Source organism: Meleagris gallopavo, chromosome 2 (assembly GCF_905368555.1).
Source record: "Meleagris gallopavo chromosome 2, MGAL_WU_HG_1.1, whole genome shotgun sequence".
Lineage (NCBI taxonomy): Eukaryota > Metazoa > Chordata > Aves > Galliformes > Phasianidae > Meleagris > Meleagris gallopavo.
Genome location: NC_139405.1, coordinates 18,320,310 through 18,464,488, shown reverse-complemented (window position 1 = coordinate 18,464,488; position 144,179 = coordinate 18,320,310). Strand labels below are relative to the sequence as shown.

General features: G+C 38.2%; 2 long non-coding RNA genes across 4 annotated transcripts; one reads left to right on the top strand and one right to left on the bottom strand.

Moving 5' to 3' along the window:
• Positions 1-28,053: 28,053 nt before the first annotated feature.
• Positions 28,054-45,881, top strand: LOC146544888 (uncharacterized). The gene is made up of 2 exons (XR_014881903.1): positions 28,054-30,794; positions 45,541-45,881. It is a non-coding gene; the product is annotated as an uncharacterized LOC146544888 (long non-coding RNA).
• A 25,736-nt stretch (positions 45,882-71,617) lies between these two features.
• LOC146544887 (uncharacterized) lies at positions 71,618-134,311 on the bottom strand. Of its 3 annotated transcripts, XR_014881905.1 has the most exons (4): positions 134,216-134,311; positions 102,708-102,962; positions 93,584-93,665; positions 71,618-72,567 (listed from the first exon to the last, which is right to left on the bottom strand). It is a non-coding gene; the product is annotated as an uncharacterized LOC146544887 (long non-coding RNA). The 3 variants fall into 3 exon arrangements; XR_014881904.1 differs by lacking the exon at positions 93,584-93,665; XR_014881906.1 differs by lacking the exon at positions 93,584-93,665 and having other exon boundaries at positions 134,223-134,307.
• Between the last annotated feature and the right edge of the window lie 9,868 nt (positions 134,312-144,179).

Here is a 144,179-nt window from a genome sequence, read left to right as displayed (position 1 = left end):
AATTAGCATCTGCAAATACACCTCGTCTTTATAAGGCAACAATTTGAAGAATTCATAGGGATAACAATGAGGTTTGCATCACTTTAAACATTTTGCTTCCAGTTCAGTGTGTTAACCTCCATTAAGTCAATCTACTGTGAATGATGTTCTCAACTAAGAAAAATGTAAAAGGCACGTTTTTGATGGTGTTCTTGGCAAATGGTTTGATTACATTCCTTGATATTCAACAGATGTCTGCAACCCACATGGCAAACAGATCCATAGAGGCAGTAGCTCTCACTCTAGCACTTGATACGAAGAAATGACATATAAAAATTAATAGAAATAATCTATTATGCAAAAATCCCACATCTTAATACTGCACTAAATTTGATTTTCAAGATAGACAATAGTGGCCAGCTTAATGTATATTTTATTTAGAATTTTGCCTGAATTTTTGAAATTTCAATATGACGAATCTTTGGATTTTGAGGAATCGTACAATGAACCAGACTTCACTTCTGTTTAAAAATAAGCTTCAAAATTAAATCATTGTTCAGTGCTAATGTACATTCCATGCCATGCTGCAGAACAGGAGAGGAAAAATAATTAGAAGTCTTTCAGTATTTTCTGAAATTTGAATTTGAAACTGTGTTTGGAATCATTTTTGTTTCTTTTTAATGAACATTACCTTATGTCATATGCATTTACTGTAACCATGAAAAGTTCCAGCTGTGAATACTATTATCAGAGTTCCCCTAGAAGTGTATTCTAGTTGCTGTTGTTTTTCAAATGCAACCATAAGATAGCTGGCTGCTGGCAGTTCTTGGCTTTCTTATTGGTCCCCAATTACAGTTCAAGCTATAATTCTGTCACATAAGTGAGTAAAAGCTCACTGCTAATGGAAAGCAGTATCTTCAGTTCTTATATGAGAAGCATTCCCTAAGTAAGATGAACAAAAGCTTTTTGTTTAAAAATATACCTTCTAACTTCCTTTTTACAGTCTTTTGTTTATGTATGTATACCTATTTCTATTAACATCTAATATTGAATAAGATCCTAGTGTGTAGAATTTTCAGTATTGCTAATCAGAAACAAACACTAGTATTATACATTATAAGCACTGAGACACTTAATAGATATCTCTTCATCATCAAGTATCATGTCTATCACAACTAATGAGCAGAAATATGGTAAAAGAAACTCGAGAACTGTTTACTCAGTTTTAATATGTTTTGTTAAATAAGATTAAGGACAAAAAGTTACCTAATATTTATGAAAGAGTGTTTGAAGAGTATTTTATTCTTCTCATTCTGAGGGCATAAAATATGTTGTTCTCAGCTAGAAAGAAATAGTTAGGACAAGGAGCAGAGACAAACTGCAGAGATATGAAATAACGTAATTATTTCTTCAACATTCTACCTATCTTGTATTATAACACATTAATATTACTATTGTTATCCAGATACAATAAGATTTTTCTTTCTGTCTGAGAGTGAATACTCTTAGCAATACAGTACCTCTTGAATTTTCATTATTATTCACATAGGGTCTACTTAACAGTTGTGGAAAGAGTTCAGAAGTATTCCATTGACTTTGGAAAACATCCAAACTTTTGGGGTGTGTAATTCTTCATGTATCAAGTTTAGAGGAAAAATGTAAATTTTTGGAGTGTAACTTTTTGTGTATTCAAGTTGAAATGTATTTATGCAAAACAACCAGTGTATTTGCATTTAGTACATCTATGGCTATTTCGTGGCCAGATGTATCAGAAGTCCCCAGTATGCTAGTTCTTCTCAGTACGTAGAACTTGGAGGTACTAAGCATGGCTTAACTGTAAAGAAGAGTTATACAGCTCTATTTATCAGAATTAGAGTTGTATATGAAGAAAAGAGCCAATAATGGAAAAGTAGCTGTCTCTTTGTCAGATCATATACGTAGTCATGCTAGTGCATTTGCTCTGTGAGTGAGACAAGCAGTGACAGAGGAGGGCATTTCATTTTTGATGTGTAAAAGAGAGTATGGACAACCTCTCACAACTCTTGCTTGTTTTTTGGGTAACATCTTACTGCTGTTTAAATTTATTAAAAACAGGTAATTAGATGATTTTATTACTCTGCTTTCCACAGTCTCATACAAAAAAGAAATCTTTCCTTGCACACAGCTTGCTTCTTTACAGTTTTTTTTTTCTTGGATTGTTCAGAATATTGTGAAAGGACAGGACCAGATGTTCGAAGAGTTTTGTCACTACCAGCTGTTGTTCTTGATGAGCATTTGAAAAGCACGTAGGCATAATCATCAAATATCTCCACTGGAAGTCCACAAGGAATTCTTTGTTAGTAACACTGTTTTCTTCAAAATATAACAGTCCCTCATGGAGTAATACTTAGGCTTTTTCTTGTGGAATGTTTGTAGTATTTGTTTTCATTCCCAGACCTAGAAAAACTGCAATTTGACCTTTTATTGTAATTTCTTGTTCTACAGTATTCCACATAGTTAAAAATACAGTGGTATAAATTAGATTAGAGCAGGCAAGTATTTCATACATGTTATTTGGACATGTAGCATATGTTTACACCGTATTTGGTATTTGAGGACTGTAATTATGCGCTTGACAGCACTGGCAAAGGTCCATATACGCTTATAAATTGTAAGTAAGTGAAAGACCACCATGTTCTTGCCATGTTCTGCCCTGAACAAGGTAATGAAAACTTCTCAGAAAATACTGCTCCATCTCCTAACAGCAGAGGTCATGCAGAGGCAGCATGGGAGAAGATATCTGTCCTGATCTTGCAATGCCGAAGTCAGTGACCAGGTTGATTTCTGAGGAAGTAGCAACAGATCCCAAGTTTTCCCAAGGTCTTACTCTACGCGATACATTGTGGAGGAAGCAATCAGAAAATGGCCAGACTCACTGGGCTCTTTTGCTTATGAATTCCTTCCAGGAAAGAAAAAATGCCAGTCACTAGAAAGCACTTCCATTTGTATCTGCACTATCCTGCAGTGCAGATTTTTTACACTAGCTAACATTTTTTGTGTTGTATTAATTGTGCAAACAGCTGCCACACTTTTCTACAGATGGATCTGGCAGGTGATATGAATTCTGTGTCAACTGACTGATTAAGTTGGTAAAGTGCCTTGGGACTGCACAAGGCAGACCATCTATAGATCTGTGACCTTATTAACACAATTTCTTTTCTTTTTCCTGATCTTTGTATCCTTCTTACCTTTATGCCTGGAAAAACATCATGAGTTGATTCGTGCTTTCTAAATACAAAAAGCCTTTTTCCTGGCATCTCCTGGCACCCAATAATTCAGGAAATGCTTCACACTCCTTTCTTCATTAAGTTTAATTATCTGGAAGTTTCTCTCTAATGTGTGCTGAAGTAGGCAATGCTGTGAAAGTACTTCCAATCAAGGCATTCATCCATTTTGGAGAGTGTACTCAGTTATTCCATCTTTTTTTTAAACTATCAAAGCTTACAGTTGTCTGGTAGACAAGTTCAAGCATTTGTGACACTGCTGGCAATTTTTTCTTTCCCTGAAATTTACACTGAATATCAAAGCGGATCAAAATAGGTCTGAAAACACCTGTAGGTTGATATTCGGCCTATTAAATTCAGAGTCTGATTTTAAGGTTCTGGCAGTGACTCAGCTGCCTCAGCAACTGTCTCTTTGTTCAGGTCCAAAGTAAAGCTGTGGTCTGAAAGGCTGTTCACTGAGAGGTTCCAGGACTGTATTCACCAGGGACCCTGGGGACCCCTGGCTGTAGGGTTTGTTCAGGCTGGGAATCAAGCTGACACTTCTTTAAGGTTTCAGTAAAAGAAACAGTGCTGTGGGACTTCCTACTGGAAATGGGCTCTCTGGGCCATGCTCTTCTTGAGGCAGACCATCTGGATGAGCATCTGGTATCCCTCTGCTAGCCATGATCTTCTATAGGGGGAAAAGGTGAAAACTACTGATGAATGAGGTGGATTGGGAATCAGGTCTCCTGAGGACTCTTCCAACAGCAGGATGCATGTGGCGTGTAAGTTCTTTTAACAGGTGCTTTCTGAACGGGAGATACAGATGGCTCCATCTGTGTTTATGTTGTCTCTTAGCTCTGCTTGTCTCTGTCACATGGATTTAATTTCCTGTACAGTGCTTACTTTAAGCCATAAAGGTTGTATCTGCATTGTTTTGGAAAAACATATTTGACAGCACTTGGGGAGACCACATTCCCACTCTAACTGCATTCTTGTATCAGGGTAATTCCCACTCAGATGCTGCAACCATGTCTTTGCAAAATGTTGGAACGAAATCACATCTTCACCCTCCTCATGTGCTAGGCTGTCTTGGCTGGCACAAGAGTCGTGAGCCAAATAATTCACCCAGTTGCCTCCTGTTAGACATCTACCTCTGCAGCATTGCACCGTGTCATCTCTTAATGGCTATAATTTTTGGTCAGGGAAAGCTTGCTGCATGTTTTATCCAATTAGTTATTTCTGACATGTTATTGAGACTATTTCTTAGCTGTTTTTCTTATGCTATGTATATTTCTAAGCCATCTCTGAACATTTTTCTTTCTGTACAACTTCTTTAACACTTTAGTGACTAGCAAAGATTTTGCTCCTCAGTGTCTATGAATGTATCAGTTGCTTCTTCAAGCTCTTCCTTTTGTTAGCTTCATAGTCTCTGGAGTTAGAATTCGTAATTTAGAGGCATGCTGTAACCTTATGTTAGTCTAAAAAATTCCTGTGGAATAAGAGGAAGCCAAGACCATTACCTCCAGCACAGAGCTGGAGTGCATCTCAGGAATAGAGCTACCCATGGGCCACATACAAAGTTACATGCAGGCGGTGTGCTTTTACCCTGCTTACATGGATCCTATAAATACAACAGCAAAGTTTTGTTACTTCTCCACCCTGAAAAATGCATATTTTTGTTCTGAGGACAGCAATATGAAAACTGCTTGAAATATTTTTCAACAATCATTTATTGTTCTTAACTTTGCTGTTCAGAATTGATAAGCTTATCAAATAGAGTTCAGTGACATAGTTTAGGATGCAGAGGTCATTGTGTCTTCTGTCCAAATTTTTTCTGAACCGTTTCAAACTTAACCTCCATTATATGTAGAAAAAATGGAAAATAAGTTAATCACCCTGAAATGGAAATGAAAATAAAACTGGATTTGTTTTGTATGCTTACGCTTAACTTCTTTTCATTATTTCCAATGCTGTTTGGAAAATCTGAAGAAGTGGTCTTTCATATAATGGTATCACTGCCATAAAAGTCATCCAAATAGTCCTCAGTTTGCTTGATTAGTTTAGGTTGTGGCAGGCATTGAAATCTGGAGTTTAAGACAAAACAAAACAACAAGAATGGATAACAAACTGTAAGCTTCTCAAATGATAATTGGCGTACTTTTATATACCTCTTTGTGTGGCATAATAACTCAGCCTTGCTGAGCTCTCCAGCTCTCAGATCTGCTCCTAATCTTAACAGGAAGTTACTAGATGTGTTACATGTTATGTGTATGATGAAAACAAACATTTTAAAAAGAATCAGGAGTTTGCAATGACAGGTATAAATCTGGAGGAGACAAAGAAGAATCTATCTTTCCACGCTGTTCAAAATTTCTAAAAAATATATATAAAAAGACTGCTAGTTCAAGAGCTTGGAGCTATTTTAGCTGGAGAAAGATTAAGTTCCATCATCAGATGTTCCTCAAAAAAATGTCACCAGAGGCTCCTTTTTTTGTTGGCTCCAGCTATTTGACTTTTGTGACCCCAGCAATGGTGATATGACAGAAGGAAAGAAGATAACCCTTACAAAAAACCTGTTCTATGCCCCCTCTCTTGCTGCAGTAATGCTGCTATGGCAGTGAATTTAATAAATATACATTTGTTATTCTATAATCTCAAAGAAATAAGCTATACAGTGTCTGTATACTGTGAGATGTACTCACAGAAGTTAAGGGCAGAAGTAGCGCTTATGTCACTCAGTCTGACTTGCATATCACACATCCTATAATTTCATTGAGCTGGATCTCTTTCGAGCCAGGAGTTTGCACTCAGCCACAGGAGAGCTTTCCTTGGTTCCTTGTTCTATTGGTTAATCAGCTTTGCAGTTAACATGTCTATCTGGTGTCTAATTTGAATTTACCTAGCTCTAAATTCCAAGCTTTCTCTAGTAGATTAACAGACCTTTTAATGCCTTATTTCCCTCTCTTGCTCTGTGAGAGAAGCTATGTGCTTTAATAGCATAATTTCTCACCAATAGGCATTATTCTTTAGCGAAATAATATTTCTGTGGCTCTTTTTGCCACAAAATTTGATCCCATTGGATATAAAAAGATTTTAATATTCTTTCCAGTAAAACATCCAGTTACCAAAATATGCTGAGCTACAGGCCATCAAAGAGCCGTCTAATTAAAGAATATAAATTACATAGCAGTTACGATACGATATGCTCAGAATAAATCTGCAGGGGGATCTAAAGCTTCATCCTTGGGCTTTTGAAGGCAATTGCTCTGCCATTTGAGCTAATGGAATATTATGCTGGGTCAGCCCAGAAGAGAGGCTTTATATCTTTGCCTCCATCTCCTTAAACAGTGTTGCCTTTCACTTTTCTAAAAGGAGAATTCTCAGCGGGGCCTTCTTCGAAACACTAACATTCTCCAAGACGTTCTTGGGAACATGATATTACCATAACTTGACACCACGTTAGAAGCTGCCCAATAAATGTTTGCAAGGCTGCAATAAACTCTGTTTCTAATAGCACGCTTCATGCTGTGCTAGCAAAGTGTAGAGGAAATGACAGATGAGAAGGCTTTATGCAGTCCTCGAGAATGACACCAGCACACCCCATAGACAGCCCCTCTGTGCCAGTAGGCTCACGCCGCTGGCCTCGTAGAGCTGAGGGCAATGCCTAGATGCTCCCCAGGTAGAAGTGGGGCTGCTAAGTTCTTTCTTGTCCACAAACAAATTTTTAGAAAGTGGGATTACAGTCTAAGGTCCTAAGAGCTCGTAGGAATCTTAAATTGCTTTCAAAGCCTCTTTGGAAAATACAGTGTGTCCATAATGAAGTCATATTCACTACTGGGCTATGCGTTTTCACTTTTTATCTCTGCATGCTGATGCTGCACAAATTCAGCTGATGTCAGCAGCTTGGTTTAGGTATTTTGTTTCCTGACCTTAATAAGGTTCTTCATGGGCATTGGCTACAAATTTCCCTTAACACAACCAGTCTTTCCATGATAGGTTCTTGTAACCACGAGTCAAGATCTGCTACAGTTGTCAGTGATATATTGATTCCAGAGTAAAAAGCACCGATATAGAAGTTTGGGGAGCTTTTCAATGCACAAAAAGTAGAACACAAGAAAAGTAGAAGTCCAAATTCCTCTCTTCCCTTGCTTTCTTACTAACTACCTTTGTGGCCACCACTGCCTAGCTTTCTTTCCACACAAAAATCCCATCCTCAGCTGACTTGGCTGAACTCTGCCTTCCTCTGATACAGTGATATATAATGCAGCTTTATGGTACAGCTATAAATAAGGCTGATTCATTTAGAGTACTTAAAATCTTGAGCATTTCAAAGAAGAAGCCATTTAATGAATCCTCTTGGGGTCCATTAAAGCATGGAAATATTACGTCTGTTTTGTAAAAGGGGAACTGAGGCACTGTGAGGTTAAATGGTGACACAAGACGTCCATAGAGAAGCAAATAATTTAATGTAGATTTCTTTGGTTTTAGACCAGCACCTAAAGGAATAGAACATCATTCTTGCCTTGCTGCCTGGTGCTGGGAGCTAAGTTGTCCTTTTCATAAATACATCTACATCTTTAACAAAAAAGAGCAAAAAAAAAAAAAAAGAATTAAGTTAAACAATTTGTATCTCTTGTGCACATTTGAACCAAATTTAATTTGTTATAAAATTAAAAATATTCTCTATCTCCTATTCAGGAAAAAATGAAGCTTTGAAACTGAGACAGAAATTTGATCTTTTGAGCATGGCTATAATGCTTAGAAAAACATACCATACATGACTCAGTACAGTTTATCTCTGTAGCCTAAGGTATGCACCGGTCAAACTCAAATGACTCTGCTTCACATTCACACACGATAAGTTTCTGCTTCAGTAACTATGTTAAATATGTTTAAGCAATGAGACTGAGGAGGCCTGTTTTCTAGTTTGCAAAAATACCCCAGAAGTCACTCAATGTGTTTTAAAAAGAAAATAAAACTACTTTAAAATAGTTTATGCAGAAATATATCATTAGCATTTATCACATAAAATTACTGCAAAATAATTTTTGTACTAAAATATAATAACTTTTCTATGATTTAGTTAGCTGTTTGATCATTATTAAAATCTTTGCTACTCTTCATCTAACCAGAATTATGACCATTCCTAACTCCAATTAAAATGAATGAAAAACAAGGACTAATCTGCCTAGTCTTTCAATAAATGTTCTCCTAGGCATCTAGTGAAACCTTTAGTTTTCTAAATCTTCCAGAATCTTCTCCTCAATCTTTACTAGTGACAAAATTTCCAGAATTACAAAGGGCAAAGACCAATATAGATTCTACTTAGAACTACTAAATCTTATGGAAAAGTATTTTCCAAGCAAATATATTTTGTTGTGAATCTTTGGCAAATTTCTATTTTTAACTTTGAGTACGCGTACTAATGACTGTCATCTTCTTACAGATCCTGAACACTAAACTCACAAAGTGGATTTAGACTCAAAATTCTGGAATATCATCCAAAATGTAGGTCTGCCAGTTTCAGTGGATGTGTTTTTCTGAGAAAATTTCCCAAATATCTGATATGCTCCAAGTATACATAGTTTCGTGTAAACTACCACCAGAAGGAGAAGCTGGCTGCCTTACTGGTATTCTGCCTTTTTCCAGTGGTTAGCTCATTAAGTCCAATCCTACCCTAGATCAGCAATGGAAGAACCTGATCACCAATCACAGAATCACAGAATCACAGAATGTCCAGGGTTGGAAGGGACCTCAAGGATCATGAATCTCCAACCCCCTTGCCACATGCAGGGCCACCAACCTCCACATTTAATACTAGACCAGGCTGCCCATGGCCCCATCAAATCTGGCCTTGAACACCTCTAGGGATGGGGCATCCACAACCTCTCTGGGCAGCCTGTTCCAGCACCTCACCACTCTCGCTGTAAAGAACTTCCCCCTGACATCCAACCTAAATCTCCCCTCCCTCAACTTAAAATCATTTCCCCTTGTCCAGCAGTTATCAGCCCTTTCAAAGAGTTGATTCTCCTCCTGTTTGTAGGCTCCCTTTAGGTATTGAAAGGCTGCAATGAGGTCACCCTGCAGCCTTCTTTTCTGCAGGCTGAACAAGCCCAGCTCCCTCAGCCTGTCCTCACAGGGGAGGTGCTCCAGTCCCCTGATCATCTTTGTGGCTCCCCTCTGGACCCTCTCCAGCAGCTCCCTGTCTACTGGGGGCTCCAGACCTGGGCACAGTACTCCAGATGGGGCCTCACAAGAGCAGAGTAGAGGGGGACAATCGCCTCCCTGTCCCTGCTGGCCACCCCTCCTCTGATGGAGCCCAGGATACCATTTGCCTTCCGAGCCGCAAGGGCACATTGCTGGCTCATGTTAAGTTTTTCATCTATCAGGACCCCCAGGTCTTTCTCCATAGCTGTTCTCCAGGACCGCTCCTTCCAGTCTGAAAAGTAGAAAACAGTCACAGCAAACACAACCATCCCTTCTTCCAATAGCCATGTTCTGTGATGGTCTGATGTATCTAGCCTTCAGGTTTTAGGAAACCTGGTTTCAAGTAGTTAGGGAGCAGAGACAGCTAAATCCCATAGATAGAAAGATAGAACTTCATGATATAATTTCTTGGGCATGTATATGTTGTTATAAATAAAACAAATACTGCCCATTTGCCCATTTCATCCTCATTATTGACTTGTAGACACTCCTTTTTTTTTTTTTTTTCTTTTTTTTTTTTTTTTTTTTTTCCAAGCAGTTAACACCAGTGCACTGGGTTCCCAAGACTCCATCTTGGGAAAACAATCTGTATTAAAGTTAACCTAGCAAGGTACATTTTCAGCTGGAAAAAATTCTTTAAAGTAATTAAGGGGTATGTTATTTTTTTTTTTTGTCAATAGTGGGGAGTGGTGATGAGGGAGTGAGGTAAGTGAAGCAGGATTTTAGGGGTCTGTCTGTAGCAAAGCTAACTTCAGGAGGTCAACTTATCCAGAGGAAGGTAGCTTCAGTGTCACTGCAGTTCTAAGTGTTTACCATTTGACCATAAAGAGGTTTCCTGGCTTTGTATGATGAAGTTTGCAGAGCCCGTGCTTATCTATGTAAAGGCATATTTGTATGACTGAGTACAGACAACCACATGTTCACCCTGCCTAAGCCTCACACAGAGTAACTATGACTTGGCAGCCATGGATTCATTTAATGCGCTCTTAAGTCTAGAATAACTGACCCTGCATCTCAAAAGGCTGGTTTGGGTGGGAAACAGGGTCTGTTTTCATTTGGCAATAAGGGATGAGGTGCACATGGAGTGCAATGTGTGGTTTAAAATATACTAGCATTTCACAAAATTTCTTTCCCTTAAAGGAAATCTACCTCATTTACTATGACCGCATAGCTAACACACAGGGGGGCTGCACCCTCCTTTACCTTGTTGTAGGTTTCATGCGCATTCATATCCTGAGCTTCAGGCATGGAAATGTATCTACAGTACTTGTAATCCCTCTGCGTCTTCCTCATAACGTCTCTGGTTGAAAGTCTCTTCTATGCAGGAAGCCAGCACAGGTTTACGCACAGCTTAAATCCCACTTAAATTGCTATGGCTTAAAGTCCCACTGAAATAGCTCCTGGGCCTCATGCTGGCCTTCTATACAGGGATGAATTCCACTCTTATGGAATTCCTCAGCAATTCTTCCTTTCGCTTGTTGGCAGGGTAAATTAGCCTCTTCTGAATATGGTTAAGGCTGCATTTAGCCAGTGCTGGTATCAAAGTTTGCTTCATCCACCAACATTAAAAATCATTTGTCATTAAAAATTGGCATAATTGGGAACAAGAGAAAAACAAACAAGAAAAAAAAAATCTATTCTTAAGGAAGAGTCAACCCAAATGTTATCAGCACTGTGATTCTCTTCACTTACTCTAAGAAGAATCACACATGACCACGACTACTGAAGAAGAACGTACCAGAAATTAGTACTGTCTCTTCAGAAGTAATTATTGCCAAAGATGACTTTGGCATGGCTGGACTCATGGGAGATGTTATTATTCTCAGAGTTCACTGAATTTAAGTCTTGGCCTTCACTACCCTTACATTTCAACTTGTAAAATATAAGAAAAATATTTAACAAAGCCTGAATATACATTAATATTCTTGTGAATGAGGCAACTGTATGTCACTTACTCATTATTTCTACAACATCCAGATAGTGAATGATCACTTTTTGTTGTCCTTTCCTTATGAGATGATCTCTGCAATCCATGAATCCATCAAACTGAAAAAAAGCCATCAGCAAATAAACTGATTTCTTTTTCCATGCATAAAGGATCCACCGGGTTAATTTACGATTTGTGACTTCCTTAACAGTACATTATTTTTTTTTTAATCATTTGCATACTAGTTCACAAAAGCGGATTTGTTTTCTCATGCAGAAACACTCTTCTAAATGTCTCCTCATACACAAGTATACTATATTTACATTAGAACATTTGCATTAGAGCCGTCTATACAGATCTTTAGAAGATCCTTTTTTTTATATAAGTATTAGTAGCTTAGTGACATACAGATGCCATGGGACTCAGCTGGCCAGTCTCAGGCTACAGTTAATAATAGATGAATTGTTGGAAAGAGTTATCTATGCAAGTTCAAAAATGTCAGAGAAAACCATGGAGGTTGTGCCAGGAGCTTTACATGATATAGTATGCACAAGAAGGAAAAGAATCCTCAGTGTGAAGAAGAGTGCAGAAAAATCATGCAGCTTTGTTAGTGTTATCTGAACTTTGTCATCTCCCTCCTGCTCAGCAGTCTATCAACCAGAAGCAGCTGCAGTTCCAAAGCTCCAGAGAGCACAGCATAAAAGTGATAAAAGAAAAGAATCCCGGCTCTTACAGGGAAGCAACTGCAGCACACTAGGCCTCTGACTCAGCTGACCTTCCCTAGTGTTGCTCTTAATGTCTTGGTTTTTCTTTTTTTCTTTTTTTTTTTTTTTTTTGTTTTTTTGTGTGTGTGTCATGTTCTTTTTTCCTTTTTGTTGGTTTTTTTTTTTTTTTTTTGCCATTGAATATGTATTATCTGTTATACAATGCTCACCAAGTTTGTTATGTAAAATTCTAGAGATAAAACCTCAATCTGGGCCCCCCCCTCTAAAGATTTTTGAACTTCCTGAGGGCTCTGGGAGCACATCCAAGGATTTTTATTGTTCCCAGAAGATGTACAGAGATTATTTGTCATTTGGAGAATGCATGTGTAAGAGCGTACTGGGGGGCTCTGCTGAACACAGTATTGTGTTGCATTCCTGGAGAGAAGGTGGGATTCAAGGATGACCTGAAACAGATGTTGAGAAAGGAGGGAAAGTAAAAAAAAAAAAAAAAAAAAAACCCATACATACGTATTTACTTTTTTAAAAGAGAGAGAGAGAAAGAAACCCCCCAAGATCTGCTGAAGATTGCTAACTGCATTATGCATTTCATGAGGGTGCCTTCAATATTAGTCATCCACGGTAAGCTCTCATAGACCTTATAGGATTTATTTTATTTTTGTATATTAACAATACAGCAGGAGGAGCTGACACTTGTTTTCCATATCAAGCGAAATTTTATAAGTCATTTTTTTCTGGCTATCACCTCAGCTTATGTTTTACGCTGAACAGTAATTCCATTTTTATGGACATTGTCAAATGCCTTTTTATAGAGATCCTCCTTTTAAAAAGTCTAATTTTTAAGGGTCCCTTTAGTGACTGGTCTCATTTTGATTATTGAACCTACAGAGTCACAGGTGCAGATAACCGCTGGGGCAGTTTATATCCCCACAGAGTGAAATCCTGGCCACGCTGAAATCAGTGGGAGTTTCATTAGTGTGACCAGGATTTCACCCTATGAAACTAATATTTACCTCATCCTCAGCTGGACCCACAAATAGTCTGTGTCAACCTGAAAGGTCCACTGACTTTCATAATCACCACTGTTTGATATGCCCAGAAGAACTGGTAACCAGATAACATTTTCCTTTCTGGTAATTCTGCTCTTTCTTTTTTTTTTCTATCTGGCAAACACTGATTTTTATCTCATTGGTTGGCCTGGATTGCAAGCAACTATACTATTCATCCAAGGAGTATAAATCTCTAATATCAGCATATTATCACAACATCCGAGATAACTTACGCTTGCTAATTATCCCTTAAGTTAACTGAATGACCGTTCTGGGGACAGCACTCTAAAATGTTTCTGGAGTTAGTATAATAAAAGAAATTCCAAGGCTTTAATAGCCACATTGATGGCACAGTGGTAATTTTTGTTTGCTATGATATATTTAGAACCTGGAGAAGTATTACAAAACAGATTCCTGTTTCAAGGCTTTTGGACAGAGCAGGCAGTTAACATCCCTTTAAATCTTAAGTGTGCAGCGCCGCTATTTCCTGAATTTGCAGTGGTTTGTTGCTACATTTTTAAACAAAAAGCATTCACCTTTACTGAAAGAAGAATTAGATCCTAATGCTAGACCAAAGTCAGACATTGGAATGGATGTTTTGTTTAAAATTATAAATATGGGAGATAACTGAATATGATACAACAGCATCAGAACAACAGAGTTTTGAAAGAGGAGTATAAGGAAAATTGGGGACATATGTCTAGAAAATTATTTTCACGTTTGGTAAAATAGAAGAAATGTTAAATATTGTTGCTTGAATTATCAGCAATTAGTCAATGAAGTATGACAGAGTGGCATGCCACAAACAGTGTATAATGTACATGAGAGCATCCAGGCAAACAAAAAACATTTGGGAATGGGTGAGAGAGCAATCAGAATTTTACATTCTGTCAAAGGAAGCAGCAAAATGTTCCACAAAACTCATAATTCAATTTTTAATGGTAGTTAAAAATCATCAAGACTTCTGTAACTATTTTGTTCTCCTCACATTGTACTGTGGCCATGTAAAATCTGCTATTTCTCTCAGTAGGTGAAATTCTGTGGATAAAACTAAATAATCGTTTGTTAGAGACATAGAATAGGAAATGTCCCTTTTTTTCATGCCCAATACTGATGTAGATTTTGGTATCTTACAGTGATCTTTGCACTGAAAAGCATCCTGTGGGCTGTGCTACAGTAAAAGACGAATACCAACAAGTTCTCGGTTGTCCTGAACTGAAATGAAAGATTTCTTTAGGACCCAACCTAGCTGAACCCAGCTGGCAGCTCCAGCACTAATCCTTTCTTCCTATGTTTTAAGTATTTCTTTTGTCGCACAGTAAAAGATATTTCAGAGATTTCTACTAGAATATTCACTTTTCCTGCATTTGATAGCATAATAGCATCAAATACTGGTATTTTGATTTTTCTTCATTATTTTTTTAATTCATTAAGCCCTTTTTCTCACGTCCATAATTTATTTTTTCCTCCAGAAGTTGTTCTAAAGCACACTCTCAAAGCTGTCAACTTTGGATCTTTTCAGCACACGAGTCATTATTCTATGTCCTTCAGTCCCAATTTTTCCAATCCTGTCACAAGGTAACTTGTCATGCAGTATGCTGGGAAAGTAAAATCACTTGCTACTGGAGCTGATGTTTCACATGGCAGTTCTTGCTGTGCTCTGGAGAGGAGATTAGTCATTTCTTCTGATCTGAATGCATTATGCTTTGTGAGTTGTTTTTCCTCTACCTCAGCACGATTCTTTTCTCTCCCCTTCTTTCTGTCAGCCATCTGGCAGTGCTCTACCCCACCTCCAGACCTCTTCTCTGCAAGTTTCCATTTCCTGAGGTTTCAAGCTCCAGAGGTTTTGAGTTGCAGTGTGCTGAGCCTCCTGTGTGCTGATATTTGGGAATTCTGAAGTCACTTGACTTCAAGGACTGGGTATAGTCATGTCTTGAAGTTTCTCTCTCTGAAATAAATAAATAAATAAATAAATAAATAAATAGGTTATGGGTTTGTTTGTTCCACTTTCCATTTAATTTAAACTGACTCAACTTGTGATCACTTTGATCCGAATTTATTTTCTATGACTAGTACTTACATAAAGTCATCACTGCTTACAAAAACAGTGTGGCTTTTGTGACTCTATCTTTTGACTTATGCAGCATTTCCATTAATGCCCTTGGCTTAAGAGTTAGGGATGAAATCCATGAGTCTATCCTTTGCTGTGGTCCTTTGTAATCTATATCTTGGTTTCATGCAATGCATGCTGCACTGTAGAATATGAGAGGTTTAGCTAGCACAGCGGGCATCTGTCTGCTGCCTGGCAGACGCAGCCATAGAAAGAATGCTACTTCAGTTCTTCTCTGAAAGAGATAGCTTTCAAGTGGCAGCTAGATGCTTGTCTTGGCTACCTGATATCTAGGCTTTCACCCAATGGCTGACATCAGTTAGAGCATGGAAACTGCAGATTCAAATATCAATGTGTTCTTACGAAAGGCTTAGATCTGCCACCCACTTTTTCTCACTGGCCTGACAGAGCCTATTTGTTAACTCTGCAAGTCATAAAGAAAGGCCCACTTATTTTCACAAACCATTATGCACTGAATGGTTAATGTTGTTCAGTCATATTCATGCAATTAAAAAATCACATTTGAGTGGTCCTTCGTCATACCAAATGGAGCACATTATCAAAGCACGAGTCACCAGTTGGTGCAGTAAAAGAAATGTCTTGCAAATTGCCACTTTAAAGTAAGGAGGAAAGTTTTCCAAATTTGGAAGAAATTCTGCTCATAATTGCTGAATAAATGATCTTATTAAAAATTCAGTTCTTTTTTTTTTAATGACAGTTTCTTTTCTCTGATTTAACTTTTGTGATTACGCCTATAGCTAGCAACTTAAGCAACAACAATAGGAAAAGTTTCTGGCTGCTGGGTTTTATTAGACCAGTTTGCTGTACTGATAAGTTGTTAGACTATTTCTTAACACAAGAGAAACATCCCTGACATGCTTTTGGCCAAAGTCAACGAGCAAGCTCCTGAACCGATATTTCTAGATGGGAGGTAATTTTCTCCTTTCTATTTATCCATCTGGGCTGAACTGTAATTTAGAATACACCAACTTTGTCCAATTTTGGTGTTCTTTCAGAAGCCAGTTATTGAGGATATATAGTTTATACGCTGGAACAGAAGCAGTGCGACCGTATAAGACAGTACGTATGAATTCATTCAAGCCCACAAATGTTACTGAAAAAATATAATTTTAATAGTTAATGTGCTTAATATTATGTATGTAAGAAATTAAAACACTTAATCTTTTCATGTTTTGAAGCTAGAGACAAACATGAGGAAAGGGCCACTCTAGACACATTCTGCATGCAATGATATTATTAATTTTTTTTTGAACAAGTTTTCAATATGTAAGTGACCTGTACGTTGCTTTATTAGTTTTGGATTTATAAAATGACTTGCGAACACTGGACAACAATGGCCATTTTTGATTGGATGGCAGTGATGTCATATATGTGCCAAACTAAAATTACAGGTATGACCTTTTTACCTTGGAGTTTCCTTACCAGAATAGCTATAAGGCACTCATGGTTAATAGATTTCTGAGGGATTATTGCACTCTTTGAGTAGCTGAAGTCACAGGGCTTTTGGCTTGTGCCTCATACTGCACCTGAAGTTTGTGATAATCCCTAAGAAATGCGCTGCTTGTTGAATCTCATGGCTTAATTATAAACATTAACTGAAGTCAGCTACACATTAACTAGCTTGCCCAGATGTTCCTGTACCTGATGGATAGATGTGATGACTGATGAAAAGAAATCATGCAAGACGTCTGCTTCTGCTGAGTTCATTTGCCATGGAAAAAGAGAAGGAGAGCAAAGCAGTTGTACTACCCCCTAACAGGAGAAGTGAGACCTCTCAATTAAGGGATGCACAACAAATTTCATTTCAGTTTCTGCAGCTAGTGGAGGAACGTCTCAGTTTAAAAATCTCCCACTAACACAATGTCCTCCATCTGGAGTTCCCCTTAGCGAGGTTCATAGCTGTGTCACTCCCTTCTGTTCAGCATTATATCTAGGATGCTTTGGAGACAAGTCCTTTTCCAAGGATTCTTTGTGGTCCAGAAGCCAGAATTTCACCTCCCATCAAGGGAAATGTATCTCTTCTTTACAGTAATTAAATCTCATTTTCTGATAAATTCTTGTGCTTCAAATTATAAGCCAGATCCATTTTCTGAGGTTGAAAACAGGCATTTTTCTATAAGAATTTCAACACAGTATTGCCCATAAATGTTTCTTAAACCTACACATAAGATTTGGAAGAAGGTTTTGAAGTGAACTACTAGCCTGAATTTTATTAAAATTAATTTCTTTAAGGTTTCTTTCTGTGGCTTTCTGTATGTTCTGTCATTCCAGCAAAAGTAGCATGTAAGGGCAAATAAAAACTACTTGCCTTAGCAGAGTTTCCTTTCCCATGCACTATACTCCATTGCTTCTGCGAGAAAGGAATTAGTACTGTCTGTTATTAAGAGATGAATGGAAGAATCCGCAGAGTTCTGTTTTATTTCGTACATGGAGAAAGGGTAACAAATAAAGATAGTTGTTCTAGTTTCTTTAGCATTAGCAGCAGTAGAAAGAATCCATGAATGATAATGCTAATAAATGAACAAACAGGCATCTTCATATTTCTTTCTCATTCTGCAAGAAATCGTGGGAACTCTAATATCACCATATCCAATATCAATGGAGAGTGATTAAATGAACTATGTCATTGCCATAACCACATGAAAGCACCCCATTATTGCATTTTTAAGGTCATTTTAGCCTACGAGTGTGTGTTGACCTCATGAACATGCAAATGAGTCTGCTCTTTCTGATGTTTGTCTTTGAATTTGTGGGATGACACACCTGGAGAAACTGTTGCACAGCACATTATGTGCCCTGAGCTGTTCATCTCCCATGAAAATATATTTAGCGGAACGACCATAATTCCTTCTGTGAAGGAGCAGTAGGAGGAACAGTAAGAGGAAGGATCAGATAAATGGCTCAGAATGTTATTCTGATTCCAAATTTCATGTGATTCTGGGAGGACAAGAGATAAGATTCCTTCCTAAGGACAGGCTGGGTCTCCACCTGTAAACCAGGTTCTTCTTGCAGTGTCCTATGTTAGTCACATTAGCAAGCACCGAGCACAGTGTTGGGAAGTCCCACTGAAGTACTCAGGTCCTTTTTAATTGGCATACAATGTACTAAGTATTATTCCAGTGGGAAACTTACATTTGTTTTATCTGCCACTCTTTCCTCCTACTCATGGGATATACAGCCAATACTGCCATTTCTCATTCTACAGTCAACAAACATCTCCACAGAGATGCTTCTGTTATCTCAGGGTATGGACAGAGAGCACTTAAATGTAGTTGAATCCTGACAATGTTTATTTGCTGCTGGTGGGAAAAAGGAGTCATGTTATGATACTTTCTAAGTACCAGTTTTATTTTCCCTAAGAGCACTCAGACCTCTTCAGATTCTTCTAAAGATATTGTTCTTCTCATAAGCCAAAATGACAGTAGCAGTGAAAATACTCTTTGCTCTGTACACAGTAGGACGCTTCCCTTTTCATTACCAGACAAGCACACAGGCTAAAGTGAATTACCTTTGTTTTTTAAAATTCTGTCAAGAGCATAAGAAATGATGCGCCAGACCAGCCCCCAGACCCTGTCAGCTCACTGCACTGACTCTGAGAGTGATGGATAAGGGGGTGTACAAGAAAAAGCAAGAGAACAGGCAGGCATACCATTCATATTGCCTCAGGATACTCTCCAAGAAATTTGTGGCTCAGGGACTTCCTGAGTTTTTCCAGCTTTACTACATCCTTTTCATGATGAGGAGACAATAACCACACATAATAGTTATGAGGGAGATAAAGCATAGATTTATGCAGTGCCATAATGATGGCTTATGTTGTCTTTTCCTTCCTAATTTCCCTGGCCTTCAATTTGGTATTTGTTGTGTTTTGTTTTCTTTTTATCTCTGTATGTTGAGATGGGTTTTTTGTAGTGTTTTATACTTCTGTAAATTCATCTTCTGGCACTGGTTATCACGAGTTCCTCTGCAAGATACTGCAGTCAGTCCTTGCTTCTACTTCTTTAACAGTATAAACAAGCTTTGTCACCTTGGTGTTTGTCCACTTTTTCAGTATGCTTATCCGTAAGATCTCTGGGAGATGCCACTGATGAACATCCTTCTGTCCTGTGCAGTGCTTAAACGTACAGAATTTCTGTGATCACGTTTCTTATAAAACCACATATCTCACACAGTTACCTGAGTGATCCGAAGGGGTGTAGCCAAGATCCTCCTCTTCCAAGACCTCATTTAAGAGTCAGCAGTGGAGGTGAGGGTATCTTGCTGGAGATTCCTGAGTACCTGAGGACCTTCAGAACATAAGCAGATTCTTTTGTTTCTGTGCCCATTACTGTTGCATTTGAGCATGTTCTCACTTGCTGCAACATAGGACCTTGCTATTCTGCTGTCATTGCTGTGCTTTCCATTGCACTATGCAACTCAAGGCCTTTCTAAATAGGAAGCCATCTGTATGGGAACTGCTGAATCACGGCCTGAACCTCTGATTAATCACCTGAGGCGAGCAGTGAGTCAGCCACAGAGCACAGGTGAAGGCAATTCACCTGTGCTGCAGGAAGGGGTGGAGCCTGGCTGCACCTCTCCTAGACCCATTTAAGAGCTGACTGCCAGTGGGGAAGGATATCTTCTGGAGATCTGCTCTACTGGAGTTTCCTGCATGAGCTCAGGTTGCAGGTGAGTGTACCTATCTTTTCTGTTTCCTGCTTTGGTGTAATAACATCGTAGTCAAGCTCTCTGTTATACCTTAACACCTTTATTTTTGTTAATTCTACCCTGCTATACCGTAACATCAGAATATTCATTAATTGCACATCATCATATTGATATCCACCATAGTCATATGGTGACTCTTCATTTATTTCTTGGCTTGAGCAATGAAGAGTGGTAAAACAACAATTTATGTATATAAAACCTTTCTGTTCAAAGAATTGGTTTTTTTTCTTAATCAAAGTATCTTTTAGGAACATGTTATGCCAATGCTATTTTTAGCGTGTACCTTTTTTCCCACACAGACTATCATTGGCACTAGAGAAAAAGAATAAATGCATACTTTGAAGATGGTTGGTAAGATCATGTCTATAGTTCTGAAGTATTTACTTAGCTTATGTACAGCTATGACAACAGTTATCATTAGTGAAGTGATAGAAACCTGCTTCTTATTATTGTTTAGTCCCATTATACTTATTTCATAGCATTTTTGGAAGTGTATCTTACATGCATTTTACAGACATAATAGAATTAATCCTTGTAGTAGTCATGTACAATAATATGCATGAAAAATTAGACTCACAATTTATTAAAGTTACACTTAACTCTGGGTTTATCAAAGACAAGATTACAGGAAGACTTTTGACAGATTTGAACAAGCCATTATATTTTTAGAATTCAAACCATTATCTCACTCTTATGGTTGGGAATCAGAGACAAAAGAATATTTCTCTGATGCACCCCAGAAGAAGGCTTCTATTGCTGACTGTTTAATGTCCCTGGCTATGTTTGCCTGGCTATTATCATGTGGAACAAAGTAGAATTAAACTTGTAGAGGAACCAATTGACAGGAAGGAACCTGCACGAACACTATATAAACTTTAGAAGGTACTTCAAAGAGTTTTACTTCAGATTTGATCCAGTTTGTTTCCATGGAGTAAATATCCCTTAATAAATGCCAAAGGGCAGTTGGAGCCTTAAAGAACTCCTTTAGTTTCCTTTTATCTTAAAGGAATCCAAGTCCATGCCCTCCAAAACTGACTAGTGGTGTGAATTAGAGCATTGCCAGTGAGGAAAAGGCACACTCCTGAACTGAACTAAAATGTTATTGCAGATCTGCATTAAGCAAAGAAAACAAAGTTGTGACAGATGGAAATGGCTTATCCCTGTTTGAGTAGGGGGAAAAAAAAAATGGGGAGATCTAGACTCGTAAAGGATTTTGAAGAGATTCTCTGAGACCTTCAGTACAATTTTTAGCTAATAGCTACTCACAGCCAATTAGACCAAGGCACAAAGCACCAGAATTTAGGCAATCTGAACTTTATACAGGGAATTCATTCTGTTACTTTGGAAAAGCTCTTTTATGAGCCCATTATCTGGAAATAAATGTTAAGTGTAATACTCTTGGTGGTGTAGAGCAAGGTGTAGGAAAAAAAAATAACTATTGGACTTTCAAGATTAGCAAACATCGCAGCATACCACTTCTTTAAAGTCTTCCACACGTTCTTTTTTTTTTTTTAAGAGCAAGGAAATAATGAATAAAGAAACTCACCAACACATCAAAATTCTAACAACACACTTTTTTTTCAAATCTACTTTTCTAGTTTGTAATAAGGTTCTGAGACTCACTGATTTCCCAACAAGCTGAAGTACTTTGTCTTCTGAAGTGCACAGCTGACATCTGAGAGTTGAATTCCATCATGCTAATGACTCCACAAACAGTGCCACCAAATTCTGTATGACAAATTGCACTCTGGTTCATGAGACAGATACTGTATCATGTCAGCAGAAGGAGTTTTTGTTGACACAGCATCTCTAGAGACAGTGGTATATTTTCTTTCAGTATTTGAACACTCAGCAACTGGAGTAGTGAAAATGACAGAAAATCAGACAGCATTGTTAAATCCTGATGACCTTTCTTTCCATCATTTTCTTTTATTTTTTTATCTCTTTTTAAAGCTGCCTTTTATTGTACTGCCAGATTCTGTCTTGTAAAAAAGAAATTGAGTGGAGTCTTTGAAGGAAAAAATGTAAAAATACCGTTAACTCCAATCACAATATACTTCTTTAGTCCATGATCTATTAGAACTAATTCTGTGTTTTAAAAAGGAAAGAAAAAAAAAAAACCACCTTGTACTTATTTTATATTTTGAGTTTCTTTTATTTTTAGTCTGAGTTCTACAGTAAGCGCATCATTTTTATACCTTTGTAGTACTATTTCCATAAGCATGTTAGTTTTATAGTGGAGTTTCCACTCAAAGCTGTTAGTAAATCTTTCCACGGAAGGCAGGTCTTTATAAATGGCTATTGTTAAAGAAATGTTACACAAATTGTAGCCAGTAACAGTAAAGGTGGGAAAGACCTGGCTTTTGGTTATTGCTCTTGTATCAGCTTTCCCATTCAGACTGGAGGAAAATATTAATTGTCTTCCCTTCCCCCAGCATCTACACTTTCACTGTGGCAACAACTAGATGTGTGGCTTTCAGAGAGAAACAAATGATGCATGGAGAAATGTATTTACTGTGGCCTGTTCAGACATACACAGACTCTTGGATAGGCTTTCAGAGTAGTATGGCGTGTTCCAGATAAACAGCAATTCGTTGTAAAGTAATTGCATATTCAGTATGATATGTCTTGGGTTCCTAAAGTACTAATGTTTTTTCCATGATGTGTGAGGAACATTTCTGGTGTTAGCTAACTCGTGCAAGGAAAGCCCATGTATGTGAGTGTCAGATCAACTGGGTTTTACAGTTGCATGTCATATAAGACTCTAATTATGTACTTTGAATATAGGCAAACTCAACACTCTTTTAATCAATCCCACGGGTTCTGCTATTTCCATTACTTAGTTTCAATCCCTGTTTAAAAATGGGTATGGAGGATTTGTTTCACATACTTAGTGAATCCCTAAGTGCACTGCTCCTGGAAGCACACACTCACATTGAATCTGGATAGCTTATAATCATTCTAAACGAAAAGAGCAGAACAGTGGTATGATTGAGAAATTTTGATGTAAAGCTGGTTCAAGACCTATTCAAAAGAGTGACTTCAGCTGAGAGATAAAGTGCTTTTATCTGATTCTCTTATTTTTGGATGGGCAGACAGAATCCGTATGAAATCCTCCTCATGAGAGAGTAAGGAGTGTTTAAATATCTTCCAGTCTCTTTCTGATCTTCTATTATCATATTGAGCCATACTGTTCAAATACATTGGTATGCCTCTGAGATATTAGCAAGCTTTGCTCCCTGAGAAAAAGAAAGCTTTTGTAACTTCTACTGAAGTAACTGAAAGTTAAAGCATAGGTAGAAGCAGAGCTGATGGAACTCACGGAACTATGGCCGTAACTTGAGAATAGAAGGGAGAGAGAGATGCATGTTTGAAATCAGTGTGAGCAATCCTGACTTCTGAATTATATACAGTGAAATATGCTGATTTCTTTGTGTTGTTTTTTTTTTTTTTCCCTTGTGGTGGTGATCTCCAGCTGTACATAAGGATTTAGGCCTGGGGAACTGCAATATGACTGCAGTAAGGATCACCAGCTAATGTTGAGATAAGTAACCTTACAGTATGCTCTTCCTAAATACAAAACATGGTTTGAGTTTTGAAATAATCAGCTGTTAGGGTTGGGAGTCCAGTAATATGATGTTTTGATGCAGCTTTTTTCTTGCTCTTGGAAGAATATAAAAATTGATTTCATATATTTTGTGTCAGTTCTAGAATTGGTTGTTCCTTAGCAACTGTTGATAGTTCATTCATTTTTTTTACTAGATAGTGACACATTTCTAAGAGCATTAAAACAACCTCTGTACATTTCTCTCTTCAGTCCAAGACCTAATTTATAGATCATTACAGGCAACAGAAAGGATTATACTGAGTTTTGTGCTTGCTATTTATTGATCTTTGAGTGGGAAACAATGATATCCAGGAAGCATGTGGTGACTCCAGAGAAAACATCTGATTATTTGCATCCATCAGCTAATTATTTTTATTTTCACACTGCAATGCAGCTGATATTCTTCCTGAAAATACCAAGTCTGCTTTTTGAAAAGCAAACACTGTAATATATTCTATAAACATAATGTAAGTTCTCATATAAAGTTACACTTCATAGGAAATTTTACTGGTCTTATATCCATTAGCCAAAAATCTCAGGTGCTTAAGTTTGTGGAAAAATAAGCTACTGTCTGTTGAAGTTTCAATAAAACAGTCAAAAAAGTTGATGTTAAAGAAAACTGACATTGAAAACTAACATTATTTTAAAGATTCAAAGGATTTTTTTTCTTTTTCAGCTTATCTTAGATGTACTAGAACTCTGCAGGAGTTGGTTACTTTCAAATATCCTAAATATCTTAAATATTTGCATGTTGAATTTGAAGAGGACCAGCAGCTAAGGTTAAGAAATTCATTATTTTTGTATTAAAGATTGATTTTTTTTTTTAACATTGTTTCTACTTCCCAAAATTTTGTATTTGTCTGTAAATGTTTATGACTTTAAGCCTGGTCCAAAGTACAATAGAGTGGGACTGTGGATCATTGAGATCTGAAATAACATACTCATTTGGTGGATAAATGGCAAATATTTAAAATCAATTAATTATGAAAATAAATTAATGAATCCCTGCAATTGTTGCTTTGCTGATTACAAAGCTGAATGAAATGATGAACTGAAATACTACTACATCTCAAAGACTAGGCGTGTGTGTGTTTGTGTCTGTCTTGTATGAATCATTCCCAGTGACTATGGTCTGAGAGTCTGAAGTACTGGTTTTGCCAAGAAAACATTACCATAGATATTAAATAATCACTAGTGAGAAGGATGTCATTGTTCTCTACCTTCTGCTTATGAATGTTTCAGCAGTAGTCTGGTTGAACTAGACTGTTTACAATTGTCATTTAATGGTAGTCTTGCTATAATCCTGCATTTCTGCCTTAAGAAAATCTTTCTTTTAAAAAAAAAAAACTTAACCCTCTAATAAAAAAGAAAAAAAAAAAGCTCTAATAAAATTAATATAACAATTTTTTATTTATATCAGCAAAATTTTTTTCTATGTATTCCTCTATTACTAGAACTTCCCTGTCTTTAGATAACTTAGAATAAAATGGTATTCTAGGGAATTATAAAACATAAAATCATTTTAAAATCACACACGTAAAATAAAGGAAATATATTTTAATGAGCCCTATCTCTGGGACTCGTAAATATCTTTTTTCATGTATGGGCTGATCAAAAGACCACTCAATTAATATAAAGGGTCCCAGAGATTTCTATAGATTTCAGATTGATCCCTTGCTAAGGTTAATTATGTGCTTTTTAATTCTGATAACTCACATGTGGAGCTGGTTGGAAGCTCCACTTTTTCTTGTGAAAAATTTCAAGAAAGAATAATACATTAAAAAACCTGTTTATCCCTTTATAATGAAAGCACCTATTAACCCCAAACGTAATGTTTTGGCTGTGTCTTTGGCAACAAAGAAAACGGTTCTGACATTTTTAGGTATACCAACTAATATATAATGTTAGGTAATCCATTTTAGAAATTTCTAACAGATTCATGATCAACTTGTTAACACACAGGTGAAAATAATCAGATCTATCATTTTCTCTTAAAATTATTATCTGCATTTCTATGCTTATAGTTGTTTGTGTTTGTTGTGGTGTTTTTCTTATTTCCAAATATGTTTTTTGTTTGTTTTTCTCTTTTTACTTGTTACAGTACAGACAAATTTTTTCTCCCTATTTTTCAGTCCAGGAATAGTGTCCTTTATGTCTAATTATAATGCACAATGGTAAACAATTTCAGATCCAACTTGTGGATTGGATGTTATGTTAAAAAATTAGAATAAATGAAGGAACCCCTCTACCTTCAAAACTTCCTGTCTTTCTACAGATGTAAAATATTTAGAACTTCATTAACAAGACCATGTTATTACAGAAATACAGCAAATTGTTATGGGTAGTCAGTGCAGGCAAGCTATAGAGCGCACCTTTAGAGTGCTTATTTTTCAGAACTAAATATTGAAAAGACTTATCAGCCACAGGCAGAGTTCAAAAACAGCTCTCCTTTATAAAGCACTCGTAAAAAAACATCACAAGGTTACTTCTCAACACAATATGTTCCATTTGCAAACATACAGGTGGTTTTTTTTTTTTGTCATTGCTGACTATTTCAACTGAACCAGGCCTGGATATTAAGCTGAGTTCTTTCCTTGTTATCTCTCAAAACCAGAAAAGTCCACAGACCAAAGAAGTCCTTCAGGAGCCAACTCTTCTTCAAGGGTCACTATCAATGCCAGATAATCAGTGGTTGTGATGTAGATAGAACTTGCATATACAACAGTACAGTAGAGAAGGTAAAAGGAAATGGAATGTAAAAGAGTAGTAATGTTGCTGCTACACAGCATAACAGAACTTAGCTTACTGCTTCAGCTCTGAAAACAAAGGAAAATGTAGACCTCTTCAGAGGTCCCTTCCAATCCTGTAATTCTAGAAAAGACACCAGAGAAGACACAAAACTAACTCCTGTCTTCTCATGTGGCCATCAGTAGTACTACTTACCAGTGTCTTCATAGAGGAAATGACTGTGCAATAATTGTGATGCATAGTATTTTGGTACTTTTCACCTTGCTTATGTGCAGCCAAAGATTTGTGGTGGCTGTAGGAAGACTACATAGTCTTAATAACAAGATTCTAAATGCTTAGAGAAAAGTTTTATTTTAGAAGTTTATCTTTCTTTTCTTCTCCCATATTACTTTAAAACTGTCTATTCTGAAGTCTGTAAGGAAGGAAGATCCAGAGCATCTGAGCAACCTGGAGGGTTAAAAGACTCTGACCTAATTAGTTGAACCATTTGAAGACTGACAAATTTGTAGCAAAACTAGGGTACTCAAGGTTTTCCTTGCATTTTTTCAAAGAAAAGGGATGTGTATGTTTCCACTGACTAATGAAGAAGTCTGACTTTGGAAATGTATTTTAACTTAAAAAGAATCACGTCAAACTACCAAGAACATTCAAAATCAAACCACTACCTTCTGTAAGCCATATTTTCCACCTCTGGAGAAGACCTGCTTCCTAGAAAAAGAAATGATGACATCCAGTGGCCTCTTACCTCAGTAAGCTGTGCACTTCTGAGCTATTTTCTTTGATTTACCTGTCCAGGCACTGAAGCAGGAAGTACTCATTGAGCAGACCATATACAACCTTTCAGTGTGGTTTAAATTACAGATGTGGTCCAATTGCAAATGGTGAAGTTTGTATATAAGACACCTCATCTGTATACCTTGCCCACTAGTCTGGCTTACAAAAGGCCATAAATTCTGGGTGTTTTTTTCTATTAAGAAGCTCAAAGTAATTATTTGGAAGAATAATCAGAATATTTATTGGAACATTTGATCAGAATATTGCTGAGGAACTATCCTTAATGTCCAAATATTGTAAGTAAATGATATATATTTATATAGCATGAATGCTGAAGTATATGTATATAATACATAGTTCATATATTTGCCTGTAAAAAAGGATAGGGTCAGAAATCCTTCAAGTCTTAGTGTTCATAAATGCATAGCTATATGATGTAAATAAATATTTGTACCTGTATTTTGACTTGTTAATCAATTCCTCACAACTGACACATTCACTTTATTTAGAAATCTGTTCTATTGTTCACAGAATGAACTTAATCACACACACAGGCTCTGGCCCATATTTGAATGGGATGGATATTAAACATTGCACCTCGGTCTATGCTTTCTCCTTAGTATGACTCTTGGTGCTTCCTGTAACTACTCACTTCAAAATTAAGGCTTGTGTCATTCATTCAAACATAATTTTCCGTATTTGTCTAACATTTCTGACTCAGAAATGTCAGTATTTCCATTCTACTGTTACTATTAGAAGCATTGCTATTGTAGCAACACATGGAAACCTGACTCCAGGACCAGTTCCTATTGTGCCAGGTGCTGCCCATGCACTGAACAAAAGTTGGTTTCCACTCCAGGTTTTTAAGCCTGTTAAGTGCTTTGAGCTGTAAAGCATTGAGTGGATATAAAATATTGCAGCCCATTTACAAAATTTGTTTAAAAAGATAATAAGGTTCTAAAGTGATTTGCTTTTAACAAATGTGTTATACATATATATTATATATATATTAAAAATTGCACCATAATCCCCTGTGATTTTGTAAGGATATGTGCTACATTTAATTCTCACTTATACTAAAGCCAGTTTGCATTGCTTTTACAATAAAAAGCTTAACATAAATGTGAAACTGGACCCAGGGGATACATTCTTTTCCTGCTGCTATGGCCAATGACAGGGCAGGAAAAGGATGGATACTTGGAGCAATTAACTCTCCTTAGGCATGTGAAAGAGCCCAGAGATGAAAGAGTGCATCTCCTGTTGATGGTCCCTGCAAGTTGTACTACCCCCTCTCTTTTGTCACCACTATTTTCTGAATGCTGTGATCCTCCCTAGATGTCCTACTATGGGTATTTCAGTGTTTCCAAGTTAAAATCAGACATCTTCATCTGTCCAATCTAAACTACATGAAATTACCCTTTTTTTAAGAACATCTGGAGACACTGGGAGATTTTCTCAGAATTCTTTTTCTTTTCAACAACACTTAAATAATCATGCGTGAAGTTATAACCATCCAAGGACTTACAGATTTCATTGTTCTCAACTCAGTTATTAGAGCATAGAAGACAGTAATGGATTGACCCAGTGATCCATGTACTCTGCTTTCCCATTTCTGCGAGAAGTGTGTGGCTATATAGAGAAGATAGTATGGTGCTTGCTCAGTACATCTACTTATTTCCTATCAGCCTGGGAATTATGATCTTTTGAGCTTGAGGCTGTACGTTGGTGTCCTCCATTACATTCAGTCTTAGGAATTTGTCTAATGATTTTTTATTTTAAATTTTGGTAAGTACAGCATTGTATAGCAAAGCGTTTTACTGCTTAGTTGTGTGCAGGCTGAACATACAGTTCAGTAGGTAGGGGCTTATTATTCATTTTAGAACTTGCTATCTGACCTTTTTTGGGAGAGAGTGATCTACTATTCCCTGCTGCTTTGGAGATATCCCCCCTATACTCCTTCCCCAGCAAGCAGCCATTGCTGCATCTCAGCTCTCCGGTTTACACTGAAGTCACTGAGAATAAAGCCAGACAGGGAGACCTGACAACTCACGTAAGGGCTGCTTCATTTAGACAGGGTAAAGAAATCAGACATCTTTTGGAAATAGTTGTTGCATTTTAGATGGAAATTAAACTAGATATCAAATCTATCAAGTATGTTACTATAAATACAAAACATTAAAGAAAAACCAACAAAATACAATGCCTATTCATTATGTTGTCAGTGAACTGAAAAGCATTTACAGAATCAACAAGGATTTGGGAAGATCACTCCTTACGTTTCACTTACTCTTTATTTTGTTCTAAAGCAGTGAAGCAGTCACCAGTGATGCCGTGGCTCTCATAAAGATGACCACAAGGCAGAGGAGGAACCAAGGCTGCCTAACCACTCAAAATATTATCTGTTTGGGACTCCATCCCTAACCCCCAAGTGTAGAATAGCTTGAGCATTAGGTATTTTTAATTTGTTATAACTTGTGAGCAATTGGCTAAGTTGGCAAATGCAAAGAGGCTGGGACTATATCACAGTCTAATAAAAGCCCTAATAAAAGTTTTAAACTAGTTCACACATCTGCAGTCTGATGAGGGGCATTACATAATATGTGCTATTTCTGCCATGCTCCCCACTATCCCCCTGGCTGATGGAGGGGGAAAAGTGTTCCTATGATGTCCCCCAGGCATTTTTATGGCCTCCTCTGAACCACCTCCACCTTCAGACAGCCCCCTCGAGAATTTATGAGAGGTATATGGGTAATTCTCTGAAGTGCCTATAATTCTCACTTCTTGAGATTCTTTGTATGTACTATAACCTACCCTTCAGTCCACAGATCCCTTCAACGGGAGATAAAAATACGTCTGGTATTTTTATACCTTGGATAAAAATAATCAAGCTGGTCTTCTGGATCCAACCAGTGTTTAAAAGCATTTGTTCCTTCAAGTGCTATCTTCAAGTGGTGAAATCTCACCTCACAGTCCACAAAGATAAAGTCCACAGTTAATTTCCAAGATTTAAGCCTGTCCACATCCAGGAGCACAGGGAGCTCTTAGTAGCTCTGAGCATCATTAGAAGATGAAGTAGATTCAGCTACAGTGTTGGCCATCCTTCTTTCTGCATGCATTGGTGTAATATGGGCAGTGGGATTTATGGTGAGACTGCATGACATTTTATTAAGTGATAAGTTGGGTCTTCAGTCCCTGCTCAGCAGAGGAGGTTTTCCAACAGTTGGAGACCACAGCAGACAATATAAAACTACAATCTTTGTTTTAGGTATGGCTATCCAGCTGCATTATGCAACCCTCAGGCTTACACCTCACCACATTTCTTTTGATTCACAGGGACTGTACTTTCAACAGCACAGAAGATGCTGAAAAGCTGTGCTACAAAAACCACCTGAATGCCCTTCAGGGTGTGCAGAGCTTGCGGAACTTCAAGACATTTTAAAGATGTGCAAGCTGCCTTTCTTCCTCTATTCTTTCCACTGAAAGGAAGTCATCACAGTAAAATGCTGAGGGGCCGGGGGGGGAAACAACGTCTGGCAGGGGCTGATAGAAATTCACTTTGAACTCTGATGAAGAACATTTCCACTCTGTTTATTACTAAATCCACTAGCCGTAGATGATCCAAGGCTCATAAACCCAGGTATGATGGAGTACCCCAGAGAACAGTTGGAGAGAAAGAGAGACTCCATTCGCATATGTATGTGAGTGTTTGCATTATTTCTCTTTTTCATTCGGGCTGTGAGAAAAGTAGTGATCAGATGACAAAAATTGTTCTGCACTCTCAGAAAATTAATGGTACACAGCAGCTACTCTCAGAATTAAGAGGAAAGTGCTCATTAAAATCTCCACCTCACCTCTTTTTTTTTTTTTCTCTCCCTGTTTTTTGGAGCTCTCTGGAAGTGCCTCCTGTATGTTTTAGAACTGTTTGAGGATTATGACAGACTTTTAAGCAAATTTATTTCGGAAAGGAAAATCTGTCTTACATCACATAGTAACTCCAAACAGTCAAAATGAAGATGAAGTAGAAGCCCTGATGTTGTTCTTTTTTTGCTGAGTTTTTATTTATTTACTTTTATTTTTTCCTTTGTCAGCGTTTCTTAATTTACATGAAGAATTCCATGTGTTATCTTCTCCTGCATTCTCAGGTCAAATCATTTTCATTCCTAGATGAGCATGATTATTTTCAGTTCACTGTTATGTTAAAAGGAACTGAAAGATTCAACAGAGGACTGACAGAGGCATGCCTAAACTGGGCATTAGATGGCAATACAAAGCTCTGACACTGAAAACACCAGCTCATCTGCTGCTTCTCTGTAGAAATATTTAAGCATCACTGATGCATTTATTTTTTATATTTCTCAAACATTAGTCTGAAGAGAAAATCCAGCACGCTCCCTGGGATAGGAGAGAAACCATATTTCCTAAGGACTTTTTAGGTGTGCTTTCTCCACTGGCTGCTAAATGTAGCAGAGCAGAGCTCCAGGCCACACATGCCCTCTGAGCCCAAACAAAGCAGCTGCAGGAGAAGCTCCCTCTGCATGATCCATCAAAGTCTGATAGACACAGATCATGCTGACTTTGGAAATAAGTGGGAGCTTAGCACAGGTCTCCTATATCCCTGGGAATATTGTAGCTCCTAGATGTTCTTTAAGAGCAAAGCATGACTGCTACAGCTCTGAAATGACTGACAACATTCCTTGCAGGTGAGGACATGCTGAGTTGCTCTTTGGCACCAAAGCCTCAGAAAAAAAAAGCTGGGTTAAGGCAAAGACCAGTCCTCTGAGGTTTCTACTGGTATGAATATACTGATAAGTCCCCTACTTGGCATGCAGGTTGTTTCAAGTAACACTGGAGTGCATGGGCTATTACTAAAGCGCACAGCACAGGCTGCTCAAAGATACTGATTCATCTTTAAAACTGATAGCACCTGAAATGGTTAGTTAGATCTGGTGGGTAAAAACTCTCCAGAAAAAAGGCTAATTTTAAAAGGATTTAAATACATGCACTTGCTTTTAATTAAAAAAAAACTGCTGAATCAAAGATCAAACTTCCTTTAAAGTTCAGAATTGGTGTGACTGAAACACAGAATATCTATCAAATTGCTGCCTTTTTCTCAACCACAGGATAGGGAAAAGGCAGTAAAGAAACAAAATCTTCACAAGTGTTTTCTTCTGTGAACTTTGATTTAGATTTATAAGGGCCAGAATATTATCTGAAAAATCAAAGATAAACTTATCTTCCATCTCAAACTTTTTAATCCTGTTTGATTTTGCATTATGTCATGAAAATATAAAAACCATTCAGTAGTGTTTTAGTCAAACAGCTTTGTCTAGGTGTACAAAAATAGGGAATCAACATATGTTTCTTGAAGTATGTTAGACCTTCTTCATTGCTGACTGTGAGGGCTTTGGAGCTCAAGTCTTTTAAGAAGAGGCTTAGGAAACTAGGATTATTCATTTTGGAGAAAAGAATGCTCAGGAGACCTTACTGCTCCCTTAAAGTACCTGAAAGGAGGCTGTGGCAAGGTGGGGGTCAACCTCTTCTCCTGGGTAGCAGCTACAGGACAAGAGGGGATGGTCTCAAGTAGCACCCGGGGAGGCTCTGGTTGAATAACAAGCAAAAAAAAAAAAAAAAAATCACAAAAAAGAGTGGTGAGGCGCTGGCACAGGCTGCCCAGGGAAGTGGTAGAGTCACCTACCTGAGGTGTTCAAGAACCATGGAGATGAGGGACATTGGTTAGTAGGCAATATTGGTGATAGGTGGACAGCTGGAATAGATAATCTTTAAGGTTTTTACAACCTTGATGATTCAGTGGTTCTATAACATGATATTTTGTTATAACTGTATTTATGTCGGCTTTTACCATTGTCTTAGCATTCAGTTATCATCACAACACATTTCGCATGGTTTAAACATAAAGTAGGGAACAAGCCTCTCTTTTGAATCATATACGCCTTTCACATAGTGGTAAGACACAGGAGATGGGGCTGGAACTCAGCTGAAATGACAGAGAGGGAAAGAGTGACAGCTGAAGGAGTAGCCAAATACAATAAATACCTATTAAAATCAATAACAACTTTTCCATTGGCTTAAGAAGCATTTGGATCCAGTCCTAAATATACCAATTGGAGGATTTATATGTTTATTTTAATGGTCATGAACAGAAGTCTTTTTTTATTAACTTATGCATTTGCTGCTGTGAATTATGGAAACTGCATATCTACTACTGGTGTGACAGAACTCATATCTGACAACGCTTACGTATTTAACTTTACACAGTGAATAGGCTTAGTGTATAAAATTAAGCATGTGCAGAGGAGTGAGGTTTTTGTCAATAGTATAATAGTTTTATCTGGAGATGTACCAAATCTAAGCCTACTTTTCTCTGATGCTTACTTTTGTTTTCAGCCTTGACTCTTTCTGGTTCCCTAAGTCTGCATTTGTTTCCACAGAGGACTGCAGGGACCTGTACTCACACAGAAAATCCTGATGGACCCTTTGAGAAAGGCAGGCACAGGGCATAGGACTTGCTCCTGCATTAAGGACTCACAGGTCAGATAGTGGGGCACCACTAAAGAAAGCAAACAGCCTGCTGAGTGATTTGAAAGAATGATTAGAACATTCTGACCTTGAGTCTCAAGTAAACAAAGAAAAATCCCTTGATATGCTGAAACTTAGGAGAGGATATTTCCAAAAAGATATATTTCACAATGCCAGTATACAAAGGATTTCTTGTTGGTCAGGTTTATGTCACTGTAAACTCATCACCTAAACCTTCTGGCTTTGCTTTTCAGTTATCAGACATGCACTGCACTGACGAGACAGCTCAGGGTTGTGCCTGTAAATGGAGGCATTAGACAACTCCAAGTAGAGTGTGGTAATGCAGCCAAGCTCACTAGCCTTTGCTAAAGGGTCAGTCTTTCCTCTGCACCAATAGCAATACATGGTTTAGTGGGGAAATATTGGTAGTATGTGGGCAGTCGAACCAGATTATCTTGGAGATCTTTTCCAACCTCAGCAATTCTATGACTCTGACTTCCGCTATACCTTCTTACTCATAAATAAATATTCCCCCTTAATCATTTTTTATCTAAGTCACTGGTACTACCTAGGGAGCAGCAGGGCAGATATCCCTTCCTGAAAGAACATGGCATTCCAAGGTTTTATCTTAACCTTCAGCTGGAAAGATAATAGTGCCAATTGTTCAGATAATGAGAGAGAAAAAGATGAATTCTTGGTTTCAGTCAGGAAGGTGGCTGTGAAATAATGCACTGACTGCCCTCAGCAAGCTTCTAGCACTGGGTCTGAACTTACTGATATCATGAAACATAGGATCTTATTTAGGCAGCACTGCAAAGGGTTTAAACTCATATTTAATCATTTGTTTATATTGTGAATAAAACTAAGATGGTACTTAAGCTGCAGGTGGCACAAAGATGGATGGATATGCACTTAAAACAGAAGACTAGATTCCACTGCTTTTAAGAACTGTGGCCTTAAATTGTTGCAGAGAATACATAGAGGTTTTTAGAAAATATTTTCTATGCTCCTGGAGGAAAAAATGAACTGCTTGCTTAGGAGATTTTGTCCTTCATGCTCTTTTCTTAAGAAAAAAAAAAAAAACACCACTTTCAATAAGCATATTATATTATACAAAAACAGTTTTAGAAAAGAATGCTTTTACATTACAGCACTTTTTCCTTGAATTCTAAGTAGTTTGCTCTTAAAAAACAGAAGTCTTAGCTGAAAATATTCCTGAAATTTCTGAAGGAAAGACCCAGTTTTTTCTAATTTTCCTTACAGTGCTTGAATCACTAGAACCTACTGCTGCTTTATTTCAGTTTGTCACTTTAGTACCAGGAATATCTGCAAGTCTTGTGAAGTAATACTTCTTCCATATAAAGAAAGAAGATATAATCTGCAGATGTTACTACTGGATGTTGTGTTGAGGGACATGGTTTAGTGGGAGCTATTGTTAATAGGTGAATGGTTGGACTGGATGATCTTTTAGGTTTTTTCCAACCTTGGTGATTCTATGTTTCAGACTCGCTCAAAAAATCAGAATATTCATAGACTTAGTTCTTCTATAACATGTTTTCCCTTCGCTTTCTCATGGCTTATGTATTTAAACTATTCACATCTTTAAAATTAGAGTCCACCTGTAAAAAGAAGAGACTGAGCTGGATGAATTTAACACAGACGGAAGAGGTATAAGAGAGTATAGGACTACGTGCCATGCAAAATAAATAAATAAATAAAAAGAACAAGGTAATCAATACTGAGTGTCCTAGTGGTCTTCTAAAAGAGATATGCTACCATAGAAGGTACTTTCGAAGAATCAAATACTCATGGAATTGCTCAGGATGAAAAAGACCTTAAAGATCATCAAGTCCAACCACAACCTAACCAAACTACCCTAACAACCCTCCACTAAACCATGTCCCTGAGCACCACATCCAAATTGTTTTTAAAACACCTCCAGGGATGGTGACTCAAACACCTCCTTGGGGAGCCTATTCCAGTGCTTAACCACCCTTTCTGGAAACAAGTTTTCCCTGATATCCAACCTAAACTTACCCTGGTGCAACTTAAGGTCATTTCCCCTTGTCCTGTCACCAGTGAGAAGAGATCAGCCCCGCTCTTGCTGTAAGCACCTTTCAGATACTGGAAGAGAGCAATAAGGCCTCCCCTCAGCCTTCTTTTCCCCAGACTAAACAGCCCCAGTTCCTTCAGTCACTCTTTGTAGGACATAATCTTCAAGCTTCCACAAGCCTTGTTGCCCTGCTCCAGCACCTCAATGTCCTTCCTGTACTGAGGCACCCAAAACTGAACACAATACTTGAGGTGAGGCCTCAGCAGTGCCAAGTACAGAGACAGGATGACTTCCGTAGTCCTGCTCACCACACCATTCCTGATACAAGTCAGGATGCCATTGGCCTTCCTGTCCACCTTGGGCACACTGCTGGCTTATATTCAGCCAACTGTCCATCAGTACACCAAGGCCCCATTCCATCAGGCAGCTTTCCAGACACTCCTCCCCAGTTCTGTAGGGTTGCCTGGGGTTGTTGTGACCAAAATACAGGACCTGATACTTGGACCTATTTAAACTCATACAGTTAGCCTTGGGCCATCAGTCAAGTCTATCCAGGTCCCCCTGTAGGGCGTTTCTCCCCTCAGGCAGATCAACACTCCATCCCAACTTGGTGTCATCTGCAAACTTACTGAGGGTGCACTCAATCCCCTCAATGTCATTAATAATGATGTTAAATAGAAGCAGCCCCAGTACCAAGCCCTGGGGGATACCATTTGTGATCAGCCTCCAACTGTATTTAAATCCATTGTCCACAATGCTTTGAGCCTGGCCATCCAGCCAGCAGAACGTAAAGCAGAGAGCTTCAACAACTTGTACTTCAAGATAAGATGCTGAGATGCACTGCACCATGCTACAGAACTCAGACAGGTCCACTAAGTAGGAGCCTGACAGCACCAACAGGTGCACCATAACCACCACCAAGTCAGATGATGCAAGGAGGAATCAGGAGCCCTCTACCCACTCCACCATAGTGGACATCTGCAGTAATGTCAGCAAGCTCCCACCTTGAGTCCCCAAGAGGCTCAGTGAGTGAGAGGCAGGATCCAACACCACCATCTCCATTGCCATGTCACAGGTCCCCAGCAGGTTCAAGAGGAGGGGAAAGCACCCCCTTCCCCCCAGCCCTGCATGAGATAAGCTGTGGTGCAAGAGTGCATGGAAATCCACCACCAAAAAGGATGTGCTGCTACCACTGCTGCAGGAGGCACTGAAACCTCACCAGCTAGAATACAAATCTCACACATAAACATCAGCATGTGCTTCAATAGAAACTCAGCTATGCAAGGCTTTTTCTGACATTCTGCTTGAGGCAGAAGTTGGAATCTGCATTGCCTTTGGCATTCACAATCTGTGCAATGATTATGGGAAGGACATATACAACTACTTCAGATCTTGAGATGAGACAAGCAATCAAGACCCAGTGTCTAGCAGGCCAAGAGATTACTGGAACTGTGTGCAATGCTGATTGATTAGCTTGTAAAATATACCTAAAATTCAAACTCTTTCAAGAAACACTGTATTTATCTGTTGCAATAATCGATTGCTTTCTACAGAACAATGCTCAGACAAAAAACGACTAGAAAAAATCTGTATTAAAATCCTTTTGAGATTTAGAAGCATGTAGTTAGGTCCTTACTGAATACTGTATTTTCAAATTCCAGTATTGTACATTCCCAAAGTCCAGCCAGGTCTGAATGCAGATGAATCTTACCCACAGTAGTTTGGCTCATTTCAAATGTTGCTGGAGCTAACAAATCTTGATGTGGAAAGAAAATCATAAGAAAACCATATTGCTTGAGATTTATCGACAATTTTGTAGATCCCAGATGTTTTAATGATTTATGCAAGCTACAGATATTTGAGGGCTTATCCGGAATCAATTCCAAGACTTTCAAAATTTGTCTGTCACTTGTCTCAGTGGCCCACTGAACCTGACCTAATGGAGTAAGTCTGGTTTCCTTTAAAATATTGAATGGTTGATGAAGCCAATGGAGGAGCCAAGAGGGACAGAATAGGCGATCAGATCTGTTCTTCAGCCAGAGACTTAGGCATATCTTTGCTTGTCTGTAGAGACAACCCACGCACAACATAAATACAAACCTGGACAAGGCTGGGATGCATGCATGTCCAGCTTCCACCCATTTTATTCTTGAGGTGGAAACCTGGTGGGGAGTTGAGGAAAAGCAGCAATTGTACCTGTACATTCCTTGCCAGAGATGTTTATTTTTGCTTGTTGTTGGGTTTTTTTGTTTGTTTTTAAATGACCTTCCTGTTCTCTTATTCTATGTATGTAGTTGGCAATCATGACATTGATCACAAAAATACAGTAGCTTTTCTCTGGATGATTTCTTCAGGTTGCACAGTGTGGGGGGGAGGGGGGGGGGGGGGAAGAAATACGTTGTAAAAGTTATTATCAAAGTTCCTTTACCACTTTAAAATGTGGAAATCCTTGTTTTTCTGGCATTACTATGGAACAATTTCAAGAACAAAACATTCAATATTTCAGAGCAACTTCCATCAGACTTTGAGGGAAGTTAATAAATCAACAGAAACCACTTAAATGAGCATTTTCATGGGTCCAGTGGAATTCTAAGCAAATAACAAGTCTGTAAGAATGAAAAGTCACATACTATACACACAATCTAATGTTCAAAGGAGAGTAAAAGATGCTTAAGTGTTAGTATTTTATGTAGCCTTCACTCTCAGTAGTAATTGCAAGCCATTAAAAAGAATGTTTAACTGTAGCTGTTAGCACTGGCATGGCCCCAAGTAAACACTGAACCCTCACAGAAGGGGGTTAATTGCTACAAGAAGAGGTAATTTATTAACGAACACTGAAACTCTGTATATACCCAAAAACCAGGCTGCACTGCAGAAATCTTGTGTTAATATTACATTTGATAATCAGATTTTTCCTACACTACACTTTAGAGTCTCAATCTATTCAGAAAGCTGAAAAACCAACAAGTTTTTTGACTTGGCTCTTGTAAAATCTTTACCTGGTGCCCTTCAGTCTGCCTCTTCCCTTCCTTTCCTAAACCTAGAAAGTCTGCTACTCACTGAAACAAGCTCCCTGGCAAGAAAAGTTAGTCCGACAATCAGGAAGAGCATGTGGAAGTCCTGCTTCTTTCTTCTACTGTGCCTGGCATACTGTGCTAGAGCACCATGAGTCCTGCATAGGTCCAATAACCTTTACCGAGATTGATAACTATCTATGTTAGGGATCTTCTTTGAAGTTCCTGATATCCCAAGGCATATTAAGGCAAATGAAAGAGGATATCAGTCAGTGCTTTTCATCATCTTCTTACTAACTGTTTTTTAAACAGCTGTTGGAAAACACCATTTGGTGTGTTTGAAAAACGCCAGGAATCCTACCTTCAAATCTCCATGTACCATTGTACACCCTTCTTCCAGTGAGCCTTATGAGCCTTGGTCAGCAGCACTCCATTAAGAAAAGTCACCAAGCTTTTCTTACAAGTACAAAGACCTTACCCTACCTCTGAGCTGAGAGAATCTTTTTCTTGGTCTGCCATACAGATGTCTCCTACATACTTGGCCTTGAAGTTGTACATGAAAGCTGAGCAGAATACATGGCAGAGCTGCGTAGTTTGGAAAAACTGAACTTCATTTAGTTTTTAGAAATTTTGTCTTTATGAAATTTTATTAGCAACCCATTGAGGTCACTGGGAATTCTTCCATGGTGCTCAGCAGGATTTGGATCAGGACCACGAACTAAAATATCCTGAAATCCATTTTTAAAAGCCCAAGTAAACCAAAAACAGACTTCTGAAACATCTCACATTTTACATTTTGCCTCCCACAGGATGGTAGCACGAAAGTAGGAAACAAAGAAGCTGTTGGGGCAAGGTTTTCTGTCACAGTAACTGCAGTTCCCAAGTATTCCTCTTAACCTCCAGAGAAAGTTGACAGCGTTACAGCCATCCAAATTATTTTTATTAATCTGAAATGAAAGGGCAGCCTAATACCCAGAAGTGATTTGTAATTGTACCTGTATACTATATGCCATTACATTGGGTGGGGACATATGTATTTTTTATATAAAAAATACAAGTAACTGTTTATTTGATATTGTACCCCATTAAAAATTAATGCACTGATAATGCAAAAATAAAAAATAATGCAATGATGTCTATAGATTTGATTTGAAGAAGTTCTTCATTTCTGTAGGTACACACCCCAGTTCTGTATCTCGTTTTACCATGCAGTTCTGAGGGCAAGCAATTCACATTATTATATCACCGGCATCAATTAAAGGAACGAAAAAAAGCTTTAGTGCTTACATGGATTTTTTTTCCAGAAATTATATGAGAATCCAAAATTATAACAAGTTAAAATCAAGCCTTAATCTGGAGAAAATAAATTTTGAATTTGTATATAGTACTTTATTCAGTTCCGACTGGTGGTTCATAGGACTTAACAAGGATTTTGTGTACTAAATTCAAGCAGCTTAAATTGTATTAAGATTAAATTACAACACTGAATAAAAGTCCTAATCATCCTTAGATTTTTTTTTTATAGTTTGACTATTCTCTTCAATTCACTTTCCAAGCATACTTGTTTATTCATCATTTTTAGTTGTTCAAATATAAGAGCTTAAGTCTTAAAAGCACTGTTCAAGATTTTGTCAACAAGCTGTATCAAAAATATTATTCTAATCCTTCCTTTTCCATTGAACTATCAGCCAAAAAAGATATCGCATAAATATAAGTGATGCCAAAGTAAAGGTTGGAATTATATCAGCAGAAGTGCTAAATTTTCAGTGAGTTGGAAGTAAAAGCACATAGCTTACTTGAAAATAGCTATTAGGTTTTACCTGGAATACATCCCTACACAGACCAACTCAGAAGTGCTAAGAATAGTTTTAATAACACCATATAATGATATAACGTGATGGAAAGTACAGTGATAGTAGCAGGGTGGCACAATCCTAAGCTACAGTGAATGAAAACAAGCACAAACACAGCAGCTGTAGGAAAAAGAAAAAGAAAAAAAAAGGAAGGAAAACTGCTTACATTTTGAAGGCATCAAGTATGTAGAGATCTCCAACAAGACACCCTCACCTCCACTGCCAACCCTTAAATGAGGTACTGGGGGGGTGGATCCTTGCTACACCCCTTCTGATCATTCAGGTACATTGCATGCACCTGATCCTCCTTTTGGCTGGCACTGCCATCCCACCAGGTGCTCAATCACTGGTTCAGGCCATGGCAGCATTTCTGCTCTATATCACATATGTTCATAAGTTCCTCCAAATAAATAAAATATATTTCACATGAATTCAAAGGCATTCCTGGAAATTTGTATAGAAATTGTTGAACTTTCAAAGTTTCCTTGAATTTTTTCAAAAATATTACAGAAAATTCTGAACTTCAAGTCTATCTATCTATTTATGTTTCCACACAGTCTTTTTTGTATCACATGGTAGTATTCATAAGGCTATCCTGACTGGTTCCTCTTAGGCATGCTTGCTGCTAGGACAACTATTAAAATTTGTTGTTGGTATACCATTCCCAGGGTGTACTATACAGCTTGCAAGTAAAGGGAGACTGAAGTGCTCCTCCATCCAAGCAGAAGCCTAGCTATGAAACCTTTGCTTTTTCACTGCAATGTTTCTGAAAAAGCAATTTAGCAAATTGGTTAACAACTTGCACAGAACATTTCTGTTGAACACAACAAAGCCTTAACATTCCCCTCAAGCACAATACAGTCTGACAGAAATTTTTCACTACAGATTATGACATTTCTGTAAAATAATTATTTATTATGGTCAATTCTGATTTTATACAGACATGTCAAGAAGCTCTCATTTTAGTTGCCTGGCAGTTCTTTTATTGTGTCTACTCAGAGAGGTTTGAATGTCAATGTATTCTGATATACTATGTCTACTTAACATAGACATGAAATGCTGAAGTAACAAAAATAACAAATTATTCTCCTAAGCATCTTTCCCTTCAGCAATACCATATTGCATGTCATTTGAGAGCACGGTCCCCAGGAGACTATATTGCCATGTATATAGAAGCTACTATAAAATCTACTACTTCAGTGCTCTGTAGAGCATATCTTTTGTCTTGTGAAGACCATTCAGATCAGATGAATGAAGATGGCATAGAACAAGTATATGCAATTGTACAACCAATGAATATACAGATAGCATAGCATACAACCAAGGAATGTACAGATAGCATAGTATATCCAAGAGCTTAGCTACTGTAATTATTATATTGAAGTAGGAAAAGAAAGACACTCACCCTATCTTGGGCTCACAAAATAGACTCCAGTGGAGCAAATCTCCAGAAGAGGAGATTCCCTACTGGCAGTCAGCTCTTAAATGGGTCTAGGAGAGGTGGAGCCAGGCTCCACCCCTTCCTGCACCACAGGTGAATTGCCTTCACCTGTGCTCCCATGGCTGACTCATTGCTCGCCTCAGGTGATTAATCAGAGGTTCAGGCCGTGATTCAGCAGTCCCATATAGCAATGAAAGTTAGCAGGTTACTAGATACTATACAGATGAGAACAAAGACAAGAAGCAAAAATCCAGAATACTGTATTTAGAGGATCTAAGGAATGGGAAAGAAGCAGTTTTACTGGTATAGATGTTTTTTTTACCATAAACTTGAACCTCTGTTGAAGGAGGTGTTCAGAGCTGCAGTTTGATTTAGTTCCACCTCTAGTATGTTTGCATGAACTTAAGGGCCTCGCACCGTAGCTCACATTTCTTGGCATACCTGTTGCTAATATACATACATTTATATCAATGTGGTAGGACAGTCCTCACGAATATAAACTGAACCTTACATGAACTATCAGCATATGATTAGCTACTTTTTAAGACAAATATTTTGAAGATGAAAGGTACTTGGTGTACTACTGCAGAAAATTGTGTAATGATATTAAGTGTTATTGCTTTAGCAGCCCACAAAAAAAGAGTGTTTTCATCTGTTATATTCTTCACTACATTCCTTAGTTTGTTTATATTTCAGCTCTTTTGTAGGCTGAAGTGAAGCAATATATTAGCTAAGCACATTATATCATGATGTACAGTGTTATCAAGAGCAGTATATACCTTTCAAAGCAGATATAATGCTCCATTTGCATTCACTGTATGAGTTCACTTATGAAAATAAATCTTCAGATAACCCATAGAACAGGGAGGCAAAACCTGGGAGAAACTAAAGGCAGTGAAGTTAGTGGATAAAAAGGGGACTCTGGGGAAACTCCTTCTAATGTTACTTATGCATGCATATATCATGCAGTTCTGTTGAAACAAAAAGATTTATCTCCTTTATATGCGCATATGCCATAAAACATATGAATGAAAATATGGCATTATTTCATGCAGAAGAAAGAAATCCAAAGATTCCTAAATATCAAAATCTTATGTTCCAAAGGTAAGAGATACAGCAGTTCCGTTTCTCAGCTTTTGTTCTCTCTCTCTCTCTTCCCCCTCCTAAAACTCCCTATACATTTTCAATTATGAGGTCACATGTTAAGTAAAATTTTTTCTCAGTCCATGTAATTCAAGGGAGTAACAATAGCCAGTTGCTAGTAACTATCAATTACATCAGTTATCTTACATAAAGCTAGAATTCACGAACATAAATCAATATTAAATTCTGCCCCAAACTGGTCCCAAAAAGGATCTGTGCTGGCTTCAAAAATGTATTGCAAAATCTTCACCTAGGTACAAAAAATGCATGATGAGGGAAAGGCACTGAGGGGTAGAAAAGATTTATTGGCACTCATTTGTGATAATGTGCATCATTCTTTTAGGTCTTCACCACTGGCACTGTCATTCCAAAATGATGATAGTAAAACCTGCATTTCAAATCACATCTTGTGCTTAGACTGTGTATGATGCATGTAGTCATTTAAAGGGAAATGAAAAAAGCAAACATTAGAACAACACTAAACAAAGTATGTTCAGATTCCATGAATTTCAGACTCTTTCCTTTGTTTAATGTTCTTTAACTACTTTCTCTGCCTGATTGAGACTCAGCATTGAGACCATTATAACTTCATAAAGTGATCTCAAATCTCATTCCTATGCATAAAAATGTCATGATTTTAAGGCTTTCTCTCTCTGGACTCTTCTGAACTAGGAGTAGGTCAGGCTGGAAACCTGGGAAAGAGTGTTTTCCAAGTCTTCCATTTTTTAGTTTGACAAGCTGTAAGATAAGTAGCTGAAACACATCATTTATCTAAAATGAACAATCATCCATTTTGCCCATAATACTGCGATGAGAAATTCCAGATCAGAAAAAGATGGGAAGCAATGATATATAAGATGCTTTAGATTCCTTAACAGCATCTGTTGGAGAAAGGGTAAAAATAGAGGATATTATGTATAATTTTAGTAAACAGTAATTCGTATGCTTCTGCTAAAGTGAACATTATTTTTCTCATAACTAATTCTCAAAGATCAAGTGGAAGCCTTTCCCTGTTATAGCACTGGACTGGAATTCAAAATTGCAGGATTTTTTTCCTTTGTCTCTGTTTCAGATATTTTCTTGTTTCTTTGCAGAAGGAAATCTCTTAGAAGTAAATATTTTTCTTGCCTAGATCAATGAGAATTCTCTACTTGGGACAGCAATGCCCCCTTAACCATTTTATTCCATCTCTAAAATAAATTCTTGAAGAAAATAGTTCAAAAGCACGGGTGTCCACTTTTCTTTAATAATAAAGTTCTACGTTCTGTTAGGGTTGTATTTTGCTGTACTTGCTATTTGGGGTGAAGGAAAAGAATTTTCATCCACTAACAAATTATGGTTGCCCCACTTCCTTATGATCCTGCTTGTTGAGCTACTTTTAATGACCAGAAAAACTCATTTTTTTTTCTAAAATTACAGATTATGTTTCACATATGCAGAACGATTACCTTATCAAGGCAACATAATTTTCATCCAGTAAGAAATTTGGAGGGCATTTTCAGATTTCTTCAGTGCATATTCCTTCTGTTCTTTGTGTTTATGTAGATCTAGATCCATTATACTCTTTGATAACTATAGCAAGTGCAAGAACATATATTTCATTAAAGCAAGGGACAGTACTGTTTCCTACGAACCTTTAATATGGCTACTGGGGGAAGGAGTACCAATTAAGTAGAAAACACAGCTCTATGGTCACCAGGTTTAGAATATATAAGATATTCAAAGAAGAGAAAAAAGAGAAAGGAAGGGAACAGAAGGGAAGGGAAAGGAAGGGAAGGGAAGGAAAAAGGAAATTAAATTTGTAAAGTGCACTTTTTTTTTTAACTTGCTAGACTCTGACCCTCTTGTTTGAACAGTTTTTGATACCCATCATAAAATCTTCTGGGAATAACTTGAGTATGTTTGGTTTTAAATAGCAACTAAATTACAGAGTCTGCACTAGACAGTAAAACCTATTTGCTTGAGTATCTTCAGGGTGTGTTTGAGCCCCGTGGCAAGACTGGTCTGGAAAGATTTTGCAAGACCAGAGGATTTGAAGGTACAGCATTGTCTTAGTCAGATCTCATCCAGCTTTATAGTTGAAAATATATGAACACAACTGTGTTTTTATAATGTCATTCACTTCCTTCAGTGTAAAAGACATATTCCTATTTATACCCTGTTGGACATTGAATTTTTAGATGGGAAACACATTGTGCTTTCCATAGAAATATTTTCTCATACATTCTTTTTCCAGTTTCTACTAGAGATAATTAGATATACTGACTCTCAGGATCTGAATAGGATTGATACCATGAAAATCTTCCTATTTCAAGTACTCAGGTGCTGTGATCTTCACTTTTCATGATACTTTGTCAACCAAATGTGGAAAAGTAAAATATTTTTTTCTTCCTTCTTCACCAGATGTGCAGAGAAGACCCAAAATTTCTGGATATAAAGGTATCATATGAACTCCGGATCACTGAAGTATGCCTGTGTATGAACTCAGAATTCCCAGCAGGCATCAGGAAGAGTTATTTTACCATTTGTTTTCCATTATAGCCACCTTCTGTTAACATTTTTCTGAGATGAGACCTTGTATCTAATGGTATTTATCCACAGCTCAGCCTATGACTGACTTTCCTGGCACCACATGTCTGTGTTTGTCCTAAATCCAAGTTACTCCAGGAACTGTGTAACTATCTATGATCATTTCTTCCTCCACCATGAAAAAAAAAATTAAAATTAAAAAAAAAAAAAAAAAAGTCTGTAGGTCTGTCTGGGAAGAGATAATTGAATTCCTTTGTAAAAATCAGTACTAATGTTATCATGATCCCATCGATCATAAGGGCATGTGGAGTGAAATGTCATGGGCAACCCCCCTTCGTAAAATCATCTTCTCAATCCATTTTCCCCACCAGTCATTATTAAGTGTAAAGTAAGTATTGTAAAGTAACTCTCTTCTGCTTCATATACCAAATATCTTCAGAGTACTTGTTCAAAAGGGTTTCAGCTAACACTTTACCCAGATGTGGTAGCTTCCTTGCGGTTCTGGTATGCTTCTTGTTTTTCTCAAATCTGTTTACACTTACAGGCATACAGCAAATTAATTTGTTACGTATTCCCAAAAACATAGCTTGGTCTGACCAACTTCTTTGCAATCACAGACAACTGCAATGCTTCTAGTAGTGTACAAAATATACTGTGTGAATCACGGCATAGCACAGATATGCTAGAATAAGATATATACTAAAAGACAAAAAGGCGCTGCTGTGTCTTAAGAAAGTGAGTAGGAGGGTTCAAAGCCATTATGAGTTACATCCGTGATAGCAGCTCCTGTATAATTGCAGCAAATAGATGCATTCTTGAACTAAAACACAATTTTTTTTCTTTCAACATTCTTGAAAAAATAGTTGATGTCTTCTTATAAGACTCTGTTTTTCCTCTTTATTTCCCTTTTTTATCAACTGATGTGCAGAGACATTATTTTTCTTGTAAGATCACATGGCAGTTATGTAATCTGTGATATTTCTGAAATATTGAAAGGGGATTTGAAGGTAAATATCTTCCAGGAAGTTGTGCAGAGATTTCAAGCAGGAGCAGTGTACTGGTTTCTGACAAATCTTTCTCTAGAAATAGGATGAGAATCTGAAATAGGTTAATGACAGTTTCTTTCCTGTTTTATCTTTCACATGGAGGATGAATGAAGGACTTTCCATACTTGAAAAACTTGAAATTTCTCATTCAGGACAACTTTATCTGATCAAAGCAGCACATAGGCCATTTTCATGGAAACTGACGGAGAAAACTTGGAGGTCCAACTTCAGATATCTGCACCTGCATGACCTGGAGATAGAGCCAAGGCTGATACGAGCCATGCTTATTTTGAACCTAGTGAGCTTCAAAAATTGCTCCGGTTTACCCTGTGATGTTCTGATACTTGCCATGAGCAAGGAGATATAAAGGCAACTTTTTTTAGATGGCTATATATCTTAGGCTTTCCACTGTGTCAGTAAAAAATCAGGGAAATGACTTGCCTGAGAGGCAAATTTGAAAGCTCAGTTGCCTGAAGAATTCAACCCCATTTCCTTCTCATGGAGGAGGGTCTTCAAGAGGGTACACAGTTTGGTCTGATCTGAATCAGATTTGAGATACTGGTCTTCACTGTGTGTGACAGATAACTACCCAATGTGTTTGCCTACAACTACAGCAAAAAGCATTTCTAGAAGTTTGTATTTCCCCTCCTACCTAAGACTGAAGAATCTTGTGCACATTATATGCAAAGAGCTTGGCAGTCATTTAAACTTGTCTATAAACCTCGATATGTTAAAAAAAGAAATCTTTTTCTTCCCAAAGCTTTTCTAGGGTAATTCATCAGTGTTTGCTTGGTGTTTAGATTTTGTAGTAATATGCACTGTGTGTATGGAGACAGCTTAGTCTCATTACACAGATACACTACACATGTGTTATAAAAAATAGATTGAGGACATATTCTTTGAAATACACTAGATTCATCTGCCAGCTCCTGGAGAAAGGTACCTTACCTTCTATTCATCATTTCCTACTGACTTAGCAAAAACAGAGAAAATATTAGAAGTGTTTACCAAATTTGATCTGAGTTCGCAAAATCAATGGAAAATTGCCATACTTTAAAATGTAAGCAAAAAGAAGAAAAAGAAAAGAAAAAAATGAAGATGCTAAAAATAAATCAGTAAAAGAGAAAAGTTCCTGTAATTTTAGGTTTAAAATATGAGCCTGAGTAATCAAGGAAAGTATTTTTACTGCCCTGTCAATATTTTTCCTGGAAGCTCTGGTAAATAGACTTTCTTTAGATCTGTAGTGTGCGTGCCTAATGGTCTTAGGTGTCTCTTACCACAGAAAACTTTATCCTTAAGAAATACAGTAAACAGGAACTCTGTGGTTACGTAGTTCCTGAAAGAAAAAAAAAAAAAAGAAACATATTCACTGCCATGACACACAGACAATTTATACTGATTTAAGAAGAAGCTGTTCTCTTCTATTTTGAATCTCTCATGTCAGCCTTTGTTTCCATTGCATTAAAAAATAAATCTGTTTTTAAAACCTATTGGTGAACTGGATTATAATTTCTCAAGCACTTGAATTGACATCCTTGTAACACCAGGAGCCCTACAGAAGTTCTGCAAAGCAGAAGGGAGTTTATTCCAACTTTCTAAAGTTCTATTTGTTTACTTTGCTGGAGAATACCATCCATCTTTTCTTCTGAATCAGAAACTCATAGATGTTGTGATCTGAACTAAGTTATTTGAATTATCTGAAAAACAAGCAAGACCAACACAATCATCAAAAATTGCAACATTGTGTTTAGATACTAAGTAATGTATTTCATAACTGATGAATTCCTTTTGTGTCAAACCTCTGTTCCACACTGCAGTTGCTGAAGATCTTGAAGTATGTCTGTTGGTCTACTGGACTAATGACTGTTGTTTTGTAGCTTCTTTTTGGTTGATTTTATTTTTGCTGATCATTTTCTCAATCTGCTTGCCTGGATATTACAAGAAACAAACAGTTCTTCAAGTCTATGTTCTCAAAAGAAGTGTCTTTGAAAAACCTTGCTTATGGCATGACTTAAAGGAATTTTTTCACTAAAAATTGCCAAGATGCCAAAACTTGAGTTTGAATAAGAGGAGTAAGATTTAATTTCTGAGGCTGAAAAGTTGCGGTGAAAATTTTACAAAAATGCCTTAATTTTCAATTCATTTTCAGTGGACATTAATCAAAGCTCTTGGTTTGATTAAATCAAACCAAAACCAAACACTGGGAAAAAAATTATTTTCAAACTTTTTTTGGAAGACTTTAAAAAATTTCAAATATTTAGAAAAATGTTTAGTGAGTGACAGATAAAAACCCAAAACACTCTTCTGAGAGCAAAACAGAAGCATCATCTACCTAGGCTAGTTTCTTGTATGGTTTGATAATTAGATTTCTGAATTAAACTACATTATTACTTTCAGTGATCTAAGACAGATGATATTCTGCTTTGAAAAGTTTCCTCTTGCAAATTTCTTCACTTCTTTTTTAGAATGCCCCACTGAAAAACAGATGTTCTGTTGTGCGATTTGTTAAAACTCAGAGCATGTTTACCAGTGTGTATTTTTTTCCTGAACATTCTAGAGGTTTTATGGTGTGAGTTCAAGTCTCTTTAGAGAGAAGAAAAATTGAACTCAAGGCTCCAGTACCTTAAATTAGTATAGATACTAGTCTGCGGGACTCTTATTTTTAGCATTTCTAAATAATAAATATTTTAGTTCAAATGTAATCAATTCATAGATGATGAAGAGAGAACTTTATTGAAGTCAAGATGAGATGGATTGCTGACTGGTTGGAAGAACTTATCCGTAAGTCCAAAATACAACATGAACACAAAGACCTGGAGCCATTCTGTTCTCCATCATTCTCGATAAGCCAGCAAGAACAGAAGTCCACGAGTTTCCTAACATGCTTCCTCTGGCCAACATAATTTGTTTTTTTTTTGAGGGCTCTTGTTTGCAGTTCAGATGAATGAATTGGTGCCTTCCCTGGCCATTGCAAATGGTGTGCAACCATTGTTCAAGGCTGAGATCCTCAGTATTGCCATGCCCTTGCAAATCTAACTCCTACTTCCTCACAAATCCAGCACTGAAATGTCACACATCCCCTCAGTAATAGCCATGTGTTTAGAGCACATAGCAGCAACGCTCTGACCCACCTACTAGCACTAGTTCAGCTATCATGAACAAGAACTGTGCAATAAACAAAATGCTAACTGTATCAGAACTCTGCTCAGCTTTCAGCTCTGCTCTGTTTATTTTTGTTCAACAACAAAAACAGATGTTTTCTAGAGTTTTTGCTTCTCCAGATGTACCATTTAAAATTTTGTCAGCTTTTCAAAGACACTGCTGATTTTTGGAGAGCTGAAAGAGCTGTGGGAAGTTTGCTATCTGGCACTGGAAATTGAAATTTCTAGGTCCCTTTTTTTCCTAATGGACACACCACAATTAGGGATTCTCTTAGGAGTTCTTCAGGGGGTCCCACTATGGCTTAGGCCTGCATTACATTCTACATACATCTTAGCAAATTGGACTTTAGCCTGAGCAGAGCATGTTTTAATGTACAGACCACAGCTGCAAGACACACTAATTCTCTGTGTGATCCCTTGAATTTCTGGTCTCTTTCTTGATGGGGAGAAAATGTCGTGATCGCATGGAAACTTAGTATGACAGGCTATTTGAAAAACAAATAAAATGGAACCATATTTTCTGAGTGGAAACAGAAAACACAATTTACTATCAAATTTTTACTGCAACTAAACTGCAATAGCATTACTTTAAATTATGCATATTTTTTTCATACAAAGAAATAAGGAATGTTTTCTTCTGGTTTGCAATTGTTCAATAAAATCAGAGGTGAAAAGGTTCTCGCTGAATTCTGCATATTGATTTGGAGAACATTTCCTCTAGTGCGCATATTTCATTATGATTCTGTATTTAGCTCAGTGCTCATATCTCATGAATGTGTAGGACTGTATATATGCAGTAAGGTGAAGAACATTTATCATAACTTGGTGTGAATTTGTCACATCTCAAAAAATATATTTGGCCTTTATATTGACAACATGGGAAAGACTTGTATTTGTCAGAAGATGATAGGCCTGGTAGCTTGAAAAATCAACCCCTAGTTAGCTACATTCTTTCCTGAAGATGTGACATTAACAGTGTGTCTTTAAAATTCAATTTACATTTATGTGTATTTAGACTCTTGCACTGAAAAAAAAAACAAACTCACACTGTAAGGCACTGCTCTGGATAGAAACCTGATGAAGGCTTTAATCCTAAAGTTCAGATCAATTATTTTATGCTTAGCTACATTGTACTGTATACTAAAAGCCTTTCTAATACTAAAGCATAGATTATTTTTATTCTGCAGTGTGGATTTCTACTGAGTTTTCTATCAGCTCTAAAACCGGTATGAAAGAATACAACTTCAGAGTTTCTTATGAAAGTTTCTTTGGGTTCTGTATCAATTGTATCCATTACTTTTGGCCATACCACCTTGAGGAAAAACAGCTGCAGCTTGCAGTCTCGGTCCCCTGATAGACACCCTTGCAGACTTCCAAGTTCAGAAATAAGGTATATGCAGCAGCTGTAGCCCCAAAATGCAGCAAAATTCCCTGAGTCTAAACCAGTTCATCAGGTAGATTGCCTTAAAACTGGATCTCATTCTACAGAAATGCGGAAATATCTGGCTCTTGTTCCAAACTGTAATAAAACAAGCTATCTGAAATGCCAAAGAGATACAGAGTGAAAAACAGAGAGACTGATCTATGAATTGCTTTGAAACACTTTTTTTTACAATAAGAGTGACCTGCTTTTGATTTGATCCATTGATGTAAGGAGCAAATTTAAAACGAGATAAAGATACTTTTTTTTTTATAAAGTGACTCTTCTCTGCTAAGAAACTCAACACTGCAAATCATCATGGAAGCAAGAAGTTCCTAGGATTATTAAAGGGTAATACAATCACTGTCAAACAGTCATGTCAGACTGCAAGAATTGATTTGGTTCACTTTTTGTAATTGCATATGAGAATTAAGAGCTTACAAAGAAACATTCAGGACAGTTACATGGATCTTGATCTATACCACTTGTTATAGTGAAAGCAGAACATTCTAAAAAGATGCACGTGTATACCTTTACTCATTGCCCAAAACCTAAAATAGCAGGATTGAAAGAGACAGTGCAAAATAGACAGTGTCAGCCACTCTCATCATACCTGATAAATGTTGGTCTACCATCTTCTTAAAAATTCCCAATAATTACCAGCAATCACTCTTCTGCTTATCATCTCTATCCTCCTACTGAACAGTTTGTTTTTTCCTACAACATTTAGTGTGCATTTCACTTACCATACATTATTTCTCCTTCTATACATCTTTAGAATGTGGAAAAGTTTCAGTTCTCATCTTCTATGCAGTAGGTTATTCTGTATCTGAATATTATTACTCTGTCCTTCCCTTCAACCTTCCTTTACCAAATAAATAGTTTCTTCCTCTAGGCTATGTGAGGCAGAGCACTTCAAAAGGTGTTTCTCACCAATCAATTTTTATGGCTTATCAGTACTGTGTTTGTCTCTTTCTGAAGCAAATATTGAGATTTTTCTTATTCCAAACCTCAGTGTGCTCATTTCAGTACAAGAAATGTTAGCATGTAAAGTGAATAACCCTGTACTGTTAGGTTTGGTCCAAACCTCACTGAAATCAATACAAAGAATATCTTCACCTTCCCTGGCTTGTGAATTAACTCTCCATCAAGGAAATAATTCAATTTTCTAGTAGAAAGAGCATAAATGTTTTTTAAGGAAAACCACTCCACCGGCTGTTTCCTTTGCCCTCTTACCCCACATCTCAGTTCCAGATATGTTTCAAGTTGATCACATTGTTACTACAGAGATTCTTGGTGTGTTTATTTTTGTCTTTGTAAGTGGTATGTTATCTAAAGATTTTAATTTACTGGAGAAGCTGAGTTCCCTTAAAACTCTTTTCCAGTAAATGATCGTCTTATCAACATTGGCCCATTATGATGACATTTACTACATTTCATTACAATAAAATTTTCAAAGACTGGTGAAAAAAAGGGCTGATGAATGCTAAGTGAAGTAAGGGTTGTAACATTCCTGTATTTACCAGAATAAACCAAACATGAACCAATACCTTCTGTTGATCCTTTCCTTGTGAACAATCCACTGGAAAAGTGAATTTCAAAATGTATTTCTCTCTGTATGCATAGAAAACATTTTAATATACATGCAGTATAATTAATCACAACCTAATTATAATTTTGCCAGTGTCTCTCTCTGCTTAAGATCTTTTTCACTGCAGTAGTAATATTAACAATAAGACCATCCCATATCTAGGGAGAAACACGATTCAGAGGCAGGCAATGGAGTGGGGCCTCTCTTTGGAAGGCAGGTAATGACAAATATCATCATCATTATCATCACCATCCTCATGACTGGCACCTGAATAATCAGATACTGGGAAGGATCCAACTTGTTTGTTCTAAGCAGTATTAAGTTCTATGAAGGCAGAAATTGAAGACCATTCAGTATGCACATGCCACACCACTGTGTGCTGTGCTGACCTACCCCGTGATCAGATATATGGAGATGAGTAGTAGTGAGAGCAGGAGAAAGTAGTCTGTTGGCCCTTGGGCCATTCTTGTTTGACACCCTTCTTTGCACCCTTCTTGTTTGTGTTCATTGCTCAAAAGTCAGTTCCAAACTAAAGAAAAACAAAATTCTTAAAACAGGCAAACAATAAATGCACAAAAAATTATGACTACTGAATTAATTTATATTTTGACAAACTAGTCCTAATATCCTAGAACCTAATATCCTAGAAAGCAGACACAGAGCATCTACTGTTAAGACATTCCTTAACATTTAGCTGAATTTTTTCCACTTTGTTTCCCTTAATATCTGAGAAATTACCATCTATTCAAGTGACAAGCAATTTTAGAGGGAGACTCAGATGTTAACTTTATTTCAACTAAATACCTAAAGTTTTAGATGATTATTCAAAGCTTATCCAAACAATTTGAGCCTCTTCAGCCAGCATCCGTGTCTGGAAATCTCAAAAGAATATGGAGGCTGTCTTGTGAGATGTCCAGTGCTTCCTGTTTCTGGTTAATATTTTGGCCTTTCTGTGTTCCTGTCTCATAATTTTGGCTTTTATCTGTTCCTGTCTAGGTATTTTGGCTTCTCTTGGTTTTCTGTCCTAACTGGAAACCAAAAATGCAGATCAGTGTGAAAATCAGAAATACTGAAAATCATAGCTAAGCTGGATATTTCATATTTCATTCTGAAAGATTTTAAAATGAGGAATAATTGTGTTCCCCTTTGGATTTTTTTCAAACTCATGTGCTTCTGCCTACCATTAAGGCTCTCAGAACTGTTACCTTGTATATTTGTGACAGTGGTGCTACAATACTTAGCAACATCCATTTTGTGATGATTAAACCTTCAAAAAGACTTGAAATCAGCTGCACTTTTCTAAGAAAGTAATTGATCAATGTCTTCAAGGGGAAAAAAAGGGAACAGAAAAAAAATGGGTCAAGAGATTTCCTACATGAATTTTTTAGGATAATTAGTGGGTTAGAGTTTCCTTGCAACAAGCGGGTATTTTCCAGCTGGCCAAGGGCAGCAGTGATTTCAGATCCAGCATGTCTGATGAGTTTCTAATGAAATACAAACATGTCTGCCGTGGCTTTCTGAAAATAGAGAAGTCTGTGCTTAAACCCTGGAAGGCTCTAAAGCATGAACTCTTCTGTGTCAGCTTGGAGGTTTGCAAAGGTTTGCAAAGATTTGCAAGAAAAGAACTTCCCACCAGTCCAACAGAATGGCTATCAGAATTGCTTGTTTTCCTCATCACGTTTAGACACATCTCCAAAAACACCCCATACAGCTCAAAATGAAGGTTGGCTAATAGGACATGGAGCATTCAAAAGTATCTGAAGTTGGTGAACTATAGTAATTCTGGGAGGGTCCTTCAGATGTCAAAGAAGAGTTTATCTCAGATGCTGGGAGCTCCCTTCAGTAAGGAATGGCCAAAAAAATAAGGGAGAAGATGAGGGATTTAAAAATAAATCATATTACAGTGCAAATGTAGGAACAGCCTGTGGACTCAGTTATTTCTAGTATTTATAATATCATTTCCAAAAATTTAAAGACCAGCTGCAAAGCTTTAGGAATGGACAAGTAAACCAATAAAATTGAGACTAAGCACTAATGTGAGGCCACCCAGATTTGTTCCCTCAGTAGTTACCAAAGTAAATGTAGGACACAGGAGTAGGTGTGTCTTCCCAGAAATGTATCCTGTCTCAAACAGGGATTCCAAGCAGTCTCCAATGATAGCCACTGCTGTCCCAGCTGTATGACTTGGAAGCTCTGAGCAGAGCAGGAAGTAAAATGGAAATAGCAGCTGATTTAGAAGCTGACAGGAGCTGTTGCCTTGCAGAAGGAAGAGAGCAAAGCAAGAAGCAGATAAGCAAGATCAGCCCCTGCTGGCTCCTCACTTCCAAGATGGTAGAAGTTCCTACTAACAGATCCATGGCCCTTGTGCCTGTCAGGGCATAGTTCCTAATTCCCCAGAGCTTTTAAATCCATAAAATTTCAAACACAACAGTTAGAATACTGCATATAGCCCTTTGGAGCCATTAGGTTCTCCATGTGATCATATATTAATGAGTTGGCCCTTTGCTATTAGTGAGTCTTTAGTGAGTCACTCCCTGGAAATTTCACCAAATAACAAAGGCATGCCCATGTTCTTAGACAAAAGTAGCCTGCAGAAAAGTGGTCAGAAATTCAAAAATTTATGATTGTCTTGAGAATGTTTCTTTAGCAAGGAATGTAAACCAGCATGATAATCAACATGCAAGAGCTTTGTTTGGCTACACAATACAGAGATACTTACCTTAATATTATTAACAATAATGTAATTAGTTGGATGCCCACACCGAAACAGCTGAAATCAGTGACTCAGTGTCATGCTGATGAGTGGTTCCCCAGTTCCCAGTACGGGGACCAACACTATTTATTATCTTTGTTAGTGACATAGACAGTGAAATTGAGTGCATCTTCAGTAAGTTCATCGACAAAACCAAGATGAGTGATGCAGTTGACGTACAGGAGGGAAGGAATGCCATACAGAGGGACCAAGACATTTGGGCCCACGTGAACCTCATGAAGTTCAACAGGACCAAGTGCAAGGTCCTGAACCTGGGTTAGGACAATCCCAAGCACAAACATAGGCTGAGACATGAGTGAATTGAGAGCGGGCCTGTGGAGAAGGACTTAGGGATACTGATAGGTGAAAAGCTCAGTATGAGTCAGCAACGTGCTCTTCTACATCAGAGAGCCAATAGTATCCTGGGCCGAATCAAAAGAAGCGTAGGAGAGAAATGATTCTTCCCCTTGCTTTCATGACAACTTATCAATACTAAATTCAGCTCTGAGGCCTCCAGTATAAAAAGACCAATTGGAGGGAGTCCAGAGGATGGCCAAAAGGATGATCAGAGGGTTGGGGTACTTCTCCTGGTAAAACAGACTGAGAATGCTTCGACTGTACAGCTAGAGATGAGAAGGCTCTGGGAAGATCTTATAGCAGCATTCCAGTACCTAGAAGGGGACTACAGGAAAGATGAATAGGGACACTATCAGAGATTGTAGTTATAGGACAAGGGATAATGGTTTTAAATTAGAAGAGAGTAAATTTAGATTAGATGTTAAGAAGAAATTATTCACTACGAAAGTGGTGAAGCACAAAAACCTGTTGCCCAGAGAAGCTGTGGATGCCCCATGACTGGAATTTTTCAAGGCTGGTTTAATCAGGCTTTGGGCAACCTTGTCTAGTCGAAGCTAGATGGTCTGTAAGGGCCCTTCCAACGCAAACCATTCTATGATTCCATAATGTGATATACCAAAAGGCAGTCAAATACCACAAAATGAGAATTTGGGCTCCACTGAACAGTTCTGTCTTGTGAGCAGACCAGAACACCATTCACACTGCAGAGCCTGGTGGTGCAAAACTCAGTGCTGAGGGAATGTATATCAATATTTAAATATTATGATCCTGGCATTGGAGATGTGACTTGTTGACACTGGAAAACCACTTCCTTGGGGGAAAGATTTCTCTCTTGGGAATTGTCTGCACTGTTTAATTATTTATTCATCCAGATGTTATTGGTTTGAGTGCAGAAGAATGAATTGTTCAGCGAGAATAGTACAAATTCCTCATTGTTATGATGGTTCATCTCCTAAGGTGATGGGTGTTATTTGCTCTTCTCCATCCTTCTCCTTTAAAGATTTTCATGTGCATGAATCTCCCTTAAAAAAAAAAAAAGAAAGAGAAAAGAAAGAGAAAAGAAAGAGAAAAGAAAAGAAAAAAAAGAAAAAAAAGAAAAGAAAAGAAAAGAAAAGAGAAGAGAAGAAAGAAAAGAAAAGAAAAGAAAAGAAAAGAAAAGAAAAGAAAAGAAAAGAAAAGAAAAGAAAAGAAAAGAAAAGAAAAGAAAAGAAAAGAAAAGAAAAGAAAAGAAAAAGCAAAAACTAACATTCAAGTGAAAATCTGAGTAAGCAAATGCTTTTGGCTCTAACATACATGGAAAGTTTATTCTGGAGCCAGAGATGGTTACTCTGACCATAATTTTACACAGACAATTACGAGCAGTTATCTTGGTGGGTTCGTACCATTTTAATGTGAAGTACTTTAGTGTTTTACTTTTTGGTATTTTTCAATAAATAAAGCAGAATGAACTCCAATGGTACATGCTGCCAACTACTTTCTTAATCACTGCTCTTAACAGAGAATAATTTATAATGATCAAAGATAAAGTATTACACTTGAAGAAATGTGACCAGGTTTAAAAGTTCATTTTATGAGGTAGATAATCTTTAGTATTTTTTTTTCAGGACTCGTAAATTTGATGGCTTTTTCCTTAGTTCTTTAATTGTTAGTAGGGCAGAAAGTTTAGAAACACAGTTTCATTTGTATTCCCGAGAGTTTTTAATCATTGCTCCTTGTAGCTGCAAGATCACAGGCCAGTATTCACAGGCTCTGAGGATATATTTGTGGCCATAGCATTTATATTGGAAAAGACCTACTTAACATTTGTCTGTCAAAAGGTAAGCTGAGCATATGACAAATTTTCCTCCCATTCTATGAAGGGCATAATGTCCAATCTGTTCGATGCTAGCTGCTAAATACTAGCACAATGAGAAGGAAAAAAATCGGTTGCTGTTTTTTTGTGTTTTTTTTTTTTTTACATTAAACTTGTGCCAGACATAAAACAAAGAGATCCAAACTGGCCAAGAGGCAAAAGCTAACACTCAAGTTCTCACGTGCAGCTCACCGTCAACTTCCCATAAAGGATACTGGGAAGCTGAGGTGTTCCCATGCACGTGCCCTTGGTTTGATCTCTGTTGATTTCTCAAGTTAGGCTGTCAGTACGTGGAAAGACAAAATATTCCACTTCACATAATTGGTTAAGCTTTTATTTCACTCAGTAGGTGACATATTTCTTTAGAATACATAGATTCAAAATACATAATTTTGAATTGTTCTGCCTTGTTTTAATTATTATTCATGCATTTCAGTACTATTTAAAGACATCTTCCTAACCTCCTCTTGCGTGACCTCATGTGTTTTTAATGTCCTGCTAAATGATGCATTAGTACGTGGAGGGCAAGAAGAGTTCAGCATTTCTTTCTGGTTAGGAAGAAGATGCAAGAAAAATTGAAAGCTCAGATACTTCAGATTTTCGTCCCTGGCTGCATTGCATTTAACCCTGAAATGCAATGTAAATCATTTGAATCGCATAGTTCAATAGAATTAAAATTCAGAGGTCAAGAAACAGGACAACAGCTATTAACTGGAGAACTTCCATGTATTTTACACTCTAAAATAATATCTACAAAAATAAAACAGTTAAATTCACAGCTTTTATCACCAGTAGAGCCTAAAATATACTAGAAAGGAGATGCAACTCATTATCCTTCTTTCTGTGTGTATTGTGAACAATGATATGATGAACAGTGCTGCAGATTTAATGTAACAGCACATAAACAGTGAGTTAATTGGTGAATGAGTACCTGTGAAGCTGTGTCTATGTCATACAAGGTTGGAAAACATGGTATCGTGTGAGATTGTCTGCTTGTAAAAATTTTACTTAAGATTGAAGTTAGGACTTACACTTTAGGATATGTTGTATTGTGAGAAGGAATATGATCCAAGAGATGACTCTTTCATTTCAGTGTCAGGGCAACCATTTAAAAATTCTAGTATTTGCATTTGGCTACAAAATGCAAAAAAAAAAAAGTCATTTTTTCAGATTACAATAATCATCCCCACATTATGCCATTTAATGTCAACTGCTATAAGTTCAGTAATCTACTGAATAACTCAGTGGAACTTCCCATTGCCATTATTCCTACCTTCATGTTTGGGCATGTGGGAGGTGTTGAATTGTTTAAATAGCATACAAAGTAAAAAGTGATATCTTCTCTTTCCTTGGGATGTTAGGGAAGGTGGGAGCAAAGAACAGGAGAGCAGAGGTGAGAGAAAGGGAGTGAGATTATGAGGTTATTTAGGTGAAAAACTAGTAACAAGCACTCTTGTGGCACCTGCAGCAACCAAGACTGAACACGTATTTCAGAACGCAGAAACATGAGGAATTTGACAGTCTCTGATCTCTTAATTCAATTGATTATTTTCCAAGAGCTTTTCAAACTGATGACCTTTCTGAACCAAATTAGATAGTAGGAATCAAAAAGAGGACACTGGAGGATTTTAATAAAAGAAATAAAAATTCATCTTCACAACCTGGGATTTATGAGGGAATTGCACTGGCTTTGTAGCAGTGTAAAATAAATAGACATTAGATGATGACAGGGAAAATAGAATTGCTGCCAAAGCTAAAAAGAGCTTGGCAAAAGAAGAAAGAACTACTTCGTAGTCATTCTTTACTGTACAAACCTTTTCATAAGGCACAGAAAGAAATATATAGAAATAATGGACCCTTGCTAAAAGATGAAAAGGACTTTCTATAGTTCACATTTTTCACCAGCAAAGGATAAGATGCATCTCATGTGCTACAAAATCTGATTGTTCTTTTTAGCTGTTGAGAAAACTGATTACAGCTCGTATGGAGCATTTGCAGTCTGAACTTTTAACATAGAAATAAATAACTGAAACAAGAGGTCAGGAAAAGAACAAAGTTCTTATGAGCATAAATACATTAAAGAGATATCAGTCAAACTGCATTCTCATACATTTCCTTTCTAAATTTGCCTTTCTGAATGAGCTAGAGTGATTTTTTTGTAATGAACTTCTAGTAAAATTGGGTTTCCATGCTTGATGGAATTAAAATATATTCATATACTGCAAGCTTCAATATTTGAAAATTCAAAGAAATCAGAGATGGAAGAAGCCATCTCCTTCGTGGCTTGAGATGTTTCCTCTCCACTGCTACTTATTCAATACCAAGATACAGTCTAGATTCAGTAAACTTAATAGCTAAGATATAAAGCACTTGAAATACCTTCATCCAACTTTATAATTTCTTCTTATGGCCTAAATCATGAGACAAGATAGCCATCAACAATAAGTATCACAAGGACAGCTGAAATGTAGCTTGTTCTCCTTCCTTGTGCAAGGACCTGAGACAAAACAGGTGTAAAATTCACTAGATCTTAGCAATCCTTTCGATGCCACATGCTATCATAGTTCACTATGGCTCCTTCAAGAGCACACAGTTGGGTCCCAGTAAGGTGAAAAATACCCATTTTTGCATGAGACCAGGATGATTTTAATTTGGCACTTTTATCACTTTGAACCTGTCCCACACTTCAGTTCATTCCAACAAAAAAATTAAAAAGCAGTGGAAGGCTCAAAGACAAAAAAATACCTAGAAGTTCCATGGAATACCTAGAGGTATTCATAGGCCCATTCCCTAGAGGTTTCATGAACACTACCAATTAGTAGAGAAGGGAGCCAAGCTACATTTCTCCTCTACTTGCCACAAAACAGCAAGAGTTTTTACTGCTGCATTTATCCAGGTATGAAGTTGGTTTACTTTTTACAGTTTATTTATAGAACCATAGAATGAATGCTTTTGGTTGGAAGGAATCTTAAATATCCTCCAGTTTCAACGCCCCTGCAATGGCCAGAGATTTCTCCCACTAGACCAGGTTGCTTAAAGCCCCATCCAGCCTGGCTTTGAATACTTCTAGGGATGGGAAGTCCTTTTCCACAGGCCTGCCCTCAATCCACCATGGTATATCAACGTTATATATCATCCTAAATCTAAAACTGACTCTGCTCCCCTACACACACAAAATTTCTCCTTTGGTCTGGCTGTTGCAGCTAATGAGATGCCTAAGGCCTCACTCAGGGATGTTTCTTGAGGTTACACCTGCACAGTAGTCCCTACACCTTGACATCAAGGTGCCTTTCTGATACAGATCTTCAGTAATTTACTAATAGTTTTAAGATTTGTTTGCTTTGCTAAGATTATATCTTAGATTATGTACATGTAATCCTTCAGACATAAATCACTGATAAAGTCTGGGGCTAGGAGTGGATTCAGCTGAACTTAGATTACTTTTCACCGTGATTCAAGGAGTTTAGAGAGCGAGTGGGTCCATTCTGAACCACATGGCTCAACTAGAGGGTCTCCTGGGTAAATGCATTTAACTCTGTGCTGTGAGTAAATAAGTGTATCTTGCTATCTTGAATTTTTTTTAAGTCTCTGCTTTATTTGTATGATTAATCTTTGTTAAATCACTACATCTTACAAATATATTCTTATTCTCTCATGAGTGTTATAGCTTCCATCCACAATAAAAATCCTGGCACCATACTAGCTATTAGAAAAAGAAGTGGAAAAAAGTCAAAGTGAGCAAAAAATGCATAGATTTGTGTACTAACAAAATTCTTCTTGATTATTGTAAGCCATTTTAGGATTCCTACCATGATTGGGCTTTCTTAAGAATTAACTGCATTATTCCTTGTTCAAATTTTAAAAAGAAAGATTCTTGTGAAAATGATAAAAGCTTTTCTCACATAAGACAAGGTGGTTATATGACATCGTTTCAGAATTAAGGACGAACACCCCAAGTAGAGCCCAGCACCTGCTAACATAGAGTGGCTGTTAAAGGGGATCTCCTGGTATTACATTGCAAGCTGTCATTTTCAGTAGTACTGGAGGTATCCATTGATGTAATGGTCTCAGGAGACAGGAGAGCTTAAGTAGTTTTTGAGACACGAGGGTATTGACCTGACCTACTCACAGCAGTTGGATTGTTGGGAATGTTGATTCATGATTTTATAAAGGCCTCACTATTCTTATTCTCCAGAGTGATTATACACCTGACAAATGATAAAAGCAACATTACTGGACCTCAGAGAGGTATTTTACTTTTAATGTATGCCATTATTAAGCCTGATAGCCTCTCTCACTGCTGTTTTGATAGCTGCCTGCTGTTTAAAAGAGAGCACCGTTTTTCCCGACAGCTCATGCGCAGGTGGCCCCGGTCTCATTCTAAACAAGTTGACGAGATATCTGTCTTTGTGAGATGGTATAGGAGAAAGGAGTGAGTCCATATCATCCCAAGTCTGAACAGAGAATTTCACCTTCTCACAGAGAAAATGACTGAACGAGGGGCAGGACAGGGCAAAGATGTTTACAGGCATCCCCAGTACACTGGCTTATTTGGTCTGGTTTTCAAGATACCAGGACAATGTCTTGAAGCCTTTCTGTTACAGACTGTGATACCTCATGTCTGCAAAGACTTGAGGTAAAAAGTATTAACACAATTTATGTTGCCTTTTTTGCAAACCACAGCCATAAAAACTGGATGCAACTGTCACCAGACTGAGGTAATATCTAGTGACCTGACTAGGTTAGGAAAGCCCATTTCATGATTCCATTGCACTATATAAATAATACTAATGCTGAACAAAAGTGAACTATGCTAGGGGACAGGAGCTCTTCACAGGTATGTTTCTTTAGAACCTCAATGAATATTTGGCAGTGAAACAGAGGAATTGTCCCTTGATGTGTGAATATGTACATATGTGGTTTAAAAATGTTTGGCTTGAATCTCAAGGGCTCTTTGGGCTCCACTAAAGAACCACAAAGCAAGCATTGACCTTCTGAGGACTCTTTTGGGTAAAGTAGTCATTTCTTGGAGAGTTATGAGACTTTGGCTAACAGACCCAAAGAACCACTTCCTGTTGAAGATACTCTGCTACTCAGGAGTCTCATCACCACCATTATTCCTTCCAGCAGCTGTGCTCTTGAAGGAATGATCTCTCCTTCAGTAGGTATTTGGACCCTGCCAAGATCTCCACATCTGGACAAGTTCAGCCCACAGACAGTAATGTGAGCTCCAGAGAAGGAAGGAACCCTCTGCTGTACTCTTCTCAGAAATATTTACTATTTGCTTGTTTTAGGAGATTGTCCTTTCCATATGTGGATCCTCTGAATCAAGCCTCAGTGATGCTGAGGTCTCTCTATTGACTATTTAGGAAGCTTGGACATTTATCTCTGCTTTGAATTACTGTGCTTGCTACAAGCTACTCCTCTTTAGTATTGTGGTATGTAAGCCAAGAATATTAAAGTGGGCACTTTGAATCCTATGAGCTTTAGCCACAGAAAAGAGTTGATTCTCAGAGAACATTTTGAAAGAAGTAGTAAGTACTAGAAAGTTTGCAAGTAAACCTGGAGAAGAAGTTTACTACCAGCCTTGTTAGAAATTTGTAGACAAAAAGGTACAATGTTTGAAAAATCATGAGAAACTTATCAGAATGATCGTTGTCTGTCGGTTACTGTCACATCACAATTCTGATTCACTTATCTAGAGCTAATCATAAATTCAAGTCAGATATCAGAGTATATAGTCATCATCATATCACTGCTCTAATATAAAACCATGTTAATGAAAGGTGAGAAGTCAGTCTCAAAAAGGAAAAGTAAGGTAATATTTTAAAAAGCATTTTTGGAATGATTTAATTCTGCTCCCAGTGAAGCTAAAGGTAAACTTGCTAATGCTTTTCAAGTGAGCAAAGTTAGAATATCCCTTACCAACTTAAAAAATCCTACCCAACATATTTTTCCTAGGTAAAAGTTGTAGACTCACTAGGTTCACTTTAAAAATATTGAGTGAAGTAGAGATGAAGAGACTTTAAAATCTTATCTTTCTGAGTAAACGGATGTTCTCCTCACTGTAGGAGCTCAGAGATAACAGCTTTATATATAGGTGTGACTCAAACTACGTAAGACATGAATATCAGAGGCAACAGGGTGTTAAAGGTCTGATTCCCAGAGTAGCTGTACATGTGAAGTTACCTATGATTGCAGAATAATGCCTTTCATATAGGTTTTAAGGCCCTAAATAATTCTAGAAAGACTTTGCATAGCCTTGTGTGGAACTCAGACACAGCATCCCCTCAGCCTCAAGCCTGAAAGTCTCAGACATCCTACCATGTAAGCCATTGTGGTCTCATGGGAACTTGTTTGATATACTGGAAAAGGTTTGGGAGAGATAATGAAGCTTCTGGGACATGATTTGCATTACCTTAGCACTTGTGTGTCAGCTAAGGCCAGGAGCCCACCACAATATGTGGCAGAAGAAAAAAAGTCGTCACCTGACCGTTTGCATTGCAAGCATCCAACATCACCAAATAGCAGAAAGGTGGTTCACTCATGATATCTGCAAAGTTAGTGCCAATGCTCAATCAGAATACAGCCCACCATGTGCTTTCTGCTGAGAGAAAATTATTTTTCCCTTGCAGTACTGCCTCAGGATTTGTAAATGTAAATATATGGAAATTGAACAACTGTACTTCATCATGTAACTCCATTTACTTGTCTTCATAGGCATTTTCCACCATTTTCATTCTAAAAAGCCATTAAAATAAGGCTTGCCACCACCTGTAAAGGCTGAATATTCCAGAAGCTGAAGAAAAACTTTTTGTCCCATCCCTCCAAAATTTCAGAATCACTATTTTTCTTTTCTCATTTTGCTTGAAAGGATCATTTTGCCAAGACACCTTGTTCAGAGGCTCTTTGACAGGAACTCCCTGACACTCTTCTTCAAAATGTTCAGCTTTCTTCCACTGAGTCCATAAGACTCCTTCGATCGTGTGACGAGCTCTTGTGATTTTCCCTTTCAGTACTTGGCCTTCTGCAGGAAATGGAAGTCTAATTGCCTTGACTTTGTTCCGAAACCAGACTTTGTCCCTGTTCACTGCAGGGGAGTTGGATTAGATGACCTTTAAAGGTCCCTTCCAACTCAAACACTCTTATGATTAAGTCTCAATTCTCATCTCTTTAGCACCAAGCTGAACCAGGGGAGGGACAAAAGAGAAAAGCAGTGTTATGAAGCCCCATAAATGTATTCAAAACTTGACTTATGTCACCCACAGTGTATTGAGAAATCGCAGATTTTGCTATGAGATCCAAAAAAAAAAAAAAAAAAAAAGATCCTGAAAGGAAAAGGTTTTGTTTTGTTTTATTTTGTTTCGTTTTGTTTGTAAAATCCCTTAATCTTTCCAGAGGAGGAAAGTATACAGAACGAGGTACACAAGAAGTTATGTTGCAATAGCCTATCCCAGAATAATGTTGCCACACAAAAAGGGGCTACTACATTGGTGTTCTCTCCCTAGAGGGCAGGGAATTCCAGCTCTCATATAGTCTCTTTAACTACACCCATACTAGCAAACCGAACGGAGCCAATACATAGACATCTCTGCTGATTCACTGCTAATGCACTATACTCTACAGGAAACCATTCAGTAAATTAACTCCCTCCTGTGTCCATATTGTTAGGTTATCCATATTGTTAGGTCCTGCGCCAGCTTGCATTCCTGGTCACTGTTCAAGGGAGAACACAAGGCAGGTTCTGTTCCCAAAAGTCAGGATAGATGAGTCCATTATGTTGAGGAGAGATAATGAGAGTTTAGCCATATGGATGTGAGCCAGTCCCTTTGCACTCATTTACCCTGCCTGTGCTATGTGGTAGAGGTTTTAAATAGACACAAGAAAATTCTGAAGGTAAAACAGCCTGGATGCTAGGAGGTAGCAATCTATATCCACTCTATAATTAGGTTATTACCAGTTCTTAATACATGTTGCCTTCTTTTTTATAATTTGGGTCATTTTTGTTTTACAGAAAACTCTCTCCTTGGCTGCATGTAAACCTCATTGCCAAGTCTCCTTTTATTTTATTTTATTTTTAATTATTATTTTTTCTTTATTATTCTTTTTGAGTATGCAGCTGTTTCAATTGTTGTCTGGCCTGCATTTGGGGATTATCACTTTTATTTCTGATTAAAATATCTACATGGTAATGTAATTGAAACAATAGTTCCAAAGTAAATGCATTGGTTGTGGTTTTCATTATCAGGATAATCTTCCTCTCTCCCTCACACCCAAAGCAGTGAAATTCTTCCCTCTCCAGCAATATAAAACCACATCAATTTGCACAGCAGATTTTAAACAGTTTACTGCTCACTACCTATTAAACTATTTTACAAACAACAATGGGACAGGAAATAACAAAGCATGCTCTTTGAATTAATACTTGGGCTAAAATACTCAGACTTTCACTGTAGTCCATAAACTGCTCCAGCTGGGTGTTCACACTTTATGACATTTTGAGAACCGTGCTCCTCAGCAAAATTAAAACCTTCTTCAGATTTGGGGACCTACTACAGCCACGTGGGCTCTGCCATGTGGAGGCAACTGAGGTGCGCAGTGTTTCTACACGATACCAAAAGCCAAAGTAGCTCCCAGGCGGCTGAAGAGAAGCGCTCACAGCACATGAACGGAAAACGTTTTGTAAATACAAACAAATCAAAGGAGGAGTTGCTGACACCGATGCTATGAAGTTGACCGTAGCGTTAGGATGTAGCACCACCCATCGGAAATAGTGGATGAGTACTGCCACCTCTTGGCTAGATGCTAACACGACGGTGCCCAGGAGAAGACTGATCCGTAACTGAGGTCATGGACATCGCTGAGCTGCCTAGTAGTGGGTGTGAATAAACTACAGGGGGAAACGGTCACTTTTGTCCCATATTTAGATGCTAAGTACTAAATACAACAGATGGTGTGCCCCATCTGCCATGTCGGAGGCAGTGAGCTAAGAAGGGTGTCGGAAAAAAACACTTCAGGAGTCACTGTCTCACTACAAGAGCAAGCAGAAAACTCAGTTGATGTAAAACAACCCCTACAGCTTTTCAGTGCTGGGTTTATCCCAAGGCAATGACATTTGTGAAGAGATTTATGTTATTTTGTTATATTGTGATGGAGAACTTCCAAAGGAATAAATTACATATCAGTACTGCACTGACGCTAGGCAGGTAATGATATTCTCAGAGGGGACTCAACAACATCTTGCAAACATCTGCGGTCATTTGTGTGAGTGCCAATTAACCTGTGGTGATCTGGTAGATGAAGGAGGCTTCTCTGGATTCTGGCATTTAAGAAATCTTTGAGAAAAAAAGAGGATGTTTCCAGACTCTGGCGAAGGAACTCTTTAGATTCTTAATGGAAAACAAAAAAAAATGTACAATGTTCTGTACTGCACTGCAAACCATCAAATATCCAGTCATAATTAGATTAAGTAAGCACAGGGAAGACTGGTACAGCAAGAGCATGTAGATCATAGAATCACAGAATATCCTGAGTTGGAAGGGGCACACATGGATCATTGAGTCCAACTCAGTGGATGTAGTCTTATTCTTTCTTCTGCCATTGGCTCAGTGGATATCTTCAAGGCTGGTTTTACACACTTGCTCCAGCCTTCTCTGCTAAAGAAAATCTGGCCACCTAATTAAGGATAATCAGGATGTTCAGTCAAATGAGTTGTAGCAAGTACCAAATTATAATCAGGTTCTGCCCCCAGACAGTTCCTTGGGGGTCCCTAATGTACACAGGTCCTTCTGCTTAAAGTCTTCTCAGTGATTTGTGTGTCAGGAGAACATTATCTTAAATTGTTTAATCTAGAGAGTGGAAAATGACTGAATGTGGTCAAAACGACATTCACTTACATGAGTCTAAACATGGCAGGGAATGCAAGCTAAATGTGTACAAATATGCAGTGTGTGTTAACATGCATTTATAGAGAAACACACAAAGGATCGTGACTGTACGCTGACACCTGGAGTAGTTCAGGAGACTTTATAGCCCTACCATGGGTTCTTTAAACCATGTTCTTAAATGCAATTTTTTTACCTATAAACTCAAACTATTACTTCAAAACTAAGTTCATTCAGAGACCCAGCTGAAGTGAAGATCTAAGACTGCCACTAACTGTGATCTTCATGAAATCTTCCCAACTTATTAACCTGCCTCAAGAACACAGTGGTTTTTAGTCACTCTGCTTGTTGGTCTGAATTTACCAGGTAGTTAAAATACCTTTCTGAAGTGAACCCAGTAGGCTGGTAAATGCAATTAGAGTTGCTTTTCGAAAAAAATATAACTCAAATTTCTTTTTGAATACAAAGTAAAGAGAAGAGGTTTAAGTATCTCCTTTTTACTATATGGAGTTTAGTTTTTCTGACAATTGGCAAAACCTTCAGGAGGGGTTTAGTTCTGCAGGAGGACTCAAGTGTTGCTTGGCTCATTCCCTCCCCATGAGTAAAGGTCTTATAAAAAGCTGATCTCTGTGACTGTAAACAGGAAAAAAAAGTGAGTGTTGGGAAATGCAATAATAGTTGTTCAGAAAAAGCAAGCAAACTGTATCCAGAAAGCACATATGTATTCACCCTCCAAAACTGCAGTGAAAATTAAGCTTTTCAAGATGAGAAATACTTACCAGAGTGGAAATTAAAATTAAAGTGCTGAATGTCCACAGCTTTACACTCTGTAATGAAATAGGGGTCTTTGCAATCCCTTGGTTCTCAGAAATCATCTTCCTTATTTCTGAACAGTTTCATGGTAGCACAACTTAATAGTAGGTTTCCCAGTTTGTTTTGTACATCTGTATAAATAAAATTTGACTTCATAAAATATTTCTGTATTTCAGGCCAACTTACTGAATAATTATAGCATTAAAAACTAAGCTTTTGCAAGAACAGCTCTGGGATATTGTAGAATCACTTGGCTTTGTGAGTGTTGCTGTGAAACGTCTTCAGTTTGTCGGTTATGCAGAGGCAGAACATGTTTAACTAATTTTAACAGTATAAATACTTTGCCATAAAGAACGAGGTCATAATTTCATGTTTATGTATTGTATACAGATCTCTATTGTATCCTGCTAAGCTTGTGTAATATTTAAACGTATGCACATATCTATGCTTTAACAGTACTAATTGCCTGATAAAACATTCTCCCAATTCCTTTTTCCTCTCCTCAGAAGGCAGTTGTTAATAACATGTACCAAGGTGACAGAGAAGACATTGTTTTGACTTAGGAGCAGGGTGTAATCATAGAATCATTAAGACTGGAAAAGACCTCTAAAATCATCAAGTCCAACCTTCAACTCATCCCTACTGTTCCCTCAGTGCCACATCTCCACAGTTCTTGAACACCTCCAGGGATGATGACTCCACCACCTCCCTAGGCAGACTGTTCAAGGCAGTTATAAAAACAACTTCACTTTGAAAAGGTTTCTCAGGTTTAATTGAGCTCTTAAGCACAGTAAAACACGATGGTGATGTGATGGACAAGATTTTACCATATACTTCTGCACAGAGTCCTGAATAATCATGTATTTTATTTCATGGCAGATCCATTTTGACTTCTCTTTCAATCCATCGTTAAAATCATCATGAGAACTGGAAAAAGAGTTCTGGAAAACTGCATTGCCTGTGCCTTTCTATCCTGCAAACAGAAGTATGGTGCTTTTATCTGCTATAATATATGGTCACTTTCTACTCTTTTTTCAATAATAGGGTCCTCATCATTAACAAGCAAGTGCGATTAGCAACTGTGATGGGGTGCTAATGAGCATCAGAAGGATTCTGCTATTACTTTATTTCTATGATATATTGTACTAGTTAAAAGAAAACTTGATTATCTCAAATGTAATATTTTATTTTTTTTCTACAACATGATCATATCTCTACAGACAGTCACACACATTTGCCAGTATATACCAGTGCTCTCCCACTCTGTACACCTACAAATCTTCTTTCACTATGCAAAGCAAACATTTATACACAAACACACATACATATGTGTATTCCTATCTGCCCAAGTCTGGCTACTAAAAGCAAAAAGTTTCTGCTATTTGAGGATTTCATATCCCATTGAGCCTTAGTAGTAATGGGAATCAGTTTCTGTGGTAAAGAGTTCCAACACGGAGGAAGCCTGGGGTGAGACAGAAGTTGCTTCAATCTCACCTCAGTGCTGAACCCCTGGTCCAGTGCCTGTGTATGAGGAAGGAGAAAACCACACCAAAGGGATCATTGCATTTCTCCTTGCAGTTACTGTCTGAGCTGCTAAGGTTCAGATGTCACTTGCTGTGGGTCTCCTTCTTATGTGCTTGTACATATTAAATAGTACTGTTGAAATCAGTGCTGTAGGAACAGCATTTGTATAATGCTCAGTAAAAGCCTACAAATCCCTGTGAGATAAGCATTCCCAGAGTTATAGAGGAGGGAATTAGCACAGAAGTGCTAATAGAGCAGACTTGCTGTTCAGAGCCAAATCATCTGTTGTTTTATTTTTCTAATTCCCTATTGTCCAGTGACTTCAGGTAATTGTACTTTTAGATTCTCTGGAGAATGACCATAGTGTGTGCTGGTCCTTCCCTGGCACAGCATTTAGATGCCTTCTTTCTCCATGAACAGAGGCAAAAACAATTTTCCTCTCCTTCTTTGCTTATTCAGTCCCTTTCTCTGCTATAATTTCTGAAACCTCTAAGGTAGTGGGCTTGTTCTGTGGTGTCCAAAAATTGTACACTGCTGCCCAGATAATGCTGCATAAGCTCAGGTCAAGCTAGAAATTGTAAAGGAGAAGGACATCTTTGTGTGAGATATCTGCCTTGAACAGAGACACAATAGCATCTGCTGTAAGAACTAACTTGTTATCTGCGTAGAGCAGAAAGTTACTGCTGTTTTTCACACTACTTTTCCCTAATCATTGCTGAGATACCTAAAAGCTGGGATAAGTACCTCTTTTTGGCTGGTGCTATAAACCTGCAAAAACCTAAGACACAGAAGCGGATCTCTTGAATCATAAGCTCCAGGGCCTTGCTGGGACCACAACATGTATCAATCTATAAATAAATATACTGGAGAGATGCTGTTCAGTACACTCTCTGTATCAGGCATACACACAGCAGAATAGAAATAAGAAACTTAGTGGAAGCTGTACTCAGAAGGAACTCCTTGCTCTCACCCACCAAAGATCCACTTGTTCAATAGGTCCTGACAAACTTGCATATGGTGTTCTTTCTGTTTCTGTGTGAGTAATCATAGAACTCACCTAGTAAAAACTTTGGGATATTCCAATGTTGCCACCCTCATTTTCAACACACTGAAGGTTCACACAAAGCTCTCTGGTTGTAATCTGATGATTCACAGGGATCAACTGATTGAGATACTCTTCATTTTGTAGTGTGACAGCTGTGCACGACAATCCAGAACGTGTCTTGTCTTTCATATCACTATCACCAATGCTGAAATGCATCACTTACAACCTGACTGCGCTCACGTCCACTCCTCACTCTCTGTAAATGTTCAGCAAGTGTTAATTAATGTCAATGAGTGCATTGTTTTCCACCTGGAAGAATTCAATTCCTTTGCTTCATACACAATTCTATGTCAGATCTCTTTTTGTCAGACTGCCCCACTGTTGTCATCAGTCACGTGGCAACAAAATGTAACAGGATACTGGTGGGAAGGTTCAACCTCTACTGCCATACCACCAGCATCTGCCTCTGTTGTTGCAGGCCAAAATCATAAAATAGGAGATATTACTTTCAGAGAAGCCCTAGTATTGTATTTATTTATTTTATTGAAGATAAGGACAAAGTCCCATACAATTCTATTTGGATCAATGTAATATACAGTAGTTAACAACTGGTGCTATTAAAAACACTCTTTCAATTACCTGGAAAAATCAATTTCATTCCTGAAGACAGTAGAAACTGTAGTATGATACTATCAGGGGCATATATTTTACACAGTCTGTGTTATTTATGCCTCATCTTATGTTTTCAGCCTCTCAATTAAAGTGAAAATGGAATGCATTTTTTTAAAAGGGAACAAAGTGGAAATGATTGATGAAAAGTAGCTTCAAGAATTGCCACTCTCTGAAACCACTTGGTTTGGCTGTCACAGAGGACTTTCCAAAAGCTAAATTAAAAGGGTATTACAAAGGAGCATTGTATGCTGAGATTACAGATGGTAGTTGGAACCCTGGGATCTAGGTAGATTAATTTCAGTACGACTTTATAATGCTTTAAGGATATACTGTTGCTATACTGACAACGGTATAATTAAAGAATCACTGTAGATTGATTTAAAAATATAATAGAAATGAAACCTTGCAATAGAGACTAGAACTTCAGAGAAAAACATTTTCTTTCATGGGATAGTTTGAAGGCTCTTTTCCCTTTTTTTTTTTTTTTTTTTTTTTTTAATATCCCAGTTGTCTTGCTGCTTTTGGGAGCTTTGATATTTGTCCAATGCTTGAGCACAGAGTAATGAAAACAAGAAGAACTCTAAAATCCCAACTCATATTTTTTTTGCAAATGCCTTTGAAATGTCTTAGAGCAGCATTTCTTCTTTGAGGTTCATCTATTTAAAATGTTTGTGTTGAGCTGAGTATAATTCGGCTGAGGAATATTGTCTGATGCACTCTAAGTTTTAGGGTCAGGGTGATATATCACTGTGCATTGCATGATGTTCTTCACACTGTGTCCCATCTAAAAATGGAAGAGAAGCAAAAATAATATTAAAGAATCACATCCCAGTTGCAGGATTGAGACAATTGCAGAGTGATAAGAATATGATATTCTGGATCTCTGTGTTAAGATTGATATATCCAAGATAAAACATATTTTGTGATTATCTACATTTCTATATAAATGCATTACAATCTCTGCAAATAGACTAGTGTACTTAAGGTAACAATGTTCTGAATTAAAAGCATATGATATTCAGACTTGACTCAACAACAGTTTTAGTGTCTATCTCAAAGAAAGAACTCACAGGGAATAGTTATATATTTGACTATTATTGTCTTTTTATATAACATAAGAACACATAACTAGCGTTACAGGCTTTAATCTGCTCTGCTTTTAACCAACCTTCATTCTAATAAGGGAAATAAATTATTATAACAATAGGAGGGAATTAAAAAAAAAAAGATTAAGACAAAAATAGAGCAGCTAATTTAATTAGAAGTCTTCATACTGAGATATATGGACAGTTTTTTCAGCAAAGGAAAAGTCAAACAAGGAAGATGTAAAGAAGACAACAAACAAGATCTGATGTGCTTACTGGAGGTCTACCAGCCCTTTATGAAATTTGGCTTACAGGGAAAAATAATCATAGAACCATAGAATAGTTGGATTTGAAAGGATCATTAAATGCCACCTAGCCCAACTCCCCTGCAATGAACAAGGACGCCGAAAGCTAGATCAAGTTGCTCAGAACTCCATCCTGACTGACCTTGGATGTCTCCAGGGACAACCAGCACCTCACTGGGCATAATGGATGGCCATTTGATGCTCTTTGTGTGTGCCTGAACTGTGGAACCCAGTGGATAAAAGCCTTTATCAAAAGGTCACTTCCATAAACTAACAGATGAGTAATACTGTTTTCTCAGCACCAAAAAAAAAAAAAAAAAAAAGTTTAGTTGTGCTCATAGCTGTCTTCAGAAATGCAAACTGTGTTCAGAAACCCAAGCTGCAGTGAGGAAAATTTATTCTTCATTCTGCAGTGGGTAAGAATAGAAATAAAAAAAACAAACAAACAAAGAAAAAAAAAAACAGCCATGAGGGGAGAATGCCCTAACATCCGGGATAAAAATGAATTCCCAGAATCAATGGTCTACAACAAGTGTAGAGTTCACATCTGTAAGTACAGTTCTGGTTATAACCTGTCAGGAATGTCATAAAATTAGACAGTCCTTCCTTAGGACACAGAATTTTTAATGATCTCCTGAGGTTGCTTACGATACTTTCAGTATTTTCCTCACTGGGCACTGGTTCCAGGAAGGGGAGAAAAAAGTGGGGAAGATGACATAAAATTCTTCTTCTACACCTAAATATTTTCAAGAAATTCCTGGATAAGCATGTAGGTTCCTATGTGTCTTTGGAATGATGCAAGTGAAAGCAATACAAAAACGTGAGACACTGGCTCGGTTTCCTTAGAACAGCCAGGCCCCAGATGAGCAACTTGCACTACCCTAGTAAAAATCATCTGCTGGGCATGCACACTGGCTTAACTGGATGCGTGAGACACCATTTCCCATGCTTTCCTTGGACTGCTGTAATGCCACACCATTTTCCACAGATCAGCTAAAGGATAAACAGCATGATATCACATTCTGTATTTCTATAATAAATACAAAATCAACATTAAACCAGTAGCTTAAGCTGTTCAACACAATTTCTTCAATAATTTGGCATTTGGGTGTCCCTTTTAATTATCCAGAACTTGCAAAGATTTAAGTTCAAACTATTCATCAGTGTACAAAAAAGTCCTAAAACAGAGTAGCAGTGCAGGATATAGATGTATGTTGCAGCAGCAGTGATCTTATCTGGATGGGAAAATGTAAAGTACAAGGTGAACTCTCACTGTTCCCTGAGGTTGGAATGGCAAGCTAGGAAATTGGAAGAAGGCTTACTATGGTTTAGATTTGACCATAAAAGATACAGGAAATATTTATTTAGAATTAGAATTAGCACCTGCTCCTTCAGTGGTGTGGTAAGAATTGCTGAAAGGTGCCATTAAGGAAATGAGTAGGCAGTGGGCTGGGAGGTGACCAAGAGGTCTGAGAGCCTGTAAGAAGCTCTCTGCTAAGGTCTTGTTTGTATTCCTGTGGGTGTGTGCAAGCACAGGAAAGTGCCCAAGGATGTTGTGTCTATACAGGATTTAAGTCAAATATTATTAACTCGAAGGGTAAGTTTACAGTCCTCATGAAGACCTCTTAGCACAACCACAGTCAGGTGATCTGCTTTCTCATTCAGAGAAGTGATTGTAAAGGTCATTTCTGACTCTCCCAGTTCTAGGACTAAGTACGCTGTTATTCTCACTGAGGGCATTTCTACTCAAACTTTTCCTCCGTGAACCATTCCACTTGCCCATACTTCACAGCTCTTACAGTTGTGCCCTCAGCTCTGCAAAAGGAACTTAAGTTGATGAGAAGGAGCTGCTGATGAGAATTCCTACATCAGGGAAATCTTTTTCTAGGGTAAGATCCCTTTGCAATATCCCAGTAAGGGAAGGAAAATTAAGACAACTGCTCAGCATCTATAACTCGGGTGTAATCATACAAGATCTGCTCATACTTACCTCCTTTAGTGAGATTCACCTTTCAGTAGACTATAGTGTAGATCTGAGCTAGTAATGTTATCTTCCCTTGTAATCATTTAAGACAGTAAGTAGATCAACGACAGTCTGAGTCATGATTTGTCTGAACGCAGTGTAGTGAATTTAGACTTAAGCAGTTTTGACTATACTGAAGAGATCTATATTAACTGTAAAAGGTACCTCAGTGACTAAGTCAGACATATACAACTATGTATGCTGAATAAATCTCAACATCTGACCATGCATTCAGATTTTGAAAATGCATCATCCCAGAGAATATATCTGGTCATCAGAAGAGATGGGATAAAGGAATTAGGATCTACACTGATAAGTGTATTTTCAAATGTTAGCAACACTTCCATATATTCAGGCAACTTTCCTAACGTGTTTGAAATGATTTTGAAGATGGAACTTCACTGGGTCCTTATATCCTTCTCATGTCTGAACAAGGATGAAGCACAGTCAGAAACACATCATTAACTCCTCCAGCACCCCCCAACAGGGAGCGATCCAGTCTGACCCAGTTTCTTAAAAAGGCTCATACAATTTATTTTCCCATAAGCAAGGGAGAAAAGACTAAATTATGTTTCTCAAGAGCACTGTCAAGCCTGCACTCTGGGTAGAGTATCTAGGTCCTGTCCATCCTGAGAAGCAGGACACAAGGTATTCACTTTATCCGTTATGGGTTTGTTTTAAGAGAGCTTGGGTTCTGTAAACAAGACAGAGAAATGTTTTCTTCTGGTAACTCACACATTTCGCAACAACTTTCATAGGCTGTACCAGGAGACAAACAAGCAAGCCAACGAGCAAGGCAAGGAGGCAAACCTCCTCCTCAAACACAGGGAGCTGCTGGCTTACCACAAACTGCAGCGTGTGCTGCTACCCTGGCACACAACAGGGACATGCTGAAGGGTGAAACAGCAGTCTGCTGGACAGAGCAGGGACAACTCTACAGTGCAGTACTTGTTTTGAGTTTTCACCGTGGTAGCTTTTTCTGCTAGCTGTTATTCTAAGAGTAGAAGCACAAACATACCTTTCTGAGTCAAACCCAACGTGGCCCAGTAAAATGCTTTGACAGTAGCAGGGACCTGATGCATTCTGAGCTCCGAACTCATGCGATCTGCTTGTTCACAACCCTACCCTTCTTCACCTTTTCCTCTAAAAATGTATTATCTGTCTCTGAAGTATCTCTTCACATGGCTGCTGTTCTATCTCTTGTATTACTTTCATTGCCCTTTCCTCAACCATCTATGTACATTTGGAAGTGCAGAGACCAGAGGTGTGCCTTCTGCTCTATATGCTGGAGGACAAAGGTGCCAGAATATGCTGGAGATCAGTGCTGGTAAAGGAACCCGGAGAAGAGGTTTGTGCTACAAACAGGCATGTAGGCGGATGGTGATTCTCATCTGCACATTTGTGTGGTTCTCCTGCATGCTGCTTCTTTAAGCAGCAGGTAAGCTACTCACACAGCCAAAACCTTGTGGCTCAAGCTATGGACTTCTACTTTTGATTGTGCCAGAGGTTACTACTTCTGGCTGCTGGAGGTTGCTGCCCCTTCAGCTGACAGATGAATTGCTCATATGAGTGTACTTTACCCTGTTAATGTCCGAATATGTTGGATGAGCAAAGTCTGGTTATTTAAATATGGATCTAAGCTCCTATCCTTCCACAACAGTAATCAAGCAGGAGGTTATTGCACTCTCAATTGTTTATCTGTTACAGTATTCTACTTAGCATTTAAAAATAGGACTAAGAAATCTAATTTGGTTGGACAAAATTAGGCTTTGTGCAGAATACCAGAAGAGTCCGTGCACCCACTGAGACTTACTGAAGTCCTAAAATATATGACTCAATTTGGTCTTGAGAGCTACAAATTCAGACTTAAGAGTATGCTCCTTACAATAAAAAAAAAACTGAATTAAATTAAAGGTATGTAGGAGGTTCTTTTTCTTAGCATTTATTTTCCTTTATTACCCCACTTCGATGCTTGGAATTGGTCAAAGATTATACCAGAAGTTCTGTTCTTCCAAAACTTCCAGTGATACCTCATCCAGCTCTGCTGCAACTACTCAACTCCCAAAACAGATGCCAGCTCTATCTCAGTAGATGATATTCTCCCTTGCTTCTTGCAACAAGTTCCTAGAAACAGAAGTACATCTCAGCTTTGATAGAGCATTTTATCAGACAGTGAACAGTGTTCACAGTCTAAAAAGTTCTTATAAAACTATGCATATCAGGACCATCTGGAGCCCCCCACCATAACAGTGCAATAAAATACATTTCCAATTTATATTGTGGCATTGTGCTTATTATAAGTTTAGTTCTTTCAGCAGATGTATAAACCAATAACTTTCTTTGTGTTAAATATTCCCCAAAGAAAAGTAAATTGACCTCTTCAGGGATTTTCTGAGGATCAGAAAAATGTCCTTTCAGTATCTGTTTTCCATTACTGTAATTACAGAGGGTGATGATAATCTTTTCAGCATTATTGTTTCGACATGTGCATGATTTATAGTCAGACATCTAAGTTCATTTGATGCCATTGTTGAGAACAGCACATTGTATCACAGATAAAAGGAATCAGACAGGAATGTAATCTGATAACCGGCTTAACTTGTGACCAGCACAGAAATGTGGTCTTATTTAGCATAATTGTAAATAACTGCTTAAATTTCAAATCATCAGTGAAGTGTAAATGCTCTAAGATGAATATTATAAATAAACAATTTCACAAGAGAGTACTCAGATCAGCTGATAATATTTCAGCAAACAAAGAGTTTCTGCTGTGCCTCCCGGCACTGGGTCTCATCAAAACTCTTTAGACAGGCAAAATTCTCAAGGAGATCAACAGGAAGTTCAGCAACAGTAAGGAGTATGGTAAAAGCATCTTTGCTGAATTAAAAGCCCAATATATCTTTTTTAATAAAGGGGGCTGTGATAAATTGTGCCCGCACAGGTTATTGTATATGTTGACAAGATGGATTGCATCAGCAAGGGAAGAGCTTGGGCAAAGAAGTTGGCTTCTGTTTGCAGGAGCAGAGGGAGGTTAGCCACAGCACAAAAATGTTTCAGACCCACAAGTGGCAGGATTTGCTCATTACTATAGCTGTGGATTCCTAACAATAGTTTACCTAAAGCCTCTTGTAAAAGAAGAAAACCAGCCATCTGTTTTCATACCAAAGATCTGTCTTCAGAAAGAAGCACTGGCCAGTCAACAGGCTGTATGCCAGAGTATTCCTGTGAAGAAAAGTAGGCATTCATATCTCAGATACTGGGCACCACACTGGGTGATATATCAAGACTGAAGAGCAACAACTGGGCCAAAAGCACGTTTTTGCTTCTGCTACTCCTTCCCAGTGCAATAACTCTCATCAAAGGACTAGGCGTGGCCACTGGTGTCAAGGGTCTCTTCAGTGACATCTGAGAGAGCTCGGGAGCCTCTGGAGTCATAGAATCATAAAATCATAGAATCATTAAGATTGAAAAAGACCTCTAAGCTAATCAAGTCCAACCACCAATCTATTCCCACCATGCCCACTGACCACGTCCCTCAGTGCCACATCTCCATAGTTCTTGGACACTTCCAGGGACAGTGACTCCACCACCTCGCTGGGCAGCCTGTGCCACTGCCTCACCGCTCTTTCTTGGAAGAAATTTTTCCAAATATCTAACCTGATCAAGTCAGCTCACTATAGGCTCCTATTGTTGACTGCAATAAGAAGTAGGCACTTGTAGGATCTTATCCATCTGCATGAGATGAACTGTGTCCTACAAGAGGCTGCTTTAGTCCAATGACTGTGAGGAATGCATGGGGTGACCAATCTGTGTTGTTGTCTGTGCTGGATGTGTCAAAAGTTAACTTAACTAGACCTGTCTTCAGTGTTTGGAAGGGATAGGCCTTTATTTTATAATAGAGGACATGCTCTTTGTTTGCTACTCATGTGTTGAACCAAGTAACAGTCAGTGACATGGAGATTTTTTTTTTTAAATATGGGTATATTTTGAGTGAAATACTGGGATGCAAGAACAACAGAAAAATCAGATGCTATTCATTATAAATTAATTTATAGGTGTAGAATATTGATACAGATATCCATACTTGGTAAAAAAAAAATACTCTTTCTCAGACAAAGGAGTTTTAACTAGTTTCATTGCAATTACCTCCAAAATTAAATTGCAAAATTGACATAAAACCAATCATATTCAACTGAAAATCAAGTGTGTGGACTCAGTAGAGTTTAGGCAACACATTCAAAATTTGCTAGAATTACAAAAGTGATGATAGAAACCCAAAGCCCAGCATCCTGACATACTGCGTTTTAGCTAAACATTTTCTTCGAGATTTAATTTCTTTAATTCCTCTTTGTAATTGGATCATATCTTTATATAATAGTTATTGTTATTAGTCCATAGCCCATACTAAGCCTTTGTTATAAATCTAGTCAAGCCGTAATGTTTAACAGTTTAAACTGAAAAGATACTACCTAAGTGTAATTGGAATTTGACTGAAAAAAATTATTCATGGAATTATATCTATAAACAATATGAATTTATTCACACCAGAAACTTTCCAGGAAGTTTTACCTAGATTATGAGTAAAACTTGAAGATTTCTCCTTGAAGGCAAATTCTGTAAAAAGGAATCTAAAGCATTTCATTTTAATATCATAATGGTTTGTTTCAATTCAATCTTTTTTGTGTGAATGGCATGATATATCCCAATATTTTAAAACATCTAATTTTTTTTTCTCAAATCCAAAATGGATATATATTATTCTGCTAGTGCTGCCTGACAATCCCAAAACAGTCAGAAATTAATTTTCTTCTTTTCAATGGTGAGAAGAAATAAATTTCAGAAAAAAAACAACCCAATACATCAGAGAAGCTCTAGTGGACAATCTTACAGTCTGACAGTGGTTCTTTGGCCAAATCTCATAATGAACTTCTCCCTTGTATTTCAGATCCCATGTGAAAGAGCTTTGAAAGTAGGAACTAGGGGAGGAACAGAGTTGAATTTGTATTACTACATCCTCTTATTCGTCCTGATGCAACACTGAAATATTCAACAAAAAAATTCCACTTAACTATGTGACATGAGATCAAAAGATGTTTAACTCATCAGCTGTGATGTTTTTTTAATTAAAATAAGAATGATTTAATAGTTATGGTTAATCTTTACATACAGAATTCTTGGATTTTTTTAGATTGTAAACTGTGTTCTTGAAATTAACCTGAAAGTAGCTGCATGTTTGACCCTCAGCAGCAACAACAAATGGTACACAGCAGATCTGACATGCTATCAGAGCAATGGATCATTTTAAAGAGCCTGGAAATGATTAAACACGGGTGCTGCTGCATGCAGTCTTTAATTGATTGATTTGAGTTTGCGGTTAGAAAATGACTGTCAGCTACAGCTTATCTATAATTATCAGTAATCAAAACCAGACTTTTCTCTCTTCCTAATGCTGTAATGCTCTCTCAGTTCTCTCGACATGTGTTTGAGTCAGGCATTCATCTGCTGTTGCCTAATAGTGTTAGTCTGAATAACTATATGTTCTGATACTCATTCAATAGAGAAAGAAATATCTTTGTACCTCTGAAATGATCACTGACTAAGGAGAAGAGAAATTGTTAGACAAAGACATGAGGTTTTGAATATTCTTTTCGTGTTGTGCTGGTGATGAGGGAACAGCAGAGAAAAATCATATATATATATTTTTTTTCTTTTGAATACTGTAGAGCAACCAGTGCAGTCCTGGAAAGGAGCAAACTTTACTCTGTATCAGTTAATGGATGCAAGCAGAACCATCCCATACACTTGGGTGTCTTTCCTGAAGATATTAGAAAGACATTCACTTTTGAGGGAAGACTCTGAGAATTATTTTTCATGAAACATGAGACCTGTTGAGATCGCACAGTCTGAAGAAGAAGATGTTCACTGTGTTGGGGCTACTGGGAGGTATCGTCAGCGTTGTGCAGATAGGAAGCTTACATAACTGAGACTAAAGCACTGAACTGACTTCCGTCAATTCCCACTGGATGCTCTTTGGGTGGAAAGAAGAAGGTAAAATCAGGTCCAACTCATTTTGAATAAAGGGAAAATCTGCTCAAATCCCATTCCATTTATAGAACAAAAAATTCCCCAGCAGAATCAGGGTTATAAATAGTGAGGGAAGGTTCTTCCTGTAACTAGAGGTAGGAAAACAAGCCAGAAGCTAATTAGGATTCAAGCGCCATCCCCTTACAATCTGTCCTGTTGGGACAAAAACAAAAGCAACCTCCCAAAGCAGCTTATCCCTCGAATATCTATCTGCATCTAAACACCAGTGAGCTATTTTTAGGTGCTTAAAAAGGGTAAACCTTTTTAAATCAAGGTAAGAAAAAAGATAGACTTCTCATTAGATGAGTCATAAGAACATGCAGCTTTCTCACTGTGGATACATTATAAAAGATGGGGAAAGAAGACAAACTGCATTTTAAAAAAAGTATCATATTATTTAAAGAGCTGAATGTTTTGTTTTTGTTTGTATACTTTTGTATTGGTACACTCTGTGTTACAAAGTATGTAAATTGCCTATTTTTGCATTAGATCTTCTGTTCCTTTGATGAATATACCTAGGGAAGCTGCTACCTTCGCTCATAGAACTTAGCCTCTCTTTAAAGTCCTTCAGCATACTTTGTAGACAGGTAACTTCTGTTATTTAATGCTGTAAGATCAATGTATGCCTGCATCCAGAAAGCATACATTCTGGCTGCAGTTTCTATTTTTTGATCTATCAGCTAAAACCACAGAGCACTCAAAGGACGCTTGTCTGTCAGCACACGACTCATCTCACAGAAACCTACATAAGTATATGTGGTGAAAGCTAACTATGCACTGTGCTGGACAAGGGCCTAAGCAACTCCAGCCAAAGTGTTAGAGCCTTATAGCTCTCACCATTCAGAGATTCACAGCCCTGAGCACACTGTTGTGCCACCGGGTCAGTTCTGAGATTTCCACCAAACCCCTTCTGCAGAAAGTCACAACCCAACAGTGACAGTTCCGTGTGCCCCCCAATTCCCACGGTGGGCAAGAAGAGAAGACAAATCCCTAAAGCAGTCAATGTGTATGTGTACCACTCTCTGTCTTGTTCCCAGTAACATGGATTAACATCATCACTCTGATACGATGCCTTTTGTTTTTATTCTTAAAAATCATTATTGCAGAAAATAATAAGGAAAAGAGGGAAAAGAAGGAGGGAGGGAGGAAGGGAGGAAAATATACATTTATGCTTTATTACCAGTAGACGAGAGATCTCTCTTTTATCAGGGAGGTAGTGCTTTACATTGTAATGAAATACCACTGTTAAAATATTGCAAGAGAAACCGACAATAGAAAAGCAATATTTTGATCCTTTGAATGTATCTCTGAAAAGTAATTTGAGGGATCGGAGTTGACAGAATGATAAATTTCTGGTGCAGTTTTGAGACTGAAAATGTAAGTTGGCACAAAGAGATTCCATTTCCTAATCAACTCAAGATGGACTTGGAAGGGGTATATTGTGTGCTGCACAGAGACTGTGTAGCATCAAGATTAAATGCCCCTTCAGTTTTCTCAGGTGTGCACATATGCCACTGAAAAGCTGACTATGATGTTGTTACATTTGCTTATCTGAAATGCAAACTATACTCTGGTGAGGTGTTGTGCACATTGCCATGTATGAGGTTATAGGTGGGATATGGGTCTGTTATATTCAGTTAGCATGGCAGCTGAAGTCAAGTGGAGAAGCTGGAAGCTAGTTTGTGCTCTCCCAGACCTCGATGGGCCACATATTATGTTCCTAGACTAAGTTACATGTCCATGTGCTGATGGTTTTTGCTACTGGTCAGCATTTGAAAGCAATGAGAATACTCCTGTTGAGTTTGGAAGCACTGGAGCAACTTCACAGGAAACATCACATCTCCTTTGACCATTTAAGAGAAGACCAGTAAAGAAAGGCAGATTCACAGCTTTAAAATTCAGATATATAACAGTGATAACTGTGCTCATCTAATTTGCCATGTTGTACAGCACAAACTACAGGATTTCTTCAAAAACTTGCTTAAATTTCAGCCTCACTTCACTCCTTGCTTTAGCTGAGCACAATATAAAGGTCTATTTTAGTCTTTTTTCTAGTTTGTCATGCTTCATCTTGAAATTGATTGCATCTCTGGAACCTAAATTCTCCTCAGGAATACTTTATGAGTTCCTTTTCCATAATGTTATTGACTAAATTTTCTCAGAATTCCCAAGACCTCAGAAGACTTCTATATTATATTTTGTCTTATTTTTGTGTCTTGCGGGAGGCTGTTTTCTTATACTTCTGTGTATGAAGATGCAAACTCCCACACAAAGAAACCCACAGACCACAGTAACCTCTCAATGGGGGGAAGAAAATTCTCCAGTTGTTATGTCCATTTTTGGAAACTGCAGTTGAACTACTCATAATCTGAGTTCATCCAAAACTATTTTTGAAGTATAACTGTCAGCATTTTTCCCTCAGCAATATTTCTGTGCTGTAAAGTCACTTAACTGGAGCATTGTGGCATTAAGTGTTGTGTTAAGTTGAATATACTGTGAAACAAGGCATAAAACTAGGGAGAGCTTATCCCCAACCCCAAAAAGGAGCTATGGATACATTACATCGATTGTTCTCTTACCTCTCATAATAAACTGTGTTAGATGACAAGTTTCCTTTTTATCCTTTTCTGAATATCACTCCGCACATTTAATTCTTTTAGTTATATGCTTATAAATTGCAGCATGTCAATATGTTGGCTATTGAGGGTTAAAAGTTGCTAGTTTTATCACTGAGCAGATTAAAAAGTTGATTAAAAGTAGCAAAAATGATGGTTTGCCACCATCGTTAGAGCTCCAAAAAAATATTTCTGTCTTCAGTTTCTTTTATTCCCCAGAGGTACTACGGGCCCAGGACTCCCATTACTGGTACAAGGTCTGTTCTGGTCAGTGATCTGGATGATGATTATCAATACTTGTGCTTTGAGGTTATTGTTCTTTTTTTGTAATGGAAGAGAGCACTATAAATTTTTAAGTAAACTATATCAGCTGTTACATTATTCAGTTTTCAGAAGTCAGAGGTATTACCAGATGCTTTTTAAGTGCAGAACAGTCAGTAAATATCTGTCTAAACTTAAATGCTGTAATCAAAAAGTATCAAAAATATAATACATGTTTAAAATTACTGAAAACAATTACAATAAATCTTTTATGGGTACTTCTTTTATACTCTCTGTACATTTCAGTCAATGCCAGCTGTTAGCAATTATTACGTTTGTTAACAATCACTTTTCATGAGCGTCTGTATTATTTCTGTTTGTAATTCTGATTAATTTTCTCCCTAAAATTAGAATGAGTGATGTTCATACTCTCCAGCTGAAAGTTCCTAAATGCCAGAGAAGAGTTCATAAACACTGTGGGCAAACCTTTTTTTTCCTCAAGTAATAGTATTTGCATTATTATTTTAGCTTAGTATTCTCATTTGATGATAATGTGTGTCCATAAATTGTAATGATCAGTAAAACCTCAGTACACTTTAGAGGTTTGTAAAAGAGGACTCTTTATCCCCATTGGACATGCTCTTCCATTAGTTTTCTGGCATGTTCTGACCTAGCAGAAATTGCAAGCAGAAAGATAATTTCCAAGAACTGATATCCTTTTTTAAAGGTAATCTTTGCTTCTCAGTACCAGTAATTATTTTCCCATGAAATAAGATTCATGTGCTGCAAGCATTGTTTCAGAAAGACTTTAGAGGAGGGAAGCATCGAGGTTACACGTACACTCCCGTGCACATCCTAAAAACACATCCTATAGTTAGTCCTTTGCTGAAGACCGGTCCTACAACAATATTGTACACTATCACCTCTTTACAGGAGAAATATCTGTGGGAAAGGGTAAGAATGATGAAAATCTAAACTTATGGGGAATATCTTATTGCTCATAGCATATAACATGCAATTCAAATAAAATATAGGAAAGATATTCTGGTAGCAATTCTAATAAAACATAGGAAATATGCTCTGCTAGCATTATGGTATTATAACATTTGTCCAGCCAGCAAAAGAGTTTATGTAAGATCACTTAAAAGACATTCAGCAAACTGTAGAAATTGTCATACTACTACTGACTTGGTCCTAACCCACTCTTTTCGAGAGGCAAACCTGTAGAGAAAATAACACAGACTTGACTAACAAATTGATAGAGCTACCACGTACAGGAGGGTACTTTCTGCCCTTTGAAAAGCTATCATCTAAACTGCTATAGCAAGACAGAGTTCAGAAATGAAAACATTAATACAGAACAAAGAATTAGGAATCAGTAATTTAGCAGCAGGAAATAGAGTAGTCCATAGTGTTGCAGAAAAGGTTGTACACTGGCTTATTCAGAAAATGTACAGGAATTGCTTTCAAAAAGGTTGTTCATTAAGTATATGTTATTCTTTCTGCAGGGATCGAGTGGAATTTATTATCCTCTGACACAGTGGAGCCTTCTTTTCACAAATGAGGATTAGAGAAACCAGTTAATGGCTTGCTTATTCTAGATGGAGCTGTCAAGGCCGTTTTATAGTTGCAAATGTTTTGCTATGGCATTGTAACCCATAATTATAAATATGTATCTTTGGCAACTCCAAAACATGAAAGGAAAGTATTAATAGCTATAGCTGGTATTTTTATACTGTAGTTCATCTACACAGCAAAGTGCTCTTGGCAGGGGGAAGCCAAGAACTTCACATTACAAATACAGTAATGAAAAGGTCAAGAAACTGCCCAAAATCCCAAAGAAAGGCAATAGAAGAACTGAAAGAACTTCAGCCCCTTCTTTATTTTCTAGTTTTATTATCGTTTCTGTGCTCATATTTAATATTCACCCAAATAGGATTGTCTTTGGTACTTGAATGTGCTGAATTGCAGGAGTAATTAAAAGACAATATACTTTTCTAAGATATATTTTTCTTGGCAGTTTAGACTCAAGCCTGTGAAATTAGAAAGAGATCATGACATTTAGCATGTCCTTCTAATTTTCACAAATGCGTTTTTAACCCTATTCTTCAAAGATTTTCTTCCCAACCTATGATGTTTTGCAGCCTAGCATAGTTAGCGTTAACTAATGCTTTTATTCCCCTACAATACTTTCATATCAAGATCTGTGAAATGTAATACAGCCTAAGTCAGCAACATGAAGTGGCTAAAATAACATAAAAGGTCCTTTTCCATTTACCAATTACTAAATCTAGCAAGATGCTTTCCATGTGAAGTCCAGTTCATTTGTTTGCAGAAGACATTCAGATCTCTAACAACTAATATCTGAATTCTTTTACAATCACCAAAATGTACTTAAAATATTTAAAAAAGACATTTCCTTTTACATAGGATTCGAGCTAAGGTCAGTACACAAGCCAGTTAAGTTCTGCAAGGTTAGATATATAAGCTGGGGAAATAAAAAGCTCCCACTGAAAGCTCTCAGAGGTTTCTTTAAAGACAATGTACAAAACAGATGTTTGTTTCTAGCCCATCTCTTTAACGTTGATAGTGAATTCCAACTCAGTTCATTGAAAAAAATAGTCTTAATTAATAGAAATATCATACGTTCTGCTGTGGAAGTATGTGTTGCTAATTTAAGGAAATAGTAGAACTTTAAACAGTTGTGAGCAACCTCAGCTCTTGAAAGCTGATAATATATGGTTATTATTTCATAAGTGACTTCTGCTCAGCCTTACTGGGAGTATAACAGAATTAGATGACTTCTGTATAATACCACTAGCTGTTGGGTGGGTTTGTTTGGGTTTTTTTGTTTGTTCGTTTTTTTTTTTTTGTTTGTTTTTTGTTTTTTTGTTTTTTTTTTAACATATCCTTAATGGCAACCCCACAACATAAATATAACTCCTTTATTTGAAATAATGAAATCCAGGCCTGAGTGAGCCCAGGACTACCCAACACTTGATTTTCTGTGCTATTTATAGAGATGATCTATAAAGTAACATTATTATAATCCATTTTAGAGTGACTGAGTATTTGGCCTAACTCCCTTGCCCCTCCCAGGGCTGTCAAGGTTTCAAGCAATGGAATCCAGTAGCAAGAAATAGTAAATTTATTTTGCTTAGGCACACACGTGCACATGCACACATACACATTCACACACACATACAAACACACTGTCATAATTTCCCATGACATTTAAGAGAAGAAATGCTCTTATATATAATATTCTAAAGGTTGAATATTTGGCTTCTTTTTTTTCCAAAATAACTATTAAAGTTGTAATCAAAAGTGTTCCAGGCCACAGGACTGGGTAGTTAAATTACACACTTAGGGGTAGATGGGCTGTGAACGCTCAATGTGAGCTTTATTTTCTCCAAAAATTCTTTCATTAGAGAAAACCTAAGACAGGCAATCCGATTTTATAATAAGAAAGTGCCTTTTTTTTTCTCTATTGAACTGACCATTTTGGAAACTCAAAGAGTTCCAAGCTGCTATTAATTTTTTTACAGTGTCAGCACACTTCTTATAAACTGGTTATTTTGGTGGATGTTTTTTTTCTGAATTTTTGAAATATTTTATACACCAGAGGAAAGATTTCACTTTCTCCAAATTGGAGAATAGTATCATACTTAAGCCACATTATCTGTGTCTGAAAACACCATAAATATAGAACAAGACTTTTCACAAATCTATTCACTTTATGCAAAAGCCATAGCAAGAGTTCTATTGTTTTCTATTCTTCAAGGAGATTTCTTGCATGAATTTTCTCTGTAAGTGACAGAGTGAAAACTCCGCAGCTTTCAGGAATAATCTGGAGCACAAGCAGCATGAGCAGCAGGGAGTATTCCCTTGACCCTAGCCACATTATTTACATGGGTAGGTAAGACAGATAGTGATAGAACAAGAGCTAACAGCTTTAAACAAAAGAGGGGAGTATTAGATTAGATTAGATTAGATATTAGGAAGAAACTTTTTTACTCAGGAGGCAGTGAGGCCCTGGCACAGCTGCACAGAGAAGCTCCATCCCTGGAGGTGCTCAAGGCCAGGTAGGATGGGGCCATGGGCAGCCTGAGCTGGTGGGGGCAGCCCTGCCCACAGCTGGGGTTGGGACTGTGTGGGCTTTGAGGTCCCTTCCAAACCATAATGTGAGTCTATGACCAGCCAAGCTGTAGTGCAGTCCTGATGCAGGGGGGCAGGGAGGCAAGGGAGTGATGCCAGGCTGCATTGGAGAGCAGTGGGGTGTCAGACCACCCGCTTACATGCTTGCTTTAAAAAGGAGGCAAGGCCTCATCCATGAAACCAAATTTCTTTCTGGGATTTTTTAATGCTTATTTATTTATTGTGTTTAGAGGTGATGCAGAGAAGGGACAGCCTGGCACAGGGGTAGATACAAAGAATTCAGTAGCTCACCAGAGAAATCGGTTACAGGTCTGGAATTTTTCTCTTGTGACCCAAAGGAATTAATCACCTCTTCTCACATAAACAAGCCTTATGCTTGCCTAGGTAATAAAATAATTACAACCACACTTCACATACACATTACCATCTGCCTTTTTCTGTTCCAACAGCAGTTCTTCCTCAGGCTGAAGCAAAAAGGAAAAAAATTATTAGCAGAGAACAAAAACATATCAGTAAAGAGTAATGTGTGTTTCCTTATTAGAGAGCCCAGGCCCTCTCCTTCCTCCTTATTCCAGTATGTACAGAACTATAAAACACAGAAATGTTCACAGGATATTAAGTATTAAAGCACTGATGTCAGCAAGCCAACAAAAATGCAAAGAACAATATACAGAAGTGTTACTGGGGCTACCATGGCAAAGTTTTCATTTTACAATGAATTTTAGGGCTAACCCAAAAACCTGTAGCTATAGTAAAGACATAAATTGCCGGATTAACTACATCACATCAGCCCTACACATTCTGCTCCATAAGACACAATCTTCTTAGCGCTATCAGAGGGAAACGCAGAAATGCATCTGAGCCCTGACACATTTACATTAAGCATCAACACCCTTCATGTGTTGGTATTCTTCCTCATCACTTTGGTAATAACTTATATATTACCTAATGTTCACCATGCCCAGCCAGGCATGAAGTCAAGAAGTCAGTTATTCAGTTATAGGTAATATGTAAACAGGTTTTTGTTTTGTTTTGTCAGCAACTTCCAATTTCCAAAATTTTTGTGGATTAATTTTCCAGCTACACTTTCTCCTACACCTAGGCAAAAATCAAAATGCCTGTTTGCTTTTGACACCAACAATTTGTTTACTACTAGTTAAAATTGTGCTCGGTATCACTGGTGCAGCATTGACATTAACAGACGCATCACCAGTCATTGCCTAATGAATCTGTGCACGTACATGGATGTTTGTCCATGAGTACCCATGAGACAGAGACAGAAAATGTGTGTGCAGTCTTCTCAGAGCAAACAAAGTGGGAATCCTGCCTTTTGCAATCCCTCTAGTGTGTGCACTACACAAGGACTGACCTGTGGGCGAATTCATGTAGAAACAGCACATTCCTCATTCTTTCCTAGAAAACTCCTGCCAAAAACCTAAGTAAATGGTGCAGAACAAGTTTTTTTCAATTGGACCCAAAGGAGTCACAAGTAAGAAACAGAGAGACAAAGGAAGGTAGAAAGCATCTATATACTGTATGTTCAAAAGTGCATTTGTAAAAACTAAAAAAGGAAGGAGGGAGGGAATAGAGGGGTTTACAGTTTGGTCATTTTATCCCTCGAGTGCCATTAAATGTTCCAGGCTGCATGTATCTGGAATTGCGCCAGGTGTTTCATGTCTGCTCCATGGTGTTGCTGAGCATTCCTGCTAATGGCCAGATCCTCTCCGACCTAACCCTGCTGACTCTTCCAGGTAAGAAATAACATTCAAGGAGGTGTTAGTGATATGAGCTGAGCAGCAGCACCACAGCACGGGATCTGTACAGAAAGGCTTCCCCTCTCTTCTCAGCACTGATGCACTCAGTCAATGCTTTTTGGTCCTTAAGGTCATTAAGTGGCCTGTACCTCAGATGCAACAGTCTGGTTTCAGTCCTCTCAGGAGCAGTGCTTCTGCACCCAAAGCGACATTGCCTGCACAACAAGGGGGAAGATAGCAAGATCAGGTCTTGCTGTACTACATGCACACCCTCAGTATGATCTTCATTCCATATATGGGGCCCATATGGGCAGTGAGGAACACTACCATGGTTTGTTTGGGGTGCTTTACATATTAGACTTGGCATAGTGTACATAAAAATTTCCTCTCCTTGAAAGTCTAATGGAAAAACATATTTCATAAAGCTACAGAAGGGAACATTAATCTGGAGCTAGAATACTTCTTAAATCTAATTCTGTGTTTGAACTTGGGCTTTTGCTTAATGTAGAGGAACTATACTGCAGTCACACTGCAATGTATAAAAAATCTGGTTCTCTTACAGGGAAGAGTTAAGCAGGACAATTCCCAATCTGATCCCAGACACACTTCTGCTATGCACATTTCAAAACACACAGTGACAGTCTCATTGCTTCACCTAAACATCTCAACACAGTTCACTGAGTATCCTCCCTCTGTACAAATTGCTCTATGCTTCCTGATGAGCCATCTTTACTCCATTGCTTTAACTCTCTTCCAGGGATTGCTCTCTTGTGTGTATCTCCTTGACTGGAATGGCTAAAGATTTAAATTTACCCGTAAAGGTCACTACTCTGACAAATGGTGCATGAGACTGACATTTTAGGAATATCAAGGCATGTAAAACTCCCACTATTCATTGTCAGTGTGTTGGACATGTTTTCCTAAGAAATAAGGAAAGTGCTTGCTCTGAATTCTCCTCTCTGACCAAGATTTTGTCCGCAGAGGGAAAGAATTGGAGTCTTTGTTTTTAATTGCAAATACATACCATGCTTTCAAATTGTTTTCCTTACTTGGCTATAGGCTTCACTGTTTAGATCGTTTCCTTTCTTCCTCTTTCCTCAGCAGGAGACAATGTGGTCCTCCTGGCCCCTAAGAAACTAAAGAACTTTTGTTTTTCTGTGTTTAGGTTTAATATTTAGGACTTTGCAGCACTTGATCTTTTCCTATAAAACAACTCTGCATTTCAAAGGTAACAACATGGAAAAAAAGCATGTACTGAATGGCAAAGAAACACCCAAGGTAGAAGGAAAAAACATGATGCATACGCTATCCAAACATTCCCTCACCTCCTCCAGCCCCCTCAGAGATAAACCCTGCACAAAACCCAAAGTTCGACATGAAGCATATGTGAAAGCAATAACTTGCTCTGGAGAATCTATGCCTTTATGCTACCCTTTAAAATATTTCAGATAAATCAGTCAAACAAATAATGGAAATCTAAACTAAACCAGTTGGGCAGAGCCTAGAAGCCTAGTGTTCCTGGAAGTGCGGAAATAACATTGCCTATCAGCCAGCAATTCTTTTAAAAACAAAGAGCAAAATCTAATTGGTTTTGGAAGAGGGGGTATCATTTACAGAATTTAGCAAATGTAGCTGTTTTCAAAATGCTCTCCAAGCTGCTCTTTATTTTTAAGCACTGCTGCTGTTTCAATTAGGCACGCATTTAGCCAAAGGAATTGCCATACCAACATTCAAGCCAGAAAGAGAAGTAACATTTTAGTGGCTAATTACAGCCGTGTCATACATCCTGACAGCAGCGTAGGTAGGTTTGTGATGCAGTTAAAGCAAAAAACTGGCTTCCGCCCCTGCCTCCACCCATGTCTATTCACAGTGATGCCTATAATTATAATTATCCTGTAATGTTTGGTGATGCCACATAAATTAGCCCTTCAAGCAGCACATCTGTTGCTACTCATTTTCTAATGAGACCTAAAGACCTCGAGAGATAAGTTACATAGCATCCTTAGAATCAATTACGTGTCTACAATCATCTTTCTTTCCTTGTGTTACAAGAAAGAAGGGGACAGACTCTTTAGAAGAAACTACTCCGGTAGGACAAGGGGAAATGTTTTCAAACTAAAAGAAAGGAGATTTAGATTGGATATAAGGAAGAAGTTTTTTTACAGTCTGGATGGTGAGGCACTGGCACAGGTCCCCCAGAGAGGCGGTGGGTGCCCCACCCCTGGAGACACTCAGTGTCAGACTGGACAGAGCTCTGAGCACCTGATCTGATGCAGGTGTCCCTGTTAATTGTAGGAGAGTTGGACTAGATACCTTTAAGCGTCCCTTCCAACTCAAACGATTCTATGATTTTCTGTTAATATATAAAGTGAGAAATGCGAAATAAATAAATAAATAAATAAACAAACACCAGGAATCTCCAGTACCGTATGTGTGATGGCCCCACATGTACATGAGTGGCAGCAAGTGCAAGCAAACTAAACATAGAAATAATATGCTGGCAGAATTGTTGCCACTGTTTCCCAATAAATTTAGAAAGGCAAAGGTGGTATTTTTGTTAAATCACAAAACAAGGAATCAAGATTTTCTTCCTGAAAACGAGTATTTCTCTCTGATCACAAGCAAGAGTTTCAACATTTCAATTCCTTTCGTTTTCATGCAGATAAATTGCTCAGCTCATTTTAGCAGAGATTGCCCTTGACATCTTCTAACAGGGATTCTCCAAATGTCTCTAAGTTGCCCTGGTAGCATATTTCGAGCACACTCAAAGCAAATAATTAGTAATATTGGCTGGGTTTTTTGCCATAAAATATCATTCCTTTTTTTGAGGATCTCTGTAGCTATGTGTGTTGTCTGATGGTCCCATACTGCAAAATTTCAGAGGGAATTTTGCCTATATTAAAACAGCAAGATGAGGCCAAACATGACACCCATTTGTTAAAGGCTGAGCTCTGCTGATGTAAATCTATGCAAAATACAGAAAGAATAATATGTAGAAGCTCAAGAAATACAACAAAAAGAAAAAGATTATTCTTGTGCTAGCAAATGTACATTAGCTAAACTTTATGTTTGAAATGCTGGTCTCCTGTGGACCCAGATATATTTTCCGTATGTCTGTGTGTTGGGAGTTCCATAAAATGCTGAGCACGTATATTTAAAATAGCTCTGACAATGTATAAAAAAGACCCTCTAAAATATTATGACATGGCCAATTTCCATGCTTTTTAAAATCAATGACATGACATGATATATTTTATGTGTGGAAATATACATCATAAATATTGGCCAATGTCATAATATTTTTAATGTTTTATATGTTGTCAGATCTGCTTTAAACACAGTATGTGTGCTGTACATTTACTGAAACATAATTCAGAGAGATGCAGGAAATCAAATGTATTCTTTTTCCATGTGGCTTTATTACATATTTTATGGATTTTGTTGCTCCTTACATGCTTTTTTTTTTTTTTAAACCTTCTCTTTCTTTCCTTCTTTCTTGCCTAATTGTTTGCTACCTTGCTTTCTTTAGCTCACTTTCCCTTCCACACTTTCTTGCTTGCCTTTTCTTCCACTTTTCTTGAAAAAGATGAATGTTCTCTGGGGAAAAAAAAAAAAAAAAAAAAAAATCAGATTTGGCAGATTCCTGCTGATCAATTTTCTTTTAGCTATGCGCCCTGACCCAAGCAACTCTAACTTATGGACAGATGTTAATTATGTCTAACCACTTGTCTAACACAAAGACTGAAACACCAGCCCCACCGAGATAAATAGGAAAATTATCATAGAGTTGAGAAGGCTTTACCTCTAGACTTCTTATTTATTGGACATGACCATGAGTCTACTGCATCACATTTAAAAATGCTTAGCTCTAACTAGAGGGATCTCCAAGCAGGTCATACAAATGACTATTACAAATTGATTTAAAGAAAAAGAATATTTGATTAACTGTGTTCCTAGGGTGAAAAGGAGTGGTGCAGCAGAAGAATATATACACATGTGAAATGTTGTTTCATGGTTTTTGTTTTATTTTTTCAGGTTTTTCCCTTTCCTTTTTTTATTCTTCCTCCATTTTCCCTTTAGAAATGGAAGGGAAGCTTAATTAAAACAACTTGTTCAGCAAGCTGTAGAGCTAATGAAACCTTGTTTCCTGTGGGTTTTTGTCTTATAACCCCTGCTGTGATAACCTTAACTCCATTCTCACATCCTCTATGGCTGCCCTTGCTACTATACCCTCAGTTCTCCAAAATAACCACTCAAATAATTCCCTTCACTTCCTCACCCTACTCTTAAATCCACACTACACATGTGCTACCTGTGTCTCTAGTTCCTTCCTAAACCACTGATTTTGACAGAGGTTATAGCAACTCCATTATCCTGGGGGCTGGCAAGCTGCCAGATTCCTCATGCATCTTTAAAAGCAGTTCTTAATCCTTACTTCAGTATCTTGCATCAATCTTAGATTCTACAGTGACCCCAGGGTTCAGGAAATAAATATAATTATACATAACTGAATTCTACAATGTTAGAAATGCACAAGAAACTTGAGAAACAACCAGTAGAATGAAAATATAGGAAATACGTTCCAGAGTAGCACTCCATAAGGGTTCACGTCCATACTCAAACCTATTAAATATTTTAATGTGAAAAAATGTTGCAACTGCATTGGCACAGACAGCGCAGCTTTTGAGCCAGACCTTGGGCCTGCTACATAAATTACTACCGGATTCTCTGACAGGGTGAGGAAACCTGGAATCCAGAGCCTGGGAATTCAGTAGGTGGGCACTGAGCACTAAATGAACATATATTTCAAAAGAAAATTGTCTGTGTCTGCAGAAGCAATAATCCAAAGTTGAAAAGACCCTGTGCTGTGTGACTGAAGACTATTACGTATAGGAGACTCCTAAGAGCACAAGACATGGATCTACTCACATGTCCATGTGTCATGATGCAGTTGGAGCTGGCCCATGTTCTAGGATGGCTGGGTCAAACCCAACACTGGCACAGTTGTGTGAAGAAGTTGTGGTGCCCCATCCCTGGAGGTGCTCTAGGCCAGGTTAGATGGGGCCCTGGGCAGCCTGAGGTGGGGAGAAGGCAATCTTGCTCACAACAGTGGGTTGGAACCAGATTATCCATAAAGGTCCCTTCCAACCTAAGCCATTCCATGATCCTATGATTTTTCCTCCTTTTCTGTTTCCGAAGTACATGCAATAATGCAGCTTTGATCCACCCCTTCAGTGTGGCTTTTCTTTAGAAGTGATGGGTCACTGCATGCCTTCCAGCTCCAAACAACTAGAATAAAGTGTGAGCCCAAGCACAGATGTTCAGCCCTTTCTGAAAATCCAGCCCTTTTCAAGTGCTTTGAGTCGGTCATCCAAAAAAGGAAAGACACTGGCAGGCATCAGTCACTTTTAAAACATTCTGGATGGGAATGAGGGTGGCTCAGAATCAGCATGAATATCACTGTATTTTGCAAGACCATGTTCAGAGCAGATGTGAACTCTATCTGAATTTGAAGGCAACCCAAATCCAGTAAGCTTCAGCAATATGGAACCTGTGAGTGATGTAGATGGACAGGGGGCGTAGAGGAAAGCTCATATTTCTCTGCAACACCATAGCCATCCCATATGATATGATCTTCCCCAAAAATAACTGAGCTCCAACCACCACTAAGCAGAAGGCCAAAGCAAATTGACTGCAGAGCATTACTGCTAAAATTAATCCCAACCTTAACCAATCTTATATTCATAGGTCATTCAGTAGATACATGCTCAGGAGTAAAGCTCATGTCCTTCCTCATGAATATGAACTGCCTTAACAAAACTGTCCAGTGTACTGCAGCCTGTTTCCAGCATTTTTGTTCTAGCCAGTGAATCCCAGCATCTGCAGCACTTAGTGGCTAGCTCCTGGTTAACCAATTAACAATTGCTCCTCTTTTAAAGTAGGTAAGAAATACTTATTTCACAAACAACAACAAAAAAATGAAAAGCAAAAAAACTACCAGCTGTGACTAATGTGATGGAAGCCATAATGGTAGAATATAGGTCTTCACTGCTCAACTTCTTTTCATTAATCTACTTTAATTCACTTTATGCTTTTGAGTTACCTCTTCTTGAACCAAAAGTTTGCTATGTTTTTAACTGGAGTAACATGTAGAAGAGCATATTTGTTCAGGCATTTCTCCTGTCATCTCAAGAACACATACTTTGTGTTGGTCAGTAATTCTGAAACTGCATGAGAGAAAGAAAATAATGCGGATATATTTTATTCAGTGAGATAGGCATAGAAGAAAATCAAGAGGATAGGAAAGTAGTAGTTCTAAATATTTAACAAGTGCCAACCTAACTGCAACTCGCTGATGCACAGGAGATGCCAAAAAAAAAAAATCAGAAACAACAGCTTTACTTAAAACTGGAAAGGAACATAAAGAAAAATTAGTGACATCAACCAACAGCATGAATGAACCCTGCAAATATTTGTGGGATCTCTTACAATGCTTATCACTGAACAGTAAGCCATCCAAGGCAAGTTTCCAGGAAAAAAATAAAAGCTAAATGCAAAAGTAATCCCCAAGAGAAATTCTATTGAGAATGATGCTAGGGAGCTATTAGTTTTTCCTTCAGGGAGAGGCAAGGTTTTCTGGATGTCATTAAGAGATGATCCTTGCCTCTAAATTTCTGTATCCCATCGATTAGCTGGAGGAACTCAGATTTAATACATACATCACTTTTCTAGAAGTAGTGCTCTAACTATGAATGGTCCCCTTACACCCAAGTAAAATGTTTCAGTGTTTTTAATAAAGAAATCCACAGTCGGGTAACAATGAACAATGTATAGTACAACAGTTATTTTAAAAGACAAAGTCTCCCGGTAGAGCAGCATGCTATGCTATAGGAAGAGACAACACAAAGAGAGATCATCAGTTTATGCAGCTAGAAGTGGAAGTGGAAGTGCCTCCATCATGTCAGCCATTTCAGTGTGGCTGGTAAGAGAGCCTCAGAGGGGTGTCTTGCTCCTGCTCTGCACAGAATAAACACACTGACCGAACAGAGAGTAAAGCAGAGGAAACCACAGAGCTTGGGTAATTGCACTTATAAGAGAGGAATGGCAAGTGATCTGGGTACACAGCTCAGAGATCAGATTCCTCCATGCTCTCCCCAGGTACTCTGAGACAGCAGGAACAATTGCAGCTGCAGCCAGAGGGAGAGTGCAAGGAAAGGGGCAAGAGAGGGACTGCCAAAAATAACCTTCCACAAGCTGCAGAACCAGTGATTGAGAAAACAGAGCCAGGGCACTACACACAAGGCCGCATGTCTCAAACAGAGCAGTGAGTGACTTCAGACTGCAGAGCTTTTTGTGGAGGGGGAGAAACCCCACTGCATCTCAGTTCTGGTATAACTATACTTCCACTTGCCACATCTTATATCCTGCTGTAATTGTGTCCCAGAGAGCCATGCCCATGCTGCTTATGTACTTTCCAGCCTGCCCATATGCTTCTTAAGTGGTGAGCTCATCTAAATCACCCCTCTCATTTCCCTCCTACAGAAACTATTCATGGCCTGTCTATTTCTATTCTGACCAGATCGCTGATGCTCCACAGGACTCTGTGGAGCCAACCCTACCGAGATAATTGTCAGATTTGGAATCACTTAAGAAAAGCTCTTCCCAAAAATATTTATTTGCTTAAAAGAATCCAAGAGATTCTCAAATACTTGTGAACAGCAGGTGATTGTTTTTTGTCAACATGTGCCCTCTGTCTTATGACATCTTTTATATAACTGTAGGGACCAGGTACAATGACCTGTCTAAGACCGTGTTAGGTTCAGTCCATATCAGGCTGACAAAAGCTGACAAGAAGATAAGAGGGTGAACTCAACATATCGTGTACAAGTTCATTCATGAGCAGAAATACTGCACACAGCTGGGAAATAAATATCCATAGCTGCTTGTGGCCAAATTTCCAAGCGCTTCATTTCCACTGCAGAGTCTAGATTTTTCAAAATATTTCTTAGGCCTCTAAATAACGGGCTGTATTGTTACACAATTTCAACCCAAGCAGTTGAGCTCACTTGACAACAAAGCCACTCATTTAAATATCCATAGAGGTACAAGGTCCTTTTGAAGAGTCACAGCTGAAATAAGTCAGTTCAGAACACTTGAACATGGGGTATGAAAGGAGCAAAAGAGGCTCAAGCACTTCAAATGAGACATGTTAAGAGATCTGAAGAACAGCTATCTCTCTCTCAGAGATTCAAAGCACCATTTATGTCCGTACTAAGAAACCCATTTCTGGTACAGAACATCAAAATTCTGTCTGGATAAGTGTCAGGATTAAACTGAATTAATTGACACTGTCAAAATGTTGACAGCAGCATGAATTTTTATGAAAGAGGGTTAGAACAGAAAGTCATTATCCCATTCCAGCTATAATGCCTACAAAAGCTCGTGCTGTGCTTGAGCTAAATCGGTAAAAAATATTTTCAAAAGTAGGACGGCATGTAGCAGAAGATTTAAATGCAGCAAAGCCTTCCTTGTATTGACATAACTTTGAGAGATACGTCTGCCTCCAGATGCCTCATATAGCACCAAGCTGGAATGGAAAGCAAGTGTCCTTTCTTTTTGGAACAAAAGAAAAAAAAAGTCAGACATGTCATTGCACTACTTGTGGGTGGGGGATTAGATAACCAAGATATCTAATTATTTTCTTCAAAATGGAGTAGTAGGTGGATTTTGAAAGACGTCTGTTCTACAAGAGTGAAACATATTGTTTGAAGTTACCAAACGGGACATAGCTATGAACAATGGAACAGAAACACAGGAAGGAAAATATCAAGATAACTCTCAGGAAAAACTTCCTAATGGTGTGATATACAGCCTAATATTGTGGAATAATCTTCTAAAAGAAGAGGTGGAAGCCCAGCTGAATGAGTAATTTTAAAATTAGACTGTAGGAAACAATTCAACATTGGCAAAGGGAATGGACAAGATGACCTCATCAGCCTTTTCCATCTCAGATTTCTATGGTTCTGAGGAAAGAGAACAATAAAAGCCACTGCATAGAATCAATCCCAGAGAGAGTTGCAATGGGATAAACGGGATCAGCTATTAAAGATGGAGATTGCGAGAGAGAATGTGAATGAGGATAAGAGGATGTGAGGAAAGATGAAGTCATTGATATGCTTAGAACGCAGACTGGGAGGCAGCAATAGGTAAAGTCCTGGGCAAGGAATATAAAAATCAGAACAGACCAGCTTCAAAAAGATAAAAGAGCAGAACATGAAGTCAGGAGGCTAGGCAATTTTGCATGAAACACATTTTGATTTAGCAGGTGTATGCAGCTCATGCTCAGTAAGAGCCATCAAGTGTCAGGGCAAAGTCATTTTTAGTACTATAAGACCATGTGAGAATTCAATGATGATGTTAATGTATTCAGAAATAAAGCAATATGGATGCTATTCTTTTGCTTCAAAACCATGCACATTTGCTGGACTGGTCACTATTCAAAACAACAAAGGAAGTCTCCACTCATCATGCCGGAGGGCTCAGGATGCAAGGGTTTGTTTTCTGACCCACTGCTGACATGGACTGTTGTCTCAGCCAGTACTCAGCAGTTAAGCATATAAGATTTTCCTTTTGCTCATACCATAAATGAACCTACTATTTACTGGAGAATAAAGTTCAGAACTTGGCTTCAACCAGTACAGGTAATTAAAAAACTATCCTTTGAGGAAGAAAGAATAGCAGAACATTACCTTCATAACTAGTAAGATTATTAAAACTGTAGTTGTAGAACCATAATGCATTTAGGCCATTTTGGGAAGAATTGGGGATGAACTGCCCCCTGATTTTTGCAAGTGGATTCATTGTTTATAATTAATCTACCCCTTTTTCAGGAAGATCAAAAAAGAGTATTTAAAATTTTTGGTGCATGGCAGGACAAAGTATTATTTCTGCTTATTGACTGGATATCCGTACCTTTTTAAGTAGTAGCATAGTACCTTTTTAAGTGGCATGGTGCAAATTTCATGAAAATTCAAAAATCTGTAGTTGCTTTCATGAATAGATACTGACCTCTGAAGCACTTGCAAAAACAAGTATTGTGAGCCACATGAAGATGTCACACAAAGGGGAGTAATTTATACATAGATTAATTTCTCCAACCAGTTAAGACATTAGAAATAAAAATGGGTACTGGCTTAAAAATATTTATGGTTCACCTAATAACTTAGAAACCACATTCAAAAATTATGAATTTCTATAGTACTAGAAAGTGATTTTGTCATAGTTGCTGAGATATTTCTTACCGGTTGAAGAAGTCATTGTTCACTGTATAAAACAGAGTCACCTGTTTTAGTCAACACAGTAAAAGATGATGCAGTGAAAATAAAAAGCATGACTTCTAATATGATAAAGTTTCTCCCCTCACTTAATGTCATCCAAGATAGACAGTAAATCCAGAGGAAAAAAAAAAACATGGAATTTAAAAGTCCCACTACTCTTAAATCAGTTTTATGCTTACCATTAGAAGTACAGTGATAATTACAAGCTTTATTAATTTAAACAAAATGTGAAGTATAAAACTAAAAGAGTAACCTATATAGCAATGTGCCTGAGTATAGTGACCAGTAGTTACTTTTATATACCTAATATGATTTCATAAAAAAATTACAGAACAATTTAAAGTAGAAATGAAAACCTCTATTTGCAGTTCCTTGCTCAAAATCAAACAGTTGTTGAAACCTAGAGCTAAGTCCTACTTTGTAAAAAGTGTAGATATTCATCTTAAAGTATGTTATGAAATAATATCATATGCATAAAAATATAATACTATACTATTGTATTACAGAACACAAAATATCTGTAATAGTTGCTCTGATAGGTTTCAGTATAACTTCAACAACTGCTAACACAATCATCTACAACTGAACAGAATTTAAGATGCGGTTTACTTGTTCATGTTTTCCCATTTCTATTGTTTCCTTCTTTTCAGAAGTTACCTGATCTGTTTAGTACCTTTTTGCACTTCACTTATATGTAACTGTCAATTCTCACATGTCATCACACTGCTATTTATTACAGTTGGTTTTGCCAATTGTCACAATGAATGTTCTCTACTTAGTAGTGAAGATAGAAGCTGTACAGTGTATTATAATAAAGACAGATGTAGTTTCTTTAGACACTGTCTAACATAACCAGTTAAACATTTTATAATCTTTTCTTCCAATAAGTAACATAATTTTGATGGCAATTAGATGACGGAAGGTATTGTGAAGAAAAGCAAAATCAAGAGTATTAAATGCAAGAAATAAACATACAGTAAGCCACAACTGGAGTTCAAAGGAATTTTTTTTTTTTTTGCTGTGTTTTATCTAGAGTTTCATAAAAACATATTTTCACCTCACGTGATATTTCCTAAAAAAATAACATCATAATGGACCATCTTGAAATATTACCTACACAAGTAAAAGAATGAGTTGCTTTCACTGTTAGAGTACACTAGCAAAATAGAGCTTAACTCATTCCCAAAAGCACTTTGAGCTCTGATTTTCTGGAGTGGTTTCTCTCTCTTACACCTACTGCCTGTAAAATGATGAGCCACTGAAATAAAAATGCCTGCTGAAATAAGTGTGTTTTTCTTAAACCAAGACTTTCTGGTATGAAACAAAGTAAGGTCACAATGCCACTGTTTAATTATTCAGCCTTAAGTTGTCTGTTAAAGTTCAGTGTAGTTACTGCCAGAGGGGATAACTTTAGTGGTCTAAACCTCAGGTCTGAACAGACATCCTGGAACCATAAGGTTCAAATATTGGCAGAACAGAGCAAGTTCTTCATCCTTCTGTGGTAGCTGCATTTTACTGCTAGGCAGTTTATTGAGCAGGGGTCTTTAAGCTGTGCCCTTAAAACCCAGAGCTCATGTGAAAGTTAAAACTCCCATGCTGCTTTCCTTAAGACCACGAGCCTGCCCCGGCATCATGGGCCAAAGTTTCCCATTCATCCACTGCTGTGTTTTATACTATTCATTTGTCGTCATATACAGCAGGGACAGCTGTGTTTCAGCAACACTGTACTGTGAAAAGTGAAATGCCATGGGAGCCTTTGTGATGAAAACTGCTATATTGAAGTAAATCACAATTATCATTAACACATACAAGAGCCACTTTGAATACATTCTGTCCAGACCACAGTTAGATCCACTAAAGACTAATCAATTGACTTAGAATTTATTATCCTGTTCTCAGCTCACTCTGCAGAGCTTAGGGATTGTTTAGTACCTCATGTATTTAATGTTTAAGCCCTATAGTGATACTACCCATTATCGTGATTTAACACTGATTAATACCCTGCTATTCCTGGCAATACCAACTACTAGTTGAAGAGAAAAGACTGAAAATATCTTTGGGGCATTTTTTTTCTGTCCTTCGTGTTTGATTTGTATTAGTAAACATTTTGCACACCATATGTATGTTTTTGAAAATACTTTCTGGCTGAAAGAATATTCTGACCTGTAATGCTACAGTGCTATAATGTGATGGAAAGTACAACAATAATAGCAGAGTGGCACAATCCTAGCTTGTAGCAAATGAGAACAAGCCCAAATGCAGCAGCTATGGACACAGAAACAAAGGGAAAAAAACTGCTTACCTTTGGAAGAGTCTCCAGTAGGCAAGGATCTCCAGCAAGACCCCTTCGCTGCCACTGCCAATCCTTAAATGTCTGGGAAAGGGTGGATCCTGGCTCCTCCCCTTCTGGTCATGTAGGTGTGTTGCATGCACCTGAGCTCCCCTGGGTTGGCCCTGCCTTCCCACCAGCTGCTCAATCACTGGTTCAGGCTGTGACTTAACATTTCTGCTCCACGACCTAATGAAGATACTTTCTGTACACCTATACATCAGCAACCTGTATAAACAAGTCCAGGACAAACAACTATATAGAAGAATGTGTCTGTGCATATACATGTGTGTATGTGCATACACAATGCACATAATGCATTTACACCAAATAAACATACATAGGTTGTTCCAAAAGTAATGCCTCATATTTATTTCCATGAAAACGACAACCCATACAAAAAGCACAACAACCCCATTTGAGAAAATTCTCAGCTACCAAATACTGTTTTTCAATGTAGTCACCACCATTAACTAAGCTTTTTTACCAGAGATGAGCAAGAGCCTGCATGGTGCACCCGTAAAAATTGGTGCCAGCAGATTTGATCCACTGTTGTTGTCTCCACTGCTGAAACTCATCACCTATTGCCTCAGTGTGCTCACATTCACTGTTTTTTCTCCACAGATGTTCAGCAAGCATCAATGAATATCAGTAGGTACATTTTTTTCTGCGTAAAGGAATCCAATTCAACACCTTTGCTTCATACATATTCCATGTTAGAAGCCAATTTGTCACAAAGCCTCTCTGCTGCCATCTGTCACAGCAACACAGCAACAAAATGTAATGGGATACTGGAGGGAAGGTTCAACCTCTACTACCATCCCAACAACATCTGCCTCTCATGTTGTGTGCCAGCAGAATAAAATAAGAGGCATTACTTTCGGAGCAACCCTCACACTTTAAGTGCTTCACAGGTTGTATGTTCATGGCTTGGTACAAGCACCGCAGAAAAACCCTCTGGGGTGGAAAGCAGCACCACAACACTACACAGCTGTGTTTGTAGAAGGGGAAGTAAAGTCTTCCAAATTAAACTGCTGTAAAATTTAGATAGGCAAAATTCAACTACCAGAGTTGGACTTGGCTGGTATTCTGAGATCTTAATCCTCACTCTGGCAAAAGGTCCCTTGTGACCTTTACAGCTGTAAATGGCTGTATCTGGTTTTACGTCTCATTCAGAAGATAATGTTCACCTCACACAGCACTGCTCTGCCATAAGAACTTTAGTTAGATGCTTGCCCATTCTGACTGCTACTTCTAGCTCCACAGCTGCGCTTTGGTTTTTCTGTCTTCATTTAATCCACCTATCACAAAGTCCAAGTGATCACAAAGCTGTAGGTGACCTACGACAGAAGCCTGTCACAGGGAATTGTATGTGAAAGAAGTCTGCCAACAGCTTTTACATAGTGTAGTAGTTCTCATCACACAGGGCTCAGTCAGAATAATATAGGAATCGACTGAATCTGCCTTATCCAATAAGTAAAAAAACACATGGTGCCAGGGGAAAAAATAATGACAGAAAGAAATGGAAGCAACTTAACAGTACTCAGCATTGTGTCTGCAAGTAATGAATATCGATGAAAGGATAACAGAAAACATCCTTAGATTCTAATTTTCTCATAACGGTAGATTCTGGAACACGTCCAAAATAATTTAGATGCTGGAGAATACACCTGAACCTGCAGTATAATAATGACTGGGGAAGTTCCTTCTGAAACAGATACATGCAGGCTGTGAGCTCTATCAAAGACAAAGGAGAAAACACGGAAGACTTCCCCAGTGATGAAGAGTGGACGAACCAGTCTGGCAACACTAGGAAGAGTTTCTGATGAGTGAAAAGTGGCTTTGGAGCCTGGAGCAAAACATTCAAAAGATCTTAGGTAAACTCATTTCAGCACAGCTGGACTTTTCCAAGCATTGATAGCCTGGAAATCAGATGACTTTCTCCAGAGAGGTATATTGTTTCTAAAACACAGACATAATCTGGATCATAAACTTGATGATAAACTTAATCGCACCAGATAAAAAGACCTGAGTCAGAACTGCACGTGCATAGAGTATGGCCATTGGGCATTTACAGACCCCTAAGTATTCAAAGCTTTGATGCTGCTCCACATGCTTTCTTACCAGTGCAACCCTCTGACCTGATCAGCAGCACAAAGAGCGTCTTGTTTCCTAATGACCTTAGGAATAAAATAAAATGCAATGAATTTAGACTGCATTTATTATATTCCTGGAAAGCACTTGATCAATAGTTGTTTCCAGTCCACCAAGCCTGGCTCCCAGTATTCATTCATTTCATTTCTCGGTTCTGCTACTGAGTGTGCTGGGCAACCCAATACAACATTTGTTTTGAAGCTGGGGAAGAAAAATTCTCTCCTTCTTTACCCTTATTATTTTCTGTGCTTTTTATATAGGTTCACCACCTGGACTGTGATGTCCAGGGACAGACAGAGCATGTTCTGTGCTCGTGCAGGGCACAGCAGAGCCAGTTCCACATTCCTATAATAAACAATAACAGAACTGAAAGCACTAAGATGATGTATTTTCAACTTAAATCAACAACTTCACTAGCAGTACCTCTAGGAACATTTATCCACTGCCAGTAACTCCTGTTACCTGCCAGAATGTGTCCCACAATCTGGAAAGTGTTTCTGAATTGAAATTCTGTGGAAATGCTCTTTTAATGTTTGCTTACTTGTACATCAGAACTCTTGCTCTTTTGAACTGGATGCATGAAAACAAACAAAATTGTGACTGTTACAGCTGCATGCTTTCCTTGTTGGCCTTTTTTTGTTTAGACCATCCTACCACCAGAAGTACACATTCTTCACTGCTGGGTTACAAGGCATCACATTTCAACTGACTTTGTTCAGGAAGGTTGTCCTAGATATGTAAAGTGACAAGTAAAGAGTAGGCAATATGACAGCACTTTCACAAGCCTAGACAATGACAACACCCTGTCAAAAGCCAGTGCAAGTGCCCCTTCTTTAAGAAAAGAAAAATATGTATACAGTAAATGGTGAAAACTCTGTTATTCAGAAATGACTTGATACATTTTTTCCTAAATTCACTCATTGATTGGGTCACTGTACTAATCTCTGCTGCTCTGTAGCAAGGCTGAGCTGATAGTTTATGAAGCTGCCATTCTGCACATGGCTGGGAGGAGGGAGGAGGATAGGAAAGGGAGCCAAGAGCCGAGAAGAAGGATGTAGTGAAATGAAAGATGATCAGGGAAGGGAAAGGGAGAGTCTGTTTTGTTAATGCCGTTCTGGCCACCTCTCATGTCCTCCTCTTGAATTTTTTAAGTTCTTCAGCTGTATGCATTTAGCTTTCTGGCTGCTTTTGTTTTTTGGCTACCCAGCCTTTCTCTTTGTATCTATTCACTTTCTATTTTTTTTCTTTAAGAAACTTTCTTAAACTTTTCCGGCCACGTCTCTTTCACATTGTGTGGCCGCTTCTCTTAGCCTCTTTGCCAGGCTTTTAACCAAGGCTGCTTGGCTTAGACCTCCCCCTACTGATAGATGCTATTACGAAGCTTTAGAAAACTGCAGCACAGAGCAATGAAGATGTTTATACAGGTAATGAGGTGCTTCATCTCCACTAACGATGCAGGGTGATGGGAACAGATCTGTCTGGCCCCCTTCTCACCCCATGGATCACTCAGCAAAAATCTGCCTGAAGTAATCCTCTCTGCCTGCAGCTCTACTTCTCCTGAGGAATTCATGCACAGCAGTAGGTACAGTGGCCAAAGGCAGGCAAGATAGCTCCTAAAACACAGTGTCAGGGCAGAGGTTTTTTCAGAGGACAACAGGAAGTTCAAGATGGTGACCTTCAGGTTCTCTGCTATTCAACTTGTGGGATCTGTACTCTTCTACAGTCTTAGAAAACTCATGTAGACAAATATTTTTATCTATTAGCAGATTTATCTATTAGTCTATAATTAGTCATCTAGTCTATAAGAGGGTCAATGACACAAATTTACACACATGCATTCAAGTATACAATAGCAAATCCATCCCAGAAGGAAAGAAAGGAGTGAAGCTCCTCACTGCAGTATGTAAAAAGAAGATGAGAAGTGGATCTGCTCTTTGAACTGTTTGTTCATCAGTGCATATTTACAGAAACATTAGGCGTATATATACTTTTATGGCTTGTACTAAGGATCTAAACATGAAAGGGTTTGTGAATGGAATGGAATGTTCCTTATTGCTCCCACTTCATTCTCCATGTCATACAGATGGAAAGCATTCACAAAACTCAGAAGCTTCACAGCACAGTGTGATCTACACAAGTCTTCTGTATTAATTGATGCAAAGTCGTGGTCTGGTGCCTCCCGAAGAAGTTGGAGGTCCCTCTTGAGCTTCAAGCCCTCTTAAAGCTGCTGTTTCAATCTGGAATACTCCTAAAGCCCAGTCTTCCTTTCAATAAAGCCAGAGGTCAATAAACATTTGCACCGATCACTGAACCTTAAAATTATAGATACTTTTTTGAGGTCTGCTTATCTCACAGGATCTTAAAGAACTAGCTAGCTGTACTCTGTAAAGAAAAGAATCCTTCTGTATACTACTGAAAGTCAGCTAATTCTTGGATAGCTCTTAAAAGAAGCTTAACAGGATATTGAAAAAGGAAGTAAAAATTAGTACATCAGCTGAAATCAGCATTCTGGAGAGTATTGGTAGAATATAATTATTTAAACTGGAATTCCTCCAGAACACTGTGATGATTATAAATCTGGATATTCTCATAAGTCTTATAAACGACTGAAACTCAGATGTGATAAATTATTCATCCATAGAGTAGGATCATTTTTGAACACTGCAGTACAAGTTAAAGTGCTTACATATTGGAAAGACTTGTACATATCACGTTTTTCTCTTTCATTTCCTTTCTTTTGACACTGCAGGTGTGCTCCATTTTTGTTGCCATCCATTCCCCAAAGGGCTTGTGACCTCAGTAGACAAGAGAAGGCAGGAGATGGGAGGCACCAAATAAAATATGAAGTTTATGGGGTTTGTCATCTACAATTCGGTTTAGCCATTTTATGATGTGGACAGGGGAGTTCACACTTACTGATAGCCATTGTTCAACTCCCCAGATTCTCTTCTAGAATCAGCCTCTCCAAGTGAGCCAACAACATTGTGTGTTGCCTTACAGATATTTTGTGCAAAACAGAAGAAATTTTGAGGAAAAAAAAACTGGCAAAAAAAAATCAAATAACCATGAAAAAAAAAAAAATCTTTGTTGGTTTATTTTTGTTTTGCTTTTTATTTAGTTTTAGTGAGTGTTCCCTAATTTTTTTGTCACTTAGATTAAGTAGGGCTTGTTGAGCAGACATTTTGACAATCTCAGCTCTCTTCAGCTGTCATCATTCAGGCACTGCTCAGAGTAGACAAGAGGATAAAGCAGCCCTCAGCATAAGGGTTCTGATGAGCAGCTGTGAATAAGCTGAGAGCAACAGTCACTTTGGCTGGCACCGAGACATCCAAGAAGAAAGTGTGTCAACACCTAACCAATTGGCATCTACAGAAATGAGTTTGGTGGGCATAAAGAACTGAACTTGGTAGAAGAGACACCTCTTCTAGAGGTGCCCCTGTAGAAAGGACAGAGCAAATTTGGAAATGTTGAAAAATCTATGTTATATCTCAAAGTAAAGTAATATAGAAAAGAAAATCTAAAGTGAATTTTGCCAACTCTGAAAGTGGCTTCGGAAACAAGTTTTAGGAATCACATCTCTACTCCAAAAAACAGAAGAAAGTCCCAAACTGTTCTTGTAGTGCATCTATGTAGCTGTGCACAGTCGTGTCTCACTCCTAGGTACATGCATAGCAGGATGAGACTCTACTTCTAAGTTTAGTTCCACTAGTTATTTTTAAACGATATTATGGAAAACCAACTTTTAATGCACATTTGTATCAAATCAAACAAGTCTGTTGAACTTTTAGTAAAATGTAAGGATTTTATCATCGCTTATCTGTGTGGAGTTTAAAGACACTTCTGAGTGATTTTGTACAGTAAAAAAACAATACATACTATCCAAGCTTCTACCCTTTCTTCATTAAAGGTCTCCTACTGAAAACATGTCTTCCAGGCAGCTGATCCAACTCTATTCTGCCAGCAAAATGTCATTAAAGAATTTTTTTAACGTGATGAAATGTATCTATTCCCTTGTCATTCCGAGCAAGTCCAGTTTCCATTGAAGCTGATGGAAAGACTCCCTTTGATTTCCACGGAGATTGGCTTGGTTCATACTATATTGCATGGCAGAGTTATTTTACTTTCCACTGAAGAGAGATTGTGGTTCCAGTGCTGCTACTTTGACTTAGGGAAATCTTCTTTTGTCTCATGGTAAGAACCACTGGCTTCATATTTCTCTGACAGTGACATGAATTAGGAAGTCAATATATGTATGGTGGTAAAAATAAGACAAGAGGAAGATCTACAGATTTCACTTTTCATTGAAAAGGGTAAATCACAAGGCCACAAATTCCACAAATTACCATTATTTATAATTGACAAACATTAAGTAGATATTAAGTATCTTAACTCTCTTTTATTAAATTGTAATCATTTAAAAGTTTAATTCATTTTATGCCATAACAATATCCCAGAAGATGTGCCAGGGGTGAGAAAGCAGTTTACTTCTCAGTTTTGAATCTGAGATTCTTAATCAAGGAGCTTCATATGAAATAAATATTGTGAAGTGAGTTATGAATTTGGCTCATTGTTACAGGCTTTTATAATTTTCCTATTGATATGTATTGCATATCTTCTGGATTCTCTCAGCTTAGATTTCCTTAAAAAATAAGACAGCATGTCAGGTTGATGTTATTCTTTATACTTCCCACATCAATAAATTACTGTCACTGTAAGTGAAGGACTGTGATTCACATCTGTGAGAAAACATAAGAAGCAGAAGAAACTGTAGCACTTTGCAGCTGTACACAGTCTTTCCTTCAGCAGAAGTCCGTTTTCACAGCACTTCTATGTAGATACAAATACAAAACATAAAAACAAAAGGAGGTGATTTTGTAACCTATTTTCACAGTGCTAAGGGAAAAACTGGACCCCTGCATCCTTTCCACTTCCACTAAGTAATGACTTAAAAAATCAAAATTATTTAAAATGCATTCTCTCCATCATGTTTAAAGTTCAAGACTCTTAAGACACGCTGCTTAAGAAGTAGTCATGTGAATATATTGTTATTGAATGAAAACAAAACCAGGGCTTCTTTCCATAATTGTTTCTTGTCATGTTGCAAGATTAGCTTGAAGTAAGTTTAAATGGGACTGATAGTAGTTATCAGTGATTCTCCTTGATGACCTAAGCATATGTTTAGTGGTCTTTCCTGTGCAGTGGATAACTACGTAAATGAAATAAGCAAGATAACAGAGGTGGTATTAATGTTCTGCTTTGCTAGACGTCTCACTGGGAATGCAAATGTTGATTAAACAGATACACACACTGCTTTGTCCAACTCCAGTGCGTTTTCTTCCAGGTTTGGATAGTTGTATCTCTGTAAGGCAATATGGAAAAACAAGAGCAATTCTGCAGGAAGGCAGAGGATTTTAGCTTCCAGGACTATGATTCAGATGCGTTTTACAGCCACTGAATTCACATGCACTCTTAATTAAAAGTAATATATAAAATATATATAAAGCATATATATAAAATATATCTCCATTCGATAACAGCCCTGGTCACAAAGAGGCTACACCATGGAGGCTGTGCAGCCAATGTCGCCAAGGATCCCAGAGCACACTGAACTGGATTGAACTGAAGATGCTATTAAGAGAGGAACTTCTGACAACTTGCCTGAGCTTAGGTCACTTGACTACTCAATTTCTCTTGTAGCCAAAGTTCTTTACAACCTCTCTATCAGCTGCAGGAACATTCACTCAAGGAAGACCACATAGCAGGGGGGTTGAAACTAGATGATCATTGTGGTCCTTTTCAACCCAGGCCATTCTATGTTTCTACGACACATCACAATGACTCTGTGCAATGTAGCTGCAAAACAGTCCATATCTGCTCTGTCACACTGAGAAGAATAATCCAAGTCCAAAACTGGTAGACTCTTTTAGTAGGAAAGTTACCAGGCAGGTGTGACCTACAGCTTTATCCTCAAAGGACACTGCAATAATAAAATGAGGACAAGCAATACTGTTGCTTAGGATAGTAAATAGAGGAAGGAAAGTAAACAGAGCTGTCTGAAACACTCTTTTAAAAAGTTTTCTTCAAGTTTCAGTCCTTTTGGTGGAAATAAAACTTGAAAACTGCTCATGGAGTCCCAGAGGCCTCCAAATTCTGGTCTCAGGTTTCACCCCAGGTGTTTCACTACTGCAGAAGAGGAATTGTTTTAAGAGCCCCAAAGGCTGCCCTCCACCAGCACAGAGACCATGAAAAGATGTTGGTAATTGCTTAGTCACAGACTAACTTGCCTTGATTCCCTTCTGCACAACCCGAAATCTAAACTTTAATTAAAATCTTGGGTTTCTTTAACTCCTTTAGAGACAAGTGTATCTGTGAATTTGGACCTAAATTTAAATTGAGATTACAATTTAGCAATAACTTCTAGTCATTCAGGTACAAAAGCCTTCATTTTTTTAATCCTGCTATTATTAGCAGCTTTATAGCGTTTCCAAAAGCAAACAATTCCAGGAATATGTAGAAGGAAAGGGTTGCTCTGAGGAAGAAACTGCAGTCTCTCAGGAGTCTCAGAGTCTGTTTATGTGTGTGACGTTGTGGAACATGCTGTGAATTATAATTGACATGCAGACTGTAAAATTATGGTCCCTTTCTAATTGCTGTTTCTGTACGCTTCAGCCACGAGGTATAATTTCTTAGGAAAATGCATTTCTCATCCTTTTAATCTGGAATCACTTTCATAATCTACATAGACTCCATTACACGCCAGTAGAGCTTAGCTCCTCCATGAGGATGTTGTCCAGATTTCCCTGAATTACTGTCTGGGATCCTCCTGGGGCAGAAGATTCAAAACAATTGAACCCAGAAATGCATTTTGAATGCAGCAGTATGACACCAATAAAAGGTACCTTAAACTACACAGTTATTTCTCAGAACTGTTAATTGTGGTGATAACCAATCTCATTAAACACTTGGAAAACCACATGTTGCTAACCTACCACAAAATGCCATTCTTTCCCACTGTAGTATTGTATGTACTTTATGCCCTGCAGGCAAATAGCTTTGGTTGAAAGAGGAAGGCCTAGAGAAGTTTCATGGGTCTGCAACAAGATCAGCTTGCCTGAGTCTAATTTTACCCAATAGTTGCATAAATGAATTTTTAAAACATGATCCATATTCTTAATGTCTAATCCAGGACTGTGCGGTTTCATGCAGGGCTAATCCCGTGGAGTAATATATGACTTAAAGCCTTGGATCAGAAAACTACTGAATATCTGTTATACCAAAATTATGGTGTCTGAGGATAGCTAATATAAATTGAAGAGAATGGCATATAAGTGAAGAAATATGAAAGACAGAAAACAGTCAGTATGAAACAGATTTTGTCCAAATCACTTAAGTTCCCTAAAATGCCATTCAAAGGCTTGGAATAAGAACAGCATTTGCTAAAGAGGGAGATTTTAATTAAATTCTCTATGTTGGGCAAATCCAAGAGAAGGAAAAACTACATTTATACATATAAACCAGGAGATTAAGACACAAAAATGCTTGAGGATACAGAAAAGTCCCCTGTTCAGCTCGCAGGCAGTGTCCCCACAGAAACATGGCCCTGCACTTCATGAAACCACCAAGGTTTCCCCCTCGGCAGGATGTTATCTACCCAGATGGGCTCCCAGGAGCTATAGAGCAACTTGGCTTCTCCCACCTCTCTGCCTCATCTGCAATAAGAAGTTGCCAATGCAGTGCAGCTCCCCAACTGAGCCTACATTCATGTGGCCATGAACAAGAACTGCAGTGGTGGAGCTAGCAGATGTTAACTCTTTCTGGGTGACTTTGGGATCGACTTCTGCTCTTTCTCCAGCAAAGCAGTTGGAAAGCCCACAGTCACCTGCCCGTTGCACTCATTGTCCCCACACTCTAAGCATTTGAGGCACAGAGGTCATTCATCCTTGCTCTAGATCACATGAAGATTTCATTGGCCACAACAAGAGGTGTTTTTACCCAACTCCAGCCTACCTGCATCACTTTGTACTGCAAGGTATCAGCCAGACCCTAAGTATCTTTATGCTGTGCAAGCACCCATTTCAAAAGCAATAGAAAATTGCCTCCTGACCTAGCTCAACAGACAAGGGGCTCACTCCTGAATTGTCCCTTGATGGCAGAGGTGATGCTGCTGTTGCACACACAGCATCTTGGAGGACAAGCCTTTCAGGCAACAGCAACAATCCCTTTCATCCAGCCTGGACATCTTTGATGCTGATATGCTTGTAGCCCCAGGATTTGTGTCAGTAGCCCCTTTCTCTTTGCTCTGTTCCTCCTCCAGTGCTGGGCCGGGCTACAGGCAGATAGCTGGTGTGCTGCAGCAGGAAGGAGCAGACTCCATCGAGCACCTGCTGGGCCAAAAAGCTGAGGATATGCTGCTACAGAGGACTGTGAGTGACTGCCAGATGTGGGGGATGCTCTCCAGATGTTGGGAGAATGTCAGCCTCCCACAAGTGGGAAAAGCACTTACCAGCATAATGGCAGAGTTGCTCTGTAGTCCCTTTCTTTTTCTCATATTTACTCTTGCCAAAGCAATCTGCAAGTTCAAAGCTGTCACTGAACTCAGACAAGAATGGGATGATTACAAAGTGCAGTAATAATCTGTGTGTAAACCAAAGCACTTCCCATTATGTAATGCAATGGCACATACATTACGAGCCTTTCACTGTGTGCTACCCACAGCTAGTGGGATCCTGCTTAGCTAGGGTGCCTTGGCTCCTCATCACATGCTAACCTCACATTTTGCCTCTGGAAGCCTTTAGCTGTGTCCCCGAGCATCAGTGCCAGCTAAAAAGGCAGACATTATCTGCCTTGTATTTCTGCTATATTGATGGTCCAAGTTCTCTAAATGATGCTTGTATCACAGCAAATGATTCTGTGCTTAGTTTCAGTGGATAAATTCAACAGCCAAATCTATCACTGCTTTTCCTCTGAAGGTTGTGATACATTATCCAAAGAGATAATCTACTGCGATAAATAAAACAAAACAAATGAGCGCCTCAACAGCTGGTTTCACTATTAAAGTTTGAAATCAGAGCTGAAGAAAACTTTATCTACTATGACACAACATCGCTTAGAACACTGACAGATTTTTTCCTGTTGTTCATATTTGTATCATGAAAATAATCAACATGATATTTTTTAAAAAAGAAAGGCAAGAATCTCAGCCCTCAAACAAAGCTTTTATTTCCAGATGTTCTTCTTTGCATAACATGAAACATAAGAACTCTTGTACAGGGTCAAGCTAAAGATGCATCTGGCCTGGTCTCCTGACTTTGAAAGCAGAGTAGAGAGTATATAGAGAGCAGAACAAGTACACAATGGTACTTCGCCTATGTTAGCCTCCTCGTTTCTGATGCCTTTTGGTCAATTAGCCTTTAGCCCTGCATAATAGGTAAGATTCAGAATAATTCATATAATTAATTCTGATATGATTAAACATCTTGAGTGGGTGGATTAAAGGGAAAATTTTTTCCATGAACATTTCTGTGCAATTATTGCTCTTTCACTGGAGATATTGTGTACACCTCTACAAAAGTATTAACCCTTATCTTTTCAGTTCAATTCTGGTTTTACTGTTCAATTCACCCAATAAGAGCTATCTTCTTTGCCATATCTCTAAAAATATGAGGCAAAATTCCTGTTAGCTGGGAAGGGAAAAATACCATTGTAAAAACATGCATAGTTGGGCAACCTTACCCACAGCAGGGGGTAGGAACTGGATGATCTTTAAGGTCCCTTCCTATTCAAATCATTCTATGATTCTATGATACACAGATCCATTGTTAGGAACTCTGTTCCTGTCTTCATCTATATTTGCAGTGAAGTAGCTTCATATTTGAAATAAGCACATATTTCAGATTCATGACAGCATGGTCAGCATCAGGAACCTTTGCCTGGCCAACTCCTACAGGGACATAGAGGGTGAGAATAGGTCTTCTATCTTTATCCAAGAAGGTCTCTATTTCCAGCATTAGATGCCACATGGCAGCCTACATATACAAGGGAACATTGAAAGGCTAAGAAAAAGCACTTAAAATGCGTTTTGAAATCCAAAATTTTAGGTTAAAATTACAAAATAAATTTTTAAATGATAAATTGGTGTCTTCTTATGAATTTTATCCTGCTGGAAACAAAAGAAACCACTATGTGCACCTTATGGTAGGGTTTAAATAAATATTAGTTATAAAAGCAAAAGTGTGGTCTCTTTTATTGCCAATTACAAGTTTACAAAGTGAAACAGGGAAAAGTAAAACTATAGCCAAAACAGACTTCCAGAGAGCCCTCCAGAGTCTTTAGTTGCTGTTCACTGGACTAACATTAGTTATATTTTTATACCACAAGAATGGGCAGGGAGTATTACTAGGGTTTTGGTAGCTTTATGATCAGCTTCATATTCTAGGTATTTTCTTCCAGAAATCTACAAGTTTATGTGCAACCCTTAAGGAATATATCAATGAACAGGAAGAAGCAGTAGTAGTATTGGTGAGGAAAAGAAAAAAGGGAGGCTCAGGGTCAGTCTAGAAGTCAGATATAGCTGTAAAATTTAGTTCAACACATCCAAAGCAAGTTGCTGGCTTTCTGCTCCCTGTGTTCCAGGAAGGGAGCATTCCTTGGCAGGCACTTCATTCAGAGGTTTCGATTTATGGGAAAGAGGCTTGCCTCAAAGAAGTTATTTTTCTTATTTGACCAAAGTTTGGTGTTTTCCATCATTAGACATTTTCACCTCAAAAAAAAAAAAGTTTGTTTCCATCCAGATAACAGGGAGTTCCTAGGCTTTTGTGCTAAGGCGCTCTGAGAGGAAAGTGAAATCTACACAGCAAAGATCTTGAAAAATGTCAGAAAATAAAAATATACAACCTTAACCAAACACATTTGATCTTTCTGGATGCCCATGCCAATCCTACTGCTGTAGTAGCACACCCAGGGTGCCCAGGTGAGCCAGGGCCATGTGCTGGCTACATTTTGCACAGGGAGGCAAAGGGAACTCTGAATTGCCCACGGCTGCACCGTGCTTGCAGCAGAATTCACAACTGAACCCACATTTCCTGAGTAGTAATCCAGTGCTCTTAACCACAAAAGCAAATAAAATGTAATGGGCCAGATCTTCTGATTTGGGAGGCTAAATCTAGAGCTCTGCCAGTTTAGCTTGTCTAAAGATCTGCTATAACATATAGGGATTCTTGGCCTTTCTGTTTTCCTATCTCAGATATCTGATTTATTTTTTTTCAAGTAAAGAATTTTCCACTGACAGAGGTATTGTGAATTTTCCAGTTATCTTGCAATAATGCCATTCATGTAGCAATGGAACTTAATTTGCCATCAGGATTTATATGAGGTAAAGCCATCTGCATCACATCTCTTTTGTTATGGAGAAAACACTAAAATGTAATTTGAGGTCAAGATTGTAGGGATTAAGATTACTGCTTCTTTTAAGTATTCTGTAAAGACGGAAACTTTAAGTGGGCTTGTAAAATGGAAGGATCCTTGTCTCAGGCCACATTTACAGCACAATGCAAGTTATTGCCTACAAGAGTATTTAAAAGTGGACCAAATGCCCACCATACTGTACCTTGATGTATATACCATATGTTCTCTGTCTATTTGCATGCATTCATTTAGGAATCTATACTTGATCTGCTTATAAACATTTCAGAAAGCAAGATCATATATGAATCCCAAGGCAAGTCGACTCCCATTGAACTTTGTACATTTACATTAAAAATATCTCAGTTGGGTCGCATAACTCCCTAAATTACACACTCATTTAGTCTCATATTTTGAACAAAATTTGATATAGGATGTAGGAGACCTCTAGGGTGGATTCACTTTTCTTAGAAAGGAAGGCAGACAGTCCTGTAACAATTCCAACTGAGATCGGATAGCATGAAGGGTTATCAGCCTCATCCATGGGGAGTGCTCCATGCTCCCCATGAATGGGCATACTAGTACCTACATCCAGATCTCCTCCCTGTGACTGATCTGTGTTTGTGGCAGTGCCACCACTTATTTGCAGCTGTATTTATCTAAGAGCAACAGTGGCACCTCTTTTAATTCTGCAGGATCTGGATTTAGCCCTGTTGGCAACAGAGGTTTTAATGTTTATAAGATCATGAGTTGCTACGGATTTGATGTATTTCTCCTTATTTCATTCACAGTTTGTGCTTAAACCCCATCCTCTCAGAATAAGAAAGAGCAAATACTGCTGGAGGAGTGGAGAGAAGTAGCATGGCTTTCCTGGACTTCCAATCTGTTTTTTTGCAGGACTTCTCTTGGGCATTTCATGAGTTGCTCATACCACATTGTTTGAGTGTATCTTTAATGGGTTTCTCCATCCAATTCCTCTGACAGGCACCACAACCTCCATTTTTTCCAGCACTGAAAATTGAAGAGCTGAAATTTGAGTAATTTCAGCCATTATATATATATAGGTAAATCTGGCACAAGGATAGTGAGCAGAACTGAAGTCTACAGAATTGGTAAAAGGGTCCATTGGGACCCTTTACCTGGACTATTCATGATGAGGAGCCTGAACGGCTGATCATCTAAGCAAAACATAATAACCGAACTGTATCTGTATTAGTGGAATACCTATCAATATGCATGAAAAGACCTCTGTAATGCTTGTATTTGTAGGACTACCCATTTTTCAAGTGAGCTTTAAAACAATTTTCTTACTGATAGGAGGAAAAACAGAGAAAATTGAAGACAACATTTGAGCTCACTCTGGTGAACTCTTTTTATGTGATCAGAGAAGCTCCACGGGTTATGGACCAAGAAGCAAGTCTCTAAGCGTTCATATCACTTGTCTATAAACTCCTCATTTGGCAAAGGAGCAGAGGCATCTGCTGAAATAGAGAAATTCTTATTCACTGAGTTCAGTGCAGAGAAGCCTGCAACTAACCAATGACACCATTTACCACCATCATCATCCGTAGCTGCCAATGCAGTCCAGATGAGAGCAGGGTCAGGGTTTTAGAGACCTCGTGATAACAGAGCTAAACACTGAAAACAAAAACAAGAGACTTTAGGAATCATGAGTCAAAGATTAAGTAGACATCAATCTAGATATAAATTAATTGATAAATTCTCCCTGATGCGAGGCTGCATAATTAGAAGCAGATGAATCTCCAAAATTGCCCAAATCAGAATTACACATAGATTCTACCTTCTACCATCAGCTATGACACTGAAAAAATCAAAACAAATCAAAATCAAAACAAAATCCCTACTTCTGAGGATGATGTCTTTGAATCTTGTAATCACAGCTGTTGAAAAGGACAGTGATGTATCACAGTATCAGAATTTTCCAACAACTGCAGCAGGTGATAACTGCTAGCACATTCAGCTATTTGTGCACCAGCATAAATGATTACCCAAGGTGTAATGCAATGCTGGAGCTGTTATGTGCATACACAGCTGCATTAAGAAGCAGGTAAGACCCAACAGACAGATTCAAGGTTTGCTTTCATTAAAATCTTTGCCAGAAGTTGTATGTAAAGAGATTTTTTTTAAATTGAGATAAAATCCAGCACAAAGTAGTTCAGAACACATTTTTCTTTGTATTTCAGAACTATTTATTTTTTAAAATGCTATCTGAATGACTCTGCAGAGACCTCTTTCCAGGAAACTCACTCATTCCCTTGTGTACTTGAAAACAAGTCTATGCAGTAATCTTCTTTTGCCTAAGTAAAAAGAATTAAAGCAAATTAAGAAAAAGTTGAGCAGTGAATATGCAGGAGAAAAAAAAAAGTGTTGTTTAAATTACCTTGCCCTTGCACAACCTACTGTGTGAGTAACAAGAGAAATGGCACCTCATAACATGATTAAAGTACTGATTATTTACTTCAGGCTGTCATGACATGCTACAGTAAACTGGGAGTGAGGCCAGAATCAGGCCCAAATTCTTGATGCAATCTCTAAATTGATCCATCTGTACTTAAGTCATTGCTTACTTGCAGTGCCTTGTAAAACTCCCCACTGCCACTAAGTATGGCTTATAACATCTAAGGATACAAATATTTATTGTTTCAAGAGGCCAAACACATTACACATATTCCTCTTGGGTTGCTCCAACAAGGAGAAATAAGCTGCTTTCTTTGTGCTTTTGAAATGAGATTGAAAATGTCCTTTTAACAATTATTTTTATGATTACATCACTTCTGATAAAGGGCTGCGGGTGCCAAGGGGGCTTAGACATTCTTTATCATCCCTTTACCATATGCTTGTCAGCAGCTTTAGGGCAGGGAAGAGCAAGGCAGAAACCCATAAGTATCACTCAATAGGCAAAGGCCAGGCATCTAGCTACCTTAGTGTCTTAAAGCTCCCATGGAAACATCCATAATTTCTAAGTTGGCAGCAAGTGTTCCCGCATCCTGGAATCATCTTGAATTGTACATCACAGAATCATAAAGGCTGGATACACCACGAAGATAATCTAGTCCAATCATCAGCCATGCCTGACCAATCCCTCAGTGCCACATCTCCACGTTCCTTGAACACCTCCAGGGACGGTAACTCCACCACCTCCCTGGGCAGCCTGTGCCACTGCCTCACTGCTCTTTCTGAGAATAAATGTTTCCTAATATTCAAACTGAACCTTCCCTAGTGCAAATTCAGGCCCCTACCTCTCGTCCTACCAAAATGTCACTGGAGACTTTGATTTCTCAGGGCGTTTCTGCTGTGGAGTGTATGTTGTACTAACGAGCTCAACCAGAGTCTGTCTGGTTCTAGCCTTAAACCAGAGCTAATCAGTCTTGAGTGCCACACCAGCTCAGGGTGACTGTTTTGCTGCCAGATACTTATTTGCTCCTGAGTAGGCTGGCCCATGGTGAAGGAACCTAAGTATCAGCCAGCACTAGCTTCACACTTTTTATTTGGCTGCACTGCCCTTTGCCATTTGCACAAGCCCTGCCTCACATTTTGAGCACCTCATTTAAATATAAATAAAGACTGACTGACTGGTTTTGTTCCCTTGTAATGACACATGCATGATTACGTGCCTGGCAAATTTTCACTGGATACACACAGAGGGAGTGAAATCTGTAAGTGCTTTTTTCCTACTGTGCATATGATGAGGTATTACAACACTAGGATGCTCAGTTGAAAGCAAGGCTCTGGTTCAAAGGAAATGCAGGTGGTTTTGATTGTTTCTGTAGACCAGAATGCCTGCTTAATAAGAACAAGCAAGTACATGCAGAATTCCGAGGATCAACAAAATGTTCTCATTAAAGTCTTTCTACCATAATGTGCCTACAGACACATGCACACAAAATTAAATAAATGTCACAACATAAAAATGTGGAGTATCAGCTATTGTATTTCAGTTCACTAGAGGATAATTGATCAAGCAGTACATTCTTAAGTGATGTATTATAAGAAAACTACCTCCTAATTGGCAAGGGTAAGTAAGTCAGTGTAAGTAATATGACTAGAAATAATAATATACAGTATAGGTGCAATTCGGAGTGTATGTGTTCTGTTTACCAGGCCACCATGGAGGTTGATTACTTTGGTGAAACATTTTTCCATAGTTTTAATATAGCTGGTTAAGCAGTAAAAAAAAGTCTTATTTTTCCACAGCTGCCACCTGCCTGGAGAATGGTAGACACTTCTTAATTGGCATCTATTCTTACTGAAAATAACAGACTGACTACAAGGTGGTCCTGATTATAGGGGACTAGATGGAATATATTGTTTGGAAGTTCTATTTTGTTCAACATCTTAGCCAATGACCTGGACTGGATGATGATGCTCACCCTCATCAAGTCTGCTATAGTCTGGAGGAGGTGGTCAATAAGCTTGAGTGCAGGGCTACCATTTAGAAGGATCAAAACAGCATGGAGAAATGGGTCAAAATGATCTTTATGAGATTCAAGGACAAATATAGAATCCTACACCTGGGAAGGAAGACAACTTGCAACAGTACAGCCTGACAATCAATGGGCTGTGAAGAAGCTGTGTAGAAAGAGGCTTGGGGGTCTTGGCAGAACATAGACATGGTACCTTGGCATAAAGTCAGTTATTAGCATCCTGAGCTTTATCAACAGGATCATAGTCAGTTACTAAGGGAAAGGATTATTCAGTCTTTCTTAGAAAACATCTAGAACATTGTGTTCAGTGTTAGAAGAAAGACTGCAATGAACTGCCCATGAAGACATCAGAGATGCAGAACAGATCACCCAGAGAGGTTGTGCAGTCACCACACTTCAAGGTTTTCAGATAGATAGAGCACTACTCTGACCTCATAGCTGACCTTGGCATTCTGCAAGTGAGTGGTTGGACAAGAGAGATCCTAATCCCCTTTTCAGCCTGAATTGCTCTGATTCTGCAATTCTGTGAATTATTCTCTGTCAGTCTTTTTTCCTTCTACTGATCTTAGAAGAATTATGTCAAACAAATAGAATGCTTAACTGGTCTTTGGACACAGTAGAATACCTGAACAAGAAGATATAAATATTAAGATATATAAAAAAGGCATTATCAGTTCTTACCATGCATGTAATGTTGTCTGCCTTTGTGCACATTCTACTCGTCCTGTCCTATCCACAGCAGACATGGGGTCCAGACTGCATCTTTTTTGCCAACCTTTTGCATATTTGATTACTGCATGATTATCCTAACCAAATTCTTCCAAATCTTCCTTTAATTCATATTTCTATGCCTCTGATACCCTCCCTTGCCTTTTCTTTTCACATCAGGTTTTTCTGTCTTGAAGTGTGGTGCTGAGATTTTACCAGCATTGAGAAGGAAATAAAATACTTTCATGTGTATAGTAGTCTATACATATGTTCATACTTTCCAGTATGATGCTTCACTATTCTATGCAGTGCCTCTCTCTGAAAGTGGCCAAAGAACAAGACACCGTAGACAAAGTTGGACGAAACACCAGTAGGCAGTCTGAAATTATGTTTGCTATATTTGGACTGAATCCAATATCTTATAATCAGAGTGAAGTTCAGTAACATGAGGAAGGCCCAACTCCACCTTCTTTCCTTTGTTTCCCCTTCTTCATTCATCCCTCTTCCCCCTCCTGCTTCTAGCTGCCTTCCTTTTACTATCCTGTAGGCATTTCAACTCAGAAATTCAGCAGATGCTATTTGTTTTATTTAGTCAGTTTTCCTCTGTCTTGCACAGACTTGACAACCTGTGCAGCCTGAACCAGAGCAAAAGATGGACAGGAGTTTGAAAATGAGAGAAATAGGACAATTTTCTGTCTATCTACATCAAACAGCTTGTGTCCCCTTTCAGTGTTTTTGGGGTGAAGTGTTCCCAGTAATTGCTCACTAAGACTCACAGCACAGAGCAACACATCATTTGCAGCAAGTCTCATCATTTTTAGCAAATTATTGTAACAAAGTCCAGAAATAAACTTCTCAAGCAAGGTAGGACTAAAGCTGGAAATAGAATTAAGTTTAAAGCCTCCTGCTCAAGCAATTTATTTTCCACTTTATCTCCATGTCTCATTTCTTGTACCAATGCTGGTATGCATGTTCACAACAGCTGAGGCTTCAAATGTATACTACTATTGCAAATAATAATATCTCTAATAATAATAATAATATAATATTAATATAATGATATATAATTATTATATTAGATATTAGATATTATTATTATACATATAATAATAATATCTAATAAGATGGCCATATCTAATAAATATTTAAAATGTAGGCAATGGAATAACTTCTGGGTTTCTGTTCTCTGTAAGAGAGTTCCCAAGTGATCAGCAATACATTTCAGCTTTTAAAACCAAGCAAGCTAATCAAAATGGGACAGCATAATGCTCCTAAAAAGCTTAGCTAAAGAGTCTACTATGGGGATCTTCTTCAGGTGCAAACATAAGCATAATGTAGAGCTGCAATATACAATTGAGAGTGGAAAAGTTGTGGAGAGAAAGCAGAGAAGCAGGTTAAGTTGCCTGAGAAATTGGAAAATTGGAAAACCAAGTAGAGCCAGGTAGAGCCAGTCCAGGTTTCAGAAGCTGTGGGTACCCAAATGCTGACAGCTCATGTATTTCAAAACCTATACTGAGAAGGATAATCTGGGTATGCACCTACCCTCAAAAGCTATGTAGCCCTTGCAAGTCCATCAGTTCCACAGATACAGCATCTTAATTTGAACATCACTTCCTTCTTTATGATTTCATTTTGCAATTGAAACCTTCACATGCTTGCTGTTGATGATTATATTAATGGCAGGAACATAAGTTTTCCAGATTTTTTTTATTCTTGATAAAAAGGAAATAAGGAACTTTGCAGATATGATTCCTGTACAGAAAACTCTGAGTGCAAAGCTGGATATCCTTCTAAGAGCTGATCCTGCAAGAACACTGGTAGGACTGACTACAGAAACTGGCTGATGTAGTTGCAGAACATGAAACTTAGAGCCTGATTTTCAGCTGAATGTACAGAGATTACAAAGGTTTATGAGAATCATCAGAAAAACATACCTAACTCTTTACAGAGGATGAATTTTGGCAAAACAGCAAAGGGTTAGGATGAATTTGAGTATATATACCTACTGTATATATGTTTATGGATGCTGTTAGGATATCTGCTCTGGAAAATTTTCAGGCCTGAACCTATACAGCAGATTTCCCATCCTGTTAGCAATAGTGAGAAGCAAGGGCTGACAGGAACTTGCAGGATTCATGCATTAGCCTCTATGCCTGAGATGTGCAAAGACAGAGAGGAGGCCTGCTTACCAACTGATCTTAAAAGCCACAGCCTCAAATCTAGACAAAAGAAGTCATTTCTCTCTGACAACTGTTTGCCCATCCTTAAATAAAGTGGTGCCAAAATATCTATTACGCAGGTTTGATTTGCCTTTTTCCTCCCATACAAAAACAAAGAGGGACACAAATAACCCCCTTTTTCCTACAGCACCCAGATGAACCAGCTGAAACCATGACAGTATAAGGACAGGATTGTAACCCTAGCTCTAGTCTGGACACAGTGGGCATTAGTAAGGGCCTTGGGGCTTCTCCCAGTTGTGTCACATTTCTGTCAGGCATTATTGCTAAGCCAGAGACTTTAAAGAGAGGGTTTTGTTGCTGAACCACTACCATCTTGCATGAGAAAAACTTTCCGGGGCCAGACCCACTGGCTTTAGGTGAGGTTCGGCTGACAGTGTTGGGCTTAAGGTCTTGGCCTCACCCTAGCTGGAAGTCAAACACATAGCTGCTGAGGTACTAATCCCAGTTATAGAAGTAAATCTGTGCTAAAATAAAAAAAAAAAAAAAAAAAAAAATTCCACTCTTAAAATTCTGCTTCTAGTAACTGAGCTATACATGACATAAATATCCTGGACAAATGTGTAGCTCTGGAAATACTGAAATCCTGGCCCCGTGACATGGCTGGGATTCCTGCCATTCACTAAAAAGTTAAGCTGGGAAACACTTTGTTCAATTACTAAAAAACAATGAAAATATAAAGGAATTAAAACCTAAAAACAGAGGTGTTGAAAGAAAGAAAACAGACCCACATAATAAACAATATTGTTTTAATTAAGGCAGTGGAGAAAAACGTCCACAAGCTTGGATGACCTTGGTGTGCATGTGAGCACACATGATTCTCTTGGGAGAGGTTTCTGCTGGGGTACAAAAACAGGTGTCAGAGGCACTAGAGACATAGACGTCAGCTCTGCTGCCCTAAAGCTGCTGCATAGAGCAGTTCTGGCATGAATCCTAACATGCATTCACGACTTAGATCCTTTCTGTGAAAACTGTGTCTGGTTGTGTATGGATGGTGGACACTGAGATGGGATTTTATGCCCTGAACTTCTGAACTCTGTAGGGCAAGGGTTTGGATACCCACACTTACGTTGTTTGTGAAGAGTCATTTATTGATCTCCATCCTGAAAGAAACCACAAGACATCAGAAGGGCAAAATTCAAGAGCTAAAAATATTCCTCTGGAATTGGATGCAATGAGAAAGGCTTCAAAATTTAGACATATGTGTATTTCCAAGAGAAGTATTTTGTTCTGCAGCTTTCAGAAAGTAGTATTTTAGTGCTTCAGCAACTGGAACAAAGAGCCATTCAGCCGCCATTGTATAATGTCCAAATGATCAAAGGAGAATTTCTGGTTTTCCTTTTCAGGTGATAACTAACAGCAACAACATGTTTGGTGGTTCTCTAGCAGGCACTTCTCTAACAAGAAGCTCCAGCAGGCTTGTCAGTGAGGTTTGCTGGAAAGGTGTGTAAACATATTCTTCAGCTGAACATGAAGATAAGGAACAAGAAAGCAAGAATGAGAAAAAAGAAGAGTGGAAATTTTTGTGGGTTTAACTCCGAAATTACGTGATTACAAATGGAGGCACATGATTCTTTTCCTTTGTCTTGTGAGTTTCTAAACCTCTCAGGAATACCTGCATTGTTTTGAAGTTTTGTTGTGGTTTTTTTTTTTCCACACAAATGGAATCTAGAAACTTACGTTAAAATGAATTGTAAGACTTTCAAGATTATCACATGATCACTCTAATGGTGCAACAGAGGATCTAACCAAATCACGTTGGGATTCAAAATAAGTAGAGATGGTAAAAAACAAATTAAAATCAGCCACCTAACATCACAGCAGAATGTAACTGGATTGAGAATGATCTTATTTAAGTAATGCCAGAAAAGCCAAACAACTCCTCTCAAGACCAAATGCTCTAAGGAAATTTCTGCCATATTCTAGATTCTTGGTTTGTCACTTTCTAGATTATTCAAATCCTGTTGCATTCAAAACAGACTGGAAAATCAAACTCAAAATTACAATACAGTTCAACTATGAGATGAAGTCCCTGGGAAAGGGTTTTCTTCATTTCTGAATCCACAAAGCCAGTGCAAACCATTAGCTGAGAAAAAGTTTCCATTCAGTGGAAGTTAGGAGCAAATCCTCAGCTAATCTATGTTCAGCACCCCGAATGAAGCTATAACTCTTTACACCAGTTCGGTAGCTGCCTCACTACAACTGAGAGAAACTATGATGAGGAAACTGAAAAAGAAGATGAGATCAAGTTTTCCACAAGCCAAAGGCCCACAGACCACATTCCCACATGCCAGAAAAATGGATGCACATACGATACAACAAGACCAGTATCTATCACCTCACCTTGTCCAATAAATAAGACCAAGGGAAAGAGCCTACTGTGCCTTTTTCTACTGCTGAAGAAATAGAATCCTTGCAAGGTCAGTATGTTGTTTCTAGTTTGGTTGGTTGGGTATACTTCTAAGATCTGGTCACACATATTTTATTTTTTTTAATGAAGATTTTTTTAGACAAGCCAAAGCTCAGGAACCATGAGGGGACAGGCATTCAGAACCATTTGCTCTTGTTTAAGCTGCTAAATGAAATTGCTAGCTGGACATTTGTACACCTGGTAATTTTATTTAGATGACATTTTTTTTATGAACTTTGAAAATTTTGTCCCAGAGTGGGACAATTTTATCCCTGACTCCTTGGAAAATTTTTCGTTTGTGTCTTTGGAAAATTGTCCAAATTGTTATTATAGCTTTTACTTTAGGCATCTTTGTATACTATTCTTTCTCTTGTCATCATCACTTTCTCTCCTTCAGAAGTTCTGCACTACAGCCTCTCAGTCTTTTCACCCATTCCTTTACTGTACCAAAAACTATATACTGTTTTAATGAATTATTGCCTTTTTCTATATTCAGTTTCTTTATCATTTACATTCTCATCTTTGGGCCAGAACTGGATGATCCATTTCCTCTACACAACTTTTCAGCTCTGTTGCCACTCTCTAGTTCCCCCAGATGTCAGTTTGTATGACTTGTTTATCAGTGTAGGCATATATTCCTGTTAGATATTCCTGTTATTCGTAGTTATGCACTACTTTGACAGACCCTTCTTCATCTATAAAGAGATTGTACTACGCATCTGATTTAAAATGTAGTAGAACTGGACTTGGCAGGCACACGTGTCATCTTTTAACAAAACAAAATTACCCAAGTTCACCATAAGCACATGCCCAAAGAAAATGCTGTTAAAAAATAAGGAGAATTTTAATAAGAAGGGGGAAATGAAGGCATCCAGGAAAAACACAGCTTCTTAATTTTGCTGCAAATTATTCTCCAGCCTTCCCTTCTCCCAAACCACCTAGATCAAACAATCAGTATGCAGCTTGCACTATAATGGGTCAATAGTAGAAAACATCCAGCTGTGCCTGGCACACAGGTGTCTGTGTTATGTGTTGCCAGCTACAAGTGGACTGACTGATGTTGTGGTTGTTTTTTTGTTGGTTTGTTGTTGTTGTTGTTGTTGTTATTGTTGTTGGGAACAGGGCCATGCAGGAAGGAAGGTAAGAGTACAGCGTGGGCTGGGCATGTTTCTGCATTGCAAAGCTCATGGTCTATTGGCATTGCAAATTTTCCCCACAGATTTGGTGATGGATCAAGAGCCCCTTTCTCATTCCCTGTCCTACCCAGATTGCTGGACAAACTGACACTTTTCCACTGCTTGGAGTTTACCACTGAAGTGCAGTTCACTTTGGGTGGGATTAGGTGGACATATGAATTTATGCTTGTTACCACAAATCCTTCTGAAATATGACCTCAGTTCTGTAGCCCTTTTCAGACACTTACTAGCTGAGGAAGAGCGGGTCAGGCTGCCGTGGGCAGGGGGTCCACACAGCACACTGTGGAGGAAGCAGCTATCTTCCCGAATCACATTTTGCTGCCTGGATTTTTCCGGTGTTTTTAATTTAAATAACAAAAGTTAATTCCTCCTGCCTTATCATATCTCAGCAGTACATTAGAAACTGATGGTATCTTAGAATTTCCAGCTGTTGGCATCAGTGAGAGAGCTAAATCTCTTTACTGACTTTAAACCATAAATGTTTGTACAGTTGAAGAAAGCTAATGACATTTTCTGATGCAGCCATTTTTCTGAGCTAATAAAACAGCTCTGCACCTCTCCATTAGCATTTTCTTTGAACGTTACTGTAAGTCCTGACCCCAAGCATTCCCACTCTGCTTCTTCAAAAATTAAGTTATGATGTTGATGAATTAGCAACTAACAATTATTAGAAGAGCTTAATTCAGCTCTCTGAGGTGTGCACTGCAGTTACATGAAGAGGAGCAATGTATCTTTGGCATATGGCGCTGAGGATGCATAAACATCTCTCCAAAGGTGGATTTTTTTTCAGAAACAAACTCAGTGACAGCTTCTAGCAGTTGCTTTTCAGGTGACGGAGCAGGTACGTGCTGACATTACCATTATCAGTGTCTAATTCAATACATAACCCTGGAATATGGAATAAATTTTGCAGAAGCTTCCCGTTTTTAGATGTGGAGCAATGCTTTCCACATGAATGCCATCATCCCCCAGTGTATGGTGGGGCAACTTTTACATTCCTTCATCTTTTCTCTTCCCTTCCATCTTACCCTTTTCCACTTGTGCTCTCCCATGGAAGGTAGGGAGAATGTGCAACCCTGCTTCTTTGCAGCTCTGTAGCAGAAGGGGCAACCTCATACAGGCCAGTTCTGCTTAGCTCTTTAATATAGAAAAGCCAAAGTAGTAATGGTGTGGTATGGGCACAGCTCTCAAGATCAAATCTGCTGTTTGCATGTTGCATTGCCAGCACTTTTATGTCAATTAATGCTTTTCTGCGGTCAGATGTTTTTCATTAGCAAGAAAAGAGAGATTCCAGGTGAGGATTTTATAAATGTGTTGACAAATGCCAACGTTTTTTATTCAAGTTATGATTGAAATGATTGTAACCTCCAGAGGAAAATGCTAGGAATGCTTTTGATGTGGTTAACAGGGGAGAGAATGGCTGAGGGTGCCAGAACAAACTCTTTGATTCTGCAGAAAACTGGACAGCAGGCCAGAAAGTAGTTTGTTCACACACACATTGTGGATGTGCAGCTTAGCACAGAAGGCTGTGCACACAGGTTTATAACTGAACAATAGAGGTGATCCATGTTATCTTTTAAACTCAATGCTCACATTCATCAGCTTTCCACATCCTGAAGTCCAAACTCCAGACTTCTGATATAGACACTACAGTGTACTATATGCAGGTTCTCCTTCTTATCGTTAACAGTATACCAAGAAATAGAAATGACTTGTCACATGTCTCTACAACTTTTCATTTAAGATACATGCATACTTATCAGGAAGGGTAATGGAGCACTGGAACAGGCTGCTCAGAGAGGCTGTGGAATGTCCTTCTCTGGAGACATTCAAGACCGCCTGGATGCCTAACAGTGCAACCTGGTCTAAGGAGCCTGCTTGGGCAAGTGGGTTGGACTAGATCATCTCCACAGGTCCCTTCCAGCCCCTACAATTCTGTGATTCTGTAATTCTGTGATTCTGGGAATCTTTATGTTTGTCTTACACAAAGCAACAAAGAGTTGTGCCTTTTATTTGTAACAGAATTCATATGGTTTCTGATAATCCCTAGTTCTGGTAGCCCACTGTTGAGAGTGGGTGCGCAGTTTAGCTTAGCTAATAAATGAGGCTATTCTCTGAACTGGCTCACTGGGAAACTGTGTGAAATGATTCTGTGCCCCATGCATAGAAATGGCAACGTGAATCTCAGCCTGGCTCTTTTCATGCAGTGAAGCAGTGCCATGGCTGTCTCAGAAAGTGTAATACCTCCTCCGACAGTTATGTTGACAACTCCAGTGAGTTCAAGAAAGAGTAAACTGTGAATTTATATGCAGGTTGCCACCAAAACTGAGGATTCCTTCCCTAACACAAAAAAGTTCCCTCATTTCATCTTCTCTTATACTAATTTCTGTGCTTTCATAAAAAATTTCTAGCATGATATTTTGAGTTTAGAATGCCAGTACTTTCATGAAACATATTTGCATAGCAGAAGAGAGAGGTCATCTGTTTTACAAATACTCAAAACCAGCAGTGCTATCAACCCAGTAACCTTCTTACATGCACTTTCCCAATCTTTCTATTAATAAACCAAGCTATGAAACAGCAGTTTACTTTCTGTAGGTGGACACCTAATCTACTAACAAAGGGCATGCCCTGAAAATAGAGGCAATATAACACTTACTACTGCATTTAAGTGGCTGTGTGATTAAATTCTGGTGGTTGGTGGAGGTTGTTCTTATTTCCCTCTGGATTTGAAGTACGGCTCTTTAGTCTTCAGCATACACACATTACAGAAAAGCCCCAGAACTAGCTCTGTTACTGCCAGAGAGTTATGCTGAAGTCAATGTGGATGCTGCTTCCCAAAAAACAAATAACAAAAAAATAAGGACTTAAATTTTTTTTTTTTAAAAAAAACAACCTCATTAGCTGCAAGCTGCCTAGAAACAATAGGTTGAAATTAGTAAATTATTTGTCAGTAGAAGTACAAAAGAATAAAATCACTATGGAAAGAATTTTTACTTTCAAAAGCAGACAGACACTCTGTTGTGGTTTTAAAGGAGAAGGGAGGAAATGTTGGTTTGGCCCATTTTGATCTCTAAAGGCTTGTAAATCAGTGATAATAAGCTTTCCTAGTCTGGCCTGGGAGAGGCTGTCCTGGAGTGATTCACATTTCAAAGAGTTCAGGATAAACAGAACATGGCTCTCCAGTGTGTTCCTGTGGAGTAAGCAGGACAGCACAAATTGGGGAAGACTGCTATTCAGGGTGGACCAAATCTTCCACCAACCTCAAAGCCAACAAAATAAGTACAGCAGAGCTCAACTGCTTTCATATCCCAGCCAAAATCACTGCCTTGTAAAACTCTGGTAACTAAATAAAGGATAAATAAACTAAATAAAGGCAAAGCTTGATTGTTCTTTTAGTTTTCTTACCAAGTTGTATCACAGGATGTTTTCCTCCAAGACCCCGTAAGGCTTTGTCTTTTAATGAAGTCTATTTATTTGGTTGAATTTCACAGGACATTGGTCCTGACAAACAGGAAGATTTATAGTAAATATAATTCACCAATGAAATTGGGCACCCTGATCCCTATTTGAAAGGCCATGAAGAAAGTGTTCTCAAAGCCAGTCCCACAGCACAAGGAAGACAAAAGAGAGAGCTTTCAAGAATGGCAATATTGTTAGACCAGAATCACTTAAGTCCTGTGTACGAGGGAAAATTTTCCAGTATAATCTAATGGCTACCTTTCAACCAATAAATTAAGAGCATAACATCCATTTTTTTCCCACAAAAGTTCATTTCTAGTACAGCGAGAGGCTTTAGTGAGTCTCCACTTTTTTGAGAGAAAAAAAAATTACATTTGTATCACTGCACGAGATATTCAACAAAAAAAAGAGTTTTTCAATTGGATTAGCTGAGACTGAGAACAAAATCTCAGAGTTTTGCAAACTAGACAGCAGAATTTGAAAGGCAGCCAGCTGGCATAAAAAATTGCTATGGTGTATCAGATTTGGGCAAAACAAAATAAAAAGTATAAACTCTCCATCACAAAAGTGCAGAGAGTTTAGCATCTCTGGACTAGACGTATCCGCATTTTTCCAGGGACAGTAAAGATCACAGAATCCTAGAATGGCTTAGGTTGGAAGGGACCTTACAGATCATTGAGCTCCAACCCCCTGCTGTGTGCAGTGTTGCCAACTACTAGATCAGGTTGCCCAGGACCCCATCCAACCTGGCCTTGAATGCATGCTAAGGCCACACACCTTCTCAAACTGCAGAGCTAGTGCTGATTTAGTAGAGCTCACTATTTCACTGTCCCTGCATGGTTTTGCCATGGACTTTGTCATGTAGAATTCAACAGTTGTATGGCACAGGCTCAATATGCCCAACACTGTACATCTACTCACATCATACTTCTGTCTTAAATATGTGCCCAGCTTGCTCAAATCCTTTCAGTAACATCTGGAAACAGCCTTATATAATCAAAAAATCAATTCAGAGAAAAAAGAACAATTGGGTAATGTGGCCCAAGGAAGATGTGGGTCATTAGCAATCAAAGGATGTGATTTTGCATTTTGTGTTTGGTCTGCAGACAGCAAAAATAAAGTACCTTGGAAAGACTGAAACTCTCTCCCTCCCTCTTATTTATGTTAGGGTAGCGCCTAGAGACTGCATGAGCATTGAAGCTCTGTAGTGCTAGACGTTCCACAAACATAGTGAGAGATAATCCCTCAGCTGAAAATAATTTGAAATCTACCCAAAAATACAAAACAGAAAGAGGAGAAACAAAGGGGCAGAAATGGAAGGACTTGGCAGCAGTTACACAACAAGTCAGTGGAAGAGTTGGAGACAGAAAAACGTCTCCTGCCTTTCAAGTGTGTGCCCTCACTGCTAACTCATGCTCTAGCTTGAAGCCAGGGAGTTTATATGATACAAACCTCTTCTTTATAACACTGCATACACTGCTGCTCTCACCCTGTCACTGGAAGGCTCAGTAAAATCACTCTTCTTTCATGAAGACATAAAAGAAAGATCTAAAGACAAAAATAGATTGTGTGGAAGGATGTTGATTCACTTTTTGGAACAAAACTCAGAGCATTAAAAGCTTTAAGGTAGCAAACGCTGCTGAATTATAGCCATCTTGTTATTCACGTGATTAGATCTACACAAAAAAAGGATTGTTCTTGAGATCTGAATAAGATCTACAGAATAAAGGAAAGTAAATAATGGTGCATCTTCCTCACCTTTATTTTTTGCATACTGGAAGAACAAGATTGTTGCTGAATTACAAGGCAATAAATTCTGAACCAACTATTTACAGACATATGCTGGAATCATCTTGTGGAACTTGCTTGTAAGGGAGGTCATACAGTCAAACAAATGTTGGTCTTTTATGAAGGGCTGAATAACTTCATGAGTCATTACCACTAACATTTGTTGTTCTGCAAGGATAGGTATAATAATCTTACGTTCTAGAGCACAACACTGACTTTTAACAGAATGTAAGACTGTAAGGGATTAAGAAGAATTTTTACTGTCTGGTATTTATGCAATACTCCTGGTTTGGTTTGCTATTACAGGTCTATGGTGTTCCTTTTATCTGTGAATTTACCCTTTGGGGAAGAGGCTTTATGCTAATGCTGACAGCCCAGCATACAGAATTCAATTATATACTGTTTCAGATGCACACATTCTATATTTGCATTTAAAATAAGCAGGACTTGTGCTCTGCTTTTGGCTCAAATCCAAAGTTGCATGGGGTATGAACATTTAATATTTTGTAACTCCCAAGACTTGGCAACATTATATTTTCCACCATATTACTGCTGACCATAACTGCACCTCATCCCTTAAAACTATGCCAAAAATTAAATCTCAAGTGTGAGACTTGTCACTCTTACAATGTTCTCTAAAATATCAACAGCAAATCAAAACAGAGGTTCTCATCATTCATTATGCTCACAATGAGATGCTTGTATACTGCCAAAAACACTAGAAACATTAAAATACTATTATTTTGGTAGTTTAAAATTCAATATGCAGAATAGGATACTTCTTGGCTTCGAGTAACCTCTAAAGATGATGAAGAGCACTGTTTCCAGCCAGTTCACCTAGGTGCTCTGCAGTGCCTCTGAATGAACATGCTTCTTCCTGTTGACAACCTAAAGGAAAACTATCCCCCTAAGCTTCAGTGCTCCTGAATTTCATACTCTTTGGCTGCCTAAAATGATTTAAAATAAGTTATGCAGATACTCTTGGGTGTGTCTGCTGCTGCTTATTTTACTCACAGAAGGAATATGGCTAATTCTATTTTAAGGCCAATTAGATCATTCAGTCCACATCCTGTATAAAACAAGGCAGGGGATTTTTGTCACTCCTGTACTGAACTCAATGAATGCTACTTGATTAAAGCTTCTTTTTAAACTTCTTGTCTGCTGAATCCCAAGAACAGCCACTCCAACAGCCATTGTATCAAGATAGATTCTGTCACTTCTTTCCAAACCATTAATAAAAATGTTAGGAAGTGGCAGGGCTCCTATGTTCCCTGTAGAGCTATGGCAGAAAGAGACACATTCAATAAAGTTGCCCTAGGAAATTTAAAGAGATGGTGAATCTATACCTCATTTAGCACCAAACACCGGAGATTAATCATCACCTTTGTTTTAAAAGCTGGAACTTTATTTCCAAATGGTAATTCCTTCTGGGGTGTTAAACAATAAAACATTGGTTTCTGTAAAGCTTTTGTCTCGTTAGTTAAAGAAATCTTTCTATTCCCTCCTCATCAAAGTAGTTATGACTTCTAACTCAGTTACAGCAGGAGATTCATGTTATACTAAAGAAAATGAGTATTTTTTCTCTCTCACTTCAAAGCTTTCTGCCAGACCTTAGCATAAAGTTTGCTTTTCTTTTTCCCAGTTTCCCCACCCTTTTTGAAAATGAATGCAAAACACCTACCACTGACCCAGTAAGTGTCCAAAGAGAGACAAGGTTGCCCTGCCTCTTCATTGTCCCCCATCAGCCATCCTAATGCTCAGGTTAAGTTGTTTCATGCCATACTGACCCCTCACATTTCTCAGAGCCCAGCTGTCTGAGATGAGGCCCTCCCCTCTGCAAACATAGCCAGCGATCCCAAATGCACCCAGCTGTCCTCAGGAGGAATTTCCTTCGAACAGTCAGAGCAAGCCACAGCTCAACAGGCTGCTTGCTGCCTGGACGCCATCGACTACCCCACACAGTCAGTTTTGGTAACAGCATCCTACTCTCCAAAGGGATGATTCTTAAAGCACTCACCATGTGCGTCAACAAAGTTTCATAATGGTCCTTTTTTTTTTTTTTTTTTTTTTTTTTTCCAACTCAAGGGAGTTGATCTTGTGTAAGACTAGAAAGGCCCATGTTTCATCAGGACATTTCCCTGTGGATTTAAGGGGAGAAATAGGCTTCAGGTCTTTGGGGTTCTTGTCTCAGAGCTTGGGTCATGACAGGGGTAATCAAGATTACTCCATCTTTTCTATCACAATCTCTTTCCCTCAAGTTTTGAGAAATGCAACTCTGTCGGAGCGAGCTCCAGCTGGGATGTATTGTAGTGCAGATACCACACCAGGGAGTTTGCTCCAATTTCAAGGACACAAACCCAATGAGTAATTTTAGACAAGTTACAGCAGCCTAAACAAGAACAAAGGCCTGGTGTATATAAATAATAACTACATCCTCTCAGACTGAAGATACTAAGAGATGTTAAAGAAAACATACAGATTCTGAGGTTTTTTCACCTTAAATAGAATGATTTAAACACTCACAGGATGGAAAAATAGAGTCATCCTGCCACAGGACAGAAGCAAAACAGTCTTGCAGCAGACCAGTACCCAGCGATCTCTGCTCTTTGCAGCAATTTGGTCATGAAGCCACAGCCAAGCCGTCTCTCAGGGCTGGCCTTTAGGTTAACCATCACCAGATGATGCCGAGCTCTGACTACTAATCTTTGTCCCCAGCGCCTCACCAGAGCTCTTTGTGGTTCCAGTTCTCTCCCTCCCTGGACAAAAAGGACATCACTGTTTTTACCTGAAGCAGGAGATAAAAATATAGTTTTAGCTTCTCATGGTTAGTGCAGGAATCACACTATCTGAGCATTTCCACTTCAAAGAATTTCTTTTGTTTTTGTTTCTTCCCCAATAATTCACTTTTATCATCTTTTTAGGCTGCAGATTTCTCTACCTGACTTTTCTTTATGCCAGCTCTTTGTGCTAGGTTTCACCACAGACAGTTAAGCCATTTCTGAGCATGTTGACAGAAAAGTGTGTGTGTATAAATCTGCTTCCTTCATGTTGACAACCTTTTTTTGTTTTGAACAACTCAGCATCTCAGCAGGAAGTAGAAGAGAGTTAAAATGTGACCCTAAATAAAAAATGGTTTTGGATAATCCAGTAAAAATCTGCTTTTCTGTGACCAAACCTATAAGATACCGAGCTTCTGTAACACACAATTAAATAACTGGTCAACCAGGAAATGGGTCATTCTGGTTTTCATTGTGTTAGCTACTGAGATCTAGTACTGCACATTGTTCATAACTAGCTCTGCCCTGAGCTTTCACATAGTGAAGTTATTAATTGGGAACTAGTGGATATCAGAGTGCACAGTTTGATTGCTGTCCTGATAAGACCACTGAGGAGATAGAAACTGTATAAACTACAAGCTTGTTAAATATTTGAATCAATTTTTTCAATTACAGTTGAAGTTGCTCTAAGTCATGAATTAAATTATAGTGAAGCAAGATTATTTCTTCTTTGAAAGAGCATTCTGCCAATGCCTCTTTATTCACCTTCTTTATTTAATCCCACTCAATCGCTATCTTCTCCTACTTCTTTTGGGATGATAAAGAAAGCCAAAACTACATACATTCAGGGAACTGGGGTTTAAAGGGGATGTAAAGAGTGTGTTAGCATGCTGTCCTTCTCTGTGAGCGCTATCCAACACTTTGTTGCTTTATCCCTCTCCAGGTGCTCGCAGGTGAGGTGAGATACTCAGATTTAGAACCTTGCCATCTTAAAATCTGCTGGCAGAGTTCAATGTAAGCTGTAGCTTGTGCCCAGTAGGAAGCAACTTGTAAACACGGGCTAAAGCAGTTTGTACAAAAGCTCTGGCAGAAGTTTGGGTGTTGAGAAAGTTAGCAGATTTCTTGACTGAAGGAGTCAGGCCAGCAGATAATTCTTTGGAGTTGTTTCTTCCTCTTAGAAAGTACTCAAGTGACCTTAAGCTGCTGAGCTGGCAGCAGATACGGCTCGAGTTCAGCGGATGCACATGTCTGCACTGCGTGATTCCACCGTAGGGACCCAAGACCTTGGGAAAGTGCTCTAATTGAATAAAGCCATCCAGGGCATGGACGGCGCTCGCATTGAGTGCTTGGAACAGAACGAGTTGAAAGGAGCACCGAGGCCTACAAGCTGTAAAACTGGGCTGACCGCATCCTCCAATCATTTTTTTGGCTCCGAATTACACAAAGTTGTCTTTTCTTGTTTTGTTGCACAGATATACGACACAGATTATTCATTCATTTTTATAAAATTTCATACATAAAAATTATCTTTAGAATGTCCCTAGATGGACTGCTGGAAACAGTAGCTTAAAATCCTTTGCAGAAAGCATTCTTTTTTCTTTCCTTCTGCAAATAAATATGTATATTTCTTCAATTTGGAATTATGTATATGTATGTATGATAATATATCTGTCTATCAATATATAGATTCACAAATACATGTAATGTACATATATTATAGTAAACCTATTCTTTTAAGAATTATGGAAACTGTGAGTAAATCTGTTGAACAGATGTCTTCCAAAAACTTTTATTTTGGGTCTTACTATCCTCACTGTAGCAGCTTGAAGTTCCTATAGTATTTAGATTGAGTATACAATACATGTTAAATATCCCTGATAATAAGCGGCATTGACAGTACTGGCTAGAGAATAATCAGTAGAAATCACCTATTCACTTTCAAAAGCTATCAGTCTCCTTTGTTTGTCTTTTAGATTGTCTCAGAAAATTAGTTTTCATTAAATCATTTTTTAGACTACATTATAGGACAAGAAGGAATGGCCTTAAGTTGTGTCAGGGGAGGTTCAGGTTGGATATTAAGAAAGACTTTTCAGAAAGAGCAGTAAGATATTGGCACAGGCTGCCCAGGGAAGTGGCGAAGTCACCAATCCTGGAGATATTCAAGAATAGGGCAAATGTCACACTGGGTGACATGGTCTAGAGCAGACACACATAGAGGATAACGGTTGGACTAGATTATTTTACTGGTCTTTTCAACCCTTATGATTCTATTCCATGACTGCAGCCAGGAGCAAGTATGACCAACACCACTTTAATTCTACATGGATCTTGTAAAAATGTACAAAGTTATCCTTAGTAGAAATCAAACAAAATTTGTGTCTTCCACAGTCTACACTAACCATGCGTGAAAGAACTTGGAGAAACTTGCTCATAGTTAAGGACAGAGATTCTTAGGTCTTCTGACACTTCACAGACAAAAATGGCATGGCATTAAAAAATCCAAAATAGCAGGTATGGTGTTAACAGTGAAGAAGCTTGGGGTCGTTTTTTGTAGTTGTTGTTAATCAGAAGAAAAAAAATTAAAATAAGAAATAGGAAATCTAAAGTGTCTTCACTACAGTTTTGGTTCACATGAGCTTACACATCTTTCCCCCATTTAAATTAAGGAAAGGGAATAGAACAAACTAGACCTGTAGTCTAACCCAGCTCATGCTGTTACTTAACAAAATCACGTGAGAAACAGGAAAATGTTATCTAAGCTTATTTAGACAGTATTGTGGGTCATGCATTATTCACATGTGTAACTTCAGAGTGAAAATAGATGCTTGAAATTTTGCCTCCACTCTAATCCTTTTGGCTCAGAAGAGGCTCTGTGATGCCATTCCAGCAACACACAGGCTAGAAGACTGTCCCATTTGAGTAAAAACAGCAACAGATGGAGGCATCTAGCATGAGGTTCTCATAAGGCTTGAACTTCTTAAAACACTGAACGGCTTGATAAAATGTGTGCTGTATTATAAGAACACCTTAAAGAGTACACACAAACTTATAGCTGGCCAGATGCTGATTATTAAGTCTTGAATGACTTACAACTCCTTCACTGCAAGACACATCAATAACATGAACCTCAGGTGCTGTTGTCCATGTGTCTTAGCAGAGTCTGAATGCTTCTGAGCACTGACAGAAGGCTACTGCTCCTGCCCTCTGATGACTGGGCAGAGAATGGCATTACAAATCCCACTGCACATCTTTCAAAGACACCCACCATTAGGTTTCACAAAATAAATGATCAAACTACTTGGAAGAGGGACCTCTGAGAAAGTACTTTAGAAAGAAGAGGGGCTAACTATGCAGACAGCAGTTTTTCATGTGAGTCTTTATTAGAAGTGACCCAACACAGTGTTGGGAGGCACTGATATATGGATTGCATGGGCTCTTTTTTCCAGAGGGAAAAATAGAGGCCCTAGTGGCCATTAAAACCACCATATACTTTTCTGTAAAATTACAAAAGTTAAATTTCAAGGTATCTTAGCAATTCTAGCCTGAGCATAAAGTACAAACTAAGGACCTAATTCCGTTTTAATGTGTGGAAATGTTTGGGGTTTTTTTGTAGATTTTTGAGTGGAAATGTTATTTTTCTGCACAAAATGCTGTTCTGTGTGAAACTGCTCTTCATTTTTATCACAAGTGACTTCAATTGAGGAGTTAGAGATTGTCATTGGATAATTTCCTGCTTCATCATAATGCTTTAAAGCTTATATTTATTACTGTGCTGTACATACATAAAAATTGTGATCATGAAAGCCCACCTGTGACATTTCAGCAAAGTCAGCAAATACTGTTGCAAGAACCTTAAATTTAAGTACTTTATAAAAACACCTCCATAAGTAAAAAATTACCCATTCTTGAAAGCCTGCTCAGTGTGGCTCTTATACCAAGATAGTCACTGAGGTGCCTTAGAAATTGTGGGGTTTAGAAGCATATTTTCATTTCTTTGTCATATTTTTCTTTCCTCTTCTCTAGAGCTTTTTCTGCTCAGTGAAACATAAATAGTAGATCTTTATCATAAAGAGACAGAAAGATATTCCGGATAACAACTAATGCACTTCCAAATCACAATTAATTTAAAGAAATATTAAGGCTTGAAAATGTCTTCCTTTATTGCAGTATTCTATCTTGATTATAATAGAAATATAGAAAAAGGAAAAAAAAAAAAAAGTGCAAAGACATAAGAGTAATTGGGGCTTCATTATTGCATATGCTGTATGAGCTGTTTGACCTAAAAGCAACTGTGGCATTGAAACATGAAACTCTGATACTCCAGTAGGGCAATAGAGGGAATAAACTAGCACCTGTTGTTAAGTTCCAAAGTTACACAAACTTTGTTTCTCCATATTTCATTCTATACACTACTTCTACAGACAATTCAATGCTACTAAATGCTTCCAGAAGTTATGTAATTCAACTACCATGTTTGCTTTGAAAACTTGGAGGTATATTAATGACACACATTTTTTTCAAAGAATCGTGTAGGTCAGGTAGGAAATCTGAATAAAAAAAAGTGCCTCTAGATTGGAATAGAATTCCGAGTAGGGGAAAAAGTTATAGATACTACATCTTTTCAGGATAACTTTTTTCCATCATAAAAGTACTAAATCTTCAGCTTTAGCTTGTTCAGTCTAATCCAAATTTTATGCCGTCTGCCTGTTTGGAGAAAAAAAAAGTGACATTCCTGGACCAACACAAGTTATCTAACCTGTTTTTTCTGATGCAGGGATTTTAAGCAGGTCACGTAAGATTTCAGAAAGCCATCCTCAATTTGGGATCCTTCAGAGGAGCAAAGCCCAGTGCTGACATTTACAGGTAACAGCTGCAGGTACTGGGGAGTTCTTGCATAGCTTTTATGCACTCTTCCTCAGAAAAACTCAAGCTAATTTTGGCACATTCATTAGATTGGTAGCTGTAGAAAAGCTTTTTTAAAAGGGCAATTGCAACTATTTGCTGTCTGGCCTTGTCATTAGGAATTTCTCATTCTCCTTTTTGTTTGCTGAGTGACATTGACTGCTTCAGCATAGTATCTGCAGTTTTTAGTTGTGTTCAGCACACAGAGTACATTTTCTATTGGTTTCTCACCTTCTATGAAAAATCTTCTCTTTATGAAATTAAACAAAACACCAGCTGATTTCAGTAGGACAACTGATGATATCTTGTACCTATCACCCTGATAGCTGAGCATCTTTGGGGATCACAACTATTATGGCAGCAATATCCCTTTTGCAGAAATGGAAACTGAGACAGAGAGGCTATACATTCAATTCTAAATGCCAAAGACTTAAATACTTAAGACTTCAAGTGGTTTTGTTTTTTTTATTTTCACTGAATAAATGTTCCGTGTCTTTTAGACAGGGAAATGCCTCTTTTCTTGTTAAAAATTTCCCTATATTTGTTGGATGGCAAAACTGAATTCCAGGAATATCACCAAAAGGCCTATTTTTGAATCCATTATTTAACTTTTAGTTAAAAATTATGGTCAAAACTGAAGTCAGCAAAAAAAGCTGTAGGATACAGCATGAAATTTCATATTTACTCTCTTAGAGTGTCTTCTTACTCATTTCTGTGTTACGGTCCAATCTGTTCAAACTGCTGGTCCCTTTCTACCTCTTAGTCTCTTGTGAAGCGCAGTAACAGTGTTACAAAACATGTGAGTCTGGTGGCCATTAAGAGGGTGCAGGGTGTGGAAACAATGAGCTTTAGGCCAGAGTGTGAAGGGATTTACACTCGGGAGAAATCTATGCAATCAGAAAAGAGTGTCTCAACTCCTTCCAAAGGCACTGATGATAGATTGTGTGCTCCTTTTGTTCATGTACGTGGTGATCTCAGCTTTATTCAGCCTTGCTTTTTGCATGCCAGTATTTTATCTCAACAGATTTTAAATAACCGAATGTGTAGCTCAGTAGTCTGATGAATGATCTAGCTTTTGATAAGCAACTTCCCAGCCCACCCTTTGAAAGGGTTTCCATGTGCCACAATAAAGACTAGGGAGAGTCAGGAGAGTGACTTATACTTCACTTTGGTATACTTCAGGTTTTCAGTTTTCCTTTAAAGCGCATCTGGTGAGAGTCTCATTTCCAGCCTCTGTCTGGAGCGCCAAAGGCCTCTAGCAACAGGGAGCATTACTCTCTAGAAAGACCTGTGTGTATTACAGCTGACGATGCTGGTGCTTGGTAGCCCTTGCTCATCTTCCCAGGCCATGCATCACCAGGCAAGACTCTTTCTACAAAAAAATATCATCAGCAACTGTGCACACAGGGAATATTTAACACCAGTAACGGGTATGTTTGCCAGCCCACAGTGCATTCAGGCCAAATGTACTTGCAGATGTTCTATAGCCTGAATTATTTATGAATATCTTATGGGGCATCTGCATTAGGCATTGGAATGAGGACCTCTTGAGACAGCTGCTAATACAACAGCTCACAAAGCTTATAAAGGTTACGCCTGAAGGATTCTCTTAAGTCATTTCTCTCAGTATATTTCTGCTTTCTAATTTTGAATTTGAAGCTGTCTGCTGGAGAATGACTCAGAGAAAGAATGGGTGACTTACTATGGAGGAAATTAGGAGTCCAGTCATAGTCAACCCAGACTTTTGATCCTGAGCCTGAGTCACATTAGTCGTACGTACAGTAACTCCCACACAGATATATGCAGAATTGAACAATTACTTTAAAAAAACAAGGTATCTGGGCTTTCATGAAGCTCCGACTCTGACTCAGTCTGGAGCTGAAAACGGAGACAAGGAACTATTTCCAATCCAATTTAATGAAAAAGTGCACATAGAATCACCATAACCAACATCAACATGGTTTTGTTGAGTTACCCAAAAGTCCAAAGCACAGTAAGTGTGTTCGGGATTCTCAAATGACACAACATAAATAAGGTGTCTTACTTTCTACAAAGAGTACTTATCATCACAGTTGGTCTCACTTGCCGTTCTCAGGAAATAGGTCAAGAGCTGCAAGGGTCCGAGAGACAGAGTGCTTCTGGACTTAGATGTTTTTTTTTCTAAATCAAAACAAGCTATAAGCAAAACTCTTACCCCACGTTAAGTTTCAAAGTGTTTTAAAATCAGATGGAAATTTTTTTTCCTATTTTATAAAAGGAGAAATGGAGGAACTGCTTTGAGAAGGTCACTAACAAAGCAAAACAGAAAAGCTTCTATCTCTCATAGACTACCCAGCAATTCTTTGCCCTCTACGAAAGAGTAACCTCTCTTCGTGCAGAAGTTATCCAAAGCAAATCATATCCTTTTGTAAGATGAATCTTGCTGACTCAGTTATAAAACCAGCCATGAAAATTTATCATTTTACTATTCTCTTACTTAAAAAATCATATCCTGTGCTAATTTGGCCCCACCTGCCCTCTGTAAAGACCTTTGATCATTTTAAGTGTAAAACTGAGATGATATATTTTTTTTAAATTTACTTCTCTGTGCTCAAATTTGAACGTAATTTTCTGTTGGTGATGCAAACCATGACTTTTGTAGAAGATCAAAGCCTGTACAGTTACAGTTGCTGGAATAGTGCCAGCATTCAGCATTTCTTTATTTTTAATCTTTTTTTCTCACAACTTTAACTTTGCATCATCTGGTGGAACAGTGGCCGTTTGCAAATTTCCCCTCAACACCAAGGCAACGAAAAAGAGAAAGTTGCCAGCAATAACACAGAGCAATTGTGAGAATTAGAACAGAAATGGCGTCTTTCAGGAGTGCAGGGATCTCCACAGCTAACCAGAGAGATAGTGAAAGGATGTCCCAAGCTAACAGCATTTCTGAACACTCTTCCCGGGAATATTCTTCCTTCCCCTCCCCAAATACATACATGCATTCACCATATACTCTTTATGTTATTTTTTTCTAAAGATTAGAGAGAAGAGCCAGGGACCTCTGGAGGCTCTTGGGACACATTCACAAGGAGAGGCAGGCTTCCCTACCCAGCCTCTCCTCAGCAGTGTTGCACTTTGTAACTCTGCATAAGTGGCAAGAAAGACAGTTGAGAAAGGAAGGTCAAACTGCCGGATGGGACAGGCAGGAGGAGATACCAGACTTCTTGAGGAAATAACGTATCCATTGCTTGTCAGACTTTCATATTTTAACAACTGACTGTAACATCATAATTGTGCCGAGGACTACATCTGCAGTAATAACAGCAAGGAAAGATGTACTCAGTTACCATTATTAAGACAACAGTGAATGGTGCAGTCACTGATCGGTTATACCTTGGCTGGTCCACTGACAGCAGACTGCTCTCAGCCCACATCCAGCAGTTCCTTGGATAGCTTAAGGCAACTGTCCTGCTTAGGAGTCCAAAAATCACGTTTTATCTTTAATTGCAGCAATTGCAGAAAGTACTTCACAGGTTGGATCACACAGCAGTACCACCCCTCAGCTCTCCTCACTGACAAGGAAGATGACAAGGCCTTTACTTTGTAATGGTGAAGCATTTTTTAAAAAAGAAAAAGGAGCCTTTGGAATGTTAAATAATGCTAAAGAAGATGACTTCTAGGAAGAAGCAATGTCCAAGGACCACAGCAATGTCCCAAGAAAAAGCATGTCCCTGCCACTCCTAAAATCTGAATTCTTACAGTCATTTTTCTATTTCCATATCAAATGCAGGGAAGTTTACAGCCTATTATTGTCTGCTGCACTTCCACTGAGCTTAAATGGAAAAGGACTAGAAAGAAAGAAAAATCATGAAGCTATCCTCCCAATGTACTTTAAATATAGTAACTAGTTTTCCTTTCTTATTGTGACAATGAGTCTCCCTCCTCAAAAACTATTTTCATCCACAGAGCCTTGAATTTACTTTTCTG